We start from the raw sequence: 118,995 nt of genomic DNA, 5'->3' as shown, positions 1-118,995 counted from the left end.
TTATTCATCTCCTCGATTCCATCTTTTAGGGTTTTGGTCAATTCCCGATTAATTATTATCGAATTCCAATCTAATTCGAAATTGATGTAAGGCATGATTTGAATTGGCTATGTATCAAATTTTAAGACCAAATTCAATGATATACCCTCCTATGGATAAACATTTTTCATTGTATTTTTAATCATCAGCTTATTTTTTTTGGGTGAAGATCATTAGCTTATTTTTAACCATTACTAGATGTTTCATTTTCTTAGTGGATTTCAGTTTTCCTTAGCCATATACCGAATTCCATTTGGATTACAGTTTGATGTGTGAAATGAGAACCTTAAGACATACATGTTAGTATTTTCAATCATTGATTTGTTTTGAACTGTTTATTAGAGGTTTTCATATTCTTGAATGTTTAAAGCTTTATTTTGCCATATAGTAAACTCCACTTAGAGTCTTAAAATAAAGTTTGACATGTGAAACATGAAAATTAGTCTATACATATATATCCACAAAAATTGAGCCATTCTTACTTACCACATTCCAATATCGAGAACATTCAATGTTTTCCCAACTTGGCAAACTCTATTTGAGATGAAACAGAGCAGGGGGCATGGAATCTAAATGTCTAAATTTTAGCTCCGTCGATTAAGACGACTACTAAGAGTATGCATTGAAATACTAAATAGGATGCATTGACATACATGAGAAGGTATATGCGTGAATACGAATATAAGCTTTGACACACAACAAATCTAAACCATTCGCTAGACATGTATGTCTCGACCATATCAGTCATATTGGTACCAAGTCCAGTTCAAAACAGCATTTTTTCATCAAAAGATACTACATCTATACCATACGTATTGATCAAGTATCAATATAGATCATGATCGATATTAATACAAATCGACTGATACAATCAATCTGATACCAAATCCTAAAACCGTGTTGGATATCCAATGTAATTTTGAATCCTTTTAACATATGTGATCGAGATTGAGAATCCCAAAAACACACACCACCCAAACATGTAAATTTTCATGAGTGTAGCAAACGTAAGATAAGGGGGGAAAATTCCACTTAAAGACCTCGAAAAGTTTCTCTTTCTCAGTCAAATTTCAAAGACGCAAGTGTCTTTTTCCATTTCACCCAAAAAAAATTTCTTTTTCCATTTGTATCATTTTCTTGGCCCTTTAGATTTTCTTAATGCGTATATGTATACAAAATGCCTGCAACTTTAATTGAATGGTAAAACTTTTAGGATTTTTTAAGAGAAGGGCTGTAATTTCTGGGCTGTTTCATAAAGATCTGAAAAAGGAAAAAAGTCTAATTACATGATCACTTCACCTGTGAAGAAAGAATAGATCAACATTGGTTCCTGAGAAACAGCTGGCCTTGGAATGTTTTTGCGCACTCAGATGTGCAACTCAGGTTGGGCTGGGCTGCGCTGGGCTGGGCTGGGCTGGGCTGAGGAATAAATGAATTTTGAATAGGGCCAAGATAGGTCCAGTTCAATGTAGAAATTCAAGGCAAAATTTCAGTGTTCATTTGCTTTTAAGTGGCTTGAATGTTAACAAATTAAAGGTTGAATAGAAATTTCCCTATTTGACCACATTCTCTCACATCTGAGGAATATCTCTGTCCTCATTTGGTTCCAAGGGAAATAGAAGGAATGGGAAAATTTGTAAACGTAAAAAGGAAGATTTTGTAATCATTATCCAACATGATTACAAACTATTTAAATTTCTTATAATATTTAATAATGATACTTTTTAGATGTAATTTTTATTTCACCTTTCAAGTTTTAAGCAAAAAATAGAAAATACATAACGGGCAAGAGAACACTGCTGGGTTGTGTAGTCCTTGCACCAGCACCGGGATCAATGAGAGCGCACGTAGAGGGATAAACATGATGGGATTTTTTATTTCAAGAAGGATTAGGCAGTAATTTCGTGTGCTCCTATGTTTGGATGCAGGAGCCTCACGACCAAGCAACACTCTTTTCCCCATATATAATTTAGATTTGGCTCTCCTCCAACCGTGGCGGGAGGTGGAGGGTCCAACGCTCGGAAACCACCCCAAAAACAGGGGGTTGGTCTTTTCACAAGTGGGGCCCACATGTGAAATGACTAGTCCTCCCCTGTTTTTGCTGTCGTTTATTGGGGCTGGACCCTCCAACTCCCGCCATGGTTGAAGGAAATCCATTTCCGTATAATTTATGGGTCCATGTTGGCGCAGCACAGGCTGCACCCAGGACACATGGGGGTGGCATTTCCACCATTCAAGGGGGCAAAGTGGTCAATTCGCCCATCCCCATGTGTCTGGGTGGAACATGCACCCCGATACAGGGAATGAATTTCCCTTCACCTGATAGAACCTGTTAAACCACAACCGAATGGAGTGAGAAGGCTATTTTGGATTTTCACAAATAGGAGTGCGAAAGTTGATCACTATCCCAGGAGCCCAATCTTAGCATCAAATCACCTTAGATGAAGAGATTCTCTCTTCACCCTCTAAAATGGTCAAGCACGACATGGGCTGTACAGTGATTGGATTAAGGCCTCTGATAACCAGACCCTCGCAAATATTACATGAATATAAATTGGAGAATACTCTTCTGATCATTAACTTTTGGCATGTGAAATGGATAAGTCTCCGAGTCTACTGTGTATGGTAGGTATGCGTTCTTGGAATAGATTCAGCATCTAAAACGCGTTGTGGGATTTAGAATGCCTTTTAGACCCAGAATCTATTCCAAGAATGCAAACCAAACACAGCCCCTAGATGAGCTGAGATATGGAACAAACCATGTTTCAGTTCATGCATTAACACCATTATAAATATACAAATACAAGAGATTCCACTCCCTTCGTGGAAAATCAATAGATACCCAAACATATTAAAAGAAGGGAAAAAAAAATTTGCACATCAGAGCTCAAAAACCCACTCAGGGCCTGGCTCTGAGACAATACATAAAAAAATATGCTCTTCTCTAGGTTTAAAATGAAGAGAGAGGGAGAGAGAGAGAGAGAGAGAGAGAGATCTTCTGCAACTAATATAACACTAATGGTCATCCAAAAATAAAAGCTACTGTCTTTGTAAACTATGTTGCTGGACAGGTGATAAGAGTCTGGTTATGAAGGGTGACAAAGCTGCCAGTAGTGCTTTGGGGCACTCCTCATGTGGAAGATGGCCACAGCCTGACACAGCAACCAGTCTCTGCATGAAAATAATTATACCAAGGTTAAATTAATTAATCAAATGACCAATGATTTTCACGCTTAATTGGTGAATGTGTGTATAAGCATAAATTGAATTTGACAGTCACTTCTAGCTATCACCTCTGAAATCCAAAATCCCAGCAAAAACTAAGGCAGTGTTTGGTATGTATTCCAAGTCGATTTTGCATTCTCGGATGATAAAAGTAGTTGTTTTTATTCCCCGAGAATGTGCATTCCAAGAATGCATACCAAACACAGCCTAAATCTACTGCTAATTTATTATGCACAGAACCTAATATCAAAGTTAAATATAAAAAAGGCCAAAGATTTCATACACGACCGTGTTAGCTTGCACGGTCGTGTCCCCTCACACATGGGACTTGGGAAAGACATAACCCCCGCCCCCCACCCCTATTAAAGCCTTGAAACTTCTGCCCTCTCACATGCACGGCTTACACAACCGTGCATGAAAACTGTCCCCTATAAAAAATAAAGACTACCGAACAGATATTTAAAGACAACAAAGAGAAAAGATTACCAGGTGGTTTGTCAGTTAATTTTCACATTAAAAAAATTCCACTACCTAATGTCAATGAACCCTAACCTCCTATGGCAACACATCCACACACACACAACCACCTCCTATGCCAACATGTCCGCACACACACACACACCTCTCTTGAGCTCAGATAACTCAACTTTCTCTTTGGGTTGGAGGGGGGGGGTTTGTTTGGGTGAGGAGGGAAAGAGAGGGAATTTCTTAATTTTCATGGTTCCAAAATCATAAAAGATAAATAACTGAACAATGGGACAAAAACACTTACTGAATTTACAAGCTTCGAAGCCATGGCTTGAGCGGATTTAATTGGGACAAGGGCATCTTCGGCCCCAGCAACAACCAAAACTGGCAAGTCTTCAACCGCTTGCAGCAATGATGCAGCGTTTTCTGATGGAAAGACTGTTTCATATGACAGTCTACCAATCTCATGAACTGCTTCGTCCCAACCTTCGATGCATAGTGGTGCCTGTCACAAGATTAAGTTGCTAGTCAGAAATACATATCTGACCAACTTTCCATGCAAGTCATTACCTGAATTTAACTGAATATAACATTGCTACATGCAGTACCATACACATCTGTATAACAAGAACATTGACAAAATGAAATAATAAAAAGTTGAATGTGTAAATTAAAGCAATGAAAACAAAACCAAATTTATCCCAGGAAAAATAAAATACCATCAGATGTCCAGCTACTCCCTACTTTTAATACTATAACATAAATGCAGCTAATTGTGTAAATTCCAGCAATGACAACATCAAATGATCTGATCTCCACTTACTGTTAATCTTTATCCCCTCCTCCCCCTCCCCCTCCCCCCCACCCCACCCCACCCCACCCCAGGTTTCTTTCCTTTAAGACCCTAATTTTTCCCTAACCATGTAATCACAAGAGGTTAGAGGTTTAGGAACTCATTTTACCTCCCTTTATTTCCCAATGTAGCTGAATAGGGTTTTCATGGGTTCTTCAGAAATATAAAATATTGAGATTCTTAAATGACTATGTTTGCAGATGAAATACTTAACCATCACCATCCCCCCCCCCCCTCACCCACAAAAAAAAAAGAAGGTAAATGACATGTATGTTCGTACAAAATAAGTACATTGTAACCAAGTTAGCAATGCCTGTGGTAACTTAAATTATATATGATGAAACATAAGTTCTGGAGCATTTCAAATTGCTTGAATAGCCAACTTTCAATCCTGAGAATTTGGTTGAATAGCTAATTTTTCTCATCAATATAAACAAACCGTACCTTGTAGAGGCTCAAGACCTCTGTGGTTAACTTTGTTGCATCATACCATGCTCGTCGATTAACCACTTGAATTATCTCAGTTCGTAGTAGGGGGCGGATTGAGTATTTCCTTCCCAGGGAAGTACGAAGAAGAATCCTAGCAAAAGCAGGGACAATTTGTCTTGACAGGCTAACACTGAGAAGTACAATGCCCTTGATCTCTATCTGGGAGATGCAAGAAATAATGAATACATTAATCAAGGGAAATTAAAAAGAGATCTCCAAGTATTTTGATAAATAACTGAGACCATCTACTGCTCATTTCATAACCTTGAAATAGAATGGTTTCTCCCCTTTGCATACCTATCCAAACAAAACATACGGTCTCAGTTATTTTGATAAATAACTGAGACCATCTACTGTTCATGTCATAACCTAGAAACAGAATGGTTTCTCCTTGCCTACAGAAATTAATAAACATACGGTCTTTGTAGAAGCTATTTGAAAATTGTATCTAACAGTGTTGTTTTATGCTTCTAAGCCAGAAATGTTCAGCTGGTACTAAAAAACTAACTAGCTTACTCACATGGACTGAATTTGTAGATGCCTGAACTTTTTGTGCAGCTTTCAGAACAAGAAGGCCTCCATCATCATGACCAATAAGTACCACAGAAGAAAAGCCCATCTCCGAACAGAAAGCAAGGAGCAGGTCAACCTGGTAGAATAATAATCAAAAACATGAAAATCACACATCTGACAAACCCTCAAGATATAACACAGGATTTGGGGTTGGAAAACACTTTTGGAACTGGGCAACTAGTAAAGAAGCATACAACAGTGTAAAGCCAGAGAAACAGCAACAGACCGATCAAGTAAGAAGTAACAACCAAATATTTTTACGAATCACCAAACTCTTCAAGGTTCTCATAATTATCTACACTGATATCTCAGTTTGCCCAAAATTCAATTTCAGATTTATCATTTAAAATATTTTTTGCACTACTTTACACTTATCTTATTTTGCTAAAAGGTCAATTGCATTAAGGAAGGAAAAAATGTACAGATATACGCTGGGCTAAGCCAGATACAGCATCAAAAAAGCATTCCAAGCCTCTCCCTCTCCCACCTTCGGCGTGGCCATCAGCAGGAAAGAAAGGAACGCAACACTAGAATAGGACACGCATTGGATCACTTTTTATTTGCAACCCTGTCAGACCTTCTAGTCTGACCACCCTTCTCATGAGGATTATTCATCCCATCCTTGATGGACTTATCGCTCCCAACCAATTCCTTCTCCATTGCAGCACCATCGATGGCTCTCACCTCAGGGAAGGATAAAACTAACCTGCCTTCTTGAAGCGAGGAAGAAGGGAGCCACTCAATAGAAGAAGAATGTGCCCATGAGAGCATAGACCCCCTCTCCTTGGAAGTATAGACAGCTCCAGAACTTGCGATACCCCAACCACCTCTCACAGCTGCACCTCTACCACCACGAGAAGCAGATTGAGCAGCAGCCTCAGCACCAGAAGCCCTCCCCTTTATGTGACCACCCCAATTCGAAGCATTAGCATCCACTGCAGCATCATTATTATTGGACCAAGTATCCAGACCTTCATGGATAGATAAAACACCTCCCTCCACCGCCCTGACCTCCAAGGCAATTCATACAGCCATAGCACCATTTTCGTCTTCCCCTACTCTTAGGCCCAACTCATTCTCTGAACCCAGGTCAGAAGAAGCTCCGTTTCAGACCCAGCACCCGATTCTGATCCATCACTTGAACCCAAACCACCCAGCTCGACAACAGGTTCGCCCACGTACCCCTGCTTCCTTTAACACGCTAGTACACAAGCTACTAAAGCTAGTAAGCTAGTATACACGCATTTGCCCGATTGCTTTAACAGCCGCTTTACCTCCTGGTTCCCACCTGTCCTGTCCAAAACTATGGAACTCATCTGAAAAGTCGATTTGCTAGATCAGAACGCGAACTCCAAGTTTTGTCCAATTGAGGTTATCCTCCACATCAGCCAAATTTGGAGTATTCAAAGGAAACAAGCTCGTGGGAGATCTCTAACTACCTCAAAAAGAGGATTGGGATGAGATTGCATGGAGTGGGGTCCTAAAATCTTCCAGCCATCACACCCTCCAGCGAGGGAGGATTTTGCAATACAGCCGAATTTTGAATAGTTCCTAAAACCGTAGAAACCTGCTTGTGCGGGGAAACCTCATTGAAAAGAGGATTAGAATGATAATGCATGGAATAGGAACCTAATTTTTCTCCAGCCATCACACCCTCCTCTGGCGAGGAAGGCTTTTGCACCACTGCCTAATTTTGAATATTTCCTAAAACCATAGAAACCTGCTTGTGATGGGAAACCTCATTGACTGACTGCACAATTGTTGCATTTTGCATATCTTTTAAAATCGGAGAGTCCTGCCTGAGTTGGGAAACCTCATTGACTGCCTGTACAATTTCCATATTTTGAATAGAATCTAAAACCGGAGAGACCTGCCTGGATTGGGAAACCTCATTGACCACCATTGCTGGAGCCTCAACACTACCCTCTCCCACGAAGTTGGCCCCTGGTATCACTGCCGTTGCAACCTCTGCTCTCTCTTTTGCATCTGCCAATTTCTTCTCTTTACAAAAAGAGAGTTGATGCCCTGACTTGTTACAAAAACCACATTGCAAAGGCAACGAACCTGGTTGAGTTCTCTCTACCTGGATTTCCTTCAATCTTGATCCCGAGATTGAGCTCTCAACAAGAACTCTTGCAAAACATCCCACTGAAGCAAGGCGAGTCCAATGATCCAAAGCCACCGGTCTTCCCACCGCCTTGGCCATAGATAAGAGAATACTTTCTTGTTAGTATTCATACGGGAGATCAGGGAATCTGATCCAGACAAGCTTTGTAACGACGTGATCTTCATATACGTTGAAATCCGGCTTCCATCTTTGAAAATGAATGAACTGGCCCCCAAAACTAATTGGACTTCTACGGCATATCATTGACATATCAGCTTCTGAATAAAATTGAAAAATAACGTAACCCTTCCCTAAGGGCACCATAGATTCCTGTTCCTTGAGATTCCATGAAATTTTGTCATCCTTCGAAGGTCGTCAAGGGTGGTCAAGCGGAAGTTCACACGACCTATCAGAAAAAATCAAAACTTTAGGAGACTCGTCTCATAGTCCTTCTGAGGGATCACAATCCTGATAACGTTACATGAGTGAATTGGATCCGGCAGATCTTCAATATTTAGAAGGAAAGCCCCCCCCCCCCCAACTGCAGGGGCATAAGACCTTTTGGTGGCTGAATTTCAGTACCAGCAACACCCATCCTATCTGTAGCAGTCTCCACATATTGGATACCGGCCTCCACTACTCCATCCTGATCCTCTCTATGATGATAATCATCATCATCCTCCACCAAAACACCTTCTTCCACTTCCAAACCAGCAGCTATCACCATCCTCTCTCTCACACCGAACACATTTTTACATTTCTAGAACCTCAAAATGTCAACGTAAACATATACATGAAAGAAGAAAAAATAATGTGAAATATGAAAGAAGAAAAAAATAATGCCCTATAGTCTAGCTTAATCTGTTGACCCCATCCTTCGTCAAAGAATCCACCACCTCATTGGCTGACCTGCATTTCCAGTGGAATGAGCAGTTCACTTGAGAAGCTAGCTGTTTTATGCGCCTAAAAAAGTGGACATATCTCCAAGGAATCTCTTAGAAGGCATCAAGGATATGATGGTAGCTAAATCACCTTCTGCCATGATGTTATGGAACCCTCTCTGGAATACTCCAATCCATAATTCCATACGAATAGAAGGGAGTTCTGCTCTAATAGGTTGCTAAAACCAATCGGACCTAAGTCTGCACTCAACAGTACCTTTACACTTATCTAATAATTAGGATTCTTTAAATATTGCAATCCAAAAACTATTTGAATCTTTTCACCCGTTTCAGTTTTCAGATTCAATTCCCATTTGAACCATTTGATTTTCTCTTATCATTTGTTTTTTATTAAGATATTACACTGTATCATGCAGTTATACAGGCCACTTTCTCTTGGAATAGGTAAGCTAAGAGATGAAATGCTGTGCTTCTAATATAATTATATAAAGGCGTTCTGAATGAGTTATTTCAGCTCCACGGTTTCTTTCCCTTGAATCAAACTTCAATCAATCAAGTAGAGCGTTAATACAGTTATTTTTTTGTGGCAAACAATTATTTAGTTTATCGGAATCATAAGATCATAAGAAGAATAGGACTTTCTTTGGTGACATTCTAATTATATTGAACAAATAATAAACAAATGTTCATATATATATATATATATAAGTTATACTATAAGTTAACTTATTAATATTATATACTATTAGTATTATTGAGATGGGCATAAATTCAAGAAATGGACCTAGATATCCTGTCTTAAGACACAGTTACCATGAGCAAGACTTTGTAACTGGAACTCCACACCTTTCAATTTCTATGAAGAACTGTCCAACATTTAATTAACAGTACAATGATGGAGTACAACTCAAAACCACACTGTTTTTCTCTCAAGCATATCCCAACATATAACACAACCAACTTAACCTTACAATAGAGACTGAAGTGATAACTTGTAACATGAACCTAGGCTTTGGCAACAGGGTAATATAAAACTAAATAAATTAAGCTTTGCTCTTCCTCCTAACCACAATAAAATGAAAGTTGGAAGTAAGCAATCACCTGAGTTTCAAGCTTATAAGGATTTGGCAATTGCTTTTCCTCCCACTCCTTCCTGCGTGGCCGAGAAGTTAATCCCCAGCCAGGCCGATCAAAAGCTGCAACAGTGCAACCAACCTGTCTTGCCAGCACTCCCATCACATGTCTCCATGAGAAGACACCTCCACCAAATCCATGCACCAGAACAATGCCAAACTTCCCAGTTCCCTCTACATCCCCAACCGAGCTCCCATGATTTGACAGCCCTCCATCATCCAGGCTGAAAACAGGAATTTCTTCAGACAAATAAACAGGTGATGTTGCAGAACCATCTAATAATGGATCATATAAAAAGGAACTGTGGAATTGGTTGCTAAAGCTCCAGTGATGATGATACTGGATTTTAGATGGAACAGTTTGAGGTGGCCTGTCAAATTTAGGCCTTTCTGAGGTCATTCTTGGTGAGCTGCAACTAGGATTGGGTTGAAGAAAGGTAGGGGATGCAATAGACCGAGATGAGGGTTCAGACAGGCTGAGCTTGTAATGAAGCATAAGACCTTGGCAGGCAATAAATAAACTGTCAATATCTGCCAGCAGTCTCACTGGAAGTTCTCTTTCATCACGAGCTACACCAAAAGGTTTTCTCCATGTTTCACTGTCACTTTTTGGGGTTTTCCCTGAAGAGGGTGTGGGAGATTTTGGAATCTTCTGGAAGCCACAAAACACATTCTTGCAGGATAAAACCTGTATTTTATAGATTCAACAGTCAGATCACCAATTCGCATGCACTATTCTTTTTCATATCTGTAAAAATGTATCTAGAACAAGTTCTCTGAAGATACATCTACATCACCAATCATATTTATGTTATGTAAGTAGATTAATATATGACAATCGACAAGAACTAAAAAGCACGTGCCCATGTGCGAGTATGGATTATGGAATTAAACACAATATCCTGTCATGCCAAAACAGGAAGATAATACATGTTCTGTTTTCTATTTAAAAATTTTGTAAGGACAGAATGTAGTATGACATGAGATGGAAGAATATATGATTATAACAACTACTCAGCCTTATCCCAACCAAATGGGGTCGGCTACATGAATCCTTGCCCTCCAATCAGCTCTATTCGAGGTCATACTTGATACAAGGCCTAAGTTATGCATGTCTTTCCTCACTACTTCTCCTATGGTCATTTTAGGTCTACCCCAGGCTCAGTTAGTTTCTTCAATCTGAATCAAATCACTTCTCCGTACTGGAGCATCCAAAGGCCTTCATTGAAAGAATATATGATTATAAGAATAAGAAAAAACATTTTAACAAAAAACAACTTACTGCTTCTGGGTCGACTCTGTGAAACAGGAGCTTTCTTCGTGCTTTGCAACTGGTTCTATAGGCAGCCACAACATGGCCAAGAGCAAAGACTAATGAGGAGAGGAACAAAACAGGCATTCCCCAAGACTTTTTCAAATGAAGCTTTTGCCTTGCTGGGGAGGAAGAAGCTTCATCCTCAAGTTTGGAAGTTACAGTGAAAATACAAGCCTTTACTGATAGAATAAGTATCGAGACAAAGGAGCAGAGTGTCGCTGTTCCAAGATAAGGCCCGTGAGAGAGCCCTGGGCCATCACAAAAAGAATAAACACCTGCATCGAAAAATCTGCTCAACTTACTCAACTGGTATTTGTTAATACAGTGTTACAAGGAAGTTATTCGTGGAGTAGAGGCATCAGTATTTTTTCATACGAGGGCACATAATTTTACATTTAAAAGTAAAAACTTTTATCGTAGATCGAAAAGCATTAATTGTGCAATATTACTTGTATTTGCTGATGAAAAAGAAGTCATCATGTGAATTTAGGCATTTCTCCCAGAAGGAAAATAATAACATCTCAAACAAAAGGAATTCCTTTTGAACAATTAAATTCATTCTGCTTGTCTACTACCCTTTCCAATAATGCATTTTCTGAATTTAGGCTTTTCTCCCAGAAGGAAAATAATAATATGTCCAACAAAAGGAAATTTAGAAAAAAATTTAAGTTCCTTTTGAACAAATAAATTCATTCTGCTTGTCTACTACCCTTTCCAATAGTGCATTTTCTTCTTCCTGGTTGCACTTCACGAAACTCAGAAGAAGAGGGGAAAAAATAACTTCAAATCATGCACCGATTTGTTCTATTAAAGTCAGCCTCTGCTTATCCACCATTTATCAGTATCCTCCACAAGCGAAATTCTCAAGCACGAAAACCGGCTATCCAAAGTAAGGCTTTCGGCGGGGAAAAAAAAAAGAGGGGGGGGGGGGGGGGGTACCTAATTTACTGCAACATTCCCTTTTAGCTAAAGGCTTCCTGGTGTAACATTTCCGATATCAATCAAAGGAAACATATTAAAAGCGAAGAAATAAAAGGAAAGAGAAACGAGAAGACGATTCATACAGGTTATCACGAGAGATCTGAGGATCGAAACAAGGGGAATATCCACGAGAGAACTTCTGAACCCATATCTATGCAAATGCTCTTTGAAACTATAGCATCCCACACACGTAAAGCTCGAAATTAAAACACAAAGAACTAACATATCTCCGAGAGCGACAAGCACAGGCGCCGACAGAAAGAGAAGTGACGCTACCATCGTCAACATGAAGAAAACAGTCCGAATGCATCTTCTTATCCTCTCAACATATCCTTTTCCGGAAGCCATGACCGCTACAAGCGTTAGACACAGCCGGAAAACAAAGAGAAATAGATCTATCTTCTTTTCTTCCTCAGATGATCAAACTGATGATCCGCGTTCTCAGACCATCAATCAAATAGGGCTTTGAAATGCCTGAAGATCGAGAACGAGAACTAAATGAAACCCTAGCCGATAACATGATAGGAAGAGCATGTTCATTTTCCGGTGGCTTACCAGCCATTATACGGCTAGTAAGGCGACAATGGCGGTTACAAGCAGATTTTAACTTTGTCCAAAATTTGTCGCAGACGCCATGGCTAGGGTTTCAAAAGATCAATGAAACCGAATCCGAGGAGAGATTCTTAGTTTATTTTCTTCTCCTTCTTCCTTGCTTTTTTTCCTTTTTTAAGCTAAATATGTATCAGGAGAAGGAGAGAGAGAGAGGTTCCTCTCGAACGTGTTTCTCTTTCTCTGTCTTCGTCTCTGTCTTCCTCTCTGTCTCCTATTTGTTTCACCTAAATTTTGAAGTTTCCATTTCCCCTTTTGTTAAAGAAAATTATATTTAAAGCATAATTAACTCACACTCCACTTTGTACATTACACCTGTCACCTACCTGGCACAAAATTTATTTGTTGACGATATTGTCCCTCGGGTAGTTAGGTTAAGTAGAGGCTCTTAGGGAAACAGGTAGGTCAGGTTAAACCGTTAGAGCACTTGTCGAAACTCGAAGGGGGTGTGTATTTGGGAAATGGATACTGGGGAGGGTCTAAAATGTAATTTCACGAGTTAAGAGGAGAACAAAGGAATTAAAAATTGGAGGGAGTAGTTCCCGAGAGCTTTACCGTTAGATGATGGGGTTTTGGGATTCGGGGAGAGGATCATGGTCGGGACCAAAAATCTAAAAATACGAAGGGTCACATCGGATATGCTCGGTGTTGACTGGTTGTGGGGCCCGATAACCCCATCAACCTCTTGGAAAGAGACACGTGGAAAAGAGTGCGGCCCTCATCGGGCCTCGAGAAAAGATTATGTGCGAAGAAGTGGGGATTGCCATTACAGTGAGATCGGGCTTCTCTACGGCGCAAGGGTGCGCTGCACATCTAATGCCACGGCAGCACAGCTCGCCTGGATCAAGTTGAAAATTCAGATTTCAAAATCCAGAAGGTTGTACATCGCATGTACACCACGCTCAATTTTCCCAGTTCGATCCAGGCCATCCAAAGTGGAGCTCATCCACATGGCAAGCTGTACTGCTATGCCACAAGATGTGTGGCACACCCCTTAGAGGAACTTAATTCCATTTTTGACTAGGATCCAAGAGGAGTTTAAGCATATCTAATTATTGGGGCTTGTTTGGACCATTCAAGCTTTAAAGTATTAGTATCGAATTGATATATATTAGTATTGCTTATATTTGATACAATAATGGTGATATCCATATAGGAAAAGGTAAATGGTTTTTTTTTTTTAAAATAAAAAAAATAAGGTATCAGTATATTTGAGGGGTAAAAATCTGATCAAGCCTGATATGGTTGATTGAAATCGATACAAATATCAATACCGATACCGAATAACTTGTTTGTTAAACCCAAAACGCCAACCTCATTAATTCTTAAATGTAGATGCTCATTTTTAAGCAAATAGAACAATATCATTGATGTGTTGATGTGATCGAATTTCTATGTCATTTGTAACTCTCACTTCCTATTGGAAGAGTCAAAACTACCCTTCTTCATGTTGATGAGACAATACTAGTGGCCATGGTAATCGGATTCCTCTTTCACCATGAGTGAAGATAAATGCAATTTTTTTTTTTCACTGAGTTTAGCTTTTGCTTCACCTAATTTAGGAGCTCAAGTGCTAAACCAGGCTTTTACATGCATAGCAACAAATGATCTCATTTTTAAAACATATTAATTTAAAATTATTTTATTTTCAATTTTTGCCACTCTATTGGGGAGAGAACCGAGACTTGGAACAAATTTATTTTAAGCACCGAGTTTTCCTTCAATCACCGTGAATGAGAGGATTTTGGCAATCACACTAAACCCCTTTTATGAACCCTAAGATGATGTAGTGAATGAAAACTTTCTCCTTTTTTAAATATCTCCATATTTAAAAAATTAAATAGTCAATAATATATGGAAGAAAAAAAAACGTTAGGGATGATGCATTTGAACCGCTAGCTCAAAAACTTTATTGAATTTATGTCAACATTTGAAATAGTGCATAAATATTGCAATTTAGGTGCCATGTGACATTGCCATTTGTAGCTAGTTTGGAAGACTTAAAAAGAAAAAGAAAACTTTGTAATCATTACCTAATATGATTGTATAATTGACTTAAATTCATTATCATATTTAATATTTATATTTTTAGAAGTAATTTTTTTTTTTTTTTTTATGCAAAGCAAAGTAAATTTTAAATGCAAAATATTGCCATATCACCGGTGTGGAATGTAATCCCCCCATACCAAACCAATGGGGGAATGGGAGAGAATGCTACACAGTTCAATACAGGGGCCTACATGGTCAGGATGGAGAGAAAAAAAGTGACAATGTTGACCACATAGACGGTGTGGCCATCATTTTCCCAATTTTTAATACCAAATTTGAAATAATTTAAAGTTTGTGACAAGAGATAATGGTTACTAAAGTTTCTAAAGAAAAAATTCACTTCATTTCCTTCTATTTCCCTTGCAACTAGATCGAGCCTAGGCTCCTCTTAATTGCAAGAGGAAGTGAAATTTTCAAACCTTAAAAAGAAGCTTTTGTAACCATTACCCTCACATGATTATATCACTAACTCCCTCATCAAAAACAAAAAAAGATTATATCACTAATTCCAATCATTCAATATTTGATTATTAAATTTTATTTTACATTTAAATCTCTTGGATTTAAAAAAGAAAAGAAAAGAAAAGAAAAAATAACATCTAAAAATATGAGTACTTAAATTGACAAAATAAATACATAAATTTATACAATTATGTAAGAGTAATGGTTACAAAAATTCCCTTTCAAGCTTGAAAATTTTCACTTCCTTTTTCTTTTATTAACTTCCCTTGCAACCAAACAAAGTTGATGATTTTTTAGGTATAGGAGTGGGGTGGGTGCCAATGTAATTTTTTTGGTAAACACCCAATGTCTGGTCTTAAGGAGTAATGAATGCAATTCCCTTTAATCTTTTGTATAAGGGGTGGTCTACTCAAAGGTAAAAAATTTAAGTGAAAGGGGTTGGCCATAAAATTAGAGAGCAGTTTCCCACCAATGAGAGAATAAGAAATCGAATCGATCAATTGGCGATGGATTTTTAATGAGAAAAGTGTGAAATCCATGGATGGAATGTGAGAAGACGTGCGTAGAAATGTATACACTAGCATCGATCTTGACAATCTTTTTCCCAAATTATAATCTCCTCCATACTCCATACAGCTAGGAGAGATCTACTCTTAGTGCTCCTCCTCTTTTATTCTCCTAATATTTGTCAAAGGGAAAAAATATTGTAGAATCAAAAACAGATGATTGGATGAAAAATCTTCAAAGTAGTCATGTATCTGTTATATTTAGGTTGGGTTGTATATATAGGACATACTGTAATAGATTTGAAAGTCTTTATTTAATGGAATAGTGAGAATATTTTTCAGAAAGTGTAGTTTAGAGGAAGAGGAAGAGGTTATGAGCCTTTCCATAAAGTATAAGACAAAAAGAAGAACAAAATTAAAAAAGAGATGGGTACTGAAAAGAATCAAAAGAAAGGCAACCTGCAAAAGCATGTTAGCAGAATCACCTCGTCATTTTCACTCAGGTAGTGATTGTAAGTGGGTCCCACGTATGTTCCAATGCTCTGTACCAAATCAAAACAAAGTAACATTTTTAAAGATTTTATTACTCTTTTTTTTTTTTTTTTTTTTTTTTGGGATGATCATAAACACTTTTCCTAACCAAATTAGCCCTCCCTAATTATTCTGTATTTGCTCTTCTCTGTCATGTGGGACTTGGGATTTGGGAGTGGCCCGTAAACACTTTTCCTTTGTTACCCGTCTATGTTGCAATCTAATAAGTTTTACCATGTAAAGGGATCCAATGGAGAAATATGAGGGGAAGAAGAGAGAATCTCCTTTTCATTCCATTGGCGACGACCCTATTATAGGACTCTTATGTGATCGTTAGCTACCATCTTCTATTGTATAGAGTTGAAAATACCTTTTTCCGTGTTAATTAAAGGGTTCATACTTCGATACCCATGTTGAGGGGTATATTCTCTCTTCCCAAGGGTGAAGAATAATTTTTTTTTTTTTTTGTTTGATAATAAGGGTGAATAAATGATCCCTACAATTGATGTCCAAAGAAAAAACTATTTTAAATGAATTAACTAATGAAATCTAAAGTATGCATAATAATAATAATATTAATAAATAAGAGAAAAAGATCTATACTTGGTGGTTTTCCTACACCCTCTCATAGGGCACCGTGAGATAACACCCTTGCCCACTAGGTAGATATCTAAGCGTGCTCCCCCATTGCCCAGACGCTTGTATAGAGACCATGCAACTAAGTAGAGATCTCTTGTCCAATAAATAATTATGATGACGACAATGGTAAAGTTTTTTAAAATGGTTTACTTAGGAAGCTTTACCTAAACAACCCTAAAAGTCTACCACATAGCTAATAGAAGGAATTGAAGCTCAAATTTTATGGTCAGGTCGAACCATAATCAGTGGTTCTTGTTCACATTGTAAAATTTCAATCAAGTCATATATAGTTTCCTAAATGACAAAATAGAACTTTGAAATTCCAGGATTATGGGAGAATGCAGACTAGTAATTAGGGGTGCCTTAAGGATATATGAACATACATAGGGATGCATTCCAATGCACATGAACATATTTTTATTGAATTAGAGTTTAGCATTTGACACATGACTAATCTAGACTATGTCGATCCTCTCTATCCAATGGTTTTTGAATTGTCATATCATTTATCCATGAATCTCAAAATGGTGGATTGTTTAGAAAGTGTTTCAGGGCTTTTTCATAATAATAATAATAAGGGAAAGAGAAGGCTACCTGGTTGCGTGGAGTGCGCGGCCCTACGCTTAGATACAAGGTTGTGCGAAATAATATATCGTCACACCCTCAAGTATTTTCACCTTTCTATGAGGACACAACAGTCATTTTGCAGAGCCTTGTGTCTAGGTGCAGGGACCGCATATTACACGCGACCAAGTAGCGTTTGTTCTCTCTAATAATAAAAATAACAATGATAATATTAGTATTAGTATTTTACCATTAGTAGTACTAACACTAAAGTCCAAGAAAAAGTTCAAAAAAACCCAATCCAACCTAAGGAGGGTTGGGGGCCAGGGAATGAAGTCATATAAAAAAAAATAATAATAATAAGGGAATGGTGTAATGGAGGATAAACTTTCATGTGCATGCATATACCTTTAATAGTGGATTTCTTCTAATAAATATAAATTAAAAATTTATTCTGTCCCTCTCTCTATATATGGGGACAAATTCACAACTTGGTACAACCAATGGTTTTCTTTCTATTGTCTTCATATAATCATTAGAATCCATATAAATGATGTCAAGGTCCTTATTCAAGATCTTGTGACGAGATCTTTTGTTGTTGTTGTGGCCTAAAGGTCATCACTTATAACAGCTTAGGCATGCAAATAAGAGAAAACAATTGGACACTCTAATCTTGTTAATCACAAATAAAACAAAGGAAAAATGTCTTTTACGTACCAATATGATCTCTTCATAAGGATTTAAAAAGTCTAAATGAATTCAATAAAAAAACACTGAAAAAATCTAAAGATTAAGACCCATACATGAATGGTCCTATGATGGAGAGAGATCACCAAATTTGAACTCATGGGCTGCTAGAAGAAGAGGTGGAAGAAGAAAAAGTCTTTCGGAATCAGACTTTGAGACCATGTCATGGACACGGCCAGGGACATTCTTGGCCATTCCTCCATTGGAGACAGAATCGATCACTAGGCTAAACATTTTAAAAGAGGAAGAAAGAACTTACTAATTAGTTAAAAGCCAAAGAGAACGATAAGAAAGGAGAACAAGAAGAATGGAGGAAAATACTCTGATCATAGGAAAAGAGCAACACGACGACCTCCGAAGAAGGAATCGTTATCCTCTCCTGTTACAGTACGGTGCTGTAACGCATCGTGCTGCGACTGCAGAGGCCATGTGCATCGTGTGGGGCCCGCTGTACCACATGGCCTCTGCAGCTCCGCACGATGTGTTACAGCACCGTGCTATAATAGGAGAAGATAAAGATTCCCGAAGAAGATGTAACTCAAAAGACGAAACATAGAAATAAAAGCTTGCGAAAGAAGCAAAGGATCTTGTAATATAGTTAATATAACACCCTGGGTATACCTTCACGAATATTCCAGATACAAGGATTTCCCTGATTTCGCGGGATCAGTCTGATGTGTCAGCGTCTCTTTGACTCCCTTAGAAGAACTGGAAGCGTGCGGAAATGAAAGACACGAAAACCAAGAGCGCCCAGAATTTGAAAAGCTTCAACAAAGTTCACTGAAAGCTTTGCGGATTCTTGAGACATTGGCCATCTCATTAATTCCTCTCTTATGACTTATGCGGATACCTAGAGCATACCAGATCTGGAGAAGGAACTCTTGTAGTTCATATCCAAGCTGAGTGAGTGGCGGGCCTTTGGTAGGATCCACATCCTCTACTTCCTCAGCTCTACTTCCATGCGTTCCTAGCGCGCCACGTGTCCTGACAACCATCCAACGGTAGTTATTTCAAAAATTCAAATTTTTTTGAAATGCCTTATGACATCCATTTGAACCACTTTAAACCTCAAACCAACCCCATCTGACCGGTTCGATGAAAAACCAAACTGGTCTTATCTCCATCAAACTAAACCAATCCACATCCCATATCACTCGATTTCCCAAATCCAAACTAGTCCTCTCTTGAAACCCTCTCTTTCTTGCTCATCCCTCTCCCAACTCCTCGGTGGCGACGGCGACGGCGACAGCTACTGCGACGGCGACGGAAGGCCGTGAGCTTCGGTCCTCTCTTACTCACCGCTTCTCCTACTGCTGCTCCGGTCCTCTCTTACTCACCCTTGACGGAGCTTGATCCGAAGAAGCATCGTGTGGGAGGTATCACTGCTTCGCCGAATCACCTTCGCTGTTTCAATCATATTGGTGGGTTGGAGAGAGCTCCAACAGTGGTGGTAAGTCAATTCTCAATTCCTTGATTTTGACTATGAACTGCTCGATTCTTCTCTCCTTTTGGTATGTCTCTGTTTAGTCTCTGTTTATGGGTATCTCTAATCCATTCTCCGATTAGTTTAGAAATGGGTTTTTAGTTCTTTTTATGTTGTTAGTTTTTGGGTATTTGGTCTTCTTCTTTAGCCAACATCCACAGCTACCCACAGATTACATCACTTAGCAATGTGAAACTGAAATGCCGGTTGGAAGCTGTATATGAAGTGAATAAAAGACAAGATCCATAATATGGCTTTTGTATGTTTTTTTGCGGTAATAGAAGATTTAGGAATGCATAAACTGAAATTCAAAGGCAAATAGTTGGTTGGGAGAACACACTGTTTTGGACAGAATTTTTCTGCTTGTGCACACCCACTCCTACCACCTACCCATCCCCCTCGACAAAAAAAAGGTACTTTATGCATCTTACCATTGGCATTTTAACTGGTTGGGAGCACAAAAGGTACTTACTATTATGTTGGTGATGCTTCCTTTGACAGAAGTAATACCTACGGTACATGTGCATTTTCTTAGAGAAGGACATGATGAATTACGAACTTCTCTAGATTCTGTTCTACTTATTTGCCATAATGCTGGTTTATTCTACTAATTTGGCTTTCTGTTGTTTTGAAATGATTATTCACTGTTACCCTGGTAAACAATATGACAGATTACGGAATTTCAACTTTTAAATTCATCCCCCCCCATCTTGTAATCAATAGGGCATTTGTGAAACTATGGTTCATCTGTCTCTGCATCAACTTCCCTCTCCCTGCTACCCTCTTCTGGTCAGCTTTCTTTGTAACACTTTATCACGATTTTTATAGCCTTGCCATATATATTTTTCTCTTTGTATCTTCTTCAGAGTTTTTATTTTGCAACACATTTATCAATATCATGAGGTTTTGGCTGTTCTTGGGCTTTAGATGTTTACCAAAAAAAAAAGTAAAAGCTAATACTAGGTAATTGTGCTAGTCATGGGTCTATGATTGAGTTTGGCAGCCTATGCTTGTGAGTTGTGTACATAATCTTGAGAGGTCCCTGGTTCAAGTGACTGCATAATGGAGTAATTTGTCCACTTAATATAACGGGGTTTCCATTTATTTGCCTTCATTTTCTACTATCTGATCTTTTTAGTTTTCATATTTTTTGAAGTTTATTAACTGAAGAGAATCATGGTATTTATTTAAAATTGCCCCCTTATTGCAGTAGGTCCTATGTCCAACCCAGTGCTTTCACCGGTTGATAATAGTGTTGAAGATGTGTCTATCCAGGACAGACCTCGGATTGGCATGACTTTTGAATCTGAAAATGCTGCATATGAGTTTTATAATCAGTATGGTAGAAAGGTTGGTTTTAGTATTAGGAGAGATCATGCACATAGGAGCAAGCAAGATCCGACAATCATTAAACATGGACATCGAAAAAAGGACAAGAGAGATATGTTCACGAAGGAACCTCGTGCAGAAAGCAGAACTGATTGTCTTGCAAGATTGTGTATATCTAGGTTGAAAGATGATCAATATGAATGTAAAAATTTTTTTGATGATCACAATCATGATTTGCATACACCAGCAACTGTTTATTTGATGCGGTCTCAACGCCAAGTCTCAAATATAGTTGCCCATGGAATAGATTTGGCTAATGATTCCAGTATCAAGCCCAAGGCCACTTTTGACTTGATGGGCATGCAAGTAGGTGGTAGCAAAAACCTAGGTTGTACCAGGGTAGATCTTAATAATTATCTTTGAACCAAACGTCAGCGTGATCTAGCCTTTGGTGAAGCTGGGAGTTTGCTAGCGTATTTTGAAAACTAGACAAGGAAGAACCCATCATTTACATACTCTTTGCAACTGGATAATGGAGAACAGATAACAAACATATTTTGGGCAGATCCGAGGATGCTCATTGACTATGCACTGTTTGGTGATGTTGTTATCTTTGACACTACGTTTTGCACAAACAAGGAGTACAGACCTTTTGGAGTTTTTGCAGGATTCAACCATCATAGGGGTGTGACCATTGCACTATTGTATGATGAGACAGTTCCTTCCTTTAAATGGTTGTTTGAGACATTCTTGGAGGCTCATGGACAGAAGAAGCCCAAAACCATTTTTACTGATCAAGATGCTGCAATAGCAAGGGCAATAGGCGAGGTTTTACCTGAAGCATGGCATTGATTGTGTACCCGGCATATAATACAGAATGGGATAAAACATCTTGGTAATTTGATGAAGCATGGATCATCCTTTCTTAAGGATTTGAATAAATGCATATTCCAATATGAAAATGAAGAGGAATTTGAGAATGCATGGAACATTTTGCTGGATGATTACCAACTTGAGAATAATTCATGGTTAGCTCGAATTTATAGTATTAAACATAAATGGGCACGCTGTTATATGAAATATACTTTCACACTTAATTGGTGTGAGAAGCACACAACTCAGTGAAAGTATTAACAGTGATTTGAAAGATTATTTGAGACCCACATTGAATCTTGTATGGTTTTTTAAGCAATTTGAACGGATTATTGAGGATAAACATGCTAATGAATTGAAGGCTGACTTTGAAGCAAGAAATACACTTCCTAGGACCATGGGTTGCAACGCACCAATGCTGAGACAAGCAGGAAGAGTTTATACCCCTTACATATTTAATGAATTTAGGAAGGAGCATGACATGTTTCTTGCTTGCTCTGTAAAATATCGTACTTTAAATGATGTCTTCCACCAATACTTTATTGGAATGGTTGATGAGGAAGGTGACTTTATGGAAGGAGAACATGCAGTCTTGTACAAGATACATGAGCAGGCTTTAGAATGTAATTGCAGGAAATTTGAGACATATGGCATCCTATGTTGCCATGTCTTAAAAGTTTTAGATGTGCTCGAGATAAAGTGTATTCCTGAAAAATACATTTTGAGGAGATGGATACTAGCAGCAAAAGACATTTTGGTGGAGGACAGTAAGGGGAAAGAAGGGATGGAAGATGTCCAGCTGAGTCGTGATGAGCACATTTATGTGTGAAATCTTAGGGCATAAAGCATACATTTTACCACATTGGATAGAGTTACTCGGTGCTTTCTTGTGCTTTTCAGGTTTTAGGTGAATTCTTGTGAAAATGGAGGAGATGATGTTAAGAAAATGTTTTAAACTGTTTAGAGGTGTTAATGACTTGGATGCGTAGCGCATCGAGTCAACTTTGCAACGGTTCAAACGACACTTGATTCCGAGTTGAAACGAAGAAGTTACGGCCGTTTTCATAACGACGCGCGAAAATGGTCTATAAGGGTTTATTTGTAATTATTGACAGTCGGCCGGGGACAAAGTGAAGCAGAAGTTCAGATTCTAGGGGCCTTAATGCAATAACCAGAAGTTATATTTCCTGTACCCGAAAGATTCCATTTGGAGGGCTCTGGACAGTCCAACTTCAACTTGAGATATCTTGGGCTCCCCAACTCCAAATTGGACGAAATTTGGGTCTATTTTGGGTGATTTTTTACAAGGAACACAATGGTGAGGCCTATATAAGCACCCCATGCTCCACGTTTTTTGAAGGACAGAATGGGTATTTTATTTATTCTTGAAGGAATCCTAGTCATTACCCTTACTCTCTCTCTCCTCCAACTTCTCAAGGGCACTTCTGGAATTCTACTTGGGATAGATTTATTTTGAAAGATATTCTCTCACCTATGGAAAGTTGAAAAGTCAAAGCATCTTTGATTTTATTGCTTGGAGAAGATATCTACAAAGAAAATGAAGCACTTGTTAGAATTGAAAGTTTACTTTTCTAGAAATAGAAGTTCTATGTAAACAATTTTCTCTTCTTCTTCTTTCTATTTTTTTCCTTTTTCCTTAGGATTCAAGGCATTGTAAAAGAGGAAGGAGAAGTGAATATTCTCTTTTCTTAGGGAATATTTCTCCTACACTTCCCTCTTCTCTCTTCTCTTCTCTTCTCTTCCCCCTATAAATACCCCTTGCCCTCTGGGTTGTAAGAAGTTAGTTTTTTAGTTCAGTTTTTAGTTAGTTTCTAGTTCAATTTTAATTTAGTTTTTTAGTGTAATTTTTATTTCATTCACTTAGTGAAATTTTCTCTTCTTTTCCTATTTTTGGCTTAAGTTCTTAGTTTTGATTTCAAGTTCTTAGTTTTGATTTCATAAGTCTAGTTTAATGGTTGTAATAGTTTTAGTTTAATGCTTCCTAGTCTAAGTTCCTATGTTGATGACAAGACATGGAGATTTAGAAGAGGAAGTCATGGTGAGTTTATTCAAGTATTCAAGCACATCAAGGTATCTCATTCTCTAAACCCTTAATCTCATTCTCCCTTTCCTCTATCTCTCTCTATCTTCTTCTTCTTCTCTCTCTATTTCTTTTATTTTTTTTATATGGTTGTGGTATATGGATGCACTTTTATTCCCTTATTTCTTTTTATGTGATTATGAAGTGTGGCTGCGTTTTTGTTATTCCTTTCAATTCGCTTTAGTTTGATAGGTTAGATGTTCATGTGTTAGGACGCCAATTTAATCCCTTAATTTTGTTAGATGCTTATGAGTTAGGATGCATTAATTTTCATTAATTTAATTAGTTTAATTTAACACTTTAATTTGGTTCACTTTGCATTACTTTTAAGTTAGTTAAATAGAGTGGCATATATCTCCTCATGTTCGACCCGTAGCTACGATTGACCCGTACGCTTGCGGTATTATTTTAACTCAAACAAGTCGCACACAGCGTTTTATGCATTTTATGCCTAAATATGTTAAGCTAGTAAACCAAGCAGCTAATACAGACGCTGGTTTTGAGATGGCCAACATTAATGCTGATATTTTGGGTAAAGAGCTTGCAACACTGACTGTAGCATGTCCTACTACAAAAGACTCAGTTCAATGCTCTGAAGCTTATAGGGATTTAGTGTTAAAAAGAAAAGAAGGGAGGAAAGGTGGTGGCAAAAGACATAAGGCCTTCATTGAAACTAAGGGGAAGCAGAAGAAACCTAATAAAACAATTAGAAGCCAAACCTTTACTAGCATGGAAACACTAGAAGAACCATCTCAAAGCCTTGCTGCATCAGATGTTCGTGGTGTATCTCAATATACGGAGAACCGGCCTTTCAGATCACTTTTATTCGTATAATCAAATAAACCTATATTTAATAAAAATGTGTGATACTAACTTCCTTTTTAATATCAATTTCTTTTTGCACTTTTTGCATTGTGCAGGTAATAGGCTCTTCGCAGGGTTCAACAACAGCAGCTCAAGTTGGTCTATCTCCAGGACAAGAAACAGGTGAAACTGTGACATTGATAATAAGTTGCTAAATTATTTTTTTAATTTTAATCTAATAACTGTGATAATAACTTTCTCAATTTTTGATTATTTTTTGTATTTATTGTTGCAGCATGGAGACCGTTTCCAGAAAGCTTGGACAATGAAGAATAATGTTATGAAAAATAGCTTGTTTTGAAGTACATTGTAATTTGGGTTTGTATTGAATAGTGTATGATTGTACTCTTTTACTTGAAAAACAACCAAACAGATGGGTAATGTGTTTATGTGGTTGGTGCATGGCCTCTTCATGACAAGAATTTGATTTTAAGAAACTTGAATTGAATTATTAGGAAGCTTTGACGATATTTATTTTCGTTCTCCCCCTTGTAGTACTGTCAAGCTTCTTTGCTTTCCAATCAGATATGGCTTCTGAGTAATCTCATAAAGGAAACTAAGCCCAAGTGAAAACAGGAATTCCACATGGTTGATTATTGTTTTGGTGAGGAATATATAATCTTGGTGCTTTTTTTTTTTTTATAATAGTAAATGTTTGATGGGTGTCATTGCATATGAAACTGTATCCTCCGTGCCCATGAGAGTAAGGCCATAGGTGTTCCTAGATAAGTTGAAAACAAGGCCTCTAGCTTATCTGACTAAAAAAAAAAAAAAAAAAACGTTGTTAGATTGTTTTGCACAAATCAAATTAGGTTGTGTTAATGAAAGAGTCTAAGATCTGAATAAGACGGGTTAGATATACCAATGTGACTGAGTAAAGAGATAGCTCCAAGTCAGTAATCCATCTATTGATATTGTTCAAAAGTTGCATTAGATTAGGAGAAAGATTCGAAATAACAACCCGATTCCTATGCTTCCATATAAAATAGGAAATGTTGGAGATGACATTGAAAATCCATCTGCAAGTTAGATTATAGGGGGGTAATGTTTTCAACTTCAATAATACAAAAGAAGTTTAACCCCGAAATAAAAGATACATAATTGCAACAGAAACACATATACGCCATAGGACTATTAAATCCATTTTCCTAATATGGCACACCACATAATTTTGACTATCGTCTCGATATGCTTAATATCTTGGTGCACGAGCATGGGCAATATCACAATCAAGAGTGGATGATGCAGATTCGTCGGGCTTGTAGTAGCTCACCCACATGAAGGAATTTGGATGATTCTCATTTGCAGGGCATTTATAGAACCATCTACGATAGTTTCATTGAGTATACGCTTGCTTCAATACCATTTCACCTTGTCCACAAGAACACATAGGTTTTGTAGAGTTCATTGTCCTTGCAAAATTAAAAAAGTTGGATTAGGTCACTTGACAGTTCAACTAGGACACCAAAGGGAACCTGGAAGAAAGAACCAAGAATTCAAGAGAAGAATGGATATTGTTGTTAACGTTAATTTAAAACATCAAATGATTATTCTGAAACAGTGAGCTAAAGTACCATGGATTAGCTAGTGTAGTTACAAAAAGTGAGCTAAAGTTCCATGGATTCTGGTGTTATATATCCAAACCAGTTGCATAAACCAATTCTACACCTATCTCTACATAATGATACACAAATAATATTTTTTGTCTTTTTCCTACTAGTTGAAAGAAAAGTTGCCATAGGTGTTCCTGGATCACATTTTCTGCGAATCACCTCCAGATCAAACTTCTTGTATGGAATCTAACACTGAAAAAGCAAACGCTTACACCAAGAGTTGAAGACCATTGTACAACGCTTACTTAAAAGTACCCACATTTGCCATGTAATCTGTCTTGTGTTATCCAACTGTATTATAAATACTGGATGCAAATTCTGAGAAGCAAAGCCAAAACATTTTGGTAACAAGTATACCAGTGAAGGGTCAAGATTGGAAATGTGAAAAGCCAATGATGGTAGAAGACTTCTGCATTTGAAAAAAAAAATGAGATGAAAATGAATTCCCATCAACTACCCATTACATCTCTTTAGTAAAGAGGAAAAGGGGAGAGACAAAGAAGAGAAGGCAAAGGATAAAAAACAAAAAAATGGAAGGAATGGGCGAATGAGGTGATAGTTGTTACAAAGAAAAGGAAATCTTATCTTATCTGATCCACATGAGTAGCTTTACCCTACACTTGGGAATCAATGGAATGTATACAAATTAAGATATGTTGAAAGATGTATCACTAAGGAGAGGAAAAAAATGGAGTAGCTCTTAGTCTCCTTATTTGATAAGTTATCTCAAACCCTCACATTTGGAATGAGAATTTCTAATGTGTTTTACCCAAAAGTTATAATAATTTAAGAGATGTAGGAATTAACATTTGATTATGGAGATTTTCAGTTTCTGAATAATTTTCTATGGTAGGGCAATGGTTCTGCTGAAGAAGGAGAACATATATTATCTTACACAAACCAAAACCTTTCTAAGAAAGAACTATGGCAAAGCTAGGTAGAGGGGGCCCAATGAGATGTAATGGCTCTGGATTGCTTTTGTATTGGAATAAGAATTTTTATATTTTGTTATCATCATCAAGTGCACTCATCTGCATATTAATTGAAGTATTTGAGATCATATAAATTTCTTATCATGAGTTGATCAGTAGACTTGATTATGAGTGAGGAGACCTAAAACTGTGAGCAGGGTTATTTAACTATTAAGTCAGATCCTAGGAAGCCTAGTCCTGCCAAACAATCAAATGGCTCCTCACCTTCTAACATGCTTCAAGCAAACCAAGCTCTTATGGATTCCAAAGGTTTACTCTGGATGTGCATTTTTTCATCTAGAATTGGTTAACTAATATGCAGAAATTTTAGGAAGAAATTCATTCCCTACCTTCCTGGTGGGTACAGCATAAGACAAAATAGGCACAGGAAAAGAACCATGCCTCTACCTTCCTGGTGGGTACAGGAAATTTTAGGAAGAAATTCGTTCTATTTTTCCTTCAGGTGGGAAGGTTAAATAACAGATTTTGTTAAGATAAACTCAGAACCTGTACGGTTAAGTTACAACAAATTCAGCAAAACCCAACTGTTAGAAAAGCACAGGAAAAGAACCATGGCTCTATACTGATCTCCCACAAATACTATCGGAATCCAAATCCCCCAAAAGAAGAAGATGAAACTCAAGAAAGAAATCTCAAAGAAGTGAACCACACCAAATACCCAAAATCCTTTTTTCTATTCCCTGTATATCCCAACAAAAGGAGTATCAACACAGCTCCCAGACTATAATCTCCACTAACAACATAAAAAGAACTAAAAACCCATTTCTAAACTAATCGGAGAATGGATTAGAGATACCCATAAACAGAGACATACCAAAAGGAGAGAAGAATCGAGCAGTTCATAGTCAAAATCAAGGAATTGAGAATTGACTTACCCCCACTGTTGGAGCTCTCTCCAACCCACCAATATGATTGAAACAGTGAAGGTGATTCGGCAAAGCAGTGATACCTCCCACACGATGCTTCTTCGGATCAAGCTCCGTCAAGGGTGAGTAAGAGAGGAACGAAGCTCACCCAGATGAGTAAGAGAGGACCGGAGCAACAGTAGGAGCAGCAGTGAGTAAGAGAGGACCGGAGCAGTAGTAGGAGCAACAGTGAGTAAGAGAGGACCAAAGCTCACGGCCTTCCTTAGCTGGTCGCCGTCGCAGTTGCAGCCAGATGTCACCGTCGCCGTCGCCACCGAGGAGTTGGGAGAGGGATGAGCGAGAAAGAGAGGGTTTCAAGAGAGGATTAGTCTGGATTTGGGAAATCGAGTGATATGGGATGTGGATTGGTTTAGTTTGATGGAGATAAGACTGGTTTGGTTTTTCATCGAACCGGTCAGATGGGGTTGGTTTGAGGTTTAAAGTGGTTCAAATGGATGTCATAAAGGATTTCAAAAAATTTTGAATTTTTGAAATAACCACCGTTGGATGGTTGTCAAGACATGTGGCGCGCTAGGAACGCATGGAAGTAGGATGGAAGTAGGGCTGAGGAAGTAGAGGATGTGGATCCGCCTCTGGTACAGGTAAAATAAACCTGCCACTCGCATGAGACACGTGGATGACACATATCGCAAGGAGAATTAAGAGTTGGATCCCCGTGTCATGTCATAACTTTCCAAACAAAAATCAACTCCAAATCAAGTACCTACAATCAGAGTCCTATTCAAAATCAGAAACAAGCATCACCCTACCTTAACGGCTCGAAAAGATTTACAATAGTAGGTTTGGATCCCCAGAATAGCAGGGGAATCTCCCTAGGAACTCCGGTAAAGGCAAGGAAATCTCCTCAAAACCACTAGAAATAAAAACTGCTTATAGTAGGACTCCTCATACTTATCCCAACTCCCTAAAGGAAACTACTAACTTGGGAAGACAACGTACCTAAGAAAGACTCTAATCACCATCTTACATCACAAAGTACTACAGTATAAAGAAGGTCCCTCTCGAACAGGTATGGATCAAACTCTAAGCTATGTAAATTCGCTCTGTTATTCTTGACTATTGTCAAAGAACTGGTTTATGCATTAGAGAGTATCCGCCGAAGGCTGCTCCGGCCACTTTGGTGTCTCCTTTCTCTTACATTTTACAAGTCATCCGCTATCCCTAGATCTAAAGTGCCACCTTGACAGTTTTCTACCGCAACATGTTTCAACATGTGAAACCATTTATAAACGGTTCAGTTTTGATTTTATCTAAAAAACCTTATACCGAATGGAACCATTTATACAGAAACCGAACCGTTTAACACCATTACACTCCAAACTAGGTAGCCGATATGGGGCCAAATAAAGCCCACGTACACACACCGTGGAGAAATCAATTGGAATTTGGAAATATCATCACGTGTGGCCAGATAACAATGCTCGTTCGCAGAGAGAGTGAGAACTGAGAAGTATAAGAAATGGTATGAGAAAGAGAGGGTTTACGAGAGTTTAGGTTTTTTCTTGGGAAGAAAAAAGAGATGGAGGAGAGCCGTTGGATTAAATAAGACGGCTATAAATAACTAGCCAAGATATTATTCCATTCTGATCGTGCTACCCAATTTTTTTCCGCTTCTTATTTTCAATTCTAGCTATATCATGCGACGTGACGACGTGTAATAGGCAAATCCCCACATAATCCACTTGCAGGCCAAAGATTTAAAGCTTCCCATCAGATTCTCATCACGCGCAGCTCTGCAACAATGTTAGCCCAAGTTCTATTTGGGTTTCTCATTGGCATTCCATCAAACATGCCACGTACCAATGGTGTTTGTGCCTTACACACACTTGAAAGCATCACTCCACACTCCCCACGTGGCTAACTTGTGCCACAACGAGTCTAACACCTTCTTTCTCCTATATAAGACAAAACCATACAAAGCACATTATCTTTGTCTTCCAAGTTCCAAGCTAGCCTTTCAACAAAAAAATTCTGAAACAATGCTCCACATTTCAGCTGTGTTTGGTGGTTCATGGTGCAGGAACCATGCAGATGGAGAAGGTGACAACGCTGAGAGGGACTATAAGTATGGATCTGCTGCACCCATGGAAGGTGATGGTGACGATGACGATGACGACGATGATGATGATGATGATGATGATGATGATGATTATGATTATGCTCCAGCTGCATGATTAAGGGTAGTAATTTGTCCCAAGTTTTGTAAATCATATGTGTTTGTTGTGAGGCCTCAAAGAAGATTTTTAGAAGAAGAGGAAGACTCATGACGGGTTTATGTTGTCTACATTGCCTTAAAATATAATTAATATATGAGTCATTGACAATGATTCTTAGCTACTTTATCATATAATACTGTTAGCTTCACAATCAGTATTGGAGCTTCCATAGAGCAATAAGTAAATATATTTTACTTTGATATGCTATTGATGGATGGGGTAGTTCTTGTCCTTAACTTGTTCTTCCTGGCTATTGACTTTAGTCCTAGGTCTCCAATGGTTTTTTTATTGTTATGTTGTCTACATTGTCTTAAAATATAATTAATATATGAGTCATTGACAATGATTCTTAGCTACTTTCCCTATCATATAATACTGTTAGCTTCACAATCAGTATTGGAGCTTCTATAGAGCAATTAGTAAAATATATTTTACTTTGACATGCTATTGATGGATGGGGTAGTTCTTGTCCTTAACTTGTTCCTCCTAGCTATTGACTTTAGCCCTAGGTCTCCAATGGTTTTTTTATTGCTGAAATAGTGAACAATGGTTTGATCATCTCCCAAGGGATAAGAATCCTGCACAGGGTCATAAAGAGCGGAATCGGCCGAAATCAGTCAGATTTTATCATAAAACCCTAGAACTGTAGTGAAGATCAATTAGTAAGAAAGAAGCAGGATTTAGTAATTGGTATTGGATAATGTTTTGAATTTGACTGATACCGATCCGAATCGGCCATATCAAACGGTTTTGCCCCTTATTCTATTTAAAAATCAAAATTTTATCATTTTACCTTTGGTGGGTACTGATCCTCCAATTTAGATCCTCTACTGCCGAGTTGCCTGGCAAGACCCTACTGCCAAGACACAGCAATCGGATCCCGCCTTAATTACCCCTGTCCGAGCACCTTGCCCGAGTGGGGGTAAGGCGATTATTTACCGCCTTGTCGTCTCTTGGTAGTAGGATCTTGCGAGGCAGCTCGGCAGTAGAGATCCAAATTGGTGAAAGATTCTTAGCAAGTAAAGTGTCATCACGAGTGGCCTTGGCTTCTGTAGATGCTGCAGAAAAGCTCCTACCAACATTGTACTTTGCTGCAACAAAAGTCCTCTCAAAGCCTCTGCTGGTAATTCCTCTGTCATCACCATAGGAATTCCCCTGCCACCACAGGAATTATTAGCTTTCTAAACACTATCAATATGAATTACAAAATGATGAGTAGAAAGTTGGAAAACATAATAGATACGGTAGTAAGTAGGTTTGACACTAAAATTAACCAACGTTTTCACTCCGCAGCATGGTTGGTATCGTATGGGGTGATCCATAATGGTTTTACAAGTGATTAATCTCGATACTGTGGAGATATCGTATCGGTGATACAGGGGTAAAATGATTTTTTAAAAAAACCTTTTTTTAAAGAAAAATTAGGGGTAAATTTGTTCGATATAATCTGATACCATATCGGTTTTCAGGTTGACCGATACCGTGCACTAAAACCATGCTCCACAACCCTTCTTATTCCTTTTAATGCATTTGTTATCATTTATGAAATGATTCCATTTCCTCACGGGGCATGTTTCTTAATCTCATGATCAGATCGGTATCAATTTAAGTCAATCTCAAATATTGATCAATCCAATACTGATGAACCAGGGACGAAATTTTGCTAAATGTTTCTGCTACAAGACTAGCAGTCAAGAAAATGAGATCTTAATGGATATTTTTGAAAGGGTTAAAGGTGTTCATAACCAGTCTCTTTTTTACCCTCCAACAGATGGCTACTATTTTGTTTGGGTGGGTATTAAAGTGTCATTTCATTGAATGTACAATTAACTGACCAAATTAAAAATCTAAACTGTACTTGGAGGGGTAATAAAGTCATTCAGGGCAGTTTTAGATGTTGCATCTCCGGCGGGGCGGTGGTATAGCATCCCAAGAACCCAGGAACCTGCCATGGCAAACGATTTCTTCCCCTTCTTTCTCCCCTCTATTTGTCCTTCTCGATCTGATCTTTCCCTCTTTCTCTATTTTGTTTTCACCCAAATCATCGATGAGATGTTTTTGCAACTTCCTGTCGTAAATGTGTAAGGTGAGATCACCTTCGGATTGCAAGCCCCTGCTCGTTGGTTGAATCTCCAACTCAACTTCGTCCCAGCCAGATCTTACGCTCCAATGTTCTCTCCATCCAAACCCCATCAGGTGATTCAACATGAATGAACGACTCAACCTAACTCAACAGCTCAGTAGATATTTATTCATCTTTAGGGGAAATTGTTACAATTGTAACAGCTTCAGGGATGAAATCCCAATTTGCAATTTGCAAGTTGCTTATGGGGGGATATGGAAGAATCGCGAATGCGACCGGAAGACCAATCCAATTCGTCAATTTAAGGGCCTAGCTTGGCAAAGATGTTGTTCGAACACCAATTTGAGAACCACGAAGTGGGGAGTACTAATTTCCCTTCTACTGTCTGTCCTAATCCAAGTCCTCTATTCAAAAGGCTCGATCAAGAGGAAGGATTATGGTCAAACAAGGAAGGAGTCTAGGAGGCCGGAGTGATTTGTGGTCTGGGTGGTGCCGTTGAATGAAGGGAGTCAAAGAAGCATGAGAATTTGAGGAAATTGGTTCCTACAAAATTCTTGATTGGAGGAACTGAGAATCCCAAGAGCAGCACTAGGGCCCAGGATAAAAAGAAGCCCAACACACCAATAAACGCTGCGAGGATCGTGGGTGATGGAGATCGTAAAAGTCGAAGGCCGGAATCTTATTCTGGAATTTTGTGATTTGCTTTTGAAAGGAAAACTTGGTAACAACGAGTTCCAATTTTTTCTTATGAACTTGGATAGCCTAATTGAATGTCTGCACCCAGAAGTGATTTCTTCTGAAGTTCTGAAAGGGGACATAAGATAATTATTCAAGGAAAAAACAATGTCCCCCCACCCACCCCCAGCCCACAAACGCTGCAATGTCGGAAACGAGGAAGAAGAGTTTAGAGCCGGAGTGCTGCGAAAAAGAATGTACAGATGTTAATGAGAATTTCCCAAACTATCCTTTGAACTGACATTATGAAAGATCTTGTGAATTTACATATTTAGACTCTTTAAATAACTGCCACATGCATCACTGTAAAGGGGGCAAAAGAAAATTGGTTAGTTACAAACAGACGCACCTTTTTTGAAAATACTAAAACCTAAGAGGGTATTTATGAACCCAATGGAGAAGTAAATTATTCCATTTTCCAATCCACTATTAAGATCCAAGAATAAAAATTGATTTTTATTAAGGTGATTCGGATTGATATGATCCAATTACGATACCTTAAACAATGTCACGGGTGCCGTGTTGGTTGTTGTTCTTCCATTAGAAGGGATCACTCAGCTGAGAAAAACATGGTCTTGAGTTTGGCCTTTCATGACTTTTGCTAAGCTTGGCCAAGATTTTCAGCCTGTGATCCTGGATAGATTTGACAAATCTCAGTTGATGAAACAGAAATGCATGAAGTTCGATTGACATGCAAATATATCAGGGAAACAGATTCTCTACGGCACAGCTGCCCAAGTGGTCATAGCAGCGCAGGCACAATGAGGCATGCAATGACCACCTTACCCCTACTCGGGCAAGGTGCTCGGGCAAGGGTAAGGCGGTAAATGCATGCCTCACATGGTCTACGCCGTTATGACCGCTCGGGCAACTGGGCCGTAGAAGATCTGGATCCATACATCAGATATATCTTTAGTGAGAAGGTTTATTCCTTCACAATGGAGCACGGAGGTAATGGGAAAGGGGCAGCAGAAGGGGGCCAGAAAGTTTGGGATCCAATAGTCAATCCAAGGATTGATATACTCACATGTACTTACTTGAAGGAATAAATGGCCCTTTTTAAGCAGTGGTAAAGCCCTTGCCGCAATTGACTTCCATCCCCAAGAATCTATACGAGTAGTGATCGGTAAGACACTAGTATGAGAGAAATATTTCGTCTTCATTAATCTACCCCATAGAGAAGAGTTTGAAGTTAGACGTTCCATGCTTTCTTTGCCAAAAGAGCCTGATTCATCGGCTCTAAGAGTTTCACATTGAGACCACCACATCTTTTTGGCTGGCAAATCAACTCAATTAATACTTCAACTGTCAGATAATGCATGAGAATTGGAATCGACATCCCTGTACTTCCGCCTGCCCCTACTTCCGTATGCACCCTACACACAACGAGGCACACAAAGACCGCCTTACCCCCTCTCAAGGAGGGGTAAGACGGTCTTTGCTCGCCCCGTTGTGTGTAGGGCGCACACAAAAATAGGGGCAAGCGGAAGTAGAGGATCTGGATTCTGAGAATCGAGTATTCTTAGCTTACGAATGTAGTGTAGACCCCACTGATACACAACCTTTATGAAATTTTTACCGCATATCTATAGGGTAAGTGTTCTTAATTACAACCATGGCTTGAGAGAAAAAAGAATCAGATTGGTGAAATGCATGATTTGGATCGGAGTCGGTATCCTGATTCTTACCGATCCTAATCACGGTCCCTGAATCAAAACGGCAGATTCCATTTCATTTTCTTTTTCTTCTCAGCTGGGTCAGGATCGAACCGATTCCAATCTCGTTTCCCAATTCCGGGGCTGGTCTTGCTTCTACAACAAAATGGCATGGAATCAGTTGGATCTGATTCAGGCCGGTTGCAATTTGATTTGGATCAAAATCGACACTAACCAATTCGATCCTTGATTCCGCTTTTAAAAACTCTTCTCACGATGCCAGTATGTGTGAGGAATCTCTCATCTCACATTAACGGTGGTGCCAAGAATGTCATAATCTACGAACAATAAAAGAACCCATGTGAGGGTACGACATTACACCTAAGGATGTTAAAGACAAACCAAAAATGTTTACCGAGATCAAACTGAATCGTTTAAATCAAAAGCTCCACTACGGGGTCTAGGGAGGGTCATAGTGTACCAATCTTATGAGAGATTGTATAATAATATAATGTATATATAAAATATGTAGGTGAAAGAAATTATATATTATGGGTAAAGGCTGTCTGTCTTTCTACTACCTCCTATGGAAATGGTCCCCCTACTCTCTAGCATCAAGAAAACCAACAACGTGTCAACCCTCTCCCACATATTATATATTACATTTGTCGATGAGATAAATTGTATATAATATAAAGGCCAAGAGATTGTTGTTTGGTCGTATAGCGTATGCACCAACATGGGGACCAATGAGAACGTGCATAGAAGCATCAACATATATATGGTTTTTGATTTCACAAGAGGATGGAGTAGTAAGTTTATATGTTCCGGCGTATGGGCCACGTGACCAGATAGCAAATTCTTTTTTTATAATATAAATTACATAATTTATAGGGTTTTTGTCAAATGCCTCCCTCAAAATGCTCATTTGTCCAAATGTCCCCTTACAACTTTTCTAATTGTAAACTCTCCCCTATTTTCAACAAATTGTAGCATTTTGATCATGTCTATTATTTTGGGACGTTGAACATTAATTTTAGGGTATGTAATGACCAAAATGCCCTTGTGACAAAAACCAACAAAAATTAAAATATAAAGTGACCTAATTGCCCTCATCTTCCCCAAATGGTTTAGGGTTTGAAACTGAAAATCAAACTCTAAACCATTTGGGGAAGATGAACCCTAAAATAAAACCTCCAAAATTGAAGTTGCAGTGAAGAAAGTTTCCCATGAATCAAGACAAGGGATGAGGGAATTTGTTGCTGAGATCCAGTTTCACCCGATAAGGTCGATCGGGTCTCTTCCAGTAGTGAATTAGATGTGCTGGGTGACACAAAGAACCTATTCGATGGCCGTACGTGAAGTGTTGCGTCGCCCAATCTTGGTGATTCGAAGAGGAATGCTCTGGGACTACAGGTTTTGCGACGTTGATCGGCGGCGGTGGCCGCGCCACCGCTGTTCTTATTCCCATCGTTGTTGTTAGTGTTGCAGTAGAGGGAATTGAAGTTTTCGAAGACGAAGTGATCGATGTCGGTGAGAGTTGCAGCATTATCATCATCACCATTTTTATGGGTGTTGGATTGGTTTTGATCCACGGAGAAGGAAGAGGTCTTAGGGTGTCTGCAACCTGATAAGATCCAATTTGAAGGGGTGTTTATGGTATTTGGATGGATTGGAAGTTGGGTTGGGATGGGTTTTTTGAGCTTAGAGAGGTTTTTTGCCCTCATCTCCACCTCAATTTTTGTTTGATTAGGATTATGTGCCTGTGCACGATGGAGTAGTAGCAAAGGTGAGGTGGGAGGTTGAGCAGGTGGAGTTTAATGTGTCCCTGAAGGCTGAAGTTGCTCTCTAGTTTAGAGAAAATTGCAGGAAAAAAAGAGAGCTTGGGAAGAAATTGGTCTTTTAACATTTTATCTTTGTGCTCTATATATCCTTTTGAGATTTTCTTTTTCCTTTTCTTCTTCTTCTTTTTTTTTGTTTGGTAAAGCATTGTATATGATTTGATACTGAAATCGGGCTAACAAAGTAAAGAAGAAATGGAAAAAGAAATTGAAACTCTTTTTGCTATCTTCTGGAGAATTTTTTTGGATCTAAAGGGCAAAGAAAAACAGACAAGAAGGAAAAACAAATACAGTAGCAGCAGCAGAAGCTTTAACTTTCTCGAGAGCAAATTGATGGGTTTTTTGAGCTTAGAGAGGTATATTTGCAGAGATTTCTGAAATTAGGATAATTACTTCATCTCTACAAACGATCTCAGCAATAAATTCCCTCATCCCTTGTCTTGACTCATGGGAAACTTTCTTCATTGCAATATCAATTTTTGAGGTTTGATTTTAGGGTTCATCTTCCCCAAATGGTTTAGGGTTGATTTTCAGTTTCAAACCCTAAACCATTTGGGGAAGATGAGGGCAATTTGATCACTTTACATTTTAATTTTTGTTGGTTTTTGTCACAAGGGCATTTGGATCATTACATATCCTAAAATTAACGTTTAACGTCCCAAATTAACGGACAAGACCAAATGCTACAATTTGTTGAAAATAGGGGGAGTTTAAAATTAGAAAAGTTGTAAGGGGGCATTTGGACAAATGGGCATTTTGAGGGGAGCATTTGACAAAAACCCATTATATCCTAATTTATAATATACAAATAAGCTTATGGATGAGAGAGAATGTGTATAAGGGAAAAAGAACGCTGCTTGGTTACGTGTCCCTATGTCTAGAGTCTAGACAGAGGAACGTGTGAAATTACCACCCTACCCCCATTTTGAATGTTTGGGTGTTCACTCCCATTGGCCCGTGCTAGCACAGGACCCACACAACCATGCAACATTCTCTTTTCCATAATATAAATTAGGGTACAAGACTCGTGCACGAGAGATTTCCCCTATTGAGCCTGTCTTATGGGAGGGGGGGTTCTTGCCCATCAACCTACACTCAATGTAGGCCATGCATGTCCTTGTACGATCGTGCAAGAAAACTATTGTTGTAATAATTTATAATAGGGCAAGAGAACACTACCTGGTTGCATGCGGCACGCTGCCTCTACACCCAGACACATGGTTGCATAAAATGACTGTCGCACCCTAAAAATTTTTTGTCTTTCCATGTGGTCATAATGGTCATTTTACACGACTATGTGTCTTGGCGCAGAGACCATGCACCAGCACATGACCAGGTTGTGTTGTTTCTCCCATTATAATATCCTATACATAAACACATCCCATCAGGAAGTGAATAATAATATGAATAGAACAATTAAAAATTACTTAATAAATGATTCAACAACCATTTTTATCTAATTTACTTAAGCGGATTAAGACCCTTGAGGGGTATGTACTGTGGAACCCCACTCTTGAAGTCATCCACCAACCCACCCTTACCCGCCAAACGAACTTATGAAAAAACCAGAAATGGGGTTGGTGAAAACCGCTTTCCTTTCTGTCCAGAATCCCCGCCATCGTCATCTTGCTTTTTTTTCTTTTCTTTTCTCTTTTTTGGTAAGATATTTATATTGATTTTGGCTCTCTGTTCTGTATTCCCCACCTTAAAACCCAACTCACCTCTGCAATTCTGCAACATCACCAACCAACTATGGAGACCGATTCCCAAACGCCCGTCCCACCAAACTTCTGGGGCGACATGCCAGAAGATGAATACTACACTTCTCAAGGAGTTCGCAACACCAAATCATCCTTCAATACCCCCAATGGCATGATCTTCACACAATCCTTCTTCCCCTTGGATCTCCCCATCAAAGCCACCGTCTTCATGACCCACGGCTATGGTTCCGATTCCGGTTGGCTCTTCCAGAAGATTTGTATCAACTATGCCACCTGGGGCTACGCCGTCTTCGCCGCCGATCTCCTCGGCCACGGCCGCTCCGAGCCCGAGAGTCTCCGCTGCTATCTCGGCGATATGGAGGAGATGGCCGCCACTTCCCTCTCCTTCTTCCTTTCCATCCGCGTCAGCGACGAATACCGCCACCTCCCCGCCTTTCTCTTCGGCGAGTCCATGGGCGGCGCCATCAGTATGCTCATGTACTTCCAATCCAAGCCCGGCACATGGACAGGCCTGATCTTCTCGGCCCCACTCTTCATGATTGCGGAGGCCATGAAGCCCTCTAAATTGCAACTCTTCTTGTACGGCCTCCTCTTCGGGTTAGCCGATACGTGGGCTTCCATGCCCGAAAACAAGATGGTGGGAAAGGCCATCAAGGATCCAGAAAAGCTAAAGATCATCGTCTCGAATCCGCGGCGGTACACCGGGAAGCCAAGGGTGGGAACCATGAGAGAGCTGGTAAGGGTTTCAGAGTACATACAGAGTAATTTCTCCAAGGTGACGATACCGTTCCTGACGGTGCACGGGACTGCCGACGGTGTGACGGCGCCGGAATCTTCGAAGATGCTGTACGAGAAGGCGTCGAGCGAAGACAAGACTTTGAAGCTGTACGAGGGGATGTACCATTCATTGATACAGGGAGAACCCGAGGAGAATAGTCAAATCGTGTTGGCCGATATGAGGGAGTGGATCGATGAGAGGGTGAGGAGGAATGGATCTAATTAGCTCCTCTAAGTGTGGATAATCAGATCCACCGGAGTTTCTCTCTTTGAAACTGTGTTACATTCCGACCGGCGGTCCCAATTGGGACGGGGAAGGAAGATCAATTAATTAGTGAACAAAGATATTTAATAAAATGAGGATAGATTAGTAAATTTCTTTTTGTCTTTCCATGTGGGCATAATGGACATTTTACATGGCTATGTGTCTTGGCACAGGGACCATGCACCAGCATAGGACCAGGTTGTGTTGTTTCTCCCTTTATAACATCCTATAGATACACACAACCCATCAAGAAGTGAATAATAATATGAATAGAACAATTAAAAATTACTTAATAAATGATTCAACAACCATTTTTATCTATTTTACTTAAGCAGATTAAGACCCTTGAGGGGTATGTACTGTGGAACCCCACTCTTGAAGTCATCCACCAATCAACCCTTACCCGCCAAAAGAACTTATGAAAAAACCAGAAATGGGGTTGGTGAAAACCGCTTTCCTTTTTGTCCAGAATCCCCGCCATCGTCATCTTGCTCTGTTTTTTTTCTTTTCTATTTTTCGGTAAGATGTTGATATTGATTTTGGCTCTCTGTTCTGTATTCCCCACCTTAAAATCCAACTCACCCCTGTAATTCTGCAACATTACTAACTGATGAGGTCGAAGTATCTAACTGAACATTATTCGTCGGCATTAAGAGAAGGTTAGATGAGACCAAAGGGAGATGGGTGGAAGAACTCCCAAGTGTCCTATGGGCATATCGAACGACAGTAAGAACTCCAACTGGGGAGAGTCCTTTTCACCTCGTTTATGGGACCGAAGCCCTCGCCTCGGTTGAAATTATGACCTCATCGTACCGAGTGCTCAACTTTGATGAGAAGACCTATGAAGATGGACTGAGAGCCAACCTTGACTTCCTCGATGAAGTTCGAGAAAATGCCCTACTCCGGAACGCGGCATACCAACAGAGAACGGCAAAGTACTATGACTCAAGAGTAAAAGAGCGGCATTTCCGTCAAGGGGACCTTGTTCTTAGAAAGCTTAGCGCATCCCAGCCGAGGCAGCAAGGAAAGTTAGCACCAAATTGGGAAGGCCCGTACATAGTCTCCAAGCAAATTCGCCCTGGCACGTATCGCTTGCAGACTCCGGGGGGCAAGAAGGTACCGAGACCTTGGAACTCGGAAAATTTGAAGAAGTTTTTCCAATAACTGATAATGCTTGTATTCGGCTTCAGCTCCGACATTTGATTCAATAAAGTCTTTCTCCGCCACTTAACGTCCTTGCAAGCTCCTAAATCAAAGTCGTAAGACCGGTTCTCATAAACCTGGCCGACCTCAAAGACCGACCCTCATAGGTCGGCAGCCAAGTCGTAAGACCGGTTCTCATAAATCTGACCGACCTCAAAGATCGACCCTCTTAGGTCGGCAGCCAAGTCTTAAGATCGGTTCTCATAAACCTGGCCGACCTCAAAGACCGACCCTCCTAGGTCGGCAGCCAAGTCGTAAGACCGGTTCTCATAAACCTGGCCGACCTCAAAGACCGACCCTCATAGGTCGGCAGCCAAGTCGTAAGACCGGCCCTAATAGACCCGACCGACCTCTCAAGAGCAAACATCCCCCTTTTTGGCCGAGCCTAACAAAGTTCAAAACTAAGCTAAGGCATAAAGCTCGGCCAGGAAGGATGCTCGGTCACGCATCCGTTGTATGATAGCCTGTCCAATCGGACCGAAGGGAACGACGAATTAACCAACTAAGGCGAGGATCACATTGACCTCGGGCATGGCATGGCCGAACCGCCGACTACGTGAGGCATGGGCAAAAAAGAGACAAGTTCCTAAGCTCAGCTAGCAAAATGACTCGACAGTTCGGCCACAAATAGAACAGAGTACACAAGGAAAAGAAGGTTAAGAGCGCCGAGCTAAAACACTTAGACAAATTCTGGCAAAAACAAATTTTTTCATTCATTGTAAGCCGACTGATCGGTTACAAGATGGGCAGTCTGGCCCCAAAAAAAAATAAAAATAAAAATAAGCTCGGCTCGACCACAAAAATTTTCCAGACAAGCAGACCAGGAAATTTCACTCATCAGTGCCGAGCCGACTCCTGATGAGTGGGGGGCCTGTGATGAGGCATAAAACACCCCTCCTATCAGAGGCTGCCACATGGCCGACCCGACCTCAGTCCGAGAACCTAGTTGGGCCGAGCAGGAGACCGGGCTGACCCCATCTCCGCTAAGTCACCTGACAGAGCCAGACTCAAGCGAGCCAGCCGGTGGCTGAGGCCGAGCTCATACAGGTCAGCCATAGACTCTTGGTCGAGCTTGCGGCCGAGACCAACCTCTCGGGCCGACCTCCCTTGCCGACCTCCTCTGCCGACCTCCTCTGCCGACCCCCAGGGCCGACCTCTGAGGATGAAGCCCTCCTCCACTGAAGCTGCCATAGCACCCCACCGGGGACCTCCGGGCCACGTCAGCAGATCCCGAGAATCACAGGATAGGGATCGAGCCACGATCCCAGCACAACACGGAATCGCACTCTACATGGACTCTTACCTTAATAAGAGTCCGACCCCGAAAATAGCTCTCCACTCCGCTATACGCGGGAGAACCTTCTGAAAGAAGGACTCCTACCATACTAGGACTCTCCCAATCGCCTCATCTCCTCCTCACTCTATAAATACCCAGGTATGGAACACCATCGATCATCTGGCTTTTTACTACGCAGTTACGCTGTTGCATTGGAGACCTAACTTGAGCATCGGAGAGTCTTAGGCTGGAGCCACACCGGTTCTCTTGTGCTCATCGCTTGATTTTTGCAGGTCCATCCGTGGGCGAACCGAGCATCGGAGGTTTTCACACGCAACACCAACCAACCATGGAGACCGATTCCCAAACGCCCGTCCCACCGAACTTCTGGGGCGACATGCCAGAAGATGAATACTACACTTCTCAGGGAGTTCACAACACCAAATCATACTTCAATACCCCCAATGGCATGATCTTCACCCAATCCTTCTTCCCCTTGGACCTCCCCATCAAAGCCACCGTCTTCATGACCCATGGCTACGGTTCCGATTCCGGTTGGCTCTTCCAGAAGATTTGTATCAACTAGTCCACCTGGGGCTACACTGTCTTCCCCGCCGATCTCCTCGGCCACGGCCGCTCGGAGCCTGAGAGCCTCCGCTGCTATGTCAGCGATATGGAGAAGGTGGCTACCACTTCCCTCTCCTTCTTCCTTTCCATCCGCATCACCGACGAATACCGCCACCTCCCCGCCTTTCTCTTCGGCGAGTCCATGGGCGGTGCCATCAGTATGCTCATGTACTTCCAATCCGAGCCCGACACATGGACGGGCCTGATCTTCTCAGTCCCACTCTTCATGATTGTGGAGGCCATGAAGCACTCTAAATTGCAGCTCTTCTTGTACGGCCTCCTCTTCGGGATGGTCGATACGTGGGCTTCCATGCCCGAAAACAAGATGGTGGGAAAGGCCATCAAGGATCCAGAAAAGCCAAAGATCATCGCCTCAAATCCGAGGTGGTACACCGGGAAGCCAAGGGTGGGAACCATGAGAGAGCTGGTTAGGGTTTCAGAGTACATATAGAGTAATTTCTCCAAGGTGACGATACCGTTCCTAACGGTGCACGGGACGGCCTTGACGGTGTCAGAATCTTCGAAGATGCTGTACTAGAAGGCGTCGAGCGAAGACAAGACTTTGAAGCTGTACGAGGGGATGTACCATTCATTGATACAGGGAGAACCTGAGGAGAATAGTTAAATTGTGTTGGCCGATATGAGGGACTGGATCGATGAGAAGGTGAGGAGGCATGGATCTAATTAGGTCCTCTAAGTGTGGATAATCAGATCCACCAGAGTTTCTCTCTTTGAAACTGTGTTACATTCCGGCCGACGGTCCGAATTGGGACGGGGAAGGAAGATCAATTAATTAGTGAATAAGAAATTTAATAAAATGATGATAGATTAGTAAAAAAATTTTGTCTTTCCATGTGGGCATAATGGTCATTTTACACTGCTATGTGTCTTGGCGCAGGGACCATGCACCCGCTCATGACTAGGTTGTGTTGTTTCTCCCATTATAATATCCTATACATAAACACAACCCATCAAGAAGTGAATAATAATATGAATAGAACAATTAAAAATTACTTAATAAATGATTCAACAACCATTTTTATCTATTTTACTTAAGAGGATTAAGACCCTTGAGGGGTATGTACTGTGGAACCCCACTCTTAAAGTCATCCACAACCAACCCTTACCGGCTAAAAGAACTTATGAAAAAACCAGAAATGGAGTTGGTGAAAACCGCTTTCCTTTCTGTCCAGAATCCCTGCCATCGTCATCTTGCTCTCTTTTTTTTTTCTTTTCCTTTTTTCTGTAAGATGTTGATATTGAGTTTGGCTCTCTGTTCTGTATTCCCCACCTTAAAACCCAACTCACCCCTGCAATTCTGCAACATCACCAACCAACCATGAAGACCGATTCCCAAACGCCCGTCCCACCAAACTTCTGGGGCGACGTGCCAGAAGATGAATACTACACTTCTCAGGGAGTTCGCAACACCAAATCATACTTTAATACCCCTAATGGCATGATCTTCACCCAATCCTTCTTCCCCTTGGATCTCCCCATCAAAGCCACCGTCTTCATGACCCACGGCTACGGTTCCAATTCCGGTTGACTCTTCCAGAAGATTTGTATCAACTATGCCACCTGGGGCTACGCCGTCTTCGCCGCCGATCTCCTCGGCCACGGCCGCTCCGAGCTCGAGAGTCTCCGCTGCTATCTTGGCGATATGGAGAAGATGACCGCCACTTCCCTCTCCTTCTTCCTTTCCGTCCGCGTCAGCGACGAATACCGCCACCTCCCCGCCTTTCTCTTCGGCGAGTCCATGGGCGGCGCCATCAGTATGCTCATGTACTTCCAATCCGAGCCAGGCACATGGACGGGCCTGATCTTCTCGGCCCCACTCTTCATGATTGCGGAGGTCATGAAGCCCTCTAAATTGCAGCTCTTCTTGTACGGCCTCCTCTTCGGGATGGTCGATACGTGGGCTTCCAAGCCCGAAAACAAGATGGTGGGAAAGGCCATCAAGGATCCAGAAATGCTAAAGATCATCGTCTCGAATCCGCGGTGGTACACCAGGAAGCCAAGGGTGGGAACCATGAGAGAGTTGGTTAGGGTTTCAGAGTACATACGGAGTAATTTCTCCAAGATGACGATACCGTTCCTGACGGTGCACGGGACGGCCAATGGTGTGATGGCGCCAAAATCTTCGAAGATACTGTACGAGAAGTCGTCGAACGAAGACAAAACTTTGAAGTTGTATGAGGAAATGTACTATTCATTGATACAGGGAGAACCCAAGGAGAATGGTCAAATCATGTTGGCCGATATGAGGGAGTGAATCGATGAGAGGGTGAGGAGGTATGGATCTAATTAGCTCCTCCGAGTGTGGATAATCAGATCCACCAGAGATTCTCTCTTTGAAACTGTGTTACATTCCGGCCGGCGGTCCCAATTGGGACGGGGAAGGAAGATCAATTAATTAGTGAACAAGAAATTCAATAAAATGATGATAGATTGTTGCAGATTACCTACTAAATCAAATACCGATAATGAAATCACAATCGAACACCAAAATTGAAATCAATCGTTTAAAATTGTACCGAATCAAATTGAATCAAAGAAGAATCGGTGCGATTTTGGTATAATAAAATAAAGGAAAATTTATGAAAAACCCCCCTGAAAAGTGAAAATGGGTTGAAACTCAGATCACTCCTGTATTAGAGCCCAATACTCAGATTACACCGTACTGTTAGTTAACTGATGAAATCAAATAGTTAAATTAATTTAAAATCCTAAACTACTCTTAAACATTATATAATTACTATTTTACCCTTTAATCTAAAAACCCCAAAATCTATCTTCTTCCTCACACTCTCTTCCTAACATGACCTGCAACTCAATCTCAAGTAGACGAGTCGCCGTCGTCTTCTTCCTCGCAATCCAAAAATGGCTTGCAGTTGCACCCAAAAACTGGGTCTTGGAGCTGTTGACCTCCACCAGCTCTCTCCGGCCACGGCCATAGCATGGAACCAGCACGGTGAAACTGTTCTCCATCTCATCGTCACTCAGGAAATCAGGGGCGTGGGCTTCAACCAGCAACCACCCAATCGACCAATGGATACCCCCTCTCTGGCTTCCTCTTTCAAGCTCTACACAGAACGAAAACCAAAGGAGAACGGAGGAGAACCCCTGGCCTCTTCCCTCTCTCGATTTTAAGCTCCAGAGAAAACGAAAAGCAGAGGAGACCCCTTCCCTCTTCCTTTCTTTTTTTTTTTTAAAAAACCAATTGTCTTAAATCAATTAACCTGCAAGTCATCTTCCCTCTCTCGATTTCTACTCTTTATTTTTTTTTTTAAACTAATTGTCTTAAATCAATTAACCTGCAAGTCATCTTCCCTCTCTCGATTTCTACTATTTTTTCTTTTTTAAAACCAATTGTCTTAAATCAATTAACCTGCAAGTCATCTTCCCTCTCTCGATTTCTACTTCTTTTTTTTTTTTTAAACCAATTGTCTTAAATCAATTAACCTGCTAGTCATCTTCCCTCTCTCGATTTCTACTCTTTTTTAAGAAAAAAAACCCAATTGTCTTAAACCAATATGAACTTCTGCCCAGTATGTCCTTCACTAGTACAATCCATAATTCCAAATGGGTTTCCCCAGTGTGAGAGCTTATATTTATCTTCCCCCAGATGTGTTCGTCTTAGTAAATTGAACCTTATTTCCCTCTCTGTTCCCTAGAACCCTAGGTAAACATAGATGAAATTTGAGCGCCTGGTGGGGTGGGGTTGAGAGCTGGGGCGCAAGTCACTGTAGCCGTTTTTTGGAGAGTTGCAGCGGCCACATCTCTCTCTCTCATGAAATGGAAACCCCCTCTCTCGCTTCCCTCTTTCAAGCTCTACACAGAACGAAAACCAGAGGAGAACGGAGGAGCCCCGGGCAAGTTGCAAGAGCAGAGGAGGGGTGGGGGGCTACTAGCCGGCGAGGGAGAAGAGAGGAGAGAGAGGAAAGGGTGGGGTATTTTAGGTTGAAGATGAAGTAAAGGGTAGTATTGTAAATTTAATTCTAAAATTTTAATACAAAGCTAAAATAGTCCTTTTACAACAATAATTAATAGCAGATTAACACCGTTAGTGTAGAAGGGGTGATCTGAGTATTTTCAAATTTCAGGAGGTGATCTGAGTTTTGACCCATTTTCAGGGGGTGTTTCATAAATTTCCCAAATCTTGGATCATGGTTCTAAGTATTGATGTGGATCACTCATATCGGGCGATCCGTATCGATTTTAAACTTTGCCGATCCCGTATCAATTTTACACTTTGCCGATCCCAATGTCAAATCGATACTGGTCAAAAAACTTATTTTTAAAGAAGGATCAGGGGCAAATGTGTTTGATACTCTAGCCCAACTGAACCCATGAACTTTTACATGCTTGAGCTAGCTTCCCCTTGGCCCAACCCTACCTAGCCCAGCAGGATGTGCAAACTTATGTACGTAGTTTGCAGAACCCAGGTCACCCACCTGTACGTATATGATTCACGTACAGTTACTGTGCACACATGGCCGCTGCTTTGCCGCACGATGCACACAGCAGCGCTGCTGTAACTGCAGCGGATAAAGGTCCGATACCTCCATAGTCCATACACAGGAAAGGCGAGACATCATCTAATCGTACATGAAGTGTACATGTACAGGTAGGTGATCCAAACTGGCAGAGAGAATGAGATTATACAAGAGAGAAATTTTTTTTTTTGCCCCCGGTGAATAGAAGAGAGAAATGAGTCTAGTTATTTGTGAATAGAGAGTGTTCATGTTGTAAATTGTGGTTAGAGACCGAGTTGCCAGCACAGTTGTTGGTGATTTATAGTGTTGTGAATTTTCAAGATACCATTTCCCATGTGATTCATCCGAACAAAGTTTTTCTTTTCCTTCCTGGGAGCAATTCGAACAAAGGTTGGAGTATAGAAATCCCAATTTTACATGGAAGTGGGAAAAGAAGAATCAATTAAGAACGAAAAAGAGCAAAAGTAAAGCAATGGTATAAGGTTCAGGCTGCCAGGAAAATGTCTGGGTTAAACTCTCAAGTGCGGCCATTTTGCGCAAAATTGCCAAAGGTTGAGATATCTCTGGTTCTGTTCATCTTTGGCTTATACGGGCATGTTCACCTCGGTTAATGACAAACTGTTGGCCTAAGATGTTCCTCTGCAACCCTTTCTTCTCTCCCTTCCAAAGGATTTCTATGGCTATGATTGGAGTATAACTTTCATTAACTAAATGCCTTCCCAATCAAGTGTGTTCCTGCTGTCTTAAGTTCAAATAAGAATGAGGCCCGCCCACATTCCCAACCAGTGCAGCTTGCAGCTCTTCTTCAACATTGGAACTTCTTATTTGCACCCATCAAACAGTCTATATCTTGGGGTCTCTGATGAAGATACCCTTAAATTCTCTTCCTTTGCTGCTTTAACCATTTGGCTAATATATAGCTTGTGTAACTCTAAATCATGGTTCAGGAAAATCATCATCTGTATGAATCCTCCTCTTCTTACAACTGTTGAACTGTATAAAACTAGGTTGAAAAGAAAATTGTGCTTGATTTGCTGTTTCCAAAACCTTCAATGAACAAATAAAAATGTTAGGTCCTCACAAGTCGGACAATTTATGAAATTAGACATTGATAAGAATCACTTGTACCAACTGCACCAAAAAAAATCCAATGAAGCTCAAGATATTTTCTGCTGATTTTCAACTTTCTAAATTTTGAACTGCTGACGTCAAAATCACTTGCACCAACTGCACCAAAAAATCCAATGAAGCTCAATCTTTTCTTCTGATTTTCAACTTCCTAAATTTTGAACTGCTTACTGATGCACCTGACTGACCATCATGTTGCTTAATGAACAATGTTGAAGAAAGAAACTCGGTCTTTCCTTCACTGTTGAAAAATCAGCATCAAGATGTACACTTGTTTAGGCAGTTAGTCATGCACCATATGAAGATAATCTGACGCCATTTTTCAAGTAGTCCTCTAGGGAAGTTCTTATATTTTCAGTCCTAAACCCAAATAATCCTTCAAGCACTATATCGCTGGAATCATGTCTTCCCTGTCTATAACATTTTCCTCCAAGCCTAACAATGGTTTGGCCAAGTCAGTCAACATGGAATAGATTTCCTTCATCTCTGGGTGTGATGTATCTCCAACAAGAAACTCGTGGACAATGCCATTTACCTCGATTGAACTACACCCAGGGACCTTTTTGACTCCAAGATCCTTCATCTTTCTTCTCACCTTAGTCACATCCTCCCATCTGTCAGCTGCAGCATAAATGTTGGCAAGAAGGGTATGAACACCAGAATTGCTAGATACAACTCCAACAAGGCGATTGGCCACACGCTCACCCATCGCAACGTATCCATGGATTCTGCAGGCACTAAGCAAAGCACCCCAGAGAGGTACCGTAACCTCAAAGTTATCATTTGGGATCGTTTCTATCAGCTTCTCAGCTTCATCCAGCAGCCCAGCACGGCCAAATAGGTCAACCACACATCCATAGTGTTCTGTTTTTGGTTCCATTTGGTGTTCGTTCCTCATGGAATCAAAATAGCAACGACCTTCCTCTACCAATCCCCCATGACTACATGCACTTAAAACTCCAATGAAGGTGATAGCATCTGGTTTAGCACCAGCAGATTTCATTTTGAAGAATAGTTCTAGTGCTTTACTGGTCAATCCATTCATAGCAAGCCCACAGATGATTGCAGTCCATGAGGCATTATCTCTCTCTTTTACACTCTCGAAAATCTCAAGTGATTTCTCTATGCACCCACATTTTGCATACATGTCAATAAGAGCAGTACCAAGAACAGCATCTATTCTGATCATGTTTTCCTCAATATGTCCATGAATCCACTTCCCTTGTTCTAAGGCTCCCAACTGAGCACAGCCCGTAAGGAGTGCAACCAGAGTAAATCTATCTGGTTTGACTCTCTTAATTTGCATTTCCCGAAACAGAGCTAAAGCTTCATCAAAACGATTAAACTGCACATACCCATTTATCATAGATGTCCAAAGAACAACATCCCTTGTTGGAATCCTCTCAAATAGATCCCTGGCATCATCCAGCTGACCACAGTTCACATAACCAGAAACCATACTCGTCCATGAAATCACATTTTTAATTGGCATTTCATCAAAGATCCTACATGCCAGACTTAAACTTCCGCACTTAGAGTACATGTCTAACAAAGCATTACCAATTATAGTTGAGAATTCTAGCTCCTTGCAAATATAACCATGAATCTCCTTACCTAGTTCCAGGTTTCCCAAAGCAACACAAGCTGAGAGAGTGCTTACTACAGTAGCTTCATCAGGTAGGGCACTAGTTTCCCGACACATCCTTTTGAAAACAGTAAGTGCATTCTCAAACCTCCCAATCCTAACATACCCTGAAATCAAAACATTCCAAGTAACAACATCTCTGTCAGTCATTTCTTCAAACAACTTCTGCAATGTTTTAGTATAACCCATTTCAGCGTACATATCCATGAGCGAGTTCCTTACGAAAGAGTCGAAGTCAAGCCCAGTTTTAACGATGAAACCATGAACTTTCATTCCCTCGATGACCTCCCGCAAACATCCGATTGCCTTAAGAACAAATGGATAAGTAAAATTATCGGGGGACAAACCGTTTTGTCTCAATCCAGCGAAGAGTAAAACAGCTGTCCTGAAATTACCCTTCTTTGCAAATGCTTTGATCATCAAATTGTATAAGAAGAGACATGGTTCTTGAATATAATTGAAAAGTCTCTCTGCGTACTGTAAATTCCCGGAATCTGGGTCCGTACAGAAGACCATAAGCTTGTTGAGTGCATCTCTGTTCTGATGAAGACCAGCCCTGAACATCTGAGACTGTATTTGTTTCAAATCTTTCATGGATTTGCAGTTTTGGAGGTGAAGCAAACATTCTTGTTTAGTTAGCCTTGTGGTCTTTCGGGTGGAAGAGGAAAAGAAAATATGTGGCCTTGAAAGAGAACGATAGGAAATGAAGTTAAATAAGAGGAAAACAGGTCGCAAGAACATGAGGGACGTGTAATTTCTATACTTCTCTTCCCAACTTCCATGAAAGGTTCGTGCTAGGGCCAGTTATGGTCGAGTTGGAGACGATCAAGGCTATGCAGGATCGCTTCGTTTCTTTCTCAAAAGAATCAGAAGCTGAAGGGTGAAGAGGAATACCGTGTACTCGCCGCACTCAATGGCATACGCCTATTTTTTATAGTGTGAAGGAAAATACACTTTTTTTTCAGCTCTAGAGCAGAATGTTGGGCAATTAAGAAACGATACGTAGCTGAAAAGAATCCGATACCCTAGAATTTGTGTCGATATTGAATGTCACTTCTCTTTACGTTTAAATTCTTAATAGTTTGTTTTTTCTACGATCCATGTTGCCGACTCCATTAAGTTGAGATAAGACTGAGTTGTTTTTGTTGTTACTGTTTATGTGTCTCTCACGAACTGTTACAAAACACAGTATTGGTATCCTTGTTGGTATTGGTCTCAGGCTCTCAGCCAGTATTGCTGTGAATATCGTATTAATACCGACACATATCTGCTGATACACCCAATTCAATACCATGTTTTAGAACAATGCTCTCATGTTGTTGACGAGAAATCTGAATACTTTGAGCCGTTATTCAGTGCTGATCCTGCATATGCGAGCTCCTAGGAGGAGTGACCATTGCTCTAAGCAATGGCCCCTAAAAATGAATACTTCCATGATGTTAAATTTGTAATCTCATATGTAGGGGAAAAGAAACGCTCCGTCGTCACTTGAATCTTGTGCCCACATATAGGAACATGCAAAATTATCATCCCCCCACCTAAAATAAAAATAAAAAACCTCATCCTTGTTGATGCCCCTGCTTTAATTGGCCTCCACACTGGTGTGGATTAGGATAGTCTCCAAGGAACCCAGTGCCCAGGATGCTGCCAGGAGGCATCCAAGCTGTGCCGCACACATCTCGGCACATGCCTAGGGTTGTGTGCAGCACAGCCCAATGGCTGGCAGCACCCTGGGCATGCTAGGCTCCCTGGAGACGAGCTAAATTCCACCGGTGTAGAGGCTATGTGACCAGACAGCAATCCAAAAACATTATGTCCTATAAGCAAAATTAACAGTTAATTTAAACATATTATTGAACATGGCTTTAAATTTTGACAATACCTAATCTGAAGGTCGCTCGTCTCTCCATTGTGTACAGCCCCAAGGCATCGTTCTTCCACTAGCTTGACATATGACACTGAAAATACAATGTAGAAAATCAATTAGGCAGTGGGTCCTAAAGTTAAGATGGGCTTAAACCTGTGCTGAGGACACTATCTAAAGAGGGTTTTATCTATTCAGTGATTTGATTTGGCCATATCAAACCTCACATGGCAGAATAATGTCACTCACCCAGAGAAAATTTTGCCTCTGGTGTTGAGTAAATCAGGTTTAATAGGGATACAGAACTACTACAGATCCATCTGAAGTCAGAATATTTGCCATCATAGATGGTAAAGATGGTAATATTTCCAGCATATTTTCCATCTATAGATATTAAAGATGATGATTTTTCTCCATGACCACTCATTGGATCATATTCGTGCATAGAATGAGGTCTAAAAACTTATTCTAGTAATATTTCTGACTAATTTGACTGAAAACAAACGAATGATTCCTGTAATCAATGGGGCGCATGGTTCAGATGGGCAAATTAGAACTACTTGTCCATGAAATATGACTTTCAAGATTCAACAAAAACATCTTGTAAAACATGCACAATCCCCATTTCCAAATGATAGATGATCCATAAGAGCCCCTGGCTCCTCTCTTGCATTGTCGGGGTGAAGTAGTCATTAGATGTCGATCTTTAGGGAAGCTTTTCAATCCACTGAGAAGCCAAATTTAACATTGTGCATGACACAAAACCCGTAAGCAAAACTAGAACAACGATGGCAGTTGGTTGCAATAGATAAAGATGTCAAGGGTAGCTGGGTACTTGAAATCAACACAATCTCTGGAGAATCCAGAATTCAGAAAGCTTAAATAAAGTGAAATGAATTTCGAATCAGTTGCAAAAGAATAAATGATAATTCCCTGAGGTCCGTCTGGTATATTTACTGTTTCAAAGACAGAACAACCACAAGCACATGGTACAGCACAGTCCAACAGGATACAAATAAAAGCAATCGTGTTCTGTAAGCACCATCTTTGTAACACAATTGGCCACTCAAGCAGTTTTTGTTGGCCACGTAATTTGACCCGACATGATTATTCCTACAATCACTCCAAACAACCCAAGTGCACTACCGAAGATCTCAATTACCAGAATCTTAACAAAAAGTGAGGAGTTTTGGGCATCAGACAATGCACAGCTGCTACCAATTATTCCTACGCAGATTCTGTTGCCAAAAAAACGGGTGAAATTATAACATTAAGCTAAAAGAAATTGTAAGTATTAATGTTCACTAGTAGAGGTGAACAAAGATGAGTTACATACCCGCACACTAGGTTTGCAAAACCAACAATGATACCAGAGGCAAAGATTGCATATCCAGCCCGAAGTGCGTCTGGTTCATACATCATGGATGATGGCACACTCTCTAGCTTTGTTTGTAAGATGATTGCCACAATAACACCATATATAGCAACAGCCTCACAGAAGATTACACTGGAAAACAGTTAAACATCAAAACAATCTCAAGCTCTAATGTGAAGGGTCCTTTTACCAAAAATCTGTGGTCTTTCTTAAACCCATATCAACAAAGTCAAAGATCTTCTAACTTAAGGAAAAGATGAGATCCAAGTTATCATAGTGTACAGTGGAGATAAATGTCATCACAGCTGATTTTCATGTACATATATAACAACACACAAGTGCCTGCATGCAAGTTTCCACTTATGGGTAGGTATTAGCTTTATGATTTCTAAGCTCATTAGGGCAGATAACCCCAATCAAGGTTTGGAAGGAATCATACATTTTTTCCATCTGTAGACATGTATTTTCAAGGAGATCATGAGCAACAGTAAACCTCTACTAAGGACCAAGGTTTCAAAAAGTGCAGAGGAACAATCAACATAATTGGAGTCCTCTAAAAAGGGTGTACCATGTACGACTTTCAGAATTTAGTTAAATAATTATTAGAGATTTTATCAGTTTTACTTCTACAAAGGAAAATGATGCTAAGACCCACAGGAGGAGGAAATTTCCATCCTCCCAGATATGAATGATGACGAGTACTTTTAAAACTGGCAAACCTGAATGTCTAGTTTGGTTGAAATAAGGTTCAGACCAAACATTCAGAAACCTTATGAAGTTGCCAAGTTCCTTAAACCCTTTGGTCATACTAGAACAACGTTTCTGAAACAAAAGAACCATTTGTAGAAAAATAATTACTAAGATGAATCATTAAGCAAGTTTCAATGGACAACACGAAAATCATTCTGTTTTTTTTTCAGTATATTTTATTTTTGGATAAATTAATTGGTCTGCTTCTTTTTGTTTTTGTTTTGTTCTGTTTTCTTTTTCTTTTTCTTTTCTGTGTTAACCAATTGGTCTGTTTGTGGGTTTCTGAAAGTTCTTATGTAATTTTTAACCTAACACTTTCAGAAAATAAAGACGTCCCCGATGAGAGGACAATGAGTAGCTTTGAGAATCTCAAAACCTCTCAATCCTCTGCGCAAGTCAATGTCCAATGTATCCATTGTCTAAGAGAAATTCGATCTGATATGGGGTTATCCCCAATGTGCAATCTAAGTATATTGGGAAATTAGGACTCCAATGGGGTGTCACCCCATTGAAGATCCTTCAAAATCTAACCGTTTCCTGTACCAAAACAATAAGAGATGCGTTAAGAGAAAATGCAGAAGAAGAGTCTTGTGCTCTTCAACAGACAGGTGAGAGGAATATGGTCTGACAATTTGGAGTGAGATCCAAAACTTGACCAGATATATTTAGACTCAAAGGCCTCATGCCAAAGGTTTTCCGGTTACCTTAGCATTTATGAACCTCAACGGCCACTTGGCCCTACACTATCAGTTCCAGATCACCACTACCCTCCTCTGGAAGGTCAGAAAGATCCAAGTAGATGAGATGATTCTTTTTGGCATTCCCAGGCTTCCCCACAAAGGATTTTGTTGATGCTCAGTCGTTCTTGTGGTCTTAATATGAGTCTTTTGGAACCTCTAAATGAATATGTCAGTAGTTTGAGTTTTAAATATTAATTGATTCATGGATGGCAGCTCTGTTGGTAGTCCGGGTCCAGCTGGTATTGGAGGTAAGATTAGGAACAAAGATGGTGTGGTGATGTTGGTCTTCTCAAGCCTCATTGGCATACCGGATTCCATCATGACAGAATTAAAAGCAGTCATTCAGGGATTGGAGTTGGCTTTGAATAATGGAGGACTGATATGACTGTGGAGGGTGATTTTTCAGTGGTAATTCACTGGCTTCAGTCTTAATATAGAAAGGGGTTCAACTAAGAACCACTCTACAGTAGGATCAATGATAGGTTGCAGCAGAACATCAATTTAGAAACAAAATCTAGTAACTTAGTAAATAGGAACCAAACCACCCACTGGAACTCAACCAAACTTGGATCGATTGATGCTTGTATGGAGTAGCAGCACTGCAGAAAATCTCACTCAATTCTGATGATGGAGCAGGGAGATATGGAGGCAACACCAAATTAGAAGGTTAAGCCCTGCAGAGCAATCCAGCCAACAGCAGGGGCTGGAATTGGGATCAAGTGGAGCCCCAACAGCAGTGAAGAACTCCTCCATTTCTTAGCCTGTTCTGATCACTGGATGTGGAGATGTGCGACACAGAAGCTGCAGCACTAAATCAGATCGCACGGAGTGGCAACAGTCTTCAATCGATGGGTAACAGAAACAGCAGCTTTGGAATTGATTGGAGCCTTCAAGGATCTTCACAGCAGTTACAGCAATCACAATATAACAGCAACACAAGGGAATCGATTGGGATAAGAAGAGAGGATAGGAGAAGTAGGGAAAAGGGATAAGGAGATTCGGCTCTCACCAGACAGGTTCCCTGCACTTCATCCTCACAATAGGATAATCAAACTTGCACAAAGCAATCTAAGCAACTGCATTATTTCATAAAATCGTGGGGTGCCTCTCTGGGCAGGTTACAATATATAAAGGCCCAAGGATTGAGCTCCAAAATAGAAACCAAAAATTAGAAAGTCCCTTATAAGGCTGAGACTTGGGTTACAAGTAAATAAACTAAAATAGAAACTCTAAGTTGCAAGGTTCAAAACAGAAACTAAGTCTAATTAAAAATAGAAACTTAAGCCTACTATCTAAATCTGAAATTAGAAACTAAACTAAACTTCTAAATCCTCACGCTTAAAGCATCATGCAATCTGATCTTGGGCCCCACAGAATCTTCTAATAATATTCTCACCAAGGCAAAATGAGGGGATGTGACACTGTTCAAGTGAACAGTGTTTTGGCCTCTTTTCTTCATATTTCGATCTGCATCAGCTGCAGGTAGAGTATGAAAACTATCAGCCCATTGAACTCCATAAAGGCCGAGGACCAAGACAAGAGAGTGGCCTAAATTATGCAAAATGAAATTGAACCTCCAGTGTTCTATTGTGTTTTCTTCCTGCAGATATCTTAAGGCATTGATCCAAGATATTGTCATTCATATAGAGTCAATAGTCTAGAACAAGATCCTGCTCGATGTATAGTATGGTTCATCATTTTAATATTTCTTTTTCATTACTTTACGGATGATTAAAAACTATTATTGATTGGAATGTACGGCCCACCAAGCCCTCACACAAGTGCAACTATGAAGTATCTTCTCATCAGGTACACACCAAAATTATCATCTTATAAAAGAAGAAAAGAAGTGTGCAACTATGTAATACAGAGCCTACTGACTCTTCACTTTATTCTTTACCTTGCAAGGCCCAAAATATTATCAGCTATTGGCTCCCACACTATATGCAGCCCCCAAATTGGTTCCCAGTAGTTGTTCTATTTCTGACACCTGGTCCGACCTATAGATTGCTAGTGGGGTGATGGGTTTATAGAAGCCTAAGGTTACTAGGTTCAGAAATCCAATGAAACCAGAATCACAGTGACAGGTTTAGAAACCAGATTTCAGGAGAAATTTGAGAACCAAGAATCAGAAACTCAGATGGGCTTAAAATTCTGGTCGAAGGTCAAAAGTATGGCCAAAGATAACTCCTCAAAAGGTGAGTTTGATTCAATAGTATGTTTGGACATATAAGGCTATCCTACTAGGAATAGGATTTTTTCAAAAGGAATTTCAGAAGTGACTTTCGATGGAATATCTTATGGGGTTCAAACCCACCAATTAAAGAGCTATGAATCTTACTTGTGAACTAAATTTCATAAATGGCTGCTTTAAGTTATCTTCAGCTTTGAAAATCTTTTGGTAGTAATTTTGTCGAAGGAAGAGCTTCCTTTGGATATATTCCGGTAGGGGCTTTTTCTTTAACTTGTGCCTCGTCTCTTCCCAAGTCCTAGGCTAGTGTCTTCTAACTCTATGCCTCGCTTTGTGGATCCCCCACCATTGTTTAGCTAAAACAATCAAGTGCAAATAAATAAATCTAAGCTTCCTCTCCTCTGTCAAGTTGTAGAGGCTAAAATATTCCTCTAGAGAAGCTAACCAATCAAAGAATAGCCATGGTTCCATCTGTCCAGCAAAGTAAGAAACTTTTGGCTTCACCTTCTTTGTTGTATTATCAATCCTCCTGTAGTAGGTTCTGTTTTTGAATACACTCCCTCTTTGCTCCTCAGTACAACTAAATTGTCAGACAGTTGTTTGACCCTTTCAACCTATTGTTTAATAGAATCTTAAAGGATGGCCATATTAGAAGGCCTTGGCTCACTACTAGCCATAGCTCTGATACCATTTGATGGGTTTCTAGAGGCCTAAGGAAGGTTCAGAAACTCAGCTGAAAACCAGAAACGCAGTGAAGGGAAAAAGACCAGATTTATAAGAAATTCAACAAGTTGCAATCAACAACTCAGATAGGAATGAAATTCTGGTTGAAAGTCCTCACAATCTGGTTGAAATCAGATGGTCAGATATGGAGTTATGGACTAATCTTATTGGCAATAGGACTCTAGAGTTTAGGGTTTCAGCACAGTAGTGAAATCAGAAATTTAAAGGTCCAATTTGATAGTCAACAAAAGAGCAGAATAATAATCAGATATTAGATTCAATAAGTGACTATAAAATATAAATCTGAAATAGCAAATAGAATCTGATCTTTAAAACAAGTAGAATGAAGAATCCCATATGAAGTAGGACTCTAAGAAATCAACACCAAAATCAAAATTTGAAATCGTGGGTATGTTTGGAACACTACACGATTATCAAATCTGAAGTTTGATTTGAATTCTCAAAAGTAAACTATGGAGAAATTGAAATTTCCAGCATGTAGGGAGTACAAGAACATAATAGACATTAGAAAATATTAACCTGATTTGATGGTGGATAAGATGAAAAAGAAAGGAAGAAAAAAAGATAGGTATGAGCCAAGCATCTCACTTGGAACTAGACTGAAATCCCATCAGCCCTACCTTCGCATCTAACCAAGGGTTGCTATTGCATCTCAAAAAAGCTATTCTGAATCACACAAAACAAGCCAAGCTTTATTCAATATTAAAAACCATGGAGAGAGGCTTTAAGCCTTACATTGTTTATATAGAAACTAAAAGTTACTTACGATAGGAAAAGAAAGTGTTCCTGAACATTGAAATAGGAAACCCTATCCATAAAAGGAATAAATGCCCCTTATACCCAAAACTCTACCTTGACTAGTTAGAATAGGTGTCCAACATGATTAAAACTCTATCCAAAGTAGGAATAAAAGTTCTATTCAGGCAAGACTCAAACTAACCTAATAAAGTAAATCCCATATTCCTACCTCTTCCCCATAAATATAGGCCCATTAAAGTGACCTATTACAAAGAGAACCCATTGGACCAAAGACCCAAAATGGATCTGCTACCATGCAAATCCCCAATCACGATAAGATAAGATTCAGTTCACCAGAAATCAAGACCAGCAAATCTTGCAAGGCAGAATACTCTGGCGGTCAAGTAATACCAGCTGTAACTCAGCAACCCTAGTTCTCGCAATTGAGAACCAGCAGAGAACCAGAGCAGGAAGTATCTGAAATCAAGTTCCAAGGGGCAGCGGTAGAAGAGACATAGACAACCATATTCCACAAGTAAATCTTCGATCAAACCATTTTTTAAATTGCAACAGTAGGCCGCAGCCCCTATATCACAGCAATAACAGTAAGGTACCATTGAAACAGCAGAAACCCTAGTTCTTCCACTAGAGTTTAATATAATTTTTTTTTCCTTTGTATGTGTTCAGTGCTATACTCACCAAAAGAAAGTACCACCTTATGAGCATTGCATATCCCATCCCCATTCCAACATATTCCTCACTTAGAAAACCAAGGTTCCAAATTTAGGCTTTGACCAGGATTTCGACCTTGTCAAAAAACTGAGATATACTGTCGAAATCTGCAAAATAGGCATGAAATTTGGACCATTTCACGGGTCAACTTGAAATGGCCATAATTGGTGGAATTATAAAAATTGGAAATTAGTATACAATTTTGACTATTTCGAGCGAAATTTCAACGATTTTGGCCATTTCACCAAAATTTCAACCCAAACCTTGTAAACCTGTTAAGTTGCTAGTGGTTTCGTTTTGTCCATGGTTGAACCAAGATAAACTGTCGAAATTTCAGTTGAATACCGAAATTGAACTATGTAGAAAACAACATGTAGGCATGCGATTCCCTAATTATTGTTGGGAAAAACATACCATTTCCACTGAATCAAATCAAGCCAACCACAAAATATCACACCAATTTTTAATGATGTAAATAACCCTTTCAAAGTGAAAGGAAATTAAAAAAAAAAAAGACACAAACCTAGTCCAGATAAATTTTCCACTATGAGAAATTATGGTGTTACAATCCTCTCTAGTCAATGCTAGAGGCTATGTAACATCAAGATCAATAATCCTACTTGGATAACAAAATAACTAACCAAAACAGGTGGATCCATAAGAATATTGTACTCTCACCTTAATATAGAAGCGTTAAGATGTTGGGAGTTATAGAGTTATAGTCCCACATTGGTTTGTTCATGTTCTTGGTGCCTTTCATAAGGTTTTGGGTTGGACCTCCAAAATGGTATTAGAGCCCATGACCCTTTGTTGTCCTCCATAAGTTGTTTGTCCACGTGTAGGACCAGGTATGCCGAGGCTACACGTAAGAGGGACTGTTAAGATGTTGGGAGTTACAGTACCATATCAGTTTGTTCAGGTGCTTGGTACCTTCATATACTGGGGGAGCTCTCTCCACCTAATGCCCTAATGTTTTGGGTGGACACAACAAACACAAGAATAAATCACAGTACATTCCCTTGACAGAGAATGTCGTCACTCTACAACCCAAGTACAAGGAATGCAAGAGAGAGAGAGCACCTTTTCTTTCATTTTCTTCTCTCCACTCATTACCACGATAACACAGGAGATAAAAAAAAATGTTCTCACGTACGCTCATGGTAAAATTGATTCACAGACGTGGATATAATACAACAGAAAGAAAAGTAAGCTGCACCCACTCTCTCCTTTTTTAAACATAAATCATTGTGAAATTGAAAAAGTGAAGCAATTTGATGACGTGAGAAAGTGAGGTGAGTTAGTTCTCTTCTCAACGCCATTAAAAAAATAAGTGGATGATTTCACATCACCTCTTTTAGGTTCCTCCTCATAGGGAAGCCAAAAGAGGTAACATGACGTCACCCACTTAATTTGGATGTCGGTGAGAAGAGAACCAACTCCCCTCGCTTTTTCACGTCACCGACTCACCTCACTTTCTCAATCTCACATTCTTTATATATAAAAAGGAATGGAGGGAGGTACATCTAACTTTTCTTTTTAGTGGTATCAAATCCAGATGGGAAATCTCATGTTCGAAACCCTGGGGAGAAGTATGTTGACACTTGATCAAGGGAGGTAATCAGTCTGGCCCAAGTGGGGACAATACCACCAGAGCGGAGGGCCAGGTGGGATTGACGTAAACTTGAGATGCTCCCGATCTGGTATCTAAAAGAAATATAGCATTACGTTACGCCCTTCCTGACAGCTTAACCTTTTAGGTAAGATGGTTGTGCTTGCCTTGAATCCTCTCGCAGCTCCGAGAACAAGAAAGAAGGATGCTTCAATGTTTCTCATGTTGGGTTCGGCATGACGGTGTTCTCTCTGTCAAAAGAAGGAAAGGTGTGCAGTTCTTTTTGTGTTTGTCACGTCAGGTAGACATGAAAAATACAGTATTCTTGTGAATCCACCATTTTTTGGTGAATTATTCTGTAATCCAATAGGGTTTATTGTTCTTGATGTTTGATAGCTTCTAGCAGATTAGGAAGAAGTTGTAATTCTCATTATTTATCGTACTTGAAGATTTACTTGAAGTAGGTCCCATGGTTTTTCCCTTTCACCTTCGAAGAGTTTTCCACATTAAAAATCGATGTGTTCTTTTGTGATTGGATTTATTTGATTTATCCGCGTTATTAGCATTGCACATTCTTGGTTGTTGTGAATCTTCATTAACTTGCACACAGGTGGGAAAGAGTTTGTTTTTCCCAACAATTATAAGATAATTAACCATAAGAATAAGCGAAAACACCCAGCAATTGACTTACCAGAAGCAGAGAGACTCCACATAGACCTAGTTGAAATTAGAAGAAATCACTATTCACTAAAGATGAGAAGAAGGAAGCAGATCGAAATAGCTCCTATGGAATCCCAATGCTAAACACACCTATCAATTCATCACGAAGACCTTTGAATCAATGAAGTATTCCATAAGTAAAAACTTCTTTTGTGATCCTTAGTCATGTATCCTTGGCATTGATACAAGACCAAAAACAGGAAAGCCTGTTCTATACAATAATACATCTTGTTCTCATCCATTAGATGTAGAAATTTCATAAAGTCTGCCACCATCGAGTTTGAAACAGATCAAAACTAGACTTAAACTCACAATATTATACACTTAGCCTTCTTAGAAACTTGTGATACCAAATACACTGCCGGATGCCAATGTTCAAGCATATACCCAGGCCAGTTATTCCTTAAAAGTATTTGATCCCTTTTAGAACCACACACATAGCCAAAATCCTTTTTAGTCTTAATTAAAAAAAAAACAGTTATTAGTCCAAATCTAGCTTGCTAAGAACCTGGCTTCAATACAACACAAAGGATAAGGGCAGATAAGTAGAGAGCAATTCAGAACATGCAGAACTAGTTTGATATGAAGTTTTTAGGTGTATACACACAAAAACAGAAAATTCAATTGACAGGTTTCCACAGAAATAGGAATAAGAGGATAAATGCGATAAAAAAATAAGCATATGCATGGAAGAAATTTATATTGGCCACAAAATTTTACAGAAAAATACGTGGAGAAATATGACATTAAGCAAAGCAAGATCATCACTTGAATATATTAACACCCCCCCTCCCCCCCACACACACACAAAAAAGGCCATCACTTGGGCAGAAATATGAATGTAAGTCTGAAAAAAGGATCTTCTCTAGAGCAAGGTTACCACTCTGGGAACTAAGGAACACATTATATCTAGTCATAAACCCAATACAGGAGATCATACAAACCTTGTGCTCACGATTTAATGAGGGGAGGTGCCCTATCAGGGTGAGATTGGTGTCCGAAGTTATTACGCCAATACAAGCTGGGTTTCAGGGATTAAGCTGATCCCAGTCTACTTTAAAAGAAAACATAAAATCACATGAGGGGTCCTTCATTGAAACAAATTCCTAAAGCACACCGAGTTTGAAACTGTCGACAAGGGAAAGTAATGGTTTTTCAGCTCATTCCCTGCTCCTATACTAGAGTCATGCTTACCAATAGACAATTAAAACTGTTATCCATTCAAACTCATCTTCTCTTTGAAAATTTACTGTATTCATCTAATAGATGGACCTTATACCTTAGTATAGAGAGAAATTATGAAGACAGCAAGTACCAACCAAGAAAACCTATTCCCGGCCGGACTAAAGATTGCACTATCCACCATGGTTGATCTTCACTTACGAGCATTTATAGGCTAAAGAACAAGTACATATATCACCAAAACAAATCTAATTTAGAGAAACAAAAGCAAACACATTCCTTTCTTGTTTATTCTCAATGCCAATTTAACAGCTTACCTAATGAGATTCTTCGAAGTAATACGCGGAGCTTTGATTGCAGCACCAATCAAACTACTTCCCGTAATATAAATTCCCCTATAGAAGTTGAGATAAGAATAAGTCCCAAATAAATTCAATCAAAAACCATCGCAATCCCAGTAAAATATGGGGGGGGAAAGGAATAATTTCGAAAAAAAAGAGATTGGCTGATTACCAGGCAGCACCCAGCACAGAAACACCGATGGCAATCGCGATTCCAACGGCGGCGAAGGTGTAAGGCGAGATCTGCATCAATGCCCGAGACCAAGAACTCGATGCTCCCGCCATCACGGAACCAGACAAAATTCGTCAAGGAGAAAAAAATCCTTCTTTCCTCCTGTTCAAGACGGACTTCAACTCAGTTTTCCACTTTTCCCGATTGAATTGAGAGAGAGATAAAGACGAAGTGGACGAGCACCAGAGGTAAACAAACAAGGATCTTGATTAGATTAAACTGGTTATTAGTGTATGAGGGAGGCCTCCGGACCTGGATCTGGATATGGACGGGTCAACCTTTCCGACTTTGAAACATGGGTCGATCGGGATTTACCGGTTCAGGTTGCACGATAAAAAGACGTTTAATATTTCATTTAGATCCCTCGTAGTTTCTATTAGTTAAATATGCATCCCTAATTTTTCGGTAATTACATTTGCATTCCCATGTTTGAGTTGTTTCCGTCCTTGCATATGGGGTTTCAAAAGTCTCACGGGTATTGTACCCGATATTGATTCATATACGCTGATACGATACCGAAACCTCAAGGTTGTTTCGGTATCTCGAACTGTGTGTGCGATTCAACAATGAATTGTAAAACCTCTGTTAAAAATCACACATATATGGAAATCTTTGCTTCTTTTTCCCTATTCTAATTTATAAGGTTTCGCCTAGAGATGTAAACGGATCGAATTCGGTCGGATAGTGGCAGTATCATATTCGTATCCGATTATATTCGGACGGATTCGGATAATATCCTATCGATTTTCGGACGGATTCGGATAATTTCCGGATAGTGATTTTTTGAATACAGGTTCTCCTAAATGGATATGAATACGAATCGAATACGATTTTTCAACTATCCGTTGACATATTTACCGTTCTTATGATGAGGATTAGGGTTGAGACTTGAGAGTTCAATAACTACCCTTTCTTCTACTCTTCTTAATCTTTTATTTTCTTACATTTTTAACTTTCGATTTTTTAATAGATATGTAATTCCATGTATCACATTGCATAAAACAATATATATAAACCAATAGCAAATCTAGAAAAAGAATCACATTATCTTAACTTATAAATTTATAAAAATAAGATAACAAAATCCAATAAAATAACTTAAAAGGTTAGACAAACACAGAGTTATATTTCAGATATTTTATTACCGTCGGACTGTTAAACGAATCGGATAATAATCGATCGGATAGGGGGATTATCATATTCGTATCCGATTAATTTCTGACGGATTCGGATTCTCCTAAACGGATACGAACGCGGATCGAATACGAATTTACGAGTATCCATTTACATCCCTAGTTTCGCCCAATTCCAATTTCCCAATTTTAAGTTTTTAGAAATTGAATCTAACAACAACCACCAAAATAAATTAGACAATGTGATATGCATAAAGGGAGGGTCGTTGAGAAATTTCTGGTCATGCATACAAAACTATCACTAGCATCTGTTTGGTTTGCTTGATTTTCACTATGCAGCAAGCAGCCCTATTTTACGACACAATTCGCAGCCTCCAAACAAATGGATGCAGGGATCATCAATGAGATGGGAATGATGCTTAAGATCATAATCAAAAAAGGGTGGATCTGGTAATCTTATGGTGTATTACCTGTTCTAATCCAATATGCCAAAAAGTATGTAATTTTAATGTGATATTAATTATTAGGTGAAACATGCTTCTAAGTTTTAGATCATTAGAAGAATGTAGTAAGGGGCTGTGAGAGTGAGAGAAGATGCAGCAGCTTTCAAGTCTCCCACAGAAATGCCCAAGATTTAGGGACCCTCTCCTGCCCACCCCCCCCCCCCCACCCCCTCTCTCTCTCTAGGGTCCCTGCAAAAGCAAGACTTACATTGGGTGAAGGTGTGAAGATTCAGGTTCAAATCCCCATAAAAACACCCAAGATTACGGACCCTGTGCTGTCCACCCCTCCAGGGTCCCTGCAGAAGCAAGATTTGCACTGGGTTACAGACTATTACAATTATAACAGTTTGAAACAAGGACTGTATAACAAATTCAATTTTGGCAAGAATAGGCCATGTGAAGTCTTGCACCTTAGACAACCAGAGGAAAAGGAGTTCCTTGGTTACATAAATCCTACATTTTTCATAGATCAATCAAAAATACTTCTTTGATGATGGAGTCGTGCTTCTGGTACTGCAGCAGCATTCTTTTTACTTCTATTATTAAATAATTTGATTTGGCATTCAGCAACCCTTGTGGGAGTTCCATTACTCTGGGGGTTTCATGGTGAATCTAACTTCTCTTTGTGTTGGTGCTCTGCCACCTCAATATCAATTTTCCACTCCCAGTGCAACACTTTGCTATTATGTCTAATATGCAAGTATCTTTTCTTGGTTGTTAGTTCTGTAGAGTTGAAAGAATGTTCCTCTTAACCAGTTAACAATGATTCTCCCATCCCTAAGATTACAACCAAGACAGAACAAACTGCTCTTTCCACCCAACAAATCACAAATACCAGCTAATCAAACAACATTAGCAAGCAACTACTCAGCAACATAAATATTTAAGTTGTTGTTGCCTAGTCAAAAATTCAATGACTCTAGAAAGAGAAGTAAGAATAAATCAAAAACCAATTATATTTGCTTTATAAAATTCTCACCAGTAATCTTTACATGAACATGAACCATGTGTGATATGGTGGAAGCGAGTCCGGTCCCTGACTATCACTTCCCTATTATACATTATAGATATCAACTTTGCCACATGGTGGCAGTCAACACACATTCTCAGATTCTTCACTATTCTAATTGTGACCCCTGGCCCTGAAGAGATCAACCCAAACGCAATTGCCAACTTCTCACTGTGCCAGTAAAGTGCAGTCTCTTTCTCTTCCTCTCCAATATCAAGGAAGACCTCTGATATGTTGGGCACATATCCAGATAACTTCAAGTCCTGAGTAATCTCATTTAACTTAGAGTAGATCTCAATGGATTGAGGGTGGGACTGGTCTCCAGCTACAAACTCGTGAACACCACCATTCATCTCTATCAGACTACAACCTGGGATCTTCTTGATACCCCTGTCCATCATTGTTTTCCGTATTTTTCGCACATCATCCCACTTGTTGCAAGCAGCATATATATTAGACACTAGAACATATACAGCTCCATTTTCAGGTTCTAATTCAAGTAGTCTCTTAGCTGCCATTACAGCCAAGTCTGCATCCTTATGAACTCGACAAGCACCAAGAAGAGCACCCCATACAACAGAATTTGGTCTTATTGGCATGTTTGTTATAAACTCCAGGGCTTCCCTTAGCTGTCCTGCTCGACCAAGAAGATCAACCATGCATCCATAGTGAGCCACATTAGGCTTAATGCCATGGCGGATTGTCATGCTAGAGAAGAGTTCTCTTCCTTTATCCACCATCCCTCCGTGAGTACAAGCACACAGAACACCAATGTAGGTTACTTCATCTGGCATTATTGAGGCGTCAATCATCTCAGCAAACAGATCAAGAGCTTCTTTCCCATGCCCATTAACAGCAAGGCCAGAAATCATGGCAGTCCATGTAAACTTGTCCCTTTGTGGCATCTCTTGGAAGATCTTTAATGCACTTTTCACATTCCCACATTTGGAATACATGTCTATCAGAGAATTCCCTACAAAAACATCAATCTTCATCCTGTTCTTGTCAATGTAAAGCCTTATCCATTCTCCTATTTCAAGTGCCCCAAGATTTGCACAAGCCGTGAGTATACTAACCATCGTGTACTCATCCGGCTTGATCTTTGCAGCCTGCATCTCACGGAAAATCCCCAATGCCTCTTTGAAACAGTTGGCCCGTAAATACCCATCAATCATGGCCGTCCATGAAACAAAGTCTCTTTGGGGCATCTGATTGAAGTATTCTCGAGCTCTGTCAAGTTGCTCTGAATGTGCAAGCCCGGAAACAATGGTAGTCCAAGATATTACATCTCTAGCTTCCATGGTCTGGAACAGGTCAAGCGCAACATCCATTTCCCCACATGCTGCGTACATGTCAATTAAAGCATTTTCCAGTGTCAGATTAGATTTGAACCTTTGGTCGTTGGCATATTGATGAGCTCTCTTCCCAGTCTTCAAATCCTTCAACTTAGCACAAGCTGATAGAACTGAAACTAGGGTAACTGAAGTGGGTAATACTCTCTCTTTCTCCATCTCAATGAAAAGATTTCGTGATTCTTCAAAATTTCTACTCCTGTTGTAACTGGAAATCATGGCATTCCAAGCGAGCACGTCTCCTTTGGAGCTCCTATCGAAGACTCCACGTGCAATTTCAATATGACCACACGAAGAGTACACATGGATCAGAGCATTTTGTGCAAATGCATTGGAATCAAAACCAAACTTGAGGATATGAGCATGGAACTCTCTCCCGCAACAAGAGGCTGTTTCACGAGTGAATGACTTGAGTAAGAAAGGGAATGTGTAGTGGTCAGGCCAAAAACCCTTCTGTAACATTTGGAAATACATTGAAGCAGCAAGATTGCAGCAATTTCTTTGAGAATAGCCTTTGATCATTGTGTTCCAAATAAAGAGACTGGGTTCTTGAATTCTGTCAAACAGAAGGCGGGCATAATCCATATCACCCGTTTCACGGCTGCAGCAGAAGGTGATGATTCGACATTGTTCGAGGGGATCATGGATGAGACCAGTCGTGATCAATCGAGAATGGACCTGTTTGAGTTGCTCTATTGATTTACAGCTTGCCAAGAGAGATACTGGTGGGATGTACTCAAGGATGGGATGACAATGGGTGTGTTGAGAGAGATAGGTGGTATCAAGAGAAGCCTTTCTCGAGATCGTCCTTTTGAGGTTTTTTGTAAGAGTTCTACTTGAGAAGGAAAGAGATGAACAGAAAATAAGGGCAGTAGAAAGGATTGACGACACCATAAAATGAAGAACCGATCTCTCATTCTTTCTGATACTTAGCTCCAAGTACCCTTCACAAAGTAGTACCAGCATTTTTACAATCCCCCTCCATTACAGAGTTCTGGGCCTTCTGGGCACGGATCACAGTTACAGTCATGAACTGTTGATGTGGAACCTAGAAGCTGGAACCCAGTCGGATGCAGAGCTTCTTTTTTTTCTATTTCTGTTGTCCAAAACTTAGAGATGTGGGGCAAGCTCTAATACCAATTTGCGTAACCCAATATGTTAAAGCCCTTCGACTTAAAAAACGTCAAAATCAAAACCCATCAAATCACTGCGATCACAAACCATTCCATTGGCCCAGATCCCACATACTCTCTGCGAGGGCTTTCCTTACCACAGAACCAAGATCCCTACCATTGCGTGGTGCCATGTAAAAGCTTTGTTGACAAAGATCCTCATCGTGATTTGGACTGTAAGGCTTACTAGGCTCACAGAATCTGAGTTACCATTTTCGGTTCTATAATTGGACATGGATTTTCATTTATCAAACCCTCAAACAATTTAGGAAAGGCCTTGGTTTACTAGAGTATGAATGCAGAAAGGTGACCTGATCCCCACCTCATTGACATTGCTTTGTTTATTGCTGGCAACGGATTTGTTTGCAGACATACGCTTCCTGTATTGAGATGGAACCTGGGAATAGTCTTAATATGAGAAGGGTAAGTCTCTACACCAGTTTCTAGAGATTAATCAATACATCTTCCCAACTTAGAAACACTACTGCATGAATTCTTTTATGCATACAGCACAGCCAAATAAGTAAGAAATCTTTATTTCACATACAAAGCATGACAGAATTGGATGAATTTGATAATCTAAAACCAAGAATAATCAACTATTCATTTTATGACATACCAAAAAAGGATCTAAAATAATCAGTTGCTTAACTGACAAAAGTCTGATTATTTCATCCACACGTGAACAATGTTCTACTCCTATCAATCGACTCACTACATATATTTCTCATCATCTGGTCCCCAAATAATATTATCAATTAGATACTGCGCGGTGTGGTGGTTCCAGATTAACTGCTGGGGCCATCACCTGCTTTCTGATTCAAAGCTGATCCGGATGCAAGAGGCCCATTCCCACTCCCAACAGCTGCATTAGTATCCTTTTCAGCCAGCACTGGTATCTTAACAGCTGCTCTCTTCTCCATTTCCTCCTCTAGTTCTTCCTCCCTACGCAATGTAGTGAACTGAGCATCCAGAGACCTTGCAGCTGCTAACCATGCGAAAACAATGACCAACAATACTCCTCCAAGATAGGGAGTTGAATTTGCCAGAGACCCAAATGTCAATATCATGAACTGCTGGATCAAAGCCCCCCCAGACTTCCCCAATGGGTTGCAGACAACATCAATGGCTGCCTTCCCTTTAACCTGCAAACATGCAAAGTAATCTTCAAGGTTATGAATGAAAAGAATAAGATTAGCAAGTAAAACTATGAACGTGGAGGGTCAAAAGCACATACCTTTGTTTCTTCATCCAAAGGAATGTAAGCCATTTCTTTGCAAGGATCAAATAAACTGTACTTTGCACTCTTACTGAAAATGTTCTGCATGGCACCAATATACACGGCTGCAAGTAGAGGAGTCATTCCAAGCTTCCCAATAATGGGTGCCAGTGGATCACCAAATAAAATGAGAGAGAAGAAGCCAACTCCTGTGAGTAGTAGCACAGAGGGTGTGATTTTGGCTGCAACTCCCCACCCATATTTGTCAAATATCCATTGACTTAACAACATCATGGTGAAAGTTGCAATCCCAGTAGCAGTCGAGAAATCACCCATGAATGACGAATACTCATTAGGACTGGGAAACTGCAAAATTGCACAAGAAAAGTGATGGTAAGAGACAACTGCATTGGCTGGCATTGTGGAGAGGGAGAATCTACATCACATTCGCTTTACCTGAGCCTTGAGCTTTGATTTCCACGTGACTTCAACGAGGTTGATGCTAATACCATAAGCAACCACCAAGGTGGCTAGGTCCCTCACATATCTTGAGGAAACTAAGAATTTCAAGCTTTCCATTGTACCCATTTTCGGCTTCGCCTGCAGAACAATCAATATCCATAAGATTTATTGAGATAATTGACTATAAGATTCTTTTTCCTTTCAAACACAGTGAGGAAGTAACAAGTAGAAATCAACTGCTTAAGAAATTGCACCACCAGACACAAATGCTACAAGGTTTAAAATCGTGAAATAGGTAACTCCATGTTTGGGTCTAGTGATAGATGAACACGATGGTGCAATAGAAGGAGCAATAAAAGGATCACCACAGCTGAACTTATACGTGTTCAAATTTGAGACAAAGTTAAGCACCTAACTCCATGTTTGGGTCTAGTGATAGATGAACAAGATGGTGCAATAGAAGGAGCAATAAAAGGATCACCACAGCTGAACTTATACGTGTTCAAATTTGAGACAAAGTTAAGCACCTAAGACATCATAACTGATCCATATCCAATTCAGGGTTACCAAATTGGACCAATTGGTACACTTGCGATGGATCTGCTGGATATATATTGACATGGCAAGGAGAAAATCAGTGAAAGTTTCTTGTTTCTTGTACATAAATTCAATGGCATGGATGAATTATGTGAGGCAAATTCATACAAGACTTATGTGTGTGCATCAGTACTTGGCAAGAACAGTGTTGGAATCAGCTGCACTGCAGTTGCCCAGTCAAACTAGTCATGTACATGTGTGACACTAATAAACACATGTCTCAATTTAAGTCATCCAAGTGAAAAAAAAGGAGGAACCAAATTGGTGAGAAGCAGCTCCTTTATGTTATAATGCTTACCTTCTTCTTACTGGTACGTGTTGGAAGAGGAACAAAAGTATTAACCCACCAGTAGAGAAAACAGATTGTAAGGCCCATCATAACCACGATACCCATCATTCCTCTCAGGGAAACGGCCCATCCATCAACTCCAGGACCCAAGTTCTTTCTCATATTTGAAAAGTACTTCACAGTTCGCCCCGAGAAAACAAGGGCCACGTTTGCTCCAAGACCAAACAATGGGTAGAATCTTTTTGCTTCGTCAACAGTAGTAATCTGCAATTGAAAACAAGCAACGCCAATAATATTGAAGCTCTGAGTGCCAAGAATTCAGACATAACAGAGGAATTTAACGAAGGAAATCCGAAAAAAAAAAACTACTCTAGACATGTAGCAGCAAGGACTTGTGATAGTGGTAACACACAAAAATAAACTTGATAACACCAAGATACCACCTACAGTTCACACACTGGAATGGTGTTATGACTTTTAACATCCATAATAAAAGCCCATACCATGAAATTAACAGAAACTAAAAGTTATAAGGAATTTGAGAAAAAGATAACCCAAAATGCAGCAAGGAATAGAATTTTAAAATTAACATCCTATCATTGTAATTCTTTCTTTCGATTCTTTTATGATGTCAGTTAAAATTTTCAAATAATCGGGCAAAACATCAAAGTTCAGTTCATTCTGATGACAAAGTTTGCCAGTGGTTAGTTGTCAGCAGATGAAGACAGGTTCTGAACTAGCTCCCTTGTATGAACTCATGCAGAACACCTATAATATTTGCCACATTCTAAAGAATCAAATAAGGGACAAATGAATTATATTCTACCTACCCCATAAAAGAGAAGAGTTCACCTATAAACTAAGAAGTTAGAGAAACGAGGCTGCAAGATTCTTGAAATATAACCGAAATTTGTCTTTTCAATCTATTAGAGGAATTCGGATTAGAGAACGGTACTATACACTTCTGACTTGATATCCCTTGAGCAATTGTATATTCTTTCCACTTTACGTATTTGATATTAAAAAAAAAGTTGCTATTATTTAGCATAATCAAATGGGCATCATATCTCCCAAATTAGCTTGGAAACATTACCTTCTGAAAGAACTGCTAAAACAATTCCACTGAATGTTCTTTTCAAATTTCTAGTGTTAATCCCAAATTTGGAGCATACAGGTCTGGTAAAAACTTTCTTCAACAAAATTATATGCAAAAGAAGACTGACCTAGAAAATGGTATTGATCACCTTAATTAATTTCTCCAGAACAGAAGTTACAAAAGTAAGATAAAAACAGCATGAAAGCAATTATTATGACAACGTACAACAAATGACAAATAGTTTCTGAAAGAGTAGGTCTAATACTAGCTTATCAATAATAACTGGTTGGCAAAACAAATCTCTTCTTGCAATATTGCATAAGTAAAAACCAGGGATGGTAAAGGAGAAAATTAAACCAACCCCGCCTTGCACCACCACCAATGATTGGGGTTTTATCATTTATTACTATTGACAGGTTAGATCAGGTTGGTATGCAAAAAATGCCAGGCTCTGCCCCAATTACTTTATAAAATCAATAATTGTTTTACATGCTTCACAGGATGAAACAGATTTTTACGACTATTTTCTCTTGGTGAAATTCAACCCAAATGCTACCTGCTGTCATCACTTAGACATAACAAAATTAAGATTTTATGCACTGCATAAAAAATAAAGTAACTCACCAGACATCTAATGCCAAATGTAGGACCAGGATGAATAACAGTAACATCATGGTGCATATATTTTGCCTTTACAAATATTAAGACAATGAAACACTGACACAATGGAGGTAAGAGAAATCTCACTAAAACACCTTCAGAACTCCCATGCATGGATGGAATGTTTCATCTGAAAATCCATATTGCTCATGCAAGCAACACGTATTCAATTTTTCTATTCATCATTATATTTCTCCTTAGAAAATAAAATCAGATGCATAACCCCATAATCTCCTTTTCATTCTTTTCAAGCTCTTCAATAACTGATGAGAATGGCAACTAAACATGTCCTAGCAGCATCTCTTTAGCACAGTTGCCACAGAGTCTAGCAGTCCTAGCCATTGGAGAAAGGAAAAAAAAAAAAACAAGGGGAAACCAATAAGGCGCCCTTCTAACAAAGGGTGTCTGGTCGCCTAGGTGATGCCTTGACAACAAGGGCTGAAATTAAGGAAAAAGGTCCTTTTAAAACCTCATTTGGCACTCAAAATCACACACTCAACCGGTTGGTTCACCTCCCCACCTTGTATCACTGGTCATGTGAAAAGGTCAACGGGTTTCTTTGACATAGCAATGATTAACAGCTTTCCCTGGCTCGTGCATCACTCTTATATCTAAAATTCTCATGATCCTAGTACCATACATGAAAAAAGCACACTTGGAGACAGTATTTTATATCTTCATTGGAAATGGAAAGTTTTACTGCTCCCATACTAGTTTATTACTGCCACATTATGAGATTTGCCTCCTCTTCTTCTTTCTTGGTCTACTCCTCCCTCTTTCCTCTCCCACCCATACTTTTTTCCCATTATTGGGTTTTGCTTTTTTGGGATTGGAAGGGGGAGGGGTGGGATTGTGAATTACTTAATCTTTCATGCATTTTAGTAAATAAATTTTAATTTAGTTTTCTCTTTACCCACTTTTAATAGTTAAATAAATGCACATGAATTTTGCAGATCACTTTCTTCAGTTTATACCAACATGTACTGACATTTTACATAGATGATATAACTTGGAATCAAACAACCTCTTAGAATTAGAAGCCTAACAGCAATTGTTAGCTGCTTAAAACCCAGAATCTCATGACAACCAATAGTTAGCCACTAAAATCTCCACATCTAAACCACAAAGGTTTTCTTTTTCTGTCTGCATGTAGTGTAAACACCATGTCTGCTCTCCCACTCCCCCCGAAAGAAAGCTAAAAATGGACCTAGAACCCAAATTACAAACGGACAAAATAGACTCAAGTTGACTTGGAAGTTTCAAATCACTTCCTTGCCCAAATAAACAAGCCAATAACAGCCTTGGATTCACTACATCAATAAGAAAAAACCATTCTTAATAAAAGGAGACAATTACTTCCTACAGCAAACATTTACCAGAAGTCAGGAATAGTTAAATGTTCCAAATACAGTTAAGCAATCATAAAATGGAATCACTTATAACAGCATATAGAACCTATATGGATCTATTCACCTTCCCATTCTGTAAAAAAAGTGAAGAGAACATTAAGAAAATATTTTTTTTTCTTTTTCAAATAAAAATAATAATAATAAAGCAGTTATTTGCATCCTGTTGAGAAATCAAGGCACTCATATTAACAATAAGCATGAGAATTCATCAAATATTCCCACCAACCCTGATATGAAATATTTTAAGAAAATCCCCTCACAAAAAGTCTACGCATGAGGAAAAACCAAGAATTTCTTATATATGATTAAAAAAAAATAGACAATAACGAACAATACATTTCTACGATAAGAATTCAGATACTGAAACCAAAGCAGAAGAATGAACAAGAATGGCCAAAACAAAATTCAAAGCGAAGATCATGCAGCAGCCTCACCTGGTTGGCCAAACCCCAAAATAAAACTGAAATCACCACACTCCCCCATAGCTCAGCCATGACATAGAACAAACAGAAGCTCCAAATCCTCAGGATTGCAACGGGGCCAACGAACCTCGGGCCGAGCTCTGCCACAAGCTTATCCGCGAGGGCTGTTGGGTGGAATACATTGCTAAGTGGGTATAGAACAAATCCGAATGCTCCAAAGAAGGCGATGAAGGGAAGGATAACGGTATAGAAGAGAGCCTGCTTAGACAATACATTAGCAAGCTTGGTGTATAAGAGCATGAACCCAATCGCCATAGGCAAATTCACCCAAGTCTTCAGAAATGGTATAATCTCTGCACTGCTCCCTTTAGCCGTGACAACCAAAACATCTTTTGTATCTCTGAGAATTGTATAGTTGAATAGAATACAAAAGAACATCAAACCAAGGGGGATAATTTTCTTGAGAGTCACAAGCTCGATACCCAAGAACTTGGGCTTTTCCGCCTCACCCAGTAATGGCTGCCCATCTGCTCCAGCCGCAGCAGCTGCTTCTACTCTGAAGACACGCAAACTTCTACCTTTCTCCCCAAACCCATGATTTTTCGACACAGAGCCAATATATCTTTGGAACCCATTAGTGGATAGAGAAAATCCGCCAAGGGATCCATTGGTCTTGGCATTGATACGACATCTCAACCCCAGTGATGGACTTAAGAATCTCGTTCTAGGGTTTGCAGGCAGAGAAAGGAGCCCTTTCGTCTGAAGGACTGCTTCCATGTCTCAAGCCTCTTCAAAAAGCTCAATAACTCAAGCTTTCAGAAGGAGAACATGAGCGAGACAAAGCAAGGGATATAAAGTGGTGGCCGAGAAGGTAGATTATCAAAGAGGGTCTGCGAGGAGAAGATCTTTTATAGTTTATATCAGCAAATCTGGCCCCAAAAAAAAAAAAAATTTAATGCATGATGAGAAAGGAAGAAAAAAAATTCTGAAATTTCCCAATAAAGTGCTTAAAGTCTTAAACAGATAAACATATATCAGCCAATCTGGCAAAAAATATTAATGCATGATGAGAAAGGAGGAAGAAAAAAAATTCTGAATTTCCCAGTAATGAGATTAAACAGAAACACTCGCCAAAATATGCTCAGCTTTCTTACTAAAGCGATCGAAGAAGAACAAGAAAAAGAAATCTCTTCACTCGCAAAATGAGTGGAAGGAAATTTATTTTTCCCGAAAATACGAAACGGTCAAAAGTCAAAACTATCCGAAAACAACTCTAGACCCTGTGGTGAGCTCGTGATAAAAGGGCAAAAAGTGTCAAAAAGTCTCAATTAAATTCACTAAAATACCCTTAAGATTTTTTTATTAAACAACATTTTCTATTTCGTCCTTTGCACTGAAAGTGACATCTACGGTCTAGATTTGTTTCCCATCTAGGTTTTCCATGGTAACATGGTTGGTGTTTCCGAATCTCAATAAACCCAGAAGAAAACAAAGAGTACCTATCAATGCCTATTGTAACCTATGATTCTAATCCGATGGATCACGACACATTAACACCTAGGATAATGTATCAATGTATCACCTTCTCCTCTTATAAGTTGTTGCCAACTTGGAGCATATAACACGTCAACGCTAGAAACGGTTTTTAACCCCACACAAAAAAAAAAGGCTACAACAAAAGTTAAGAGATTTTGATCCTCTGCGGTTGGGGTTGGGGTTGAGCGACCATAATGCTGAGCTAAACTCACAAGTCGCCATATTGGATTTTATGCCGATCCAACGATTGATAAACGAGCTCAATTCATGGCTGAAACAGAGTAATCGACATGGTTGTGTATTTTCTTAGTGATCAAAAAAAAAAAAAAACATCCAATCCATTGTTTTGGATATTTTTATTTCTCTCCATTTTCCTAAGTTCCTCTAATAGAGAGGGTGAATCCCACCCGGGCAATGTGTTTGGGCAAGAGTAGGGTGGTCATTTATGGCCCCCCTCTATTTAGAGATGTAAACGGATCAGATTCGGCTCGGATAGTGATATATCTATATCCGCATCCGATTAGCTTTCGGACGGATTCGGATAGTGCTAAACAGATATGGACACGGATACGGATCGGATATTTTATCCGTTTACACGTAAATATAGTTTTTCGAATAACTATAGTCTATCCGTATCCGTATCCGTTTAGTTTTCGGACGGATTCGGATAGTATTAAACAGATACGAATACGAATACGGAAAAGGATTTCGGCTATTCATTTACACCCCTACCTCTATTAGAGGAATTTGAAAAAATGGAGCAGATAAAGGTCATTGTTTTGGTCTCTTATATATGAGAGCATGGATTTAGTAATTGGTATCGAATCGACACTGATTCGTATGGTAGAGACCTAATAATTTTTTATCATTTTTTAATTATCTTTTGGGAAAGAAAATGCCACTCGATCGCAAAACGACATGCCCTAACTCAAGGGTGCAAGAAATAACCGTCACATCCCCTAGAACCCTAGAAATGGTCTTGAGTATTCATTTATGTTATGTATCACAGTCCTATTGACTGTACCACCAATCCAGAGTGATATGGGATTAGTATCAATCGAGCTGAGTGATCTCAATACTGATTACTAAATCTTTTTCTTCTTTTTTTGGGTATTTATTACTAAATCCATGTATGGGAGAGAAGAGTTCACGCGACATAGGGGAGCACATCAATAAATTACGAATTAAGGATCCAAAACTAAGAATCGGGGATTAGATTGGTCCTTGCGGATTTCAATCTAAGTCTGAAAACTCAGTAATTTTTGAGTTTTGAATCAAGAATCAATCGTATTAAATTGACCAAAATTAAGATTGATCACAGCTGAATCTGATCCAATTCGATGAATTCGACAGATTCGATTCCGGTTTTTGAAACCCTACCACAAAAATCATACTGAAAGTGATAGCTATCAATTCGATCACTTTTGATCCATTATTGATTCCTATTGATTCCTATTGATTTTGATCCATTCAATCGAATCGATATGATTTTTGACAACCCTAAATTGTTCTCCACTAAAGTTTCAACGTCCAAAAAAAAATGTACTTTCAATTTCTAAAACGAGTGAGTTTTAGAGATTAGAATATAGATTGAAAGGTACGGATTATTAAATTAGTGTTTTATGGGATCCGTTCACCAATTTGGGATTATTTTATGGTTAAAGTGTGGTTCTTTTAAGCAATTAATGGTTCTCCAACACACACTATCTGTGGCTCATGTGCTGTGGATGATGCTTCTACGATGATTCCCAGATTCTCCACGTCGGCAGTTTATATTAAATTTTTTTTTTGCTTCCATAACCTTGACGCTTGAGAGCATGGTTTGAAGTATCGGATCGGATCAGTCGATTTTGGTCGGATTGGATTGGTATTGGCCGAGATTAATTTTGATATTGATTCGATTTAGTTGTATGAACATGGATAAAAATGTAAAAAAATTATCTTTTTATAAGAAAATAAGAACAAAAGTGTCATATTTGTCCGAGTAATCCCGATCTGTGTCAACTGATCGAATCCTGATCCAATCCGATCCAGCCGAGATCGAGATCACAAAACATGCTTCAGAGTAAGGTTTGATTTCGAAATCAATGGATTTGATCGTTTGATTTCGAAATCAATGGATTTGATTCCATTGTTTATATTATTATTGGGTGTTCAAAGTCTATCGGTTTGAATCCCACCACTTTGTGATGAATGGAATCCCATGGAATAAAGGTGTCTTTAGTTTACATAATTTCATCATGTGGAAGGATTAAAAGGTAAATTTGATCATTGAATACTTAAGAGATAGTTTGGATAGATCACAAGTCAAAATTTAGACTTTGATTCAATTATTCACAGTCATGTTTTGGCATTGTATTTTCGACAAGGCCATGCATATCTACTATTATTCCAATCGCTATCAAATTTATTTTGATTTTTTAAATTTCAGTCAATTCCATTTTTACTGAAACTTGTTATGTAAGTAGAAGACATTGAGTTCTAATTTGTCCATAAAATTTTAGCCTAACCCAATTTGTAATGTGATAAAATTAAACAATTTGTTACAAAAAAAAAAAAAGAAGAAGAAGATAAAATTAGACAATCAAAGCTAATTATATGAACCATTAGACAAAAAAATTGTTCCCTTCTAATTTTTAAGATTTTTTTTTTTTTTTTTACAACTTAATTAAGTCATTTGAAAGTGTCTAGCTGAGCTTAATGACCATCAATCTGTCTGCGTATTGGGTAGACATGCAAAAATTTATGGGTAAGAAATCGTTGCCTAATCCTATGGTCCCTGCATCAGTACGAGGACCAATGAGAAAATGCAAAGGCAACATGGATGTGATTTTTTTATTTCATGGGGGCATGGTAATAATTTTACACGTGCCTGTGCCTTTCCACAGGAGCCACACGACCAGACAACATTCAGAGCTCATGAGATACGTCTATTTTTGTTTTTTATGCAAACCCCAATAATGGGAGAATTTCTTAAATTGAATAAAAACTCAAGTACAATAAGTAGAAGATCCTCATGGAAGCAGTGTAAATTCCTAACAATTAAATTGTTATTGGTGAAGCTTGATCTTATTGTAATTCAGGAAGGCATCGTGACCCTAATGCCACCACATGGCATGGGCCAATGGAAGCATGTGCAAAAACATCAACAAAAGTAAGATTATGACCCTACCAGGGTTCTCTCTTGTGCACTGGATACGCCCTATTTTAAAAATTCAAATCTTGCCAAGAGAGGGGAGGGCCTATCTGGTACAACTCATTTGACATCGGTACCCAACTTATTGGCAAGACTTCCATTTTAAAAACTGTTTTACGCCAACGGGGAGTAGATGAATACATATGAACGTAGGATAGGATCCCTTTCCTGCGCAGGCTGATCCAATGACCCTATCGCATAAATACAGGGTCACATGCAATAACCACCTTACCCCCAACCGATTCGTCTAATTAGGTTTAGAATTCTGAACATATGACTGACGACTGAACGCATGGGCTTTAGGCTTTTGTGTATTGGAGCTTGTCTATACTAAAAAAGTATGGGAGCTTGTCAGATACTTCCGTTGAGCTGTAGCTATCACACCACCCACTTGGCATCGTATCATATGGTTTCTGTTTATTCTTTATCGCTCATGAGACAGTTCAGGTTCGTTATCCGTGACGATGCACCACTTGCACGTGAAAAAAAAGTCTTATTTTCTTCAGGGGGTATGTTTTTGGTGGTGGTTTGGACTTTGGACTTTTCTCGGTTCGACCAGCGTTTTGAGATTCTAGTGATGGTGGTTCGTTTGATACTTATACAAAAACTAGGGTTAGGACTAGGGGTGCAAGTTTAGTCTTGATGGCCCGAGCTCACCGTGGTCTGTCCTGAGCCCAAACAAGGTTTGAATTGAGATACTCTAACCCTAAGGGCCGGACAGGATTGAGAATTTTCGACCCTGAGTCAGGGTCGGGCTGGGCTAGGATTGATGTCTCAGGCTGAGCCCGGATGGCCCGGCCCGAACTGATCCAACCCTGTCTTCTTCTTATTCTTCTTTTTTTTTTTTTTTGGTGGGGGGGGGTGGTGTTCTTTCTTCTTCTTCCTCTTCTTTCTTTCTTTATTCTTCCTCTTTTTCCACAACTCATGCATCTCCCTTCCTCCACATGGTTAGGGCCAAGCTGGGGGACTAATGATTGGGCTGAGGTTTTAAAAGGCCCGGCTCACCCGACCCTATTGCAGCCCTAGTAAGGACATTGTTTTGATCGATTTAGGTCGTTGATTTCTCACAAATCTTTATCGATTCAAGCCTCTAGATCTTGATTCTAGGTTTTCAAACCCTTAGACTTCGAAGATAAAAACTTAACTTGGAAAAAATTTCTTAAAAGTTAATTTTTGAGAGTAGTTTTGGTGGATAGCAATCACGCAAATCTGTGGGTAGACTCAATCCGAATTAAGTTACATGACAAAATAAGGGTTTTTGACAAATGCCCTCCTGAAAATGCCTATTTGTTTAAATGTTCCCTTATAATTTTTCTAATTGTAAACTCTCCTATTTTCAAAACATTGTAGCATTTTAGTCCAATTCGTTAGAGTGGGACGTTAGAGATTAGTTTTAGGGAATCTAATGACCAAAATGTCCTTATGATTAAAACCCATCAAAATTAAAGAATAAAGTGACCAAATTGCCCTCATCTTCTCCAAATGGTTTAGGGTTTGAAACTGAAAATCAAACCCTAAACCATTTGGGGAAGATGAACCCTAAAATCAAACCTCCAAAATTAAAAATCAAACCTCAATTATATTGTGGCTGATTAATGAATTGAACTACTGAATTAGTTGGAAATGAGTCCTAGAGGAAGCCGAGGGATTTCTGCAATAAAAAAGGGATACATGTTAGCGCCTGGTCTCCTCTGGCAGCATATGGACATAAATGGGGTTCGTCTTTGGTCATGGAGAATCAGATCCTGAAAGATATTGCCATCATTAAGGGGAAAACCATTGTACAGGTTGGAAATCACCCTAGGAATTATGTTCTAAAAAGAATGAAGAAACTTCAATAGTTCTTGAAAAAAAATGCACTATTTTGATTGATTTATTTATTTTGACAAATCTCACTTAGGTGGGTATATCAGCAAGGAGCAAGTCCAATTGTGAAGAGCTTCAATAGGGACAGGATGAATGAAAACCTCCAAATTTTCAATTGGGAACCTAACAAAGAATTGTTAGGGAAGAAGAATCCCAACTTTTCAATCATTACACGGGTGTAATTTGAATCAGAAGGATCAACACCACAAGAGATACCAACCTTCTTCCTCATTTCCGCCAGAAATAATTCAGAAGCCCTAATACTCTTCCCGATCAAAAGATTTACGTTTATTGAGATACTTTTTCAATTTTCTGTAAAATCGGCTACCTAATGCAATGATTTCTGAATCAGTTGCTGAAATCTGCCATCCACCAAAGCGTTTGAACAGAGAAAAATCATTGGAATCTTCATTTTCGGGTTTCAAATTGCATAATATATCATCAACATTTAAGATAATGGGATATTGTGATTGAACAATGCAGCCTGAGGGATCAGCCGTAGCCTTTGTGACTAGTTCGAGTAACACCATGAGCACCCGAGGTAGAAACTGAGAAACTCAAACCAAAATTACAAAGCAAATGTGTCGAGACTTCAATTTTGGAGGTTTGATTTTAGGGTTCATCTTCCCCAAATGGTTTAGGGTTTGATTTTCAGGTTTCAAACCCTAAACCATTTGGGGAAGATGAGGGCAATTTGGTCACTTTATTCTTTAATTTTGGTGGGTTTTAATCATAAGGGCATTTTGGTCATTAGATTCCCTAAAACTAACCTCTAACGTCCCATTCCAACGGATTGGACCAAAATGCTACAATGTTTTGAACGTAAGGGGGAGTTTACAATTAGAAAAATTGTGGGAGACATTTGGATAAATAAGCAATTTAGGGAGGCATTTGCCAAAAACCCACAAAATAAAAACAGGAAAAATTCAAATCTATCAAGAAGAACACAAAAGAGTACTAAATGATAGAATTTGAAGTTAAAATTGGACATGTGATCTATTTAAACTGGTTCTTAAATATATATATTTTTTTGGTAAGACTGGTTCTTAAATATTCAACAATTAGAATTGTCACATCATTCTTCCATATTATTGATTAGACACTTTTCACCAATTTTGCCCAAAGGTTATTGATCACAAAAATTTCACCAATTATTTTTTGAGTCAAGCTACTACTTAATATCATTTGTCTAGATAATTAATTATGATAGCCATAAATGAACCCTTTACACAGATTGATTAGATGATTCTATCATTCTTTCTCTTATTAAGCCTCATTTGTTCCATATAAGAAAGAGTAATTTATACATACCACCCCTGAGGTTTGATGAAAATATAGTTTTACCTTTCAATTTTGGATAATTCTGCATACCTCCCCTGAGGTTTACAAATGTTAACACTTACACCCATTCCGTCAGTTTATGACTAACAACGTTAAAAATATGATGTGAACCGACAAAATTACCCTTGCAAAAAAAAAAAAAACCAACAACTCATCTTCCCCAAATCGATTGAGGAAGATGAGTTGCAGGTATGGAATACCATGGAACTAATCCTGAGTCACTCTCCTTCCTTGTGAAGAACAGTTGGGTTTGCTTACCTGCATGGTGTGATTGTGCTCCCTTTCTCTATTTCCTCTTTCTCCTTCCAAATCAGGTACATCTTCCTTAGTTTCCCTCCCCTGCCATTCCTCTGCTCTTCCGTTCTTTTTTTTTTGCAAGGGCAATTTTGTCAGTGTATGTCATATTTTTCACGTTGTTAGTCATAAACAGACGGAATGGGTGTAAGTGTTAATGTTTGTAAACCTCAGGAAGTACGCAGAATTATCCAAAATTAGGGGGTAAAACTATACTTTCATCAAACCTCAGGGGTGATATGTGTAAGTTACCCTATAAGAAATGTTTTGTAATAAATGTTGGAAAAAAGATTTCAGATATTACTTTGTTATGAAATTTCCCAGTGTTTGTTGTAGGATGTAACAAATGTTGGAAATGACCTGTAAAATCATAAAATTTACATGCACTGTTTTCTGTGGCCGTTTAAGTTTTACAGTCTCTCTCCACTGCTCTCCCCTTCTGATCCTCCAGCAACTGAAGCCCGAAGATAAGATTCGCGTTCATGACCGTTTAGTTCTGTCTAACTTTCCTTAATCTTTCCCACACGAATCTCACCAGAATCAGTAGGACATGGATGAGAATGGAAATATTGATCTTTCTTGTCACACATCTATAGGTAAAGAAAATGCCCATTAAAAATATCCACCTATAGAAGAACAAATCTTCATTTTCAATTTGATATTCCCTTATCAATTTAAAGCCTCAGTTTACCATCTGGGCTTCAATTTCTGAAACTGATACTTTTCTCCCTAAAGGAAGTGATGGAATATGTAAAACTGTAGAAAGATATCTGGGATTTTTGAAGAAGAATGTTAAAATCCTCCAGTCCAGACAATATTGAATTTTCATAATTGAGATTTCAAAAGGAATTTGGAACTGAAATCCTTTATTTCGTCTCTATCATAGTATCATAGGATTCATTTCTTCATTTTAAAGTCCTAAAACAAAATGAGCCAGAAGTGGTCCTAATGTAGGTTCTAATCTGTGGCCTACACTGTCAACTACATATTGCCTTGTCCTGGGCCCCGTTTTTGGTACACACACAGTGTTCACATGGAGCCCTGAAGATCCATGCAGAGATGCCTGCTTTTGTCTATTTTTAGGTGCAGACAGACATGCCATATGTCGCGTCATCTGGATCACTCAACTCAGAGTTTAACCATCTTATCTACAGTGGAATGTATGGAAGCCAGAAGAAAATGTAATTGCCTTATAACAGAAGATGGAAGAAGAAGAAAAAGAGTGGAATTTGTATTCCACATAGACATTACTGATTTGGCATCCTTCATTGGATAGGCTGGGAATGTTTGATCGGCATCCTTTACCATCTGATCAGGGTTTTAAAAACCGAAATCACACGCACCCGCATGATCATCAGACCTTAATAAATGTAGTATTCTTAACAATTGAGGATTTTGGGTGCAGCTCAGTGTCAGAAACAGAGGATAGAAATTTTGGGTTTCAAGTCCATTTCATTCTTGAGTGGTGCAATGATGGAATTTTGTTCTCTATATTCCAAGTCTCTTTCATTCTTGGCTGGTAATTGTGATAGGAATTTTGTTTCTCCATAGCAGAGGAGGTGTTGTCATCTGGTGGAATATTGAATTTATTGAGAGCTTTGTCTTTCTCTCTCTCTGTCTCTTTTTCCCCCATATTATTCTTCTATGGCTCATCTTCATCCAAGTTTCAACCATTAAGATACTCCTCAATCCTTCTCCAATCACCCATGTATAAGAACAAAAGACCTTCTCAAATTGCAGGGTAATTGAGTCATTTGATGGTGGCTGACAATCTGAAGTGGAAATGTAGCCTGTCTGTTCTCTTACTTGACTCTCTTTATCTAAAAATAATCTGTAACATGAATTCTCTGTTAGTAAAAGGGTTACCCATAGAAGAAACACTCACAGCTTCAAGTCTCTTCTCCACAGTTTAGGATCTCCATCAAGTCTCAACTATTACTGCTTCACTATAATGAAGAATCTTTCACTTTCTGAAGCTTCAGCAACCTCTGATAAGCCAACAACACAATTTGCAGCAGAATGTTGGTTTGATGATGCTTGTATCCTTGACATGGACTACTTTGTGAAGACGCTTACCGGCATCAAGGCCAAAGGAGTTCGTCCAGACCTCATTGGTTCAATCATAGTTCATTATGCTTCTAAGTGGCTCCCAGACCTATCTGTTGATGATGCCGATAAGAGTCTATCGAGCTTCAAGGATTCACCAGAGAGTGTCACAGCCTCATGGATGAAGAAAAGGTTCTGTGTAGAGACTCTTGTGGGAATTCTTCCTCCAGAGAAGGATTCTGTCCCCTGCAATTTCCTCCTACGACTTCTACGCATAGCTAACATGGTCAGTGTTGAGCCAGCTTATCGAGCAGAGCTTGAGAAACGGATTTCATGGCAGCTTGACCAAGCCTCATTAAAAGAGCTGCTTATACCAGCCTTCAGTCACACCTGTGGAACACTTCTGGATGTCGAACTTGTTCTTCGTTTAGTTAAGAGGTTCAACATGGATGAAGCTAGTAAGAGTGGAGCTGCTCTTGTCAAAGTTGCCAAACTTGTTGATTGCTACCTCGCAGAAGCTGCTGTTGATGCCAATTTGACGTTATCAGAGTTTGTAGCCCTTGCTGGAGCTCTCCCCAGCCATGCTCGTGCAACGGATGATGGACTGTATCGAGCCGTTGATACCTATATCAAAGTAAGACACTATGCATTCTCAAATATAAGTAACTTTACAAGTTTTTCACTTTCTTACTATGCTGTGTTCTGGGTTGTGTTCTGATACATTATTTCCATCTACACCTTAAAGGGTTTACAAGTTTGTCACTTTCTTACTATGCTTTGTTTTTGGGTTGCGTTCTGATTCATTATTTCCAGCTACATTGCCTATAACCCCATTACAGGCTTTTACAGCTTCGAAGGATCATCTTTGTTATTCTCAATTCCCCTAAAAGCAGTGTAGGGTCTCTAAGAGAAGCAGCAATTGAATTGTAACCACCAGATTCTGTCGGTGGCTAGGGGCCCAGAATTCTCTCTGGAGGGGGGAAATTTTCAAATGTTAAAATGCCCTTAAAAAAGAGTTCCTGATTTGTTTCTATCATGCAGAGTACTCCACAGGTCGCAGAACATGTGAAATTCAGTTAAGCTTGGCCCCTTGGGTCAGCAACTAATGACTCAAGCTGTATGGCTTTAGTCTCTATTTGTTTTTGCATAAATAATCAGAAAATAAAATTTTACTGTAAAATCCAATTTTCAATATTTGTTTTTAAATTTGTAAAAATTTTATAAGGGAAATTTTTTCATGGAGACCACATATTTTCCAGATTTTTCCCTGGAAAATTATAGGTGCAATTTGATGTAAAATCTTCCCTCACAAAATTTTAATATCTTGAGGGCACCCGTTGTTGCCTTGGATGAATCACATATGACCTATTTATCACGGAGAATCATGTCCATATATGGTTCTCACACCATATGATAAGGGTTGAATAATTCAAATATGATTGAAATGATAGTTTATATAATTATTTCAAATAATTTTGCTGTGCAAAATAAATGGCAAACGAGCATCGGAAAACTACCCAAAAAAGAAAAAGTTGAAAATTTTTCAACATGCTTGATATAAGATTTTCAATTTAAAATGAATTCAACCTTGTTATTGGTTTCACTTTCTTCAGAAGAACACTAAAACCAGGCCTTTGGTCTCACCACTGCAGTATGCATACTTATCCCTACATAATTCAGTCCCACACTTGGTGTCAATGTAAATGATAATCAACAGGTTTATTTTAAAACCTAGTCTCATTCCTCCCTTTAACTCTTGTAATCCATATGACCCATTGCAGGCACACCCAGGGGTGCCGAAGGAAGGAAGGAAGATTCTCTGTAGATTGATTGATAACCAGAAACTCACACCAGAGGCATCCCTCCATGCAGCACAGAATGAACGTTTACCTGTCCGTGCCATAATCCAAGTGCTATTTTCTGAACATGCAAAGCTGAATCGTCATGTCGATTGGAGTGGATACTTGAGTGGAGTCCGAAGCCCAAACATTGGAATTGAGACTTCAGGGCGCTTCCCATCAAAGCGTGAAGTGTCAGCACAGCAGATGGAGATAAGAAAGTTGCGAGAAGACGTTCTCAAGCTTCAGAACCAATGTAATTCCTTGCAAGCACAGTTAGAAAGGATGGTAGAGAAGAGGAAGGGCTTCTGGCGTAAGCTACGAGTACCTGTAATCAAATCTGGTATCATGATAGACGGAATTAAGGAGAGTAAGGAAGAGGGAGAGCTACTCCATGGGCTGCGAACACCGATAGATATGAAAACAAAGCTGGTGCAAGGTCGAATGACACCCAGGTGGAGAAAATCCATGTCTTGAAAGATTTGACAAAGCTAATGTTGTTTTTGTGTTATTTTCTAGTTATGTCCCTCATACTAAGCTCTGAGTTCTTTGACGTTTTTTTTAATGAAGCTCTGTGATTTGATCAATGAGATGGGTTGCTTTACTGCAGTGGCAATCTTATTTCTTTATGAAATATTACTAAAGCATTAAATGACAAAGAAGGTCTCAAGTGGCCAGTTCTTTCTGAAGTCACCCCAAAAATCCTATGTAATTTGGTGGTTTGATTGTATGATATCAAAGCGTTCTTGATTTTTCAATCTTTGAGCTTCGGCTAAATAATAGTAGCGGTAATAAGAATAGGGTAAAAGGTTGCTTCATGACTGTGGGGAGAGCCTTCTGTTCACTGTCACTTCTTTTGTCCCATGGCATAGCAGATGAGGGCCAAATTTTGTGGACAGATGGTCCCCTCGATCTCCCTGTGTTCACTTGTCAAGTTTCAGTCCAAACAGAGTTTGCCAAGTGGCAAAACAGGGCTTTGAAAAGTCCAGGAAACAGGAGAGTGCACAAAACTGGTCGGAGTAGAGTACATAGGAAGGCTGAAGGCATATGCCTGGTTGAATGTGAGTATGAAAATTTGACACATGGCCTGTTCAGACCATGCCCTGCTTATCCAAAGATCAGAATTATAAAATAGTCCTGCCACGTGGGGAAATTAGGGGGGGGGTCCGTAGAAAAGCTTCTCTACACTGGACAGTATAAAGGCACGAATGCCTAATATTAATATAAGGTTGAGATTCGAGATTAGCTTAATTGGAAATAGTTCTATTATTTGACTATTTTTACACAGGAAAAGAACTTAACTTCCCTCCCCACCCCCCCCCCCCCCCTCCAAAAAGAAAAAAGAAAAAAAGAGAGTAGCAGTACCATTTATTAACAGAATTGGCATATCCAGTTTGCATGCAAGAAATGGGGAAATGAAAATCATAAGAGTTGATGGACTTAAGATTCAAATCATGAATGTTGAGATGCAAACAGACAATCACAAGATTCTTATTTAGAGGGATTTATACCTGGAGTTCAATTGTCAGGAAAATATTGAACCAGAAGATTTTATTGATAATGCTTGTGTCATTCACCATATAATATAGGCTCTAGTTGGAGATTTTATAGATTCAAGTAACTAGAATAAATTCAGCTTAATTACATTGTCCATGGCTTTAGTAGGTCAAAGTATTCTACATCGACAAATAGGAATGAATTGTACAGAAGAATAATATTACCAAAAGTCTTTACATGAACATGATCCATCCTTAAAACGATGGAACCGATTCCTGTCCCTCACAATTATCTCTCTGTTGTATACTCTGGAGATGAACTTAGTTGCAGAGTGGCAGTCACTGCACACCCGAAGGTTCTTCACAATTCGAATTGGTGTACCATGGGTTGTACTTATGAGCCCAAAGGCAATTGCTAACTTCTCACTGTGGCGACTAAGGGCATCCTCCTTTTCCTCTTCACCCATGTCAAATAGAACTTCAGATTTGTTGGGAAGGTAACCAGCTATCTTCAAGCGGCACAACATATCCTCCAACATGTCATTTATTTCTGAAGACCGAGTGTGAGACTTGTCTCCCTTGGTAAATTCATGAACAGTTCCATCCACCTCTATCAGACTGCAACCAGGAGGCTTTTTAATGTTTCTCTCTACCATGAGTTCCCTTGTTTTCTTAGCTTCATCCCACTTCCCTAACGAGCTGTATATATTAGAGAGGAGCACATAGGTTCCACCATTGTCTGGGTCAAGTTCTAAAAGTTGTTGAGCTGCACTCTCTGCAACTTTAAGATTACCATGAATCCGGCAAGCACCAAGAAGGCCTCCCAGCACAAAATTATCTGGTGGCATTGGCATGTTTCGTATTAATGCTTCTGCTTCAGCAATGTGGCCTGCTCGACCTAATATATCAACCATGCACCCATAGTGTTCCACACTAGGCTGAATACCATACAGGCTAGACATAGAATCAAAATGTGAGTACCCTTCATCTACAAGGCCAGCGTGACTACAAGCAGCCAAAACACCAACAAAGGTAATTGAATCGGGTTTCACCCCACTCCTCTGCATCTCATAGAAAATATTCAAAGCCTTCTCCCCTTGCCCAGACATAGCAAAACCAACAATCAGGGCTGTCCAAGTCATAACATCTCTCTGAGGCATTGGTTGAAAAACTATTGATGCAGTCTCCATGCTTCCACACTTTGCATACATATCCACGAGTGCTGTTCCTAGAACCAAGTCAATCTCGATATTTTCCTTCTCAATATAGAGATGCAGCCATTTCCCAAGCTCTAGAGCACCTAAATGGGTACAAGCCAGCAATAAGCTCACCATCGTCACTTTGTCTGGTTTTACACCCTCAAGTTGCATTTCACGGAACAGTAGCAAAGCCTCTTCATAATCACTATCCTCGACATGTCCATTTATCATTACATTCCAACAATACAAGTTCCTTTCGAGCATTTTGTCAAACAACTCTCTGGCCAGAGAGAAGCAACCACACTTGCAATAAACATCCATGAGAGCCGTGGTTAGAACCACATGAGACCCCATTCCGGTCTCATCCATGTACTTGTGAACCCATTTTCCCGTTTCCAAATGTCTAGTCCTTGCACAAGCCGTTAAAACATTCACCAAAGTAATCTCATTAGGCTTTACCTTATTGAAATCCATCCGGCGGAAAAGCTCCAGGGCTTCAAGTGGGCGATCACTCTGTGCATAAGATCCAATCATGGTGGCCCAAGAAACCACAGTTTTCTCAACCATTTCATCAAAGACTTGTCGGGCAGACACTAAACTCCCGCAGTTTGAGTACATGTTCATCAACGTGTTTTGAATGTAAGAATCCAATGCAAAACCAAACTTGGCAGAATGGCAATGCAACTGCTTCCCCTCGTTCAAATTCTCACAAGATTTAAACAATGACGGAAATGTGAATCTATCTGGGAAGAGACCTTCTTGGATCATTTCCCGATAGAAGAGTATGGCTTCTCGGCGAAAGTTCTTGTTGGTATAACCTCTAATTATGGAGTTGCAGATGAAGTTGGTGGGATTGGGGATTTGGGTGAAGACTAGACGAGCGTAATTGAGGCTTCCCGAATCCTCTAGAGCACAAAAGGCAACGATTCTACTGGCAGAAAAGACATCAGAGATGAGGCCTATCCTGATCATTTGGGCGTGGATTTGCTTGAGTTCCGACATGTTGGAGCATTTATCCAGCAGAACAAGACATGGGTGTGTTAGAACTGGGTTGCCGTTTGTAGTGCCGTTTAGTTTATTGGTGCTGGTATTCCTTAATCCAGATTTTTCAGAAGCCATGGATGGTCTATGGTACGGGAGGGAAAGAGGAACAGCCATGGCTGCTTGAGTGCTTGCTTGGTGATTGTTTCTGTTGATAATTTTATCAAGAAAAAAAAAAAAAAAAAGATTGATTCTGTTGATAATGTTTGAATATTATTATTAGGAAAAATTACACTGTCACCCCCCTGAGGTTTGTATAAAATACAGAACGACCCTTTGTGTTTCTAAATTATAGAACCACACCTCCTGAGTGGATGGTGTTAAATAATACATTTTAAATACCAACTTTACCCTCTTCTAATATCCTGCTAATCCTTAATGAGAAATTCCAACTTTGCCCTCTTCTAAGATTATAAACCAAAACCTATTGCAAGACAAGTTATTTATGTAAGATGTAACCCTCCATTCTTTCTTCCTTACGACCATTATACTTGTAGGAAATTGTTCTGTGCTTTTAGGAGGTTATGGACCCGAGAAGAGAGGCAACGCAATCTGCCTTTTATCAATTTGTCGAAGTGCACTTGCAGGTAAGGGTGTCAAATCCAAACCGAAACCGTTTATCGAAACCGAACCGAACCATTTAAACCAAAACAGGTAGGCCATTTAGTTAAATGGTCCGGTTATGGTTTTAGAAATTACACCGTTTATTTAATCGGTTTGGTTCGGTTTAGACCAATTAATCCAACGGTTTCAAACTGTGTAATCCAATTAAAACAGATTATAACCAAGCCGTCTAACCGCTTAAAAACCTTAGTTTCAGGGGAGCTATTGATTTGTACTGTTATGTGCTTCTAGGTCTCTCCATTTTGAAGCTCTAACCATGGCTTCTGTTGTTCCTATTTTATTCTTAATTTTTATATGTGTCTTCCTTAATGGTTATGTACACTGCCAAAGGCCCCCATTTTCTATTAAACAATGAAGCAGGTAACTAGTGTAAATTAGACTTTTTAGTAAATGGTTTATGAAACCATCTAGTAACCGTCTAACCAAAACTGTGTAAAACCGTTAAAAACCCATTTAACCGAAACCGTTTACCAAACGGTCCAAGTTTTGATTATCATACCGTTTAGTTAAACGATTTCTACCATCAAGCAGTCAAAATCGAATCAAACCGAACCGTTTAACAAAAACCGGACTATTCAACACCCTTACTTGCAGGGGAAGAGCTTACACCACAGTTCCCTTCCAGTTGAGCCACCCATCTCGGTCTGGCTTCCTCCTCCTCCTCCATATATGAAGCTTAATTGTGATGCTTCGCTATTGTTGGACCACCACAAGGGTGGAGTTGGGGTGATCACCTTGGTCGGCTGATTATTACTAAATTGGAAAGCATGATCTTCGATGTTGCTACCGTGAGGGAAGCTTTAGCAATCCGTAATGGCCTACTTGAAGCCATTGCCCATTGTATTGAGGACCTGATGGTGGAGACGGATTGCGAATCTGTGGTGTCTCTTATCAAAGATCCAGATAGAGCCCTCTCAATGTCCCTAGCACCGATAATAGCGGACATTGTGCACTTATCTTATTTCTTTAAATCTTGTTTCTTTTCCCACATTTCTAGAGAAGCTAACTATATGGCTGACTCTCTAGCCAGGAAGACACTGTCCATTCCGTGTACGACAGTTTGGCCAAATTCCACTCCGTGGCTAGTGAATTTATGTAATTCGCCTCCCGTGTGCCCAATACGTTTTTATGAATAGATTGATCTTTACCAAAAAAAAAAAATACATGTAAGAAATAATATGCCCCGTTTGTAATAAGGAATAGTTCTCCTTCAACCTCACAACTGAACAGTGAGGACTGCAAACCAGTTTCGTAAGGTAAGCTGTAACTTCCTGAAAATCAAAGAGATCAGAATAGGGCCTTCCCAATAGGATCGCCCAAGCCTAGAAAGTGATTCCCAAACCAGAAAATAGATTTCCAAAGCAACATGGACAGATCGATGGGTGAGATGTAGAAATTTCAGAAAACAGAGCAGGTCTTTTTTCTGTAAAAAAAAAGGGAAATTTACACATACCACCCCTGACGTTTGACGAAAGGATATTTTCACCCCCACTTTTGGAAAATTCTACATACCCCCCTGAGGTTTGCAAACGGTAACAAATAAGCCCATTCCGTCAGTTCATGATAAACACTGTTAAAAATTAGACTTGAACTGACGGAATTGCCCTTACAAGAAAAAAAAAAAAAAAAAAACACCTGCAACTCATCTTCCCCAATTACGAGACCTCTTAGCCAGAGATATCAATGGCCTTCACCTCTGGCTTCTTCACTTCTTCCTTGAGCACAGTAACAATGAGCACTCCATTATCCATGGCAGCCTTCACCTGATCAATCTTGGCATTCTCAGGCAACTTGAACCTGCGCAGGAACTATTATCCATGGCAGCCTTCACCTGATCAATCTTGGCATTCTCAGGCAACTCGCAGGAACTATTATCCATGGCAGCCTTCACCTGATCAATCTTGGCATTCTCAGGCAACTTGAACCTGCGCAGGAACTATTATCCATGGCAACCTTCACCTGATCTATTTCTTATTTGACTGATATCCTTCCTTTCCCTCTTCCAAAAAGCAGGTAGGGTTTTTTTTTTCTTTGTTTTTTGTTTTTTTTTTCAATTAAATTCTTGGTTGTTAAGGGAGAAGGGAGATGGGTAGCGGAGACAAACAACCTAATCTTCTGTCTCTCTACCTTATTTGTTTGTGTTGTCTCGGTTCTATCCTTCCACTTCTCAACATTTTTCTGATGCTTTTTCTACTTCTTAATGCTCTTGCTTATGAGCTTAACATCATCATGAACCTTAATACCCGCAGCTCTACCTGTCGCCGCTTTCCATGAATGCTTCTTCGAGATTATCTCACCTTTCTCCGGATCCTTCTTCACCCCCTCCAGCTTCTTTGCCTCTTCAAGAGCCTGCAACTTCGAAATCTTCCTCTTCTTCCTACCACGCTCGCCTTCGTTTCCGAGCTTCACATGACTAAACGCTAGTGCCTCAGAGGCTTTAGAAATGTCTTTCTCAATCTTGGAAGAGGACTCATTAACCTTCGGTCCCTTTCTTGGGTTCTTCGCTCCTTTTCCTTTTACTCTGTTTCTTCTCTCTTCTTCCTCTTAGCTTTATTTGAAGAATCAATTCCTCGAGTAGATCGAAGCTCTTCGATTCGCCGGTGCAGACATTGTCTAAGTTCTTCGTATGTGACTGATCGATCTTCCCCTTTCGAATGTCCTTCATGTTCAATCTCCTCCTTTTCGTTCTCTTTGTCCAATTTGTCGCCAATTTTTTCATTTTCCAAACTTTTCTTTAGAAGGTCTAGTGTCGTGGAAGATTTTTTCGGGTCCAATCTCTCTCTTCGAGCTTTCTTAATGTTTTCTTTCGATTCCTTCTTCACAGAAGCTTTCTCAACCTTGCTCAAACCCTGGAACCATGGCTTCCCTTTGTCTTCTGCGGGAAGATATAATGTAGCAGATATATGTTCAATCAACTTATCAAAGAACAGAGAATGCTTGTGCATTACGAAATAGAACATGGAGGAATTTCTTTGTATTCTGAAATCAAACTTCAATTTCTGATAAACATCAAATAAGAAATAGAACGTCACAATGGACAACAATCGCATACCTAGATCGATCATCGATCAGAAAGGGATTAATGGCCGCCATATTCTTTGGCGTGCTACTGGTGTTCGAGATGACGACGCTCTTCAGGAAGACCGACCAGGTAGGAGAAGATCATGCCACCGAAACAGACATGGTAGAGAGGATCAATCGAGTCAGTCATGATGTACTTACGGTGATAGTTATCCAAACCTCTATTGATAACTTGTTTCACGTGATTGCTGGAGAGAAAGGAGGAGAGAAAGGGATATTTTTTTTTTTTTTTTTTTTTTTTTTCCTTGTAAGGGCAATTTTATTAGTTCAAGTCTAATTTTTAACAGTATTAGTCATGAACTGACGGAATGGACTTATTTGTTACCGTTTCCAAACCTCAAGGGGGTACGCAGAATTTTCCAAAACTGGAGGGTGAAAATATCCTTTCGTCAAACCTCAGGGGTGGTATGTGTAAATTTCCCAAAAAATAAACAGCTGAATAAACACACAACTAAAGCCAGGACATATAAGAGGAGAGGTCAACAGAAACCCTTATCTACCAAAAATGGAAGCAAACAGAATACTATTCTGTTAGATATGAAAGGATTAATGTAGCTGAAAACTAGCAAAAAAATAGGGGATCCATTAGCTTTGAAACAAGAAGAAACAAGAAGAAATATGAAGGATAAGAGAAAGAGAACAGGGAAGAATACACCTGGAAGGAAAATACCAGTTTCAAACTGACAGAGGACTAAGAGGGGAAGGAATCAAGCGATCAGAGATGGTACACAAGGAGATATGGAAATCAGTTGAGACCTTTTGGATGCATTTAAGCAAACCCAAGCCCTAACTACCCTTAGCCTCCTATGTTACCTAACCATGATTTCTAAACTTATGGATTTGTGAAATAGCAGGCACAGAGTTCAAAACAAGGGAAAACTTTTTAGATACAAATTTCCTTAGGAAGCTTTGAAAAATCTCAGAAGGTCTGTGATCTTGAGAAAGTGCCTAGAAAGAAAGGTACTGAACTTATATTCTAAAGGATCCGTGCATTCCTTTTAACTTAAAAAGGTTCAATAGCTCTCGAGTCAAGATTTTGTTTATACCATCAACTGCCAGCAAGAAGCTATAACGTTAACAGAACCCCAAATCCCAAGAAACCCATAGTGAAATGAAGAGGAAAATCGCACCACCACATAAAACCCCAAAAATAGATTAACAGAAATGAGAGACAAACTAGATCCCAGCCCAAATCCATGTTGTTAACATAAATCGGAGACAAAACCAGTGATAAAGCAAATCGGCAACAGGAATCAACGATTCAATGAGGGAGAGAGAGAACGGGGAAGAGAGTTGCAGGTCATCGTAGATCTCGGTGATGGTCTCACGTTGTAGTTCTCGGTGATGGTCTCAGTAGATATCGCCCGTACAATCGTCGCACTTCTCATTTCGTGCAGCGGGCAAGGGATGGCGTTCAGTTGGACCAAAACCTAATATGATTTGAGTAACAAGGCAGGGAAGGGGGTGGTAAGCTCACACCTTTAATAGGGATATATTAGTCATTTTAAGTCATGAATTACTAACACCGTACCACTTAACTGGAATGATATAACGGAATGGGGATGACTACAACAAGTAACCAAAACTCAGGGGATGTGGCTGTATAATTTAGTAACACAGGGGATCACTCTGTATTTTATACAAATCTCAGGGGGTGGCAGTGTAATATTCCCTTATTATTATTATTTCAAAAAAAAAGAAGCAAAGACGCCTTCTGTGACTCATCAGTTACTCAGTGTATGTATAATAGAACCACTCTCTCCGCATGATCTAGGACCCGCATAAAGTAAAATGAACAACCCACTAGGGACTGAGGAACAATGAGTCGGGTTGTATCCAATAAATTTGGCATCAACAGCGTGAATTGAAGATGGCACAAAACGAATTGAATCAAAGAGTGGGTTCTACCAGTGCCTTGGTAATCCAAGGACTTTTCAAAACAAATGCAAAGATTGCAATGCTAAGGGAAAAAAAAAGAAGAAATCAAATTAATTTTCTTTTCAGATACATCTATGGTAAAATGTTTATAAAGCCTCCATTAACGCATTGTCGACGCTTCAATGTGATGCTGGCGCCAAAATCTCCATGGTAAAGTATGCTAACAACACCCAATTGTCAGGTCGAAGCCTTAATTTGATGCTGGCACTAGAGCGCCATACAGGTCTTAAAACTGTGCTAACAACACCAAATTGCTGACTGTCAGTAGCTAATGACGACTCTTTTGAGATGCTCCCATCTTGCCATTGAAGGACTACAGAGATCTTCAATTTAACTTGGAATGATGCATCATTGCATCTAAAAGTACTATTAGAGAGTAATCTCAATAGGCGTGCTTTTCTTCTGATTTTGGTTCATTAAAACGAAATCTATGTAAAGGGAAATCTCCATCTTGGACACTAAAAAAATATTATGTATATTCTTTAAAAATTACGCTTGATTGACTTATTTGATGAGTTAAGAGGCCTAAATAAAGTTATTTAATTGAAACTGGTCTCTTCTCTAGCAATGTTCGTGCTATTACAATCTCCATCACTTGATTGGTGAAGAAACACCAATTCTTTCTTGTGTTTCGACTTGTCAACAGTCATTTCCAGATCTTCAGGTATGTAACATATCTTTGTTTATATCTTCTAATTGTATTTTTGAAACACGTATATAACTTTGGTTTCAAATTTATCATAAACTTGACATGTGAGAAATGTTAGAATAAATCGATCCGAATAGGGACAAAATCCCAAAAGCCAGGATCTCCATAGGGCGTTCAAGAACACAATCAAATAAATAATAGAAAACAGGGATAGAACCACCAACCTTGTTTCGCATCCATAGTGATGCTGATTGCAGCGAAAAATAAAGAACAAAGATCTAGGTGCTTCCCTTCTATTCCCAAAGTAACTGGCTTGATGAGAATACCGAATGCATAGGGACGATGAATACTGAATATCTCCCTCTCTTTCAAGAATGCACTCCTCAATAGCAATTGAGAATAATAAGTTGTGATGGGTAGAGGGGGGACCTAGCTCTCCTTATATAATAATCCCTATAGGGTCTGACTCATCACAGTCCCAATAGGAATCTATCTGGCCCGCACTAAGCCAGTCCACATTAGACTTCTAATATAACTTAATGACCCCACTTTATTAGACCAAAATCCTAATTAGCCTAGTTTAGGGATTTAATTATGTCCATATGAAATTTTATTAGAACTAAAATTCTAACATTCTCTCAGTTTGACTTACATTAAATTCCTTATTTTTTAAAAGGATTTAAAAACAGTTTTGACCAAAACAAATCATAAGCTAACAATTCTTTAAGAAAACTTTATGTGCACAATTTTTAAAATAAATTGGTCTAGAGGTCATATTAGAAAGTCAATCCTATCCCATAAAATTTTAGACACCGAATCATGGCGGTAACTGCATCTATGATCAAGCGACACAGAGCCTTCCATGGTCACGAGAGCCCTCAACTCTACTAACATGGATGTAATATGGTAGTGTGGCAATACCCACATAGTGATTCCTTATGTATTATCAATTTGCCAGTTCAAAATTTCTCTTCTTTAAGTGGCACAGGCTCACTAGAGAAATAATCTTTATGATTCTAATGAATCTGTATGTCTCATCTTGAATAACTCGAGTTTTACTTTATGTGTTACAAGACATACCTTTAGGCTAATAACTTAATGCCTCAGCCTTACTTAAGGTTAACACATTCCTTAAGTCTTTAAAATCAGATATATATACATCATGTCAATAAATGAAACAGTCAAGTGTTCAAAAGAATTTTGCATGCAATGATAACTGATACATATAAGCCAAGATTTACCACATGGTAAAAATTATAGATGAAAATAAACTTCATTTTACAATAGAGCAAAACAACTCCCACTAACCAATCACATCTCATGATTCACCTAAACCCATGCTTATGACATATCTTTCAAGACACAAGGGCGAAGACCTTAGGTTAGGGGATCTATAACCATATCATCTGTACCAATATGCTCTACTGCAATGTCACATTTCTTTACTGTCTCTTTTATGGTCAAACACTTGACCTTTATGTCCTTAAACCCTCTAAGTTCTTTATTGTTGTTTATAAACAACACAGCAAAACTGTTATTACTATATATCTGGATGGGTCTATCCACAAAATCTAAAATGGTCAACTACTTTATGAGATTCCTGAGTCAAATAACCTGAGTAGCAGTCCCATGGCATGCTACAAACTTTACCTGTATAGTCAATGTGGTTACCAATGTCTGTTTTGTATTGTTCCATAATACTACCCTTCCTGTTATCAGGAAAACATAACCAGATGTGGATCTCCTATCATTCTCACAGCTAGTAAGGTCAGAATCTGTATGACCCACTAGCTTGAGTTTAGAAATGTGTCTTTATGTTACATATAATCTTTTGTCCCCTTCAAGTAAGGTAATACTTTCTTGGCAGAAACCCTGTGGCTAAGACCAGGATCTGACTGATATCTGCCAAGAAGACCCGTCACAAAGGTAATATCCGGTCTGATACAGACCTGAGCATACATGATACTACCTAGTGCGCTAGCATAAGGCACCTCATTATGTGTCACGCCCCCATCCCAACAAGGGATAAAATACATTATAAGGGGTGACTAGGACAACGCTTGTCATCCTACTAAGCTGCCAGGATCACTGACACAGTGTCCCAACACACAGTCATAACTAATATTAAAATAATATAATATCAGAGTGCGAAAAGGGAAATATTACATTCCACATAAAATCAATAGTTTTGCGGAAGCGTATAAAATCAATAGTTACAAGATGATCAAAGCCTAGATGATAAATACTGTAGTTAATCCATTTTTCATTACCATCTAATAATGATTAACAAGGGTATAACAGTAAATGTTTTTACATGGGCCTACGCTCTAAAATAAACAAAAGGGGAACAAGTCCCAAGAATTCTCACGGCCCGTAGGCGCAATCGTCACAAGGACACCCGTTGCCATGTTCCTCTAACACGCCTTGGCTCCTCCCTGTACCGCATCATAATCTAAAAATTGTGTACACGAGGGGTTAGCTCTCCACCGAGCCAGTGAGGGGATGGGGATGCACAAACACACAATTCACATAGTCCAATGATGCATGCATATGTTAAGTAAATTTTTCACCTAACATCACAACTAAGTCAGAGGTATATGCTACTGTGACAACTCGGGAGACACTGTGGGTCACTTAACTTATCGCCACAATGAAACCTCAATTGTCACCTGGGACCTACGCCGATCGAAGCCTCCAAGACCACTCAGTGGCAGACCCCTGATAACCAATACTACCATGACTGGCCTCTCCCACCTCCACAGAATCCGGTGTACTGATTACCCAACACCTAAACCCCTGTTGGTAAGGGTCGTAGCATAAGGGTGTAAAATCCTAGCCACAGCTACATGCAAGTCCTATCGTCCCGAGAGGTAATCCGGGCGCATCAACTTTTCATCTGGTTTAGTGCCCTACCACAGACGGCACGGCGCATACGATTCAACATGACATTCAACATAATTTCTTCATAAATGTATATAGTGTTCGGGGTTCCGACCGATACCCACTGGCACCGAGACCCATCAAGGTACAACATTACCAATCAACATCATAACATTCATATATAAAAATACGCAATATGCGCAAGCATGCTTAATAATTTATAATGATGACATAATATACAATGCAATAATAATATCAAGCCCAAACAACCAAACCCACTCACAACGTATACGCCACGCACCAAGATTATCGCTTGTCGCCTCGATCAAGTAATAAGCCACAAGATGAATATATTAACCTAAACAAAGAGTGAAATAAGGTTAAACGAGCGAAGGGAAAGGATCCCCAAAAGGTCTCCCATAAATCATTTAAGTATAAGGTTTCAGAAGTAGAGTGGTTGCAGGAGTGGTTTCATGCCCAAATTCTGCAACCACATGTAAATCCTAGGAAACCAGGGGTTCAGGACAGTTTTAGTCAAGGTCGGTTGCAGATGTGGTTTCAGAAAACTGAAACCGAGTGTAAATCCGAGCTTCACAGGGGCCTTCTCGGGAAGGTAATTTTAGGGTGGTTTCTTGCAGGTCTGAAACCACATATAAATCCTAGCTAACTAGGGGCTTAGGAAGGTCTCTGCCAAGGGTGGTTGCAGGTGTGGTTTCTCAGGTCTGAAACCACATGTAAAACCACATACCTGCAGAATCAAAAATTGAAGGGTTTCTTACTAGGGATTCATTTTCCAAGGGGTTTAAAGGTAGGGGGCTTCAAGAAAGCTTCCTCCTAGGTCCATTAGGGTTCTAAGACCTCATTAGGTCCATGTAATCCCATGGATTTAAGAGGAAAAACAAAGATAATCTAATTTATGACATAATAGGGTAGAAACCTTAAATTTCTCAAATGGAAAGAGATTGCTTAGGCTTAGAGCTTGTAATGGAGTGAAATAACTCCACCATAGTCTAGGTTTAGAGGTTCTAAGAGAACCCTAGGTCGAATCTCTCCCATTTTCCAAACCTCAAAACTCAAAATAGATGAAGAGATGTGGGTTTCAATGGCTTACCTTCCCCAATATAGAAAAACTCCACGTAGAGGGCTCCACAAGGTGAGGTTCCAAGCCTTCAACCAAGCTTTTCCATTCCTCCTTCTCCTTTTCTCCTTCCTTCTTTCTTCTTTCCTTCTTTCTTCTTTCTTCTTTCTCCTTTCTCTCCTCTTTCTCTCCTCCACGATTTAGGTTAGATGGGAGAAGAAATGAAAATGAATGCTTCTCCCCCCCCTTTGTCTTATTTATAGAAAATGGGCTTGGGTCCTTTATGTTAAATGGGTCAAATAGCTAAATGGGTACTTTAAGTTAAATGGGTTAAATAGCTAAATGGGTGGATCCAAGATAAATGGGCCATTAGGCCAAATGGATAGTTTAAGTTAAATGGGTCAAGAGGGCTTAATGGGTTGACCCATGGTCTTATTTAGGGTAAAGGAATGGGTTAACCCATCTTTGGGTCAAATAGAGTTAGATGGACCCTCAGGTTAAATTGCCACTTAAGCCCAATGGGCCTCTTAAGCTAATGGGCCTGCCCACTAGTTATAATTAGGAAAGAACCTAATTAAAAGATGAGCCCACATGATATGGGTATAATTGCTCTTCACGCGTTTCCCCAGGGCAAGTGGGACCCACAAATAGAATATTCCCAACTCAACTAAAATAGCCCGGACGGTCCAAATCTTGACCCGCACTTCGAGGGCATCGAGGGAAAGGGATAAATAAATAAGCCAAGGGCTAGAACTTACTTCTCCATTGCCATGGTGTGTCAATGGTAAGCCCGTATCATGGTCAATAATTTGTAACTGGGTTAGACCACTAGTGAGAACAGCTCACTAGCACGTTGCAGTGAGCACCACACGTCACGGGGAAGAAATAATAATTAATTATGATCCGGGGTGCGGGTATAACATCCTCCCCACCTTACAAGAAATTTCGTCCCCGAAATTTGAGGCAGCTAGGGTCTCAAGTGAGAAGGGCTGTTGGATAACAACATCCCAAGTCACCCACATCTTGAACTAAGGCAAAGGTCGGGTCAAGATGAGGCAGTGCCTACGTGGCACAGCAAGTCAGGTTCCACAATTCTCTTTTCCTTACAGGGTCATATTACCACAGGGGTGTGGTTCACAATAACCCTAGAAAAATAGGGTTCCAACTACTAAGTTAAGTCTCAAGGAACAGAGTTCCCTAAATCTTCCAGATCAGGTGATACCATTCTAGCCTTTACTACTCTGGTCAGTCTTGGGTTACAGGATTTAACCTGTCCATGTCCCAACATAGGGTTCACATTCTGAAGGCTTTCACATCTGGTTGTCTCATTACCTAACCCAACTTTAGAATGATTTAGAATATTGATGGAATCTCCTATTGTTCACTCCCAATACGGAGGGAACGCATTTGGTGATCCATTACCCCATTCATATCTGTCGTTGGAGAAGGTTTTGTTACATCCTTCAGTTTTAGCTTTCACAACCTTTAAACCTATAACAGAGTTATCCCACAGGGAAGAGTCCACATCAATCCTCTTTCGAGAACCAACAACCTTTACTAGCTTTGGTCCAAGTCAACTCTTCAAGCATGTCTCAATAATTTAACCTACTCGATCATTAAATTCATTATTCATTTCCCTAAGGTTTGGTCAACCAAGGTCAGGGCTCCAGCTAGTTTCACAGTAAGATCGAGGTAAGTCATACTTGTAGTACCAGAGAATCATTCTAGTCACACAAGTCCATGGTTCTAAGGGATATCTATATATATTTATCACACCAATATGTAGGCATAGATTCAATAATTACATTCAAATCCCTATGGATATATCTGTCATTTAGGTCAATCCACAAGAACAAGAAGTTCTCAGGTACGGTTCAATAAGTCTCTTTTTTTTTTTTTTTGGAAAGTCAAATCACAGTGTAGGACTTTCTCTATGAGTCTAAACAAGGTTTGGATGAACCAAGTAAAGTTCAAACAGAGTCGTCACTAGCTTGAGGTGTTATGAATGACTTCCAAATACACGTGACTTTTATGGCTTACTCAAATAAATCAGCCTATTATTTTCCTTTCCTAGTACCTATCCATAGGTTTAGATTCTACGCACCGCATTAAGGGTCTCTACCCGTATAAGTTTAGGTTTCTCTATCCATAAGGTTCGGGTCTTTAAATTCATAGGATCGAAGGTCTTCATCCTCAAAGGTAACTCTTCTCCTTTATGTAAGAGAGGAGTCACAACGGTTATCAATGCCTGCTACTTTTATTAGCTGGTCCGATCGGGTACAAGTCCTAACCTCTTTCAATTTCAAGGTATTAACTAGACTTAAGTGGTCTCCACAAATGGGTCACATAACGGGGTATCCGGTCTAGGGTATAGGCACATAATCATCACATGTAGGTGTGGTCAAAGGTCTCCAAAAATCTGAGCTCAAAATCCTAAAAGAAATTGGGTGGACTCACAAGCGACGTTAGCACTCCGGGTGCGTTCGTGGCCCCTCCGCGAAAATAGGGAGAGTGGACTAACGGGCGGATGTGGAATGCAAATCCGTCCGTTCATCCGATCTCAGAAGTCTCAATGGCTGAGAGAGTGTAAGTCAAACGGATCTACGGACGGACGCATGAGTGTGGATCCGTTCGTGATCAGCACAACTCTAGAATGATAATTCCAAGTGTTTTTTTTTTTGGGGGGGGGGGGGCGGATTCACGACAAGTGGATCCATTTGTAGAATTTTAACAAAACAGAGCCGCGAGTTTTAAAACTCACTTTTGGCTCCAAAGAAAGGAACATAACCGCAAGGAGAAAAAGCTCTACAGGGACTTCCGTTCAAGCTTCCCTCGGGTGGTTTTCTTGTAATCTTAAGCCTCAAGGTTTAACTCTCACTTGTTCAAGATATGACTTTCTTCCCATTTCTACTTTCTCTTTTCTTAGATTTGGGATGAATCATCTCAAGTTGTGATCATGTCTTGATTTTGCTTGTAATCCCATAGCCATGTACACCAAATCCATACCAAAATTGATTGGCCGAAACTAGGGTTTTTGGGTGTAATCAAGTCCTATTTGATCGATGGCACTAAGTTGTTGGATCCTTGTTTGATTATTGCATCTTTTATAAATTTCAAGTCTTTGCAAGTATTTTAGAGATTACCACTATGCTGTCATGTCTAGTTGAATTTTACTTGGATTATGCCCAGGTTTTGGTTGTGGTAAGGTCCTCAATTCACAATATTTTGGGAAAACTCTCCAAGTTCAAATCTAATTCTTTTACATGCCGTAATGTTATACCCGCACCCCGGGAGTATAATTAATTATTAATTCTTCCCCGTGATGTGTAGTTATCACTGCCACTTATGCTGGTGAGTTGTTCTCACTGGTGGTCAAACCCAGCTATAAAATTATTGACCATAGTACGAGTTTGCCTGTGGAAACTAGTCGGGACCACGGAGGTTGCACCTTGACATGTCAGGGGTAAGTAGTTGACCAAATTTGTTGTGTGCTTACTGCCCTCTCAAAGCCCTCGAAGTGTGGTCCAAAGGCCCTGACCTCTTATGGTGGGAACCACCTTCCTACTCGCATCGGAGGCAAGGTTACTGGTTGCCTCCGACCCTGCATCCAATGCTGCTGACAAGGACCCTTGTGGGTGAGACCCTGTGGCTAAGGTACTATTGGTGTCCTGCCATGTTTGACCCTACCCTTACCCCTTTTTATTAACTTGACCTTATGTGGGCCTTGGGGCCCAAGTTAGGATTTTTAGAGCTTGTGTAGGGGTGGATGGTTGTTTGACCCTATCCAAACAGACCCTAGCCTACACTTATGAGGCCTTATCCAAACAGGCCATTAAAAGTGATTTTCTATATGAGAGAGAGGGGTAAGACTATTCCTTAGTCTTTCTTTTTCTTTTCTTTCCTAACCTAATCGTGAAAGGAGAGGAGAGCTTTGAAGAGAGGAGGCGGCAAGGAGGAGAAGAAGGAGAAGGAAGGGAAGAAGAAGAAGGAAATGGCTGCTGGGTTTGGAGCTTTAAAGAGGGTACATCGTGTGTACCTCAAACCAGGTAAGCCAAGTGCCCTTTTCCCCCATTTTTCTCTCTTCCCCCTTGCTCGTTTGAGCTTGGGTGGTTCGTTGGTTGCAGCCCCAAGATGGGGATTTCTTTTTGGAAACCCAAAGGGTTAGCTCGAGCCATGTGTAGTTTCCCCTTGTAGGATGCTATCCCATTTCATTACAATCCTATAAAGACCTCTATTTGACCTCTTGCTGAATCTATTTGATTCTAAAGCTTCAACCACCAAAGAAAACCCCAAATCTGGATTTTTGAGCTTTTGATCCTTTAAACCCCCTTAAATCTTTGAATGTTGGGTGTTTTTAAGACCCAAATAGACTCCAAGACACCCCTCCCTTGTCCCTTGAGGCTTAGAGAACCAAATGGGACGACCCTGGGCTTTTAAAGACCTTGAAATCACACTTGGGTTGCATCGGAGGCAAGACTGCGTGAGTCCGATGTTTGCCTCCGATGTGTCCTGAGCTTGCAGGGAAGGTCGGAGGCAAGGTCGGAGGCAAGCTCTGAGTCCGACGTTGCCTCCGATGCATTTTAAGGCTTATAACTTATGTAAACTGGGGGTTTCTCTATGAGGCCTCCCCTACACTCTCTCACACTCTTATTCACTTCCATAGGCGCCAACATATGTGCAATGGAGTGATTTTGAGGAATCGTTGCGCTTATACAAATTCCATTTGAAGTAATTGGTGAGTGGGTTTGGGTGAATGTTTGAGCTTGTTTACTATTGCTTATTCATGCATTTATGAATTATATTGTGACATTATCATTAAAGCATGATTGCATATTTGCATTTATTCTTATTCGATGATGATGATTTGGATGATATGGATTTGTGTTGGGTTACGGTGTTGGAAATCGCACCGGAACCCCGTATACATGGAATTGTATATTGCATCTCATTCTTGCTGTATGCGCCGTGTTGTCTTGGTACCGGTGTTAGATGGAATGGGACGTTGACACACCGGATGTACCTCTCAACACGATAGGATTCATGTAGTATATCGTGGTTAGGCTCGAGTTCCTATGCTACGACCCTTACCAACAGGGGTTTAGGTGTTGGGTAGCGAGCACTGCTGCTGTGGAGAGTTAGAGAGGCCAGGCCAGGGGTAGTAATGGTTATCGGGTCCGCCTCCTGGGTGGTGATGACTACGACCGGCGCGGGCTCCATAGTAATAATTGAGGTTGCATTGTGGTGAGAATGGAAGGATCCACAATGTCTTCCCGAGTTATTGCGATAGCATATACCCATTGACTTAGCATTGTGTGTTAGGTGGTAAATGAATTAATAATAGCATGCACCATGGACTATTTGTGATTGTGTGATTGTGCATCCCCTTTTCTCTCTCACTAGCTCGGTGGAGCTAACCCCCGTGTACACATTCTTTTTAGATTTGGATGCAGATGATTACTGTGGAGCCAGAGACCGTGACTGAGGATCATGGCGATGGTTGCCCATGATGATTGTGCCTACGGGTTGTCTTGTTACTTGGGATCGTTCCGTTTTATTATTATTTTAGAGCATTGTGCTTTGTATAAACTTTTATGTTTTACCTTTTTGGTAGTGCTTGATGGTCATAGGAATTTTGTAACTATGTTACTTATTATCATTAGCCAATGAACATCTTATAATCATTTCATTTACGCTTTCGCAAACTCTGACCTGTCTTGGAATGTAATATTCCTTTGTCTTTCGTACTCTGATATTATTGTATTTTAATATTGGTTTATGACTGTGAGTTGGCCACTGCATCGAGATCCTGGCGGTGAGGTGGGATGACGCGTGTCACCCCAATCATACCCTGATATTGTATTCTATCCCTTGTTGGGATAGGGGTGTGACAACATGGTATCAGAGCAATGATGCTCTGCACCGACCACAGTCTTGCGGACTCTTGATTTACTCTCCACAATTAGGTTCTAAACTAAAAATCTTCAAGAACATAAATGATTGTGTGCAGACATAGGAGAAGACTGATTGTGGTGAAACAAGGACTTAGAAGATAATAGGTAACATGGAACTTAGGACTTGAACCATAGGCTGTTAAGCTACAACAATGTAATTGCTTGGTTGAGTCTTAAGTAGGTCATAGATGGGAAATTATATGCTATAATTCATAAACACTAATGAATCAATCATAACTAAGCATAATTATCAGCAATGATTTAAACAAGAGAGAATTAAGCAAATACATCGAGATACATATAAGATTAATTACAAATATCTAATTGTTCCAAATCTTCTTGGGAGGCAATCATATCCTTCCCATTTCAACATTCATGATTTCATCCATTCCAACAAAAACATATGACTCCATCCTGCTCAATCAAAAGATACCAATCTAAACACTATAATTGTTCAGATTCTCTGTTTGGGCATAACTGTGCCTTTCCCAACTCAGAATGCAAGACCCCATTTGTTCCAATTCGAAACTTTTGATTCTGGTTATCTCAGATTAAATATACAAGTCTACCATTTCTAAAAGTTCCCAGTTGTTCATCCTAAGACAAGAACTAGAAGAACTGATCCGGGATAACTTCAATTTGTTGAGAGAAAGTTGGGATAGTCATTTGCACCACCGCCACCATCGCGACCAAGAAAGGTGTTGATGTCATCTACCCCTCTCTCGATACCCTCTAGGCGCCGAGTCTGGTCGAAGAGTTGCTTCGTGACCTCATCGAAGCCATCCACCACTCGTAGGTTCAACCGCCTTATGGTCGTCAGAATGTCAATACCTCCCACCTGATGAAGGTATAGGGATTCCTTCTAGGTGAACAATAGGTCTTTGCTCCTCCAATGGACATTGATAATGTCGGCCAACTGTGCTGCAGTGAAGGCTATAGGAACCCCCTTTACATATGAAACAACCCGATAGTTTTGTGTGCCCGGGTTCTCGGTGTTCAGATTTGCATAGAAATGCCTGATGAGTTTTGGGTAGTATGGTTCAGGAAGGTTGAGAATGTTGGTCCACCCCAATGCCTCAAATCTCTGCCCCACCTTATAAGCTTGAGATCATCCAACACTACATCCCGCCCTTCCATTATATTTCTGAAGCGGAAGTAGTCTCGATAAAGCTCTTGGTCCTCTATCTTTTGGAACCATAGTGGATCTAGGACAGTTGGTGCAATTTGTTCAACGCATGCACGTTGTGTTCTTGGAGCCATTGATTGTTTTAACCTGCAGCCAAAAGCCAAGTAGATAGCAAATTAATACCTTGAATGCTAAGGCCTAAGTAGATGATCAATGTAAGGTTATGGGGTTTAAAACCTAGCCTTTGATTCTTTTCCCAAGGCAATTAAGTTACAACAGGATTCTTAGGCTAGAAATTTCTGATTTTTTATCAAATTGTGATCTAAGAAGTTGGAGAAAAAGGAAAGGCATGGCCATTATGTGAATGACATGATAAATAATGAAGATTCATGGTCATAATATGCCTAAAAAGTAATATTTTATACAAAATAGTGGGTTCAAGCAAGAAATGGGTTTATTCAATCATGGAGCATGCCTTGAACTTCAAAGAAAATTTTCAGATTTTGTGGTTGAAAGTTTGAATCTTGGGAAACAAGTAAATATGATTTGTGACAACTCAGAGAATGTAAGCTAAGCCCTATCTAGTAAGACCAAATCAAATATGACAAAAGAGAAGAGGAAAGATTCTAAGGATTTTATCAACAATCATGTATACAAGGAAATATGTTTGAAGATAAGACAATGTAATAATTTTCTATGAGATTTTATGACATGTAAAAGAATTAGATTTGAACTTGGAGAGTTTTCCCAAAATATTGTGAATTGATAACTTTACCACAATCAAAACCTGAACATAATCCTAGTAAAATTCAACTAGACTTGACAAACATAGCAACAGTCTCTAAAATGCTTGCAAAGACTTGAAAATTTATAAAAGATGCAATAATCAAACAAAGATCCAACAACTTAGTGTCATCGATCAAATAGGACTTGATTTACACCTAAAAACCCTAGTTTCGGCCAATCGGTTTGGTATGAATTTGGTGTACATGGCCATGGGATTACAAGCAAAATCAAGACATGATCACAACTTGAGATGATTCATCCCAAATCCAAGAAAGAGAAAGTAAGAATGGGAAGAAAGCCATATCTTGAACAACTGAGAGTTGAACCTTGAGGCTTAGGATTACAAGAAAACCACCTAAGGGGGAGCTTGAACGGAAGTCCCTGTAGAGATTTTTCTCCCTGCGGTTATGTCCTTTTCTTTGGAGCCAAAAATGCATTTTAAAACTCGTGGCTCTGTTTTGTTAAAATTCTACGAACAAATGAACGAACGGATCCACTTGTCGTGAATCCGCTCTGCACAAAACTTGAAATTATCATTTTAAAACTGTGCGGATCAACGAACGGATCCACACTCATGCGTCCATCCGTAGATCCGTTTGACTTCAACTCTCTCTGCCTTTGAGACTTCTGAGACCGGACGAATGAACGGATTTGCATTCCACATCCGCCCGTTAATCCGCTCTACCTATTTTCACGGAGGAGCCACGAATGCACCCGGAGTGCTGACGTCGCTCGTGAGTCCACCCGATTTTCTTTTAAGATTTTGAGCCTATTTTGGAGACCTTTTGACCACACCTATATGTGATGATCTTGTGCCTATACCCTAGAGTGGACACCCCTGTTGTGTGACCCATTTGTGGGGACCACATGAGTCTAGTTAATACCTAAAAATTGAAAGAGGTTAGGACTTGTACCCGACTGGGCCAGCTAATAAGAACTAGCAGGCATTGGTAACCGCTGTGACTCCTCTCTTACCTAAAAGGAGAAGAGTTACCCTTGAGGATGAAGATCCTTAGACCCTATGAATGTAAGGACTCAAACCTTATGGATAGGGAAACCTAAATCTATGCGGGTAGAGACCCTTAATGGGGTGCGTAGAATCTAAACCTGTGGGTAGGTACTAGGAAGAAAAGTAATAGGCTGGTTTGGGCTATTTATTTGAGTAAGCCATGAAGGTCACGTGTATTTGGAAGTCACTCATAACACCTCAAGCTAGTGATGACTCTATTTGGACTTTACTTGGTCCATCCAAACCTTGTTTAGACTCATAGAGAAAGTCCTACACCGTGATTCGACTTTCCAAAGAAAGGACTTAGCGAACCGTGCTGAGAACTTCTTGTTCGTGGATTGACCTAGATGACGAGATATGTCCATAGGGATTTGAATGTAATTATTGAATCTATGCCTACATATTGGTGTGATAAATATATATATATATATATATATATATATATATATATATATATATATATATATATATAGATATCCCTTAGAACCTTGGACTTGTGTGACTAGAGTGATTCTCGGTACTACAAGTATGACTTACCTCGACCTTCTTGTGAAAGTAGTTGGAGCCTTGACCTTGGTTGACCAAACCTTAGGGTAATGAATAATGAATTTAATGACCGAGTAGGTTAATTTATTGAGACTTGCTTGAAGAGTTGACTTGGACCAAAACTATTGAAGGGTTATTGGTTCTCGAAAGAGGACTGATGTGGACTCTTCCCTGTGGGATAACTGTGTAGTAGGTTTAAAGGTTGTGAAAGCTGAAACTGAGGGATGTAACAAGACCTTCTCCAACGACAGATATGAATGGGGTAATGGATCACCAAATGCGTTCCCTCCGTACTGGGAGTGAACAATAGGAGATTCCATCAATATTCCAAATCATTCTAAAGTTGGGTTAGGTAATGAGACAACCAGATGTGAAAGCCTTCAGAATGTAAACCCTATGTTGGGTCATGGACAGGTTAAATCCTGTAACCCAAGAATGACCAGAGTAGTGAAGGCTAGAGTGGTATCACCTGATCTGGAAGATCTAGGGAACCTTTGGTCCTTGAGACTTAACTTAGTAGTTGGAACCCTGTTTTCCTAGGGTTATTGTGAACCACACCCCTGTGGTAATTTGACCCTGTAAGGAAAAGAGAATTGTGGAACCTGACTTGCTGTGACATGTAGGCACTGCCTCATCTTGACCCGACCTTTGACTTAGTTTAAGATGTGGGTGACTTGGGATGTTGTTATCCAACAGCCCTTATCACTTGAGACCCTAGCTGCCTCAAATTTCGGGGACGAAATTTCTTGTAAGGTGGGGAGAATGTTATACCCGCACCCCGGGAGTATAATTAATTATTAATTCTTCCCCGTGACGTGTAGTTATCACTGCCACTTATGCTGGTGAGTTGTTCTCACTGGTGGTCAAACCCAGCTATAAAATTATTGACCATAGTACGAGTTTGCCTGTGGAAACTAGTCGGGACCACGGAGGTTGCACCTTGACATGTCAGGGGTAAGTAGTTGACCAAATTTGTTGTGTGCTTACTGCCCTCTCAAAGCCCTCGAAGTGTGGTCCAAAGGCCCTGACCTCTTATGGTGGGAACCACCTTCCTACTCGCATCGGAGGCAAGGTTACTGGTTGCCTCCGACCCTGCATCCAATGCTGCTGACAAGGACCCTTGTGGGTGAGACCCTGTGGCTAAGGTACTATTGGTGTCCTGCCATGTTTGACCCTACCCTTACCCCTTTTTATTAACTTGACCTTATGTGGGCCTTGGGGCCCAAGTTAGGATTTTTAGAGCTTGTGTAGGGGTGGATGGTTGTTTGACCCTATCCAAACAGACCCTAGCCTACACTTATGAGGCCTTATCCAAACAGGCCATTAAAAGTGATTTTCTATATGAGAGAGAGGGGTAAGACTATTCCTTAGTCTTTCTTTTTCTTTTCTTTCCTAACCTAATCGTGAAAAGGCGGAGAGCTTTGAAGAGAGGAGGCGGCAAGGAGGAGAAGAAGGAGAAGGAAGGGAAGAAGAAGAAGGAAATGGCTGCTAGGTTTGGAGCTTTAAAGAGGGTACATCGTGTGTACCTCAAACCAGGTAAGCCAAGTGCCCTTTTCCCCCATTTTTCTCTCTTCCCCCTTGCTCGTTTGAGCTTGGGTGGTTCGTTGGTTGCAGCCCCAAGATGGGGATTTCTTTTTTTGGAAACCCAAAGGGTTAGCTCGAGCCATGTGTAGTTTCCCCTTGTAGGATGCTATCCCATTTCATTACAACCCTGTAAAGACCTCTATTTTGACCTCTTGCTGAATCTATTTGATTCTAAAGCTTCAACCACCAAAGAAAACCCCAAATCTGGATTTTTGAGCTTTTGATCCTTTAAACCCCCTTAAATCTTTGAATGTTGGGTGTTTCTAAGACCCAAATAGACTCCAAGACACCCCTCCCTTGTCCCTTGAGGCTTAGAGAACCAAATGGGACGACCCTGGGCTTTTAAAGACCTTGAAATCACACTTGGGTTGCATCGGAGGCAAGACTGCGTGAGTCCGATGTTTGCCTCCGATGTGTCCCGAGCTTGCGGGGAAGGTCGGAGGCAAGGTCGGAGGCAAGCTCTGAGTCCGACGTTGCCTCCGATGCGATTTTAAGGCTTATAACTTATGTAAACTGTGGGGTTTCTCTATGAGGCCTCCCCTACACTCTCTCACACTCTTATTCACTTCCATAGGCGCCAACATATGTGCAATGGAGTGATTTTGAGCGGGAATCGTTGCGCTTATACAAATTCCATTTGAAGTAATTGGTGAGTGGGTTTGGGTGACTGTTTGAGCTTGTTTACTATTGCTTATTCATGCATTTATGAATTATATTGTGACATTATCATTAAAGCATGATTGCATATTTGCATTTATTCTTATTCGATGATGATGATTTGGATGATATGGATTTGTGTTGGGTTACGGTCTTGCGGAAATGCTACTGGCACCGGAACCCCGTATTACATGGAATTGTATATTGCATCTCATTCTTGCTGTATGCGCCGTGTTGTCTTGGTACCGGGTGTTAGATGGAATGGGACGTTGACACACCGGATGTACCTCTCAACACGATAGGATTCATGTAGTATATCGTGGTTAGGCTCGGTTCCCTATGCTACGACCCTTACCAACAGGGGTTTAGGTGTTGGGTAGCGAGCACCTGCTGCTGTGGAGAGTTAGAGAGGCCAGGCCAGGGGTAGTAATGGTTATCGGGTCGCCTCGGGTGGTGATGACTACGACCGGCGCGGGCTCCATAGTAATAATTGAGGTTGCATTGTGGTGAGAATGGAAGGATCCACAATGTCTTCCCGAGTTATTGCGTAGCATATACCCATTGACTTAGCATTGTGTGTTAGGTGGTAAATGAATTAATAATAGCATGCACCATGGACTATTTGTGATTGTGTGATTGTGCATCCCCTTTTCTCTCTCACTAGCTCGGTGGAGCTAACCCCGTGTACACATTCTTTTTAGATTTGGATGCGAGATGATTCTTGTGGAGCCAGAGCCGTGGCGAGGATCATGGCGATGGTTGCCCATGATGATTGTGCCTACGGGTTGTCTTGTTACTTGGGATCGTTCCCGTTTTATTATTATTTTAGAGCATTGTGCTTTGTATAAACTTTTATGTTTTACCTTTTTGGTAGCTTGCTTGATGGTCATAGGAATTTTGTAACTATGTTACTTATTATCATTAGCCAATGAACATCTTATAATCATTTCATTTACGCTTTCGCAAACTCGACTGTCTTGGAATGTAATATTCCTTTGTCTTTCGTACTCTGATATTATTGTATTTTAATATTGGTTTATGACTGTGAGTTGGCCACTGCATCGAGATCCTGGCGGTGAGGTGGGATGACGCGTGTCACCCCAATCATACCCTGATATTGTATTCTATCCCTTGTTGGGATAGGGGTGTGACACGTAAAATCTCATAGAAAATTATCACATTGTCTGATCTTCAAGCATATTCTCTTGTATACATGATTGTTGATAAAAATCCTTAGAATCTTTCCTCTTTTCCTCAAATAAATAATTCTTGTCTCTTGTTGGGGTATTTTCATCCAATAACTTGCTTGTTTGATATTGGTTGGGATGTAAAGTCGCCAAAAGTATATGTTGTTCACATTGATCTCATTATTCACATCCACGCATTAGGAATCTCACATGGATTTTACATGTGCATTGATCTTATTCATTTCTCTTCACTCCAAACATCTTCCTATGGTTATCGTGTCTCATTTTCCCTTATATGCTCTTGTCACAATATAATTTTCACATCTTGTAGACATTTCACTTCTATACTTTTATTTGCTAAGATAAAGCTTAAGTTACCGGGGTAAGATATGCCACAAGAGGGGCGAGGGAAACATCAAATAGAGGTAATAAAAGCCTAACATAGGTTGGTTCATCAAGACAGGGCAAGAAAATCCTTTCTGGCTTGGGCGGTTTTAGGTGTGGTTTCAGTAAGTTGCAACCACAGGTAAATCCGAGCTTTCACAGAACCAATTTTGTTATTAGAAATTCACGGATTCTCAGTCGGTTTCACAAAATTGAATCAACGGATGAAACCGCATGGCCCAAAAATTAAAATTTTAAAACCCACGACTTAGAGGTTTATTTTCTTCCTTCAAAACACAACTCTAATACATTTGAAGAACCAAAAGCCGTGATCGTTCTTGCTCTCACTTCCCTCCTTGGTGGATTTTAGTGCTCCAAATTACTCCTCAACAACATCCAATCGCATTCAGGTAAGATCTTTCTCTCTCCCATCGAGTTCTCTCAAGGAGAAACCCCAAAACACAATTTAGGTTTTGGAAACTTGGGGGTTTTGCTTTCTTTTGCTCAGTAGACTGTTCACAATCTAATCTTAACCATTTTCTCACCATAAGCAACCTATACAAGGGCTTGCATACAATCTTGGCATCTAACTCAAGGATTTAGGTTGGATTTTGGAAAAACCAAAACCTACTCGAATTTTTCTCTTCTCTTTTGCCATGTATGAATCGGTCTTACCAGATAGGGCTTAGTTTACATCCTTTGAGTTGTCACAAGCCAACTTTACTTGTTTCTCAAGATTCAAACTTCCAATCACAAAATCTGAAATTTTTTTTTGAAGCCCAAGGCATACTCCATGACGAACAAGTCTACTTCTTGTTTGAACTTACTACTTTGTATAAAATATCATGTCCTAGGCATAATATGACCATGAATCTTCATTATTTATCATGTCATTCACATAATGGCCATGCCTTTCATTTTTTTTTTTCCCCAACTTCTTAGATCACAATTGGATAAAAAAAATCAGAATTTTCTAGCCTAAGAATTCTGCTGTAATTTAATTTGCTTTGAAAGGAAAATCAAGGGCTAGGTTTTGAACCTCATAACTTTACATTGATCATCTACTTAGGCCTTAACATTCAAGGTACTAATTTGCTATCTATTTGACTCTTGGTTGCAGGTTAAAACAATTAATGGCTCCAAGAACACAGCGTGCATGCGTTGAACAAGTTGCACCAACTATCCTAGATCCACTATGGTTTCAAAAGATAGAGGACCAAGAGCTTTACCAAGACTACTTCCGCTTCAAAAATATAGTGGAAGGGCGGGATGTAGTGTTGGATGATCTCAAAGCTTACATGGTGGGGCAGAGATTCGAGGCATTGGGGTGGACCAACATTCTCAACCTTCCTGAACCATACTACCCAAAACTCATTCTCTATTTCTATGCAAATCTGAACACCGGGAACCCGGGCACACAAAACTATCGGGTTGTTTCATATGTCAAGGGGGTTCCTATAGCCTTCATTGCAGCATAGTTGGCCTGGTGTTATCAACGTGTCCATTGGAGGAGCAAGGACCTATTGTTCACTTAGAAGGAATCCTTATATCTTAATCAAGTGGGAGGTATTGACATTCTGACGGCCATCAGGCGACTAAACCTGCGAGTGGTGGATGGCTTCGATGAGGTCACGAAGCAACTCTCCAACCAGACTTGGCGCCTAGAGGGTATCGAGAGAGGGGTAGATGACATCGACAGCTTTCTTGGTCGCGATGGTGGCCGTGGTGCAATGTCTAGCTCAGTTTTCTCTCAACAAATTGAAGTTATCTCGGATCAGTTCTTCTAGTTTTTGTCTCAGGGTGCAAAACTGAAAACTTTTAGAAATAGTAGACTTGTATATTTAATCTGAGATGAACATAATCAAATATTTTAAGTTGGAGCAAATGGGATCTTGTATTCTGAGTTGGGAAAGGCACAGTTATGCCGAAGCAGAGAATCTGGAACAATCATGGTGTTTAGATTAGTATCTTTTGATTGAACAGGATAGAATCGTATGTTTTTGTTGGAATAGATAAAATCATGAATATTGAAATAAGAAGAATATGGTTGCCTTCTGGGAAGATTTGGAACAACTTGACATTTCTAATTAATCTTATATATCTTTATGTACTTGCTTAATTCTCTCTTGCTTAAATCATTGTTGATAATTATGCTTGGTTATAATTGATTCATTATTGTTTATGGATTTTAACATATAGTTGCCCATTTATGACCTACTTAAGATTCAACAAAGCAATTACATAGTTGTAGCTTAACAGCCTATGGTTCAAGTCCTAAGTGTCATGTTTCCTATTATCTTCTAGGTTCTTGTTTCACCACAATCAGTCTTCTCCTATGTCTACATACAATCATTTATGTTCTTAAAGATTTTTAGTTTAGAACCTAATTGTGGAGAGTAAATCAAGAGTCCGCGAGACTGTGGTCGGTGCAGAGCATCATTGCTCTGATACCACTCTGTCACGCCCCCATCCCAACAAGGGATAAAATACATTATAAGGGGTGACTAGGACAACGCTTGTCATCCTACTAAGCTGCCAGGATCACTGACACAGTGTCCCAACACACAGTCATAACTAATATTAAAATAATATAATATCAGAGTGCGGAAAGGGAAATATTACATTCCAAATAAAATCAATAGTTTTGCGGAAGCGTATAAAATCAATAGTTACAAGATGATCAAAGCCTAGATGATAAATACTGTAGTTAATCCATTTTTCATTACCATCTAATAATGATTAACAAGGGTATAACAGTAAATATTTTTACATGGGCCTACGCTCTAAAATAAACAAAAGGGGAACAAGTCCCAAGAATTCTCACGGCTCGTAGGTGCAATCGTCACAAGGACACCGTTGCCATGTTCCTCAAACACGACTTCGGCTCCTCCGTACTGCATCATAATCTAAAAATTGTGTACACGAGGGGTTAGCTCTCCACCGAGCGAGAGAGGGATGGGGATGCACAAACACACAATTCACATAGTCCAATGATGCATGCATATGTTAAGTAAATTTTTCACCTAACATCACAACTAAGTCAGAGGTATATGCTACTGTGACAACTCGGGAGACACTGTGGGTCACTTAACTTATCGCCACAATGAAACCTCAATTGTCACCTGGGACCTACGCCGATCGAAGCCTCCAAGACCACTCAGTGGCAGACCCCTGATAACCAATACTACCATGACTGGCCTCTCCCACCTCCACAGAATCCGGTGTACTGATTACCCAACACCTAAACCCCTGTTGGTAAGGGTCGTAGCATAAGGGTGTAAAATCCTAGCCACAGCTACATGCAAGTCCTATCGTCCCGAGAGGTAATCCGGGCGCATCAACTTTTCATCTGGTTTAGTGCCCGGTTACCAGCACGGCACGGCGCATACAGTTCAACATGACATTCAACATAATTTCTTCATAAATGTATATAGTGTTCGGGGTTCCGGCACCGATACCCACCGGCACCGAGACCCATCAAGGTACAACATTACCAATCAACATCATAACATTCATATATAAAAATATGCAATATGCGCAAGCATGCTTAATAATTTATAATGATGACATAATATACAATGCAATAATAATATCAAGCCCAAACAACCAAACCCACTCACAACGTATACGCCACGCACCAAGATTATCAGTTGTCGCCTCGATCAAGTAATAAGCCACAAGATGAATATATTAACCTAAACAAAGAGTGAAATAAGGTTAAACGAGCGAAGGAAAGGATCCCCAAAAGGTCTCCCATAAATCATTTAAGTATAAGGTTTGAAGTAGAGTGGTTGCAGGGAGTGGTTTCATGCCCAAATTCTGCAACCACATGTAAATCCTAGGAAACCAGGGGTTCGGGACAGTTTTAGTCAAGGTCGGTTGCGAGATGTGGTTTCAGAAAAACTGAAACCGAATGTAAATCCTAGGAAACCAGGGGTTCGGGACAGTTTTAGTCAAGGTCGGTTGCGATGTGGTTTTGAAATCGAAACCGAGTGTAAATCCGAAGCTTCACGGGGCCTTCTCGGGAAGGTAATTTCGGGGTGGTTTCTTGCAGTGTCTGAAACCACATATAAATCCTAGCTAACTAGGGGCTTAGGAAGGTCTCGCAGGGTGGTTGCGGTGTGGTTTCTCGGTCGCAACCACATATAAAACCACATACCTGCAGAATCGAAAATTGAAGGGTTTCTTACTAGGGATTCATTTTCCAAGGGGTTTAAAGGTAGGGGGCTTCAAGAAAGCTTCCTCCTAGGTCCATTAGGGTTCTAAGACCTTATTAGGTTCATGTAATCCCATGGATTTAAGAGGAAAAACAAAGATAATCTAATTTATGACATAATAGGGTAGAAACCTTAAATTTCTCAAATGGAAAGAGATTGCTTAGGCTTAGAGCTTGTAATGGAGTGAAATAACTCCACCATAGTCTAGGTTTAGAGGTTCCAAGAGAACCCTAGGTCGAATCTCTCCCATTTCCCAAACCTCAAAACTCAAAATAGATGAAGAGATGTGGGTTTCAATGGCTTACCTTCCCCAATGTAGAAAAACTCCACGTAGAGGGCTCCACAAGGTGAGGTTCCAAGCCTTCAACCAAGCTTTTCCATTCCTCCTTCTCCTTTTCTCCTTCCTTCTTTCTTCTTTCCTTCTTTCTTCTTTCTTCTTTCTCCTTTCTCTCCTCTTTCTCTCCTCCACGATTTAGGTTAGATGGGAGAAGAAATGAAAATGAATGCTTCTCCCCCCCCCCCTTTGTCTTATTTATAGAAAATGGGCTTGGGTCCTTTAAGTTAAATGGGTCAAATAACTAAATGGGTACTTTAAGTTAAATGGGTCAAATAGCTAAATGGGTGGATCCAAGATAAATGGGTCATTAGGCCAAATGGATAGTTTAAGTTAAATGGGTCAAGAGGGCTTAATGGGTTGACCCATGGTCTTATTTAGGGTAAAGGAATGGGTTAACCCATCTTTGGGTCAAATAGAGTTAGATGGACCCTCAGGTTAAATTGCCACTTAAGCCCAATGGGCCTCTTAAGCTAATGGGCCTGCCCACTAGTTATAATTAGGAAAGAACCTAATTAAAAGATGA

The 118,995-nt window shown here is 39.8% G+C and overlaps 10 protein-coding genes and 2 pseudogenes across 10 annotated transcripts; 5 read left to right on the top strand and 7 right to left on the bottom strand.

The window, feature by feature from the left end:
• Nucleotides 1-3,078: 3,078 nt before the first annotated feature.
• Nucleotides 3,079-12,815, bottom strand: LOC122653156. Its single transcript, XM_043847098.1, has 7 exons — nucleotides 12,169-12,815; nucleotides 11,072-11,379; nucleotides 9,758-10,477; nucleotides 5,595-5,723; nucleotides 5,030-5,233; nucleotides 4,037-4,237; nucleotides 3,079-3,210 (listed from the first exon to the last, which is right to left on the bottom strand). The coding sequence occupies exons 1-7, from the start codon at nucleotides 12,431-12,433 to the stop codon at nucleotides 3,079-3,081; spliced, it is 1,959 nt and encodes a 652-aa protein (XP_043703033.1). The 5' UTR covers nucleotides 12,434-12,815.
• An 8,078-nt stretch (nucleotides 12,816-20,893) lies between these two features.
• On the top strand, nucleotides 20,894-22,706 carry LOC122651094 (protein FAR1-RELATED SEQUENCE 5-like). Its single transcript, XM_043844426.1, has 4 exons — nucleotides 20,894-21,370; nucleotides 21,548-21,832; nucleotides 21,935-22,032; nucleotides 22,115-22,706. The coding sequence occupies exons 1-4, from the start codon at nucleotides 20,894-20,896 to the stop codon at nucleotides 22,704-22,706; spliced, it is 1,452 nt and encodes a 483-aa protein (XP_043700361.1).
• Nucleotides 22,707-24,416: 1,710 nt separating this feature from the next.
• Nucleotides 24,417-30,547, top strand: LOC122651093 (high mobility group-T protein-like). Its single transcript, XM_043844425.1, has 4 exons — nucleotides 24,417-24,806; nucleotides 24,899-24,973; nucleotides 25,078-25,136; nucleotides 30,394-30,547. Exons 1-4 carry the CDS (start codon nucleotides 24,417-24,419, stop codon nucleotides 30,545-30,547), a joined length of 678 nt encoding a protein of 225 aa, XP_043700360.1.
• An 8,052-nt stretch (nucleotides 30,548-38,599) lies between these two features.
• Nucleotides 38,600-43,263, top strand: LOC122652004 (annotated as a pseudogene).
• LOC122652003 (caffeoylshikimate esterase-like) lies at nucleotides 38,621-45,093 on the top strand. The gene is made up of 2 exons (XM_043845619.1): nucleotides 38,621-39,622; nucleotides 45,073-45,093. Exons 1-2 carry the CDS (start codon nucleotides 38,656-38,658, stop codon nucleotides 45,081-45,083), a joined length of 978 nt encoding a protein of 325 aa, XP_043701554.1. The 5' UTR covers nucleotides 38,621-38,655; the 3' UTR covers nucleotides 45,084-45,093.
• A 3,523-nt stretch (nucleotides 45,094-48,616) lies between these two features.
• Nucleotides 48,617-50,872, bottom strand: LOC122649626 (pentatricopeptide repeat-containing protein At1g31430). Its single transcript, XM_043842856.1, has one exon. The coding sequence runs from the start codon at nucleotides 50,783-50,785 to the stop codon at nucleotides 48,785-48,787; it is 2,001 nt and encodes a 666-aa protein (XP_043698791.1). The 5' UTR covers nucleotides 50,786-50,872; the 3' UTR covers nucleotides 48,617-48,784.
• A 1,745-nt stretch (nucleotides 50,873-52,617) lies between these two features.
• On the bottom strand, nucleotides 52,618-63,402 carry LOC122652920 (V-type proton ATPase subunit c''1). Its single transcript, XM_043846805.1, has 4 exons — nucleotides 63,203-63,402; nucleotides 63,007-63,084; nucleotides 53,245-53,415; nucleotides 52,618-53,146 (listed from the first exon to the last, which is right to left on the bottom strand). The coding sequence occupies exons 1-4, from the start codon at nucleotides 63,313-63,315 to the stop codon at nucleotides 52,975-52,977; spliced, it is 534 nt and encodes a 177-aa protein (XP_043702740.1). The 5' UTR covers nucleotides 63,316-63,402; the 3' UTR covers nucleotides 52,618-52,974.
• A 2,411-nt stretch (nucleotides 63,403-65,813) lies between these two features.
• LOC122649945 (putative pentatricopeptide repeat-containing protein At3g15930) lies at nucleotides 65,814-68,258 on the bottom strand. Its single transcript, XM_043843208.1, has one exon. It carries the CDS (start codon nucleotides 68,223-68,225, stop codon nucleotides 65,874-65,876), a length of 2,352 nt encoding a protein of 783 aa, XP_043699143.1. The 5' UTR covers nucleotides 68,226-68,258; the 3' UTR covers nucleotides 65,814-65,873.
• Nucleotides 68,259-69,011: 753 nt separating this feature from the next.
• On the bottom strand, nucleotides 69,012-75,442 carry LOC122649826 (plastidic ATP/ADP-transporter-like). Its single transcript, XM_043843069.1, has 5 exons — nucleotides 74,598-75,442; nucleotides 71,008-71,262; nucleotides 70,107-70,250; nucleotides 69,669-70,016; nucleotides 69,012-69,576 (listed from the first exon to the last, which is right to left on the bottom strand). The coding sequence occupies exons 1-5, from the start codon at nucleotides 75,360-75,362 to the stop codon at nucleotides 69,220-69,222; spliced, it is 1,869 nt and encodes a 622-aa protein (XP_043699004.1). The 5' UTR covers nucleotides 75,363-75,442; the 3' UTR covers nucleotides 69,012-69,219.
• A 9,195-nt stretch (nucleotides 75,443-84,637) lies between these two features.
• On the top strand, nucleotides 84,638-87,313 carry LOC122649827 (coleoptile phototropism protein 1-like). The gene is made up of 2 exons (XM_043843070.1): nucleotides 84,638-85,498; nucleotides 86,646-87,313. Exons 1-2 carry the CDS (start codon nucleotides 84,770-84,772, stop codon nucleotides 87,177-87,179), a joined length of 1,263 nt encoding a protein of 420 aa, XP_043699005.1. The 5' UTR covers nucleotides 84,638-84,769; the 3' UTR covers nucleotides 87,180-87,313.
• A 1,000-nt stretch (nucleotides 87,314-88,313) lies between these two features.
• On the bottom strand, nucleotides 88,314-90,590 carry LOC122652743 (pentatricopeptide repeat-containing protein At1g08070, chloroplastic-like). Its single transcript, XM_043846569.1, has one exon. The coding sequence runs from the start codon at nucleotides 90,553-90,555 to the stop codon at nucleotides 88,420-88,422; it is 2,136 nt and encodes a 711-aa protein (XP_043702504.1). The 5' UTR covers nucleotides 90,556-90,590; the 3' UTR covers nucleotides 88,314-88,419.
• Nucleotides 90,591-92,729: 2,139 nt separating this feature from the next.
• Nucleotides 92,730-94,007, bottom strand: LOC122651092 (annotated as a pseudogene).
• Between the last annotated feature and the right edge of the window lie 24,988 nt (nucleotides 94,008-118,995).

This window comes from Telopea speciosissima, chromosome 2 (genome assembly GCF_018873765.1).
Source record: "Telopea speciosissima isolate NSW1024214 ecotype Mountain lineage chromosome 2, Tspe_v1, whole genome shotgun sequence".
In the NCBI taxonomy this organism is placed as follows: domain Eukaryota; kingdom Viridiplantae; phylum Streptophyta; class Magnoliopsida; order Proteales; family Proteaceae; genus Telopea; species Telopea speciosissima.
Note: the sequence above shows the minus strand (reverse complement) of the source record. Positions and strands in the feature narration are given on the sequence as shown.

Bases quoted from the DNA above. Each gene is read 5' to 3' on its own strand.
- LOC122649827 (XM_043843070.1), top strand. From the start codon at position 84,770: ATGAAGAATCTTTCACTTTCTGAAGCTTCAGCAACCTCTGATAAGCCA. The intron at 85,499-86,645 runs GTAAGACACTAT...GACCCATTGCAG, and splicing joins CCGTTGATACCTATATCAAA to GCACACCCAGGGGTGCCGAA.
- LOC122652743 (XM_043846569.1), bottom strand. From the start codon at position 90,555: ATGGCTGTTCCTCTTTCCCTCCCGTACCATAGACCATCCATGGCTTCT.
- LOC122649945 (XM_043843208.1), bottom strand. From the start codon at position 68,225: ATGCTGGTACTACTTTGTGAAGGGTACTTGGAGCTAAGTATCAGAAAG.
- LOC122649626 (XM_043842856.1), bottom strand. From the start codon at position 50,785: ATGTTCTTGCGACCTGTTTTCCTCTTATTTAACTTCATTTCCTATCGT.
- LOC122653156 (XM_043847098.1), bottom strand. From the start codon at position 12,433: ATGGCTTCCGGAAAAGGATATGTTGAGAGGATAAGAAGATGCATTCGG. The intron at 11,380-12,168 runs GTATGAATCGTC...TTTTCGATGCAG, and splicing joins CAGATCTCTCGTGATAACCT to GTGTTTATTCTTTTTGTGAT. The intron at 5,724-9,757 runs GTGATTGCTTAC...TTATTCTACCAG, and splicing joins CTTATAAGCTTGAAACTCAG to GTTGACCTGCTCCTTGCTTT.
- LOC122652920 (XM_043846805.1), bottom strand. From the start codon at position 63,315: ATGGCGGGAGCATCGAGTTCTTGGTCTCGGGCATTGATGCAGATCTCG. The intron at 53,416-63,006 runs GTAAGCTGTTAA...ACTGTTTTCCAG, and splicing joins ACTTCGAAGAATCTCATTAG to TGTAATCTTCTGTGAGGCTG. The intron at 53,147-53,244 runs GTATGTAACTCA...TTTTGGCAACAG, and splicing joins TTTGCAAACCTAGTGTGCGG to AATCTGCGTAGGAATAATTG.
- LOC122651094 (XM_043844426.1), top strand. From the start codon at position 20,894: ATGTCCAACCCAGTGCTTTCACCGGTTGATAATAGTGTTGAAGATGTG. The intron at 21,833-21,934 runs GTTTTACCTGAA...TCCTTTCTTAAG, and splicing joins TAGCAAGGGCAATAGGCGAG to GATTTGAATAAATGCATATT. The intron at 22,033-22,114 runs GTTAGCTCGAAT...TGGTGTGAGAAG, and splicing joins CAACTTGAGAATAATTCATG to CACACAACTCAGTGAAAGTA.
- LOC122649826 (XM_043843069.1), bottom strand. From the start codon at position 75,362: ATGGAAGCAGTCCTTCAGACGAAAGGGCTCCTTTCTCTGCCTGCAAAC. The intron at 71,263-74,597 runs GTGAGGCTGCTG...TTTCAATTGCAG, and splicing joins TTTGGGGTTTGGCCAACCAG to ATTACTACTGTTGACGAAGC. The intron at 70,017-70,106 runs GTAAAGCGAATG...GCAATTTTGCAG, and splicing joins AATCAAAGCTCAAGGCTCAG to TTTCCCAGTCCTAATGAGTA.
- LOC122651093 (XM_043844425.1), top strand. From the start codon at position 24,417: ATGCATTTTATGCCTAAATATGTTAAGCTAGTAAACCAAGCAGCTAAT. The intron at 24,974-25,077 runs GTGACATTGATA...TTATTGTTGCAG, and splicing joins GACAAGAAACAGGTGAAACT to CATGGAGACCGTTTCCAGAA. The intron at 25,137-30,393 runs GTTTTGAAGTAC...TTCATGGTGCAG, and splicing joins AATGTTATGAAAAATAGCTT to GAACCATGCAGATGGAGAAG.
- LOC122652003 (XM_043845619.1), top strand. From the start codon at position 38,656: ATGGAGACCGATTCCCAAACGCCCGTCCCACCAAACTTCTGGGGCGAC.